Genomic DNA, 136,221 nt, shown 5'->3' on the forward strand with positions numbered 1-136,221 from the left:
TGTTTGTTCTGCATAAGCGTTCTTGATTCTTTAATATATTGCAGGCTTTCCTTTCAGGTTTATTCCCTTAGGGAGTGGTGGAATTACATACATGTCCCGACAGCGATAAGGTATGGACATTGAGGCTTAATTGCTATGAAAGCAGCTACAGTGGCACTAGGAGAAACTGCTTGGTGTTCCCTTATTTTCTAAGTGCCACAGGCCCAGACCCAAGGATGCTTTCAGCTGTCACTAAGGAAACCCCAACAGCTGGTGTTAAAGAAAAGAGGGGGATACAGGGAATCTGGGGTAAAGGTTCAGCTTCTCCAGGAGCTGGCCCAATTGGCAAAAGGCTGAGCATCCTGAATCATCAAGCATCCAAGCCCCCACAGAAACCTCCCCAGGGCCCCCAGAAAAGTGGCTCAACAGCAAACAACCTCCCCCCACCCCCCACCCCCGCCTCTTGGAGAAAGGGAAAAGCTTCAGCCCGTAACTCCAGGGGATAACTTTCAACTCCAACAGCCCAAACCCAGCTGATCGGCCAGAATTTTCTGCCTCCTACTATACTGACACTGTAAAAGGCGGCTGTCTCTTTCTCTCTCCCTGAAGCAGACAATTGCTTGGGGTTAGAGCTGCTGGTGCTATTAATTCAAACAGAACAGATATGACGTAAGTGTCTTTCAAACTCACTGCGTGCTTCTTTCTAATTTCAGTCTCAATTGAGAAATTCAATTTTTCTGTTGTCTAGCAATTAAAACACTGGTAGGATTTTCCCTACTGAGAGGAAGGAGTTAAGAAAAACACCTCAGTTACAAAATAGAAGGGTAGGTAGAGAGAAAAAAAAACCTTCATCTTAAAAAAAAAATGAAGGAAAAAGAGCAATTTATGAACCATGGGAAACACTCCTAAGCCATCTTTTATTATAACCTAAAAGAAAATAGTTGAGCTAAGACTCCAGGAGCCATTAATAGTTAGATGGATTTTTTTTTTCAGTCCAAAAAAAAAGGAAAAATCCATCAGCATTAAGTGCTAGAGCTGACAGGCTGGGACTGTCATTGCCAACTGTTATCTAACTAAAAGTTGGAGTCTGGCTCTATAAAGAGCAGCAGACCTGCCTGGTCTCACACACGAGCTTGCTTTCCTGCCATTTCCCTGCTGGTATGGTCATTCTCTGTAACAGATTACAATTCAAGCAAATTAATCGCATTCCTCGTGGCACAAAATGTGTTTTTATCTCCACCACAAGCACTAAAATAAGCATCCAGGGCCCAAAGACCCAGCCAGGCATTATTTTTCATTCGGAGTTTTGTTAGAGCCAGGAAAAGAGCCCCACCCACCGTGGCTGAGGTCTTTTCAACATCAATGTGTACCTGGAGACGCTGGGCACCTTGTCCCCAAATTCATTTCCACCCACAAAAGATGAATTCCTTAGTAACCAGTAGTGAGTAGCCTCTCACCGGGCCTTTACCAAGCCAGAAAGAACCCTCTTCTCCACAACTGAATGGTATCCAACCCCAGCGAAGGGATCAGAGCAAAACCAAACTCTGCCTGCCAAATGGTTTTGGGTCTGCACAGAACGTGTCTGTTCACCCCTCCCCCCACCACAGCCTGCCCTCCCTCGGAGATCAGATATTCTCCACCATAACAGGAATGCCAGTTGATATATAGGGAGATTTTTAGGTTTTGTGATTCAACAGTTGATAGTGAGCATTCCCCACAAAAGAAAACCAGCCGGAGCTGAGCCATGGCTCCCCTCTCTGTGGTCCAAGAGTCTCTCCGAGTGTTTATTCTAAACTCCAGGCCAGTTAAGGGAATTTACAGCCTTATCATTGGAATTAAATGCAATGGTGGTGTGTGGGTCGGGGTTGGTGGGGGGGGGGTGGAGTGGGAGGGAGGTGGGGGGGGGTGGAGTGGGAGGGAGAGGGGTGGGTGGTGGAGAGAGGGAGAAGGGGAGTAAATGGGGGAGGAGTTCATCCTCTTTCTTGGAGACTTGTGTCTCCATACAAATGGAGGGTTATTTCTCCCCTCACTCGCTCCCCATGAAATTTCACTTTAAAGATAATCGCCCCTGCTTGTTGGAATAATGAGATTATCTTTTTTTACTCGTATTCTAATTCTATCAGGAAATGCTTTTCATGACCAAATATTCTCCTAAAACCACAAATTAGATTTATTTAATCAATAAGAAGATATGCTATGGGTCGATTACTTTCTCTTAAAGGTGAACGGTTTCACCACTTTTCACCTCAGCATCAATAATATTCAACACTGAAAAATGTGCTGGTAAATTCTACATTCAGTTTCTAACCTTGAAACACAACATCCCCCCCAAAATGAAAAAAAGTAACTTTGAAAGCCATCCTAATGCATCGAAGGAGTCCCGCTTATGCCCCAAAGAATCACTTCTAACCTCTTTGAGTGCAAAATCTTGAAGTCTTTTTCACCAGTTTCCAACAGCTTGGGGAATGGCTGCATTTGTTGGATGCACAGCGTTTGGTGTAAGAAGATGCAATTCTTCAGCCCTCAGAATGTTGCCAAGATGCCCTCCAATCATCTTTCAACCTTGGAGCATGAATGAAATGGAGATCCTCCAAACTCACAGGACAACTTTTTTGAAAGGGTCAATGACCAGTCTCCAGGCCTGGACTGAAAGATTCCAAAGTTGCTGTGGGTTGACCCACTGGGAAAAACAAGAAGGGGATCACAGAGGAAACCAACTGCAGCCCTCACAATTCTCAGCCACATTCCCCCTTATTGACAGCTCAGAAATGAGTTCCCAACAGCCCAATCTTGTCTCCTTTCTCATCCCTGAATAAAAGTGAGTGGGTTAGCCCAACGCCAAGTCTGTACAGACCTTTGATAGGTTTGGTTTGTCCTCAATCAACCCAAACAGTCTCCTGTTTCCAGGTTGGGCGATGTGGTGCGGTGAGTCAATTGGTCAATGGCGTTTATTGAGCACTTACTATGGGCAGAGCACTGTACTGAGCACTTGGGAGACTACAATATAACAGTGTAACATACACATTTCCTGCCCATGACGAGCTTGAGTGAAATGCTTCTGACCAGAGGGGAGTCATTCATTCATTCATTCATTCATTCATTCATTCATTCAATCGTATTTATTGAGCACTTACTGTGTGCAGAGCACTGTACTAAGCACTTGGAGTGTACAATTGGGCAACAGATAGAGACAATCCCTGCCCAACAATGGGCTCACAGTCTAAAAGGGGGAGACAGGCAACAAAACAAAACAAGGGGTCAGGCATCAATATCATCAAGATAAATAGAATCATAGATATATACCCATCATTAATAAGAGTAATAAATAATATATACAAATATGCACAAGTGCTGTGGGGAGGGGAAGGGGGTAGAGCAGAGGGAGGGAGTAGGGGGAATGGGTAGGGGAGGAGGGGCAGAGGGAAAGGGAGGGCTCAGTCTGGGAAGGCCTCCTGGAGGAGGTGAGCTCTCAGTGGGGCTTTGAAGAGGGGAAGAGAGTTAGTTTGGCAGATGTGAGGAGGGAGGGCATTCCAGTGGTAGGACGTGGGCCAGGGGTCGACGGCGGGACAGGCAAGAATGAGAACGAGGCAAGTCCAGGCTAAAGTCGGGGTAACCTGGCCTGACTTTAAGGGGCATGCTGGATCTGAGCAACTCCCAATTACTCATGGGGATCATATTCTCCCACGCCTGGGGTTTCCCAAGCCACTCCAGTTCCTTTTCATGCCCAGGGCTTTGGACGCTACGACACCTGATCTGAAAGCCGTCAGAGCCAGTCGGCTGGTGGTTTGTGGGGGCTGTGGGTGGGGGTACCAGGGCTGGCATCCACAACTTCCAAAGGCAATGGTGACTAAATAAACACTAGTGACTGGTTGTTGTCAAGAGTCAGGGGAACCAGAGCGCTGAAGAAAGCTGTTTGCAGTTCTGACACTCAGCCCCAAGCCCCTGCCACCTACCCAGGACATTGCCTGGTTGTTCAGTGAGCCACAGAACCATGCCGCCTTCAGCCCATGGACACCAGAATGGGGAAAGTGGTTTTTCTTTAAAATGTATGAAAGGATGAGTTTGGACATGAGCCAACTGTCAGTTTTACCTTTGGGCTTGTGAAAATATTGGAACAAATCATTTTTTAAAAAAATTTGCCTGCTCTAGAAGAAAACTCTGAGAAGATGAAAGAATGATGGGCATGCTGATTTTGGGGAAAAAAATGGGCACAGTTTTTTTTTATCTTTATATTCACAAGGCCTTCAGCTCTGCCTTCCATTCTGTTCTCATGCTTTTAGCCAACTGAGCTTGCCCAACCTAGACTACCCAACTAGGACCCTCCTAAAATCATATCTCCTCCAAGAGGCCTTCTCTGACTCAGCCTTCAATTCCCCTATTTGCCCTCCCATCTTTGTCGACTATGCATTTGGCTGTGTACCCCTTAAGCGCATTGATACTCATCCCATCCCTACAGCACTTATGTACCTATCTTTAATTCCTTCTCTGAAGAGAAGTAGCTTGGCTTAGCAGAAAGAACACAGGACTGAGAATCCTGCTCTGCCACGTACCTGCTGTGTGATCATGGGAAAGTCACTTCACTTCTCTGTGCCTCAGTTCCCTAATCTGCAAATACCTGAGGGATTCAATACCTGTTCTTCCTCCCATTTAGACTGTGAGCTCCAAGTGGGACCTGACTATCTTGTATCTACCCCATTGCTTAGTACAATGCTCGGCATATAATAAGTGCTTTAACAAATACCACTATTATTATTACTACTACTATTAATAATGATAATTTATTTAAATGTCTCTCTCCCCCTGTAAATTCCTTGTGGGCAGGGATCGTGTCTACTAACTCTATTCTATTGTTCTTTCCCAAACGCTTAGTACAGTGCTCTGCACACAGTAAGTGCTCAATAAATACCATTGATTGGAGTGGCTGTCTAGTGTTCACGCTACAGGTGCTGCTGTACTGGGGACCAATGTCTTTCCTCTCAGGGCCATTGAATTCCCAGGGGCCAACCCATGCCTCAAACACCAAAGAACTTACCTGAAACAGAAAGAAGAGTGTAAAAGCTCAGGCCAGGGGGTAAAAGCTCAGGCCTGCTCACCCAGGGAGGAAAAACCAGGCTCAAGATTCTCTAAAAGCTGACCGGCTCAGTGTGTGAGGGGGTCAAAAGAGGTTAGAGGGCTCAGTAGGTCACTGCAATGAGGCACCTATGCCTGAAGAGCCAGCTTGGGTCTGACGTGCACAAACAGGCACCAAGAAGCGTTCTCCCCCAGTGTAGCCGACCCTCGCCCCTTCCTGAAATTGCCAGTCCAGTTCTGGCTTCCACATCCTGAAAAGGGCCAGGAAGAATCTGGAGATACTTCAGAGGAGAGTCCCAGAGATGATTAAAGAGTTGGAAAATGGGACCCATAAGGAAAGTTGAAGGAAAGAGAAATGAGGAGAAAGATGTGTCTTAGTATTTGTTCTCAGGTACATGAAAGTTACCCAGGGGATGGTGACCAGCTGTTCTCTGTCCTTGAGGCCAGAAAAGAGAAAGTGGACTTTAACTGCCCCACAAGATCAGCCCTGTGAAGGATTACAAAGCACTTACCGGGCCACATACTTTTCCTTTCTTAAACCAACTCCTCCATTAACCCACTCTGCTCAGTAGTATTTTTCTACTTGCACTGCTTGACTCACTCAGACCATCAGAAGAGTGGCAATTTTCAAAGCTCAGGACTCGGTTTTCTCTAAATGATTTCTCGACTGTCTGGGAGTTCCTGAAGAGAGGCGGTGGAATCTTATGTAGATTTTCATCTGGCTGGGATGTTGGGGGTGGAGGAGCAGGGATGAGAGGAGACCAGGAGAGGAAAAACTTTCTGGGTTCCTGCCAGTCATAGCCTTTCTATTTTCTAAAGTGGATCAGATCCTCAGGTCAGGATCCTGCATGGGTGAGGAGGGGAAGTTCTCTTGGGCCAGAAGTTGGCAGATGGATTCAAAATGAAAAAGATGATGGGTTGCGTGAGAAGCAAAAACACTCATTTATTTAAAGGAATACAGACTAAGAAAACAATATGTTTTAAGGGGAAATTTCAAAATGAAAGCAGTGCTCACACATAATAAAAACCCCAAGACATTTCTTCTATTTTTTCCTTCTGCTCAAGACCTGTTGCATCAATCTACCATGAAATCAACACCCAGAGTCTTGGGCATGGGTGTGCTATAGCAGCTTGTGCAAGGCTCACAGATCACACGCATGGCCCATGTTGTGCAGATGTGGCTTAAAGTGAAGCACACACATTGGCCTACTAATCCTTCCCCTGGTTGGCATTGGGATGTACAGCACTAAGGAGGAAACTTTATATCCTTTTCCCTATTTCAGAACCAAGAGCTACAAACAGTTCCATGATGGATTGGCACATTTTTTTTGCACTACGACACATTCATCAGGTGAAGTTCTTCAAGATGATCCACTAAATGAGCAGTTTATTTCAGCTCCTGATCGATTGTCTTCAGAGTTTAAATTGGGAAGTCCTCCGATCTTGTTACGAGGGGACAGCTCCAGGGAAGAGAGAGGTGGGACTTTCCGTGACTCTGCTCCTCCCCTTCCCACAGGGGTGTTTGTGAGCCCAGCTCCCCCTTTCCTGGAGGAGGACCCTGGGCGGCCTCTCCCTGCTGCCCCCTGCCTTGGGGGGCTCACCTCTGGAAGAAGGGACTCGGGTGCTCTTCCATGACTGACCTCACAGTGGGAGCGGGGACAGAGGCCACCCAGACTCTTTCTCTGGAGCTGACCACCACAGCAGTTGCCAGGGGAAGAGGCCCTGCAGGACTGACTCAGGGAATGGAGTCGCTGGAGTGCAGTTTCCTCCTCTAATGACGCATGTGGATTGTGGGGAGTGGATTTGGGCGGGGGGCACCAGACGGGCATCAGATTGCATCATACAACTGGCAGATGTCAATCATTAGAGAAGCCACATGGCATAATGGATAGCACACAGGCCTGGGAGTCAGAAGGTCATGGGTTCTAATCCCAGCTCAGACACTGGTCTGACCTTGAGCAAGTCACTTCACTTCTCTGGGCCTCAGTTACCTTATCTGTAAAATGGGGTTTGAGAGTGGGAGCCCCAACCTAATTCGCTTGTATCCACCCAAGCTCTTAGTACAGTGCCTGGCACACAGTAAGCGCTTAACAAATGCCACAGTCATTATTATAGGGGATGAGGCACCATGTTGGGTTGTGATTCGACTCCTTCAACTAGGGTTGGGCAGATCCGATAGGACTCCCAGACACATTCGTAATCCAATAAATGCCTCCTTTGCAAATCAGATCCCTGTCGCGTACCCCTACCAACAACCCAGCAAAGTGCAGGGTGGAGTCATTCATTCAAGCCAAATCATACTTGCTGGGGACCAAATGAACCATTTGCATTGTCTCCAAGAAGTAAATCGAGAGGATCATTGGCCAGTCCCCTCCCTGCCTCGAGTGGTGGGCCCACCCTCTGCTGCCCATGAAGAAACCAGAAGCAAACAGCCAGTCAGGAAGTTGGACAGGAGTCCAGACGTTAAAGTTGTATCAATAGGTCAGGATGGGTTGCCGTGGAGAATGGAGATGCTATGTGCAAAGCACTGTTCTAAGCGCTGGGGAAGATACAGGGTCATCAGGTTGTCCCACGTGAGACTCACAGTTAATCCCCATTTTACAAATGAGGTAACTGAGGCATAGAGAAGTTAAGTGACTTGCCCACAGTCACATAGCTGACAAGTGGCAGAACCGGGAGTTGAATCCATGGCCTCTGACTCCGAAGCCCAGGCTCTTTCCACTGAGCCACGCTGTGTGGTTGAAACCCAGTTTATGAAGGCAGGAAAAGATTTAATTTCCTGTTTATTGATAGTGCCTTTAAGGAGAATTAAAATATTTGCATTTCCTTTTTTGGGGATAAATCTAAAGCAGGCTGCTTTATGATAATTTCCCTTTCCAGTACAAACTACCTTTGCAGTTCAGGCCCGCTGGTTCTTCGTGTTAAATGAAATCTGCACTTTGCTCTCCCAGAGAGTTTTATGCTGCCCTCCCACCCAAATCATGTAATCCTGGGCTTTTTTGCCCCTTTAACCAACCTGACACCCTCTGCTCTTGGAACCTTCTTGCCCTGAGTAGGCACTTTTTCCCCAGTCTAGAGGGAAAGTCCCTCCCCGCACCAATGCCCCTATATCTTTTTCCAACTCTGTTCATTAGAGGGTTCCTTTAATGGAAATGAGGAGGCAGGAAGGAGGCTAATTTGACTTTCCCCCATGGGTGGGGCACTCAATCAGTCAATGGCATTTATTGAGTGCTTACTGTGTGCAGAGCACTGTTCTGAGCACTTGGCAGAGTACAGTGGAATAATAATAGTAATGATGATGGTATTTGTTAAACGCTTATTATGTGCCAAGCACTATTCTAAGCACTGGGGTAGATACAAGGTAATCAGGTTGTCCCACGTAGGGTGCTCAGTCTTAATCCCCATTTTACAGATGAGGTAACTGAAGCACAGAGAAGTTAAGTGACTTGCTCAAAGTCACCCAGCTGACAAGTGGCAGAGCTGAGATTAGAACCCATGACCTCTGACTCCCAAGCCCATGCTCTTTCCACTAAGCTACACTGCTTCTCAATAGAGTTGCTAGACACGATCTCTACCCATGAGGAGTTTCCTAAGGGAGGATAGGTCTGGTGAGGTTACAGCATAGGTCTGTCAAGCAGACAAGCTCTGTGATCTAGGCACCCCTCACTATCTTGTTACTTCTAGGATTTTTGTTCATAATTTAGTTCAGGCTAGCTCTGGGCTAAGCACTGTACTAGGCTCAGAAGACAGTCTTGTACTCACAGCCTGTTGTCCTCTTTAGAGAACTCTTGGCTTTCCATCCTTATTTGGGAATTTTCTCTACTGGGACCTGGCCTTCCTTCTTTGCCCCTCAGATACACTTTTGACCTCTCTGGATTCCTGGAGGCCCCCCTTGGCGTTCCTGGGTTTCCAAGGAACCTTGTAGCCCTTTTCAGCAATATGGACTACTGTCTTTCCTGGCCAGGATCACAAGCTCCCACTTTGCTTTTTGCTCCAAACTTTGGCTCCAGACAGGTATGTTTCATGTGTGTGTGATGAAGGTGTCCCCTTCATCACTGAGAGGGAAATGTCATTTGGTCCCAGCCTCTAGGGAGGTAATTGGCAAACCAGTCCTGATCTATGGTGTCTGCTCCCTTCTCAGTAATGGGGACCCTACAACCCTGTGGGTAGCTCACACCATCCTGATCGGGAAATTCTTCCTTATGTCCAACCAAAATCTCTCCTACTCCATTATAAGTTCATATCCTCTAGTTTGATCCTCAATCGACATGGGGGAAACAGTTCCAAGTCCCTCCTCCCCCAATTAAGACCCTTCACAGACATGAAAGCAGTTATTCAGACTCTCCCACCCCCACCAACACCCAAACCACGGCCTGCCCTTCTCCCCAATTCCTTTATAATTTTTCATCAAATGACCAATTTTCCATTCTTTTAATACTTTTTGCCATCTCTGGACCCTCTCCAATTCTTACACCCTTTATTTAATGTGTAAATAACTGGACACATGACTCTAAATGAGCGTCTGACAGACAAAATAGGGTAGATTACTTCCTGAATGCTGACACTTTTGCTCTTTTTTCATAAATATCAATTTACAAAAGGAAGACAAAATTTACATGGGTCAATTCAATTTTGAGGGTATTGGGGATGTGTTTTGGAGGGTGGAGCGGGATGCCCCAAATAGGTGTTATATCGGAGGTGAGGGTGACCCAAAGCAGGCATCAATGCAGAGATGAGGCTGCCAGCCCAGGGACTTCCATCCAAGGTAGATAATGCAATCTGTAGCAAGTGAATAGAAGCAGCGTGGCCTAGTGGATAGAGCACAGGCCTGGGAGTCAGAAGGAGCTGGGTTCTAATCTAACTCCTCCACCTGCCCGCTGTGTGACTTTGGGCAAGTCCCTTTGCTTCTCTGTGCCTCAGTTACCTCATCTGTAAAATGGGGATTAAGGTTATGAACCCCATGTGGGACAGGGACCGAGTGCAACCTGATCATCTTGTATCGATCCCAGCACTTAGAACCACACCTGGCACATAGTAAGTGCTTAACAAATACCATTAAAATAAAAAAGTTGAGATATGAACTGAACAGCATTTCCCCAGATGCTGGAAGAGGTGGGCAATGTGAAAATGGCATCACATGCTTTGTGATTCCATTAGTGGGGAGGAGGGTGGCCAAACTGAGAAGTGGTGGAAGAGGTGGTCAAGTTTCTCTCTTCCCCCAAGGAGCTGGAAAGAGTCCAAGCTAATGCTGATTGTGGGTACTGTCACTTTGAGAGGTGAAGTGCATGTTGTGATTATCCTTGGACTAATGCTCATGATATGTGTGTGTGGCCACAGCACTGGGCTCGGGTAGCTGACATGCTTTTGAATTTGGTCCAGGTTTATTCTGAGGTTCTAACTTTATGTGCTGCCTCAGTTGGAACACTTAGGTCGCTGGGAACCCAGGAAAAGAGCCAAGCAGATCTGAAAAAAGAAACAGAAATATCAGGGAACATCACAAGCCATCACATACAAGAACACTACAATTATGGAAGAAGAAAATAAATATTTACCACATGGATATATACATCAAAAAACTACATCTATAGTACCCTGATAACATGTATTTGTGTCTAACATTGTTTAAAAGATTAGAGTATGTGACTGATAAATACAGATGTTTTGGACATCCCCACTCAGGACTTTTAACTTAGGCTGAGACTTCTCATGACTCCTTTTGAATTTCTGCTACTCACTACCCGATGGGAAATGCATCGCCTAAATCAGGCCCTAAAAGTGGGCCCAGACAAACCATCGCAGAGCTTAGCCATAGCTCTGTCCCTGTAGCTTTCAAAACTCTTCCGCCAGACATAAGAACAAGAAATGGATTTTATATGCAGAACCTAAAGGAAATTAGGGTAGGCCTAATGGAAATCAGGCTTGGTCGCTTATGAAACTCGGTAATCATTTCCCCACTATATTCCTTTTTCGGGGACCTGAGCACATTTGCCATGAGCAGATGCTTTTGTTCTTTGATTTTACTGACTTAGGAACAGCGGGAAGTTGTGGGGCTGATCTTGAGGGGGAGGTTGACATTAGTAAATTTGGGCCAGGCAATTTCCAAATAGGAGGTAGCCATTTGTGAGGTTATCAGAAATCACTTGGACCACAAAACTACTACATCAGATGCAAGTTTTTGTTTTATTTCACAAATTTAAAAGCTTATTTCACTAATATCCAAATGCAGTCTCCAGTGGGGATATAATAACTAACCTTGCTTGAAATACAAAATGATGCTCATTGATAAGATTCTAAGAAAGAAAATCTTCAGATTACAGGGAGTCCCATGCTTCTGGTGTCTAAATAGATGCCCTGATAGCAAACTGGGCACTTTGGGAGGAGCAATAACTCCTTCTGGCCAGTGGTAGACCATTTAGAGAATTGCATCATGCACCCAGGAAGGCACAAAGCCATCTTCTTAGTTACCAGGAAAGTTGGTCTTATTAACTTTATGGGTAGAAAAAGCTTCAATGCCTTTTGCCTTACGTTCTACTTATCAAACACTAAAATGAGAATATAGTGATTGCCCAGTGGTTTGATTTATTCTTCAACTCCCTAGATTGATTGGGTTTATCTCGTGGATAATGATGTCTGATGTGTTGTTAGAGGGAAACTCAGATATCCATACCTATGAGGTTAGCTGACAAGAAGGGCCACCATTACACTGCTCCTCCAAACATCCTTTGGAACCACAACTGGGGGCAGAATACTGGTACCACGGTTTGATGCAGTACAGCAAAACGTTCTTCTGGAGACTGAGTTAACATTTAGTAAATGATCAATAATGTAAAAACAGAATATTGTGGTAATGCCTTGGCCGGTGAGCTCACTTTTTGACTTGGCAGACTCTTTCCGATGTAATGTGAATGTATTTGACTAGGTAGTTTAATCAAAAAGTTTTTTCTGTATAAATGCCGTCCAATGACTGGGTAAAGGGGAAAATATTTGCCTACAAATGAGAAGAGGAAGCGTTTCCAAAAAATATTACAGAGCACAATGTTACATCTTTCCTATGATGAATGACAGGCTTAGGATTTCTTTTTAATACAAAACCATTTTTAACTTTTAAGAATAGTTACCATATATCTTTAAAAGTCTCCATGGGTTAAAAGACATCAATATATCAGAAAGTCAGGAAATTATTTTTCTATAAATTAGTCTTTAAGAACAGAGTTCTCCCCCCTACCCCTCACCCCACCCCATTCTGAATGCCAAACTCCCGACTGGCTCTCCGCTACAGCAACTTCATATCTGGAGAGTCGACATCTGTAAAAACATTTCTAATGAAAACACTGCTAATATACAACCCTCGGAGAAGCAAAAGAAATGAGATGTAAGTATCCAGCCGCCTTTCTACAGTTACATCCCTAATGCTATTGGCTTTGATGGCTTGTCTAATGAGGAAAGGACAGGTCACAGGCAGGCCTTCCTTCTCCAGTCCACTAAGTGAAATATTGGAGGTCCTCACTCTACCTATATCAGCTGGAGGATACATAGCTGAGAAAACAGATGCTGTATGTCTTTGGCCACTGAATCATGGAATATCCTTTCTCTTGATGGAAGGGAGAAGCATACAGACTCCACTGAAGGAAAGTAGAGAAGCAGCGTGGCCTAGTGGATGGAGCATGGGCCAGGGAGCCAGAAGGACCTGGTTCCGCCACTTGTCTGCTGGTTGACTTTGGGCAAGTCACTTCACTTTTCTGTATCTCAGTTACCTCATCTGTAAAATAGGGATTAAGAGTGTGACCCTCATTGGACATGGACTGTGCCCAGCGTGATTGCCTTGTATCTACTCCACTGCTTAGTACTGTGCCTGACATATAGTAAGCACTTAAATACCATTTTAAAAACAAAAAAACAAAAAACTAGGTAGAAAGTAAAAGGCAAAATAGGAGTACCTATAAATCTCCAACACTGCTTTGTATTTCAAAAATCACAACAACAAAGTACACTAAGTTCTGCCATAACACGTGTTTCCAATATGCCTCTGGGCCAAAATGCAATGAGGGAATTAGAGAATGTTCTTCTGTCAATGTGAGCCTGTTTGGGCTCAGCGTGATGCGTTATCGAAAAACAGCTTTGGTGCGAGGTGCTGGAACGGGTGAACAGTAAGTAGAGTGTGAGTTTTTCTTAATGTGAGGTTTGGCAAGAAGGCAACCTTTTGTTTTAGGAGAACTGGGTGTGTGAGTGAAATAACACCCATCTTTACCCAGCATAACACCCTTCTTCCAGGTAATAAGCCAAATAATTCAGAACCAAAAATTCCATGTCTGAGCAAATGGCTGAATTGTCCCTAGGGTGTACATAATTGCTTGTGTTAAAGTCCAGGATCTTATGGTTATGCCTCAAATGTAACAACCCAATAGTTTTAGTTACTTTTTTATGTCACAATCTAAATTTGATCACGTATGATATGAAAGTATTAAAATGTCAATCTCATAGGGCAGCACTCCTTTTTAGGCTGCAGGATTAAACACGATAAATCTCTGCCACTTACAGACCTTAAGAGTCAAACAATGGCATTTATCATTGTTATCAGTATTATTATTATTGTTATACTATTTTTTAAGAACTTATGTGCCAAGTACTGTGCTAAGCACTGGGGTAGACACAAGTTAAGTTGGACACGATCCCTGTCCTACATGGGACTCAGTCTAGAGAACAGGTATTAAATCCTCACTTTACAGATGAGCAAACAGTCACAGAGAAGTGACTTGCCCAAGACCACACAGCAGGCAAGTGGCAGAGCCGGGATTAGAGAACTCGGGTCCTCTGACTCCCAGGCCTGTGTTCTTTCCACTAAGCTATGCTGCTTCTCTATTTATTGAATGCTTCCTATGTGCAAAGCACTGTACTAAGCTTGGGACAGTACAATCCAATAGATTTGGTAGATATGTCCCTGCCCATAAGTAGCTTACAGATTAGAAGGGAATGGTATTTGCCTTTGATCCATCAACTCATGATGCTGAATCCAATCCACTCTCCCAAGACATCTGGTTTGATCCCAGAGTGGTCTTGAGCTGGACAGGGCAGCCAGTACCCAACCTGGGCCTGCCTCACTGCAGAGTTGGAAGCCCCTGGGGAGGCCTGGGAATCAGAGCCAACCTCCCTTAGGCTCCTGGACCTCCATAGCAGTGCCCACCTCCCTGATGGGCTTGGCATGGGCGGTGCCACCTCAGCCGTGCCACCTCAGCCCAGCACCTGACTCTGAGACACAGTGCCAGAGTGCTGCTGTCAGGCCTCTTTCCAAGCATTTCCATTTTTTTATTGCTAGAAAATGGGCCTCAAAATGGCTATAACTGAAAATGACCAAGCTTGCTCAAAAGCAAACCAAACTACATTGGGGGTGGGGGGGGGGTGGGAAGGGGGGCCACGGACGGACTTTTTCACTGACCGAAAGGGGTACATGAGCCAAAAGAACTTCCTTGCAGTTAAAAAGTTTCCCTTGCTGTAAGAAGGTTCCATTTCTTCCCCTTTGGCTCCTTATCCACCTTTCGCAGGGATTAAGAGTTAATGGATATCAAACAGTGTATATACCTTTCAGTCCCTGGGAAGTAAATAATCACCCTCTTTGAAGTAATGTAAAGAGTGTGAAATCTCAGACCTTATCCCCTTCAACTCACAGAAAAAGTTTCTGCAATTTAAACACTTTAGAAATAAACTAAATACTTGAATACTTGAATACTTTTTCAAATCCAAAAACGGAAGGGGAAAAGAGGTCCCGCAACTTGTGTGGTGACATTAACACAAAAACAAAGGAAGCATTTCTCCCACATGCAAAGGTGGCTTGGTTACAAGTACATACCGCTCACATTTGAAAAATAATAAAATTCTGAATTTGTTAAATTAAGTTGGAAAAAAATCACTTTATTTCAAAGCAAAGTCTAGAATCAATGAGAAGAGTTCCTTTGTTTTTTTTGTGGGTTTTTTTTTTTTAAAGTCTAAGGCCCCCTCTAGTGTTTGAAAATAGTATCACCAGCACACAGTAAAATTAAGGAAAGCATCAACGTTGGAAACAGGTCTTCCTTTGGCCACAAAAGACCACCACAGTTTCATTCAAATGGCATGAAATCAGTGCGAGAACCATGAAAGCGTAATTCATATTGTAACACATGCTGTGATTACTAACTACATAGCCCCCTTATTCATTATTCTCATTCCTCACAGAAATTACTGCTAGCTACGTTGCTGGTACGAGATGAATACTTTTTCAAATCCAAAAACGGAAGGGGAAAAGAGGTCCAGCAACTTGTGTGGTGACATTAATAACCATGTTAACTTACCTACCCAGAAATGAAACAAAAATTCCTTGATGTTACAAAATACCATTTTGTGTTTCTAGAAGTTTTGGTCAATAATGTCCATTTCCCAGTGGGAATGATTTTATGTTTGCCATTTTGGAAATGATGGAATTTGGGATGCTTATTATAAAAGTAACCTAGAAAATGTACTGCTATAAACAGTTGCCAAGTACACTAATAGAACACACTGTAAAAACAGAATAAACTGTTGCATTAGGGACAACAGTTATACCAATGTTTGGCTCTGAAGTCCCGGAAATTTTAAGGGAGCTTTAAAGGCTTGTGCCGACTTGGCACCCTCTAAGCACAACACATTATTCCCATTTTTCTTTTTTAAAAATAAACTAAAGGTGAAAAAAAATCAGCAAAGGGTTGTTTTTTTTTACTCTTTCTGATTTTCTCCTTTGAAACTTTAAAGCACAGGGTGTGCTCCCACTGAGGCCCAGAGGATTTGCATTAGTAACTAGTGGGAAGAAGTAAAGATTCCTGTATCCAACAAGAGAAAAGAATTCATCCTTGCAACTATGGCTGAAAGAGAAGACTGCTTATATTAGGCTCTTTCTTCACTTTCCTTGACTGTTATTAGGGGAACTCAGTGAAACCTGGAAGAGAGAAATAGAATGGATCTGGTTACTGAAAAAATGTTCTCCTGGAATCATCTAATATGTCATGTGGTTTCCCTGCAGTCAATGTACTGGTTTCTGCTTCAAAATCTTGCCATTTACATCTGTTAACTTCAGGGGGGATAGGAGAGAAAAGGACAGCTTGCAAAATGGGTGAAAGTTAATAAAAACAGGTTATATTAACAACTGCTCTAACCTTCTAAAAGATAGCTACAAATATAACTAAACAGCATTTGTAAAGTGCAACATTTTTTGGCTCAGCATGTAAAATTGTATCTAGGAATTATTCTTTGCAAGTACAAATTTAGTGAACAGCCATTTTGAAAGGTAGCCATCAACACAGAAATATCACTTAGAGTGAGTATATAAAAAGCAATTACAAATAAAAGCAGGGTAGAGTGAGAGGTAGAATACATTTAAAGGAACATAAAAGCCAAATAAATACTGTAAACTTTAACATGCAAATTTGGATTCTTAAAGAAAAAGGTAAAAACAGCAATTTCATAACTTTTTTCCATTTTCTGGGTTTTGTAATGTAATAAAAACAAACCTAGGTCTTCATAAGGCTACGAAAGATTTTTTCCAAATGTTACTAGTTACTGCCACTGCTTTTTGCCAACGCCTCTCTGATCTGACGGTCCAGTTCACTTATTAGTTGATCCTCGTGATTATATACGCCTGTTCTCATCAAAGTGTCTCTCTCTTCTATGAGGCGAGTCAAATGTTCATCTAAACCCTCTTCCACAGCCTTGCCGCAGGGACTTTCCACTCTTCCACTTGGAATATCCCTGGCCTCTGGGCATCTCTCTGGGTCCGGCTGCCTTAATCTGATAAACACAAAAACAAATGCCAATGTGGTATCCAAATACCACCCCTACTTTGTCATTGACCTCATACCATACTATTTGCAAGAATTACATTCTTTAACAAATCAGCAGTAATACCTTTTTAATCTACCTCAGCACTTAGTACAGTGCTTGGTACATAGTAAGCACTTAAATACGATTATCATCATTAGCAAAGTCTGCAGAAAGGAAAGGCAAAATAATGGTCTATTTTGAAATTAATAGGACCTGCTCATATCTGCAGGACCAACTATTTCAAACAGCATTTTAATTATGTTTTACGAAACTGTGAGAGTTATAGCTCTTTCCTGATTATATTTCTAAAAGGATCCAAACAAACCATGTACACCTTAAAGGAAACTGGTGAAATGTACACCGTGACATTTAGCATCCATCACGAAATTTCAGTCACATAAATGGCAAAAGATTATTTTAAGACTATTTTATCTGATACCTCTAATTAAAGGCATTAGGATTAGCAGGTGCCCCGGTTGAAGAACAGAAAGTCAACGTTAAAGAGGCTTTTATGTAGAAAAGCAGAGACTTATGGGAGTGGAAGGCTAACTGGGCTTAATATAGTCCTAGCCATGACAAAAAATGAACCTAATGGTTTTTGGCATAGACTTTCTATAATTCAAGGCCGATACATTTTATAAATGGGCCATTTAATGCTAAGAGCACCAAAGCCTTCCTCTACGGGACAGATGGCCAATTGAAATGTTCACTTAGGTGAACCGCCCACGTCTGAGTCAAAAGGAAAAATCATTCTAATACGCTACCTATTCAGTTTATTCCTTATATCTAGGAGTTCCTGTCGCTCTGTCTTCACAGTATCTTTCTCCTCTGCTGCCAGGTAACGTAGTCTCATGTGTTCTAGTTCTTCTTGCTGCTTTTTAAGACGGGCCATTGCGTTTTCTTGCTCGCGCTGAAAGACGAGTCAATAGACACTAAACGTTATGAACATATACATTTCATATGACACCGTGCACCCTGAAACCAAAACCAAGACTTTGTCACTGGCACAATGCCTGTCTGGGACCAGTAAACCTGGTGCCCGTAGTGGCTTTCTCTCAAGATCCAGCTGTGAGTGCAATGGGCTGTCCATATCTGGTGCCACTGCAGTGTCCATCACTCCCATATCATCTTCTCTATGTGCACTCATCATCATTATAATAATTGTGGTATTTGTTAAATGCTTACTATGTGCCAGGCACTATACTAAGCACTGGGGCGAGCACAGGCAAATCGGGTTGGACACAGTCCTTGTCTCACATGGGGCTCACAGTCTTAATCCCCACTGTACAGATGAGGTAACTGAGGCCCAGAGAAGTCAAGGGACACACAGCAGACAAGTGGCAGAGCTGGGATTACAACCCAGGACCTTCTGACTCACAGGCTCGTGCTCTATCCACTCTATCCACTAGCTCTATCCACATGCTGCTTCTCATCCCATCATCCCATTCTCTTCAAGGACCAAAGTGAACTAGAGAAGATTTAGGGTCATATGTAGACTCAGGGGTTCAAAGGGGAGTGGGATATGTACAGAAGCATTGTGGCCTAGTGGATAGAGTACGGGACTGGGAGTCAGAAGGACCTGAGTTCTAATCCCTCTCTGCCATTTGTCTGCTATGTGACCTTGGGCAAGTCACTTAACTTCTCTGTGCCTCAGTTACCTCAGATGAAAAATGGGGATTAAGATTATGAGCCCCATGTGGGACACAAGCTGTGTCCACCCTGATTAGCTTGTATTTACCCCAGCATTTACTACAGTGCCCGGCACATAGTAAACGCTTAACAAATACCATAAAAAGGGGTAGCAGGTCTGAGCTGGTGGCTGGTTGAGGCTGTCATGGTGACTGCTGCAATGGCAACAAACCCAGAATAAAGGGGCCCCAACACCCCTTTTCAACAGGACAGAAACACACAGATAATTTGTAACAAATGTTTGGAAAATCTCGAGTACTCTGCATTTTGGGAACTAGGAAAAACCTAGGTGCAATTCAACATTCAATAACGCTAGCAACTGGTTGGTGAACTATGCGGACATAAATCAAACCCCAGGGTTGGAAGCGATCCTATTAGGTCATCTATTCCACGCTGGACCGGGACTACACCCTTTACAAGCGGCCCCTGGGCTTAGGAACTGTTTTTCAGAAACTAACTGTATCTTAATGCTGCAAGTCCAAATCAGTTTTCACATAGGAACAGCATTATAAGTAAGGGGTTGGTTCCTGAACCAAGGTTGATCACTCAATTATTACCAAGATTACCCACAACTGTGGACTCAATTCTAGATGAGAAATACAGTTACATTAATGTATTTATAATGAATTAGAGAGGCTCTTCGATAGAGTAGCTGACTTATTTCTTTGGAAGTAAAATTGGCATGGCGACCCTCCCCAGTGACTCCGCTTGGTGATCAGGTTATTCCACTCTCTTTACAGTTTCTCCTGTTACCACCACCAGGTTCAAAAAATGATTTTCTCCTTTCCCTGTGGCTTCCACATACTTTCTTCACCTCACACTCCCCAACCCCAGCACCCGTGCCCCCAGTGCTAGTTCCATAATGGAGACTAATGTTGGAAGGTCAAAATCAATATGTTGTAAAGCTGGTGTAAAACTGTTGTGAATGGTGTACATTTAGAAATATTCACTGTAATTTGAAACTGCCTGTTCAGCTCACTGACTCTATGAACATACCGGCTGCCTCAAAGTCCAAACTTTGGAATAGGTATTCTGCGTTCCAAGTTCTAATGTTGTCCCTGGCTCACTGCTGGTGGTGTGGTTTCCTCATCTGAGAAATGGAGATAATGCTGTCCTACCCTCCCTGTGGTATTCTGAGGTTTAACAGTAGTCAGAGAGCTCCTTGAAATCTGTAGTTGAAAGGCATTCTGAAAGTCAAAACCATTTGCGTTTTACCTCTTAGAAATGAAAGAAAAATGTTGAGATTTTCACTCTTCATAAGATGGGTGTGATATTTCACCAACTCCTTAACCCTAATATAGCTTGAAGTACACTCAAACTACTTAAAAGTATATATTTCAAAGTACTCAACCATCATCAACTAAACAATCCTCACAACGCAGCAATGAGTTAGATAAGGACAAAGGACCCTAAAGTAATGCCTCCATTTACTCTTCAAAATAAAAATAGCAGGAAGTTCATTCAGGCTGTTCCTCATGCCATTGCCCAACTCAAGAGAGGGAAGCAAAGCTACAGAGGTCAAGTGATTTGTTCAAAGAACAGAGAAAAATCACAAGGAGGGTGGGGAAGAGAGAGAGGGGGAGAGGGAGAGAGAAAGGAAGAGAGAGGGAGAGGGAGAGGAAGAAAGAAAGAGAGAGGGGAAGGGCGGGGGGGAAGAGAGACAGAGAGAGAGAGATGAGAGCCAAGTGTGAAATGATGAAGTTTGCCCTCCCAAATTCTGGGTTTAATCCATGCCTCCCTTCATGAGATCTTTCTATAGAGAGGCATCGTTGTTAAACTATGGGTTAGGTCACAGACTTTAGGAGATTACAGCCTTATAAATTTCCAGAAACATTCTGTTCCCCTCAAAGTAGAATAAATAAGAGCCAAAGTATCATGTGCATCTCATGAAAGGACGGAAGGCTTGTACATTAAGATTGATGATGACCAATCTGAAGAGGATCTGCATTTGAAGTTACATGTGATGCTAACCTCTTTTTAAACTCAAATTTCTCTTAGGAAAAATAAAATGAAATGAAAATCTCTAATACACTTCGTGTCACACTGTGGCAAACCAACCCCATTTTCATGGTTTTGTGAAAATATGTACATTCACATTTTGAAAAACTATTCTATGAGAGCCCAGAGTCATAGAAAATGCTGAATAAAACAATTAACGGGACAGAGACAGCATGCCAACTATTAGCTAAAAGCACATAACTGGAAATAGAATGCATGTTTTCACGGTAACCTTAAATTTATTTGGGCTCAGTTCAACTAGGCCCATAGTTCCATTCTTAAACAAGTCCATCTGCAATGGCTGCCCCTCCCTAATACAGTTTAAAAAAAGTCTGGAGGCACTTGCTAGTTTGTACACAGAGCAATTGGTTTCACTTATTCTGGGCACATGAACCTGTGCACATATATATGCACAGCGAAAGCTGAGGATTTAACTAGGAATAAAAAAAGACAGACTTCAAGGCAATGATTTTTTTTTCAGGCTCAGATTATTCCCTCATAGCCATGCCTGGAGATTATCCTTCTCCATGATATTCGCTTCAAGACTATTAAACGTGTAAAACCACAAACCAAACGAAAACAAAAAATGTCAAACTCTGTTATATCTACAGCCCATTTAGCACCTTGCTAGTGCTTAAGGTCCTTGAGTGGGGGAAAGGGACTTTCTGATCCCAGGCATCCCAGAATAACTTCAGGCTCCACCCTCCCCCTTCCCTAAACTACATATGGACACCCTAAGGGCTAACACTTATGTCTGTTTACACCTTCCTTAGAATTCATGTATATTTGTCCACTCAATTTGTTTTGACTGTGTGGGTACATATTTTTATGTTTTGGACTCTTCTGTTTAAGACTCTGTGGGCAGGGAAAACGTCACTTGGGTACTCCAAGCTACCTAAGCACCTATTACAAAAAGCCTCATCAAGTGGACACTCAGTAAATGCTACTGCTACTACTCCTACTACCACTACCACCACAACCACTCCTAGGGCCCTTATTCTGACCCACCCCTTGATAAGAGCAGCTTTGATGATTTTATCCTGGTCTCACTCTTTTCTACACTGCTGATAAAATTCAGCATTCAGCAATATACACCCTTCCCAGCTGTTGTCTTTGCTGCTGTAAAGGTTCCTTTAACTCTTCTAAAACAACAACAACAACAACAACAACAAACTGGCAGATCAAAAGAGAAGAAGGGCAAGGTATTCAGACTTGGACCAAACAAGCAGTCTATTTCATTAATCAAAATGAGGGATACGCTCACATTGGACGAACTGTTAGGTGCACTGTTGACCTATGAAATGAAGGGAGAACATTCTTATATGACAAAATGTTCAACCCAGATCTGTTTTTCTTTAGCATCTCCCGACACCTCACTCTTGGAGAATGTCTATGTGACCATAGCAAAACCCTACAGAAATGTCTTCCTAGGAAAAATATTTGCCATACCTATGGAGAGGGACTGTGTTCTTTTAGCAATAATTCACCCTTTATAAACTGCATAGTGTTTATCATTTTATAAACAGCAAGCTCTAACTCAGTAGTTAAAGTATTAGTGTAGCAATAACTCAGTATTTTTACATTTTTAGTTAAAATAAAAATTACACCTAAAATGAGCAAATGAGTTCCCTTTAACAAAATATGGGGGATGTTACAGAATATCTTTTCAGAATTACCTAAGCAGGTACCCAGGTGCTCAAATAACTGTGATAAGGAATGTTACTTCCAGCTTTTGTTGGGGGGAAGGGGGTAGGGAAAGGAGCACGGCCCTCCCCATCTTCCAAGCCCTTCTAAAACCCCAACTCCTTCGGGAAACTTTCCCTGATCATTTGCAAAACCCCCATCGTATCAAATCAACACCACCCTTGGCAGGCATATATTTCATTCCTATCCTCGGCATTTATTTTCAATACATGTCTACCTATGCATATGGTTTGTATATTTACTGCTCTGTTCAATTATTCAACTATTTTCACCCCAATACATATCTATTAATTACTTCTTGCTCCTATTTGGAATTAATTCTAATTTTTGCCGGACTACCCTCATTAGATTGTAAGATTCTGGAGGGCACTGATTGTTGTGTCTTACTTCTGTTGTCCTGTCCTAAGCTCTTAGGACAGCGTTGGACACTAAGTAGACACCTAATAAATGCTATTGATGACGATGACGAGTCTTTATTTATGTTTGGTGATGAAATTGGCACCACTTGAAATTCTTTTAGATACTTTGGTACACTTTCATTTTTTTTTTAGTGCTCAAAGTAAAAAACATTTCTTAAAACAACCTCCTCTTGCAGAACTCATTTAATAACAGGCCTCCTCAAAACAACATTGTTCTCTAGGTGATTTATCCATTTTTGTCCTTTGTTATGTTACTTGCTTTCGGAAATATCAATCTCCTTCCTCCCCTCCCCACCAACCAAATATGTCAGGGAAAAGCAGGAGCAGGTAATCCAGGTAGGCTTCTCTCTAAAAATTGACCCAGGAAGAAGAATTTGGTCTCCTTTGTGCACACTACATGTGCCCAACTGATATCCTTTGGGTGTACTGTCACCCAAAGGACACCCTCATCCTCTTGCAGGAGTCCCTAAACTGGGCATCATCTGGCCAATCCCACATCCCTCCAGAACTGTAGCTGGGAGAAGCCTCCCGAGGCAGTCCTAACTACCTGGTGAGCCTGGAGTATGCACACCGAGGGGCTTTGAGCCCAGCACATCATCACTCCTCTTTCAGACTTGGGGCGGAGGGCCGGAGGAGAGCAGAGAGGAAGGAGGCTCCCAAGAGCCTTGCCACAGAGAATTCAGGCTCAATGTAAATACTGAGGAGAAAAAAAAAAAACTCTGGTCTTAGAAGAGACTGAAAATTGTTGTGGTCGTTTGATCTTTGGAAGAGCACTGGCTATCTTTCTAGGAGGCACAATACTACAGAAAATTCTCTAGAATATTAAGTATTTCTTCCAGCATTCTTTCCCCTTCTCCTTAAAGGGTATAGCATCCTGAACTTGTTGTCCAACAGTCAGTGTTTTGCCCTCGGGTAAAACTCCATTCTTTCCCCACTAAGCAGACACATTTTTAATTAGGGTCAGCATTGGGCAATTCTTATATGCCGTAATCACGGCTGCTTAATCATCAGAATTCCTTCTTTGAAGGAGAAAGGATCTTAATCTACCCTAAATTTTATGAGGAAAAAAATGAAAGTCTCAAAATATTCCTGAATTTTGGGGTTGGATAGGGTACATCAATAGTAAAGTAAAAAATCAGAAACTGGTGAGAGAAATCCTCCACATTGCCAGGTGCTCTGAGCAAGAGGATCCTCAATCAAGTAAACCCAATCCGTATTTTGCCATAGCTGCCTATAAATCCAGAAGGGAGATGTAAACATACATACCCTAGACTAAACAATGGCTAAAAAGCGGCCACTACTCACTCTCCCACTCACACATACCATGCAAGTCTGTGGGAAAAACTTACAACTGAAGCTAAGGAACTCAAGTAAAGTTTTCTGAAAATAACCCAGAGCTGACAAGTCAGTAGGAGGGCCTGGATGGTTTCAAGACACAGTTTTTAACCAAGAGTTGGACCTCCAACTGTTATTTTAAACAAAGATTTACATCCCATCCTTGGCTAAATTACTTGTAAATTAATCAAATTAATTACTCCGAGTGGATAAGCAGGACACTGGACAAGATAGTGCCGATGTCAGCCAACAGAGTCTGTGTTGCTTTAAGAAAACTCTTTTGAAACAGAACTATAGGATACAAATATGGTAAAGGATTTTCAGCCTCCAAAAGATTGGGTGGTTCCCCTTTCTGAAGTGAATATACTTCATTCCAATACAATCGACGAGTGACCATTTCTTTCTGCTCTTTCCACATGAAAAAGGATGGGCTCCAAGCCTCTTGTTAACCAAGGCCTGGTATTCAGGCATTTTCAGGAGGTGCACTGCCTCTCTCTCAAGCCACGAGGCACACGGTGCCCAAGACTGTAAGCTCCTTGTGTGCAGGGAACATGCTTACTGATTCTGTCATCCTGTACTCGCCCAAGCCCTTAGTATACTGCTCTGCACACAGTGAGCACTCAAATACCATTGATCGATGCACCCCGATTGGCAGCTTACTGCAGCAGCGGAGCACTAATGCCACCTCGGGGGACGTCATGTCCCTGCGTAGGTCACTTCCACACTAGAAGAATCTGATTCAGTACTGTACCGTCTCTGTGTATTTGATAACTAAATTAATTCAAGTGCTTGAATGGGTTTAAATATAGCACAAAAATAATAGTCAATGGCAGGAAAGGGGAAGATTAAAAGCCACCTGACGACAGTGAAGGGGAACTACCGAAAATCCTTATTAGCGAATTTCTTACCCGAATGCTACTTTATCAACAGCATTACACTCGGTCCTGAAATTCTAGACGCAAAATATTCAGGGAACTTTTTCCTAGTTTTCAAAATTACGAAACCCATTTTCTGTGTAATACTAATTTTATATTGACCATGATTGCAGCTGAAGCCCAACACAAGCAGATAACAAAGATACTTTATAATTTGGAAATACTGACTTTTATGATTGCAAATCAAAAGAAAAGATTTTTCTAAATACTTAAGTAGATTATGCCTTTTTAATTCACAAATTGACTGTACTAGGTCACCTTTGAGTAATGGAAATCTCTGTTTAAACATTTCTTTGGCAATGGGCACAAAGCATTAGATCTCATTTCCAAGACTTACCAGCTGGGTTTTGTCATTAACATTTATTAACAATCTAAGATATGGCTTTCAACGTCTGATCCTCACTACACAAATGTTTTGTATGGTCCTCCAGAGGGCTTTGGTGTGACGAATTACTGGCAGAGATTACATCCCCGTGGCTATTCACCAGAGGCAATGCAAAATTAACATGGTACTAATCCAATTTAAACAAGAAATTGCACAAACAATCCTATGAACTAAAACAGATCTAAAATTCCAATTTTATTTTTAAATACAATAATGTGTTATTAATCAAGGTTCTTTTTTTTTAAAAAAAAAAAAGTTAAGTGAATTTCACACCATCAGAAAACTGCCAAACTGGACAGTGTCATAGCTAAATCTTCCTCCCCAAGACATTAAGTTCTATAAATTGACTATAGAGTTATTTCCAGTTTATAATCCTGGTGCTAGAGTAGGCCTACTCCACCAGGAGGGCATAAAAAAAAATACCCATGCTCCCCAAAGTCCATGGTTCACTGTGCCACTCCTTAAGAAGAGGAGGGTATGAATGCATTAGTGTATTAAAGGAACATTACTAGTAGAAGAATTATGTTGAGAAAAATTTGGGGAAGCATCACCTTGGAGTCATGGAGGAGTATTAGATCTGATTTGACTATATATGATTTAAGGATCCTACAGTGACTTGAATGGAAAAAAGGAAAGACAATAGCGATACAAGGACTTTGGTTATGTTCTCTCAGTAGATAGGGGTGTGTAGTGAGAGTTTCTTGAGAAAAAGTTTGTAGCAAAGGAATTGGAGCACTCAGAAAAAGTCAAACTATGGATGAGAGGGAAGGAGCAAAAAAGTTTACATGTGAGTTCAAGGGGAAGTCAGCAGGGGAAGGCCAAAAAGAACAGGGAAATCATAACGGGAGGGCCCCGCCTCACCCTGCTCCTCTAACAGAAGGTGCCTTTCAGTGTCTTAGGGCAAAGTTAGAGAGTACAGCTTTGAAAATAACTACAGCTGTCCCATATTTTATTAAGAACATGATTTTATCTAATGTCACACGATCAAAGCTTATTAAAAATTACATGCAAAGAAATAAGATCATTCAGTTAACAAGTAGCGAAGAAACACGGCCTAGCGCAAAGACCACAGGCCTGAGAGTCAGAAGACCTGGGTTCTAATTCCAGCTCTACCACTTGCCTGCTCTGTAACCTTGGGCAAGTCACTTCTCTGTCCTCAGTTTCCTCATCTGTGAAATGGGGATTCAATGCCTGTTGTCTGTCCCACTTAGATCGTGAGCCTCATGTGGGACTGGCACTGTGTCGGACATGATAATTTTGCATCTACCCCAGTGTTTGGTGTGGTGCTTGGCACACAGTAAGTGCTTAACAAATACCACTATTATTATCGTTGACGAAAGTCTATGGGGTATGCCTAAACTTTAAAATGTTCAGGTCAAATCAATCAATCAATGGCATTTATTGAGTGCTTACAGTGTGAATAGCACTCTACTAAGCCCTTCGGAGAATATAACACAATAGGGTTAGTAATAATGATGGCATTTGTTAAGCTCTTACTATATGTGAAGCACTGTTCTAGACACGCTCTCTGCCAACAAGGAGCTTAGAGTCCACAGGGGGAGACAAACATTAAAATGAATTATGGATATGTACATAACTGTGGGGTATCAACTGCTTAAAGGGTACAAGTCCAAATGCCCAGGTGATGCAGAAGACAGATTGTAAACCCGGTGTGGCCAGGGATTGTCTCTATTGCTGAACTGTACTTTCCAAGAGCTTAGTACAGTGCTGTGCACACAGTACGTGCTCAATAAATACAATTTAATTGAATTTAGAGGGAGTAAGGGGAATGAGGGCTTAGTTTGGGAAGCCTTCTTAGAGGAGATGTGATTTCAAGGTAGGGAGAGTGGTAGTACATAGTGCATGATGGAGGAGGGAGTTCCAGGACAAAGAGAGGACATTGGCAAGGGGTTGGTGGCAAAATAGAAGAGATCAAGGTACAGTGAGTAGCTCGGCATTAGAGGAGTGAAATGTGAGAGCTATGTTGAAGTAGATCAGCGAGGCAAGACTGGAGGGGGCCAGGTGATTATGTGCTTTAAAGCTGGTCGTAAAGAGTTTCTGTTTGATTCAGAGGTGGATGGGCAACCACTGGAGGATCTTGAGGAGTAGGAAGATGTGGACTGAATTTTTTTTTTTTTAATGATTCAGACAGTAGAGTGAAGAAAGGATTGGAAGGGGGAGACAGGAGGCAGAGAGAACAGCAAGGAAGCCAATGCAGCAAAGGTGGGGTACAATAAGTGTGTGGATCTGTGTAGTGGCAGTTTGGATGGAGAGGAAAAAGTGGCTTTTAGCGATGTTGTGAAGGTAGAAATGGCAGGATCTGGTGAAAGATTGAATATGTGGGTTAAATAGGAAAGATGAACCAGTGATAATGCCAAGGTTAGGGGCTTGTGAGACTGGGAGGATAGTGGTGTTGTTTTCAGGAATGGCAAAGATAAAGGGGAGGGCAAGGTTTGGGTGGGAAGATGACGAGTTCTGTTTTGGACATGTTAAGTTTGAGATAACAGTGGGACATCCAAGTAGAGACACCCTGCAGGCAGGAGAAAATATGGGACTGTAGAGAAGGAGAGAGGTCAGGGCTGGAGAGGTAGATTTGGGAATCACCTGTTCAGAGATGGTAATTGAAACCATGGGAGCAAACAAATACAAATACCAACCAAATAAGTTCTCTAAGGGAGTAGTTGTAGGTGGGAGAGAACAGTGCAACAGAGCTGGTAGACATATTCCCTGCCTACAATAAGTTTACAGTCTAACTTCTTGATATTTAAAGAATGTCTGTTTTTGTCTATTTGGGGGTTGTTTAGGAGAAAAGAAAATGAAGCAGAGCAAAATAACTCAGGAGAGAAGGAAGGTCAATGTGGAAAAATTTCTCTATGCTGGCAAAAATTACCATTTATTCTCCGGAACTAATTCCTAGTGTGTGTGTGTTTAAATTTCTGAGACATCAACGTAGGGTATGTTAAATGGAGACCATGTGCCTTAATCATCTGCTTATTTCCTTCAACAATAAATCACTTAGTGGAGAGGTATCACCCCCTGGGTCCCAAGTAGGTAGATGAAGGGTTTGCTAGAAAAAAATGAAAGAAAAGTGAATAAAACTGTGAAAGGGTAGGTTGTCAGAAAAGACCCCCAATTTCTTGAAGTGGAGATGTACAAAGGATGAGGGACACTTTTAAAATGGAACTTTCAATAGTTCTGGGGGCTGGAGGGAAGGGGGAGGGAATGGGTGCAAGTAATATTCTCTCTACTACAGTGGGAAAAGTAAGAAAATCCTTAAATCTTTAACAATATCACCGATGGATTCAAATCCTGGAAAAAAAAGAACAGAATGGTTATAAAACCAAGTACGCCAAAGCCTGAAGTGGAACCAAGCATTAAAACAAAAACTAAACTTACCACATGCCTCTGCTGTAATCTAATGACATACCTGCTTCAGTCTTGCAAGCTCTTTCAAAGCTCGTCCCCATTGCTGCTTGTAATGTAGTTTAGACTTAGTAGCGGATTCCAACTTTCTTTCAAGTTCAACCTAATAGTGATTAAAATCATATCAACTGAAACACCATACCAGTGTGTACAATCATTGAAAGATGATATATACAAAGAGTCTGGCTTAAGAAAAGAGTTTATGTAGTGTAACATACGACATCATCTAAAGCTGTTATGCAATTCAGTGTAAATATTATGGCATATGAACATTTTCTTGTTTAAAATATAGCCTTATTTTTATTGCCTAACAGCCTATACAAAAAGGAACTAGATTAGTCTTAGCCGCCAGACAGTTAGTATAAACTTGGTTATATATATATTACATTTATATCGACATATACACAAACGTGAGCGTGCACACACACAGACGCCCCCCACCCCCTTGGTGGAGTGAAAAACACCCATTCGTTTTATCGATAAAAATCACATGTTAACCATTCCAATTTAGTGGGAACTCATTTTAAAAACTAAATTATTCTTCTGGATAGTGCATCTAAGTGGCATTTGATCCTAAAATGTAGAAGAAAATTGAGAGAAAGCCTAGATCTTGTGTAATTTTTATAACAATATTTTGGCAAAATTCTAGGACCTTCATATGTTCGAACAGCACATAGGATAAAGAGTCAAAAGGTATTTGAAAATTATTCAAAAGGGAATACAACAGAAGTGGAAATGATGTCCTTTTAATATACGCACTTTTTATTTTGGATTGTCCCTCAAGTATTCGAAGAAAGATACTAAAATGGTTGAATCAGAAATGGTTATTTTTACTTGCAACAGGCAATCTGTTGTGTATGAAATGAAGCCAACTTGGCTACGATTTAGGAATGTACTTTCTCAAAGTCTCAAAGCAAGGACCAAGCAAATTAATGAAGCCAACAGACAGTTTTACTATTTAAGTGATAATGTAAAATCTGCCCACGTTTCAGTAAAATACTGTTATTCTGAAATGACCCAACAAGCCAGTTTTTCAATGTAAAATAATCCAATCTTTCCCACACCACTCCCAATGTTCTGCAGGCAAATGAAGTGTTCCCAGTCCAAAAATTCAATCTTTGGAAAATTCAGATGTAAATAAAATGAAAGGAAAAGAAGATCGCCAAATTCCATTTAGCATTAACCAACTTGAGGCCTTAATCAAAAACCACAATAATAAGATACTGGCTATTTTGAGTCATGGTCCTTTATGAATAAAATCCCTAGTGCAAAATGCAATGTTTAAATTTAAAGGAGATATTTCACATTTAAATTCAATTACACACAAATTGATTAATAATAAACAGTGCAATACCTCTCTTGCCCCTCCAAGTTGTATAAGGCATGTCTTTTGGAAAACTTCAATGAATAGTTAATGAAAATATTTTTAAAGACAGGAATTACTCATATGCTGCAATAAACCCAAGTTCTAAATATGAGAATGCAGGTTCATCAAAAACAGAATAATTACACATATTTATGAAGCTTTCTACCCTGGAAGGATGTAGAGGTGGCTTGGGGATTTTTACAGCAACTAAAAACTTCTAGAGACAGATTTTATTTACATCACTAAAATTATTTAAATGCATAGATTAATTATCTTCTTAGTTGTCTTCATTACTTAATTCTGATAAGCTGAAAATAACAGCAGGGAGCAAAGAAAGAGAAGGGAATTATAAAAGTCCTGTTAACTTTAATGAGGGCTTTACTCCTTTCTCCTTTTAAAATGAAGTTCTGCTCTCTTCTGGAAGCTACGAGAATTACAGCGAATTTAACAAATCAAAATGAAAAAGTTTCAGTTTCTGGTTCCTTTTAGAGGGGTTCTTCTGGGGAAAATGGGTTGATTCTGTCTTAAAAATATTCAGCACTTTATGTGATATGTGAATTCAAAATCCAATAAAATAGAGTGAGCTTTTCACTTTTGCTCCTAGCAGTGTGCCGAATGTTTCTTTCTAGCTGCTTTATACAGACTACTTGATGACGATTATTTGTCCGGGAGTGGGTTGCTCACTTTGCAGGATATCAACTCCTTCCTATCTCCTTCTCTGCTTTCAACTGGACTTGGGTTGTCTCACTGCTTATTAGCAATGGAGGTATTATAGAGGAAAGGACAGGAGGGTAATGCCGAGCCAACAGCCTAATAGCTTTTTTTTTTTAAACTCTTTTTCTGCTTTAAAATTGAAATATATAATACAGGGGGCCTGGCAAGAGGGTTTTGTTACCAACTAGCAATTGAACTGGGCCCCACCTGACTGTTTGATTTGGTTTTCAAAACCACTACTGATTTGGATTTCATCCTCTGACTAAGGGTAACAGATCTGGGATCAATGAAATTTAATAATAATAATAATGTTGGTATTTGTTAAGCGCTTACTATGTGCCGAGCACTGTTCTAAGCGCTGGGGTAGACACAGGGGAATCAGGTTGTCCCACGTGGGGCTCACAGTCTTAATCCCCATTTTACAGATGAGGTAACTGAGGCACAGAGAAGTTAAGTGACTTGCCCACAGTCACACAGCTGACAAGTGGCCGAGCCGGGATTTGAACCCATGACCTCTGACTCCAAAGCCCATGCTCTTTCCACTGAGCCACGCTGCTTCTCAACTTTACAGAATCAGCGTGTCCTAGTGGAAAGGCCACAGGGCTGGGAGTCAGAGGACTTGGGTTCTAATCCCGGTTCTGCCACTTCCATTCAATCGTATTTATTGAGCACTTACTGAGTACAGAGCACTGTACTAAGTGCTAGGGAGAGTATGACACAATAAGCAGATACATTCCCATCACTTACCTTCTGTGTAAACTTGGGCAAGTCACTTAATGGCTCGTGTCTCGGTTTTCTGATCCGTAAAATGGGGCTTCAATACTTGTTTCTCCCTCCTACTTGGACTCCATGCCTCGTGTGGGACAGGGACTATGATCGGCCTGATTATCTTGTATCTACCCCAATACTCAGTAAAGTGCTTAGCATATATGCCGCAATTGTTATTCATTGCAGGAGGGAAGAAGCAAGCAAGGTGAGATAGGGCTCTTGTCCAAAAGGTGGAGATTCTGGGAAAGGAGGCCTGAAAGAACTAGGTGGTGGGAGAAAATGGGAGTTGCCTTTAGTAACGGAAACTGGCTAGAAGGAAGTCATTGGAAAGAGTAAGGGCCTTGGAACAATCTGGGAGAGTTCACTGTGGACAGGGAACATGCCTACTGAATCTGTTGTATTGTTCTCACCCAAGTGCTTAGTACAGTGTTCTGCACACAGTACGTGCTCAGTGAATACCAGTGATTGATTGAGAGGGCCCCCTAATAATATTTGTGGTATTGGTTAAGCGCTACGTGCCAAGCACAGTACTAATTACTGGAGTAGACGCAAGACAATCGTGTTGGACAAAGTCCATGTCCCACTTGGGGGCTCACGATCTTAATGCCCATTTTACACATGAGGTAACTGAGGCACAAAGAAGTGAAGTGACTTGCCCAAGGTCACATAGCAGACAAGTAGCAGAGCTGGGATTAGAACCCAGCTCTCTGACTTCTAGGACTGTGCCCTTTCCACTAGACCCCACTGCTTTAGTAGTAGCTCTGCTACTGCTTTCTTACCCCTATGAGAGGAGCAGCCTTCAGCCCAGCCAGAGAGGGTCACCTTCACCTGAGGAAACAGAAGGACTGGAGTGGAGATCTGGTGAGGAGTTCCTGCATCTGCATCACTGGGCCCAGTGCCACATGGCAGAGTTGACAGCCTTAGCTGGCAATGCCAGGCTGACTGCTACCACTGATACCGGCGATGGGGCCCACACTGCCTGCCCATGGATTATTGGTCAGTTACTAATCAGCCTGGATTAGCCTCAAAACAGGGATTTGAAGGCTAACTGATACTGAGCATTTTTTGTGGAATTGCCTGGGAAATCTGTGTGGGTAGCTGAGCAGTCTTCTCGCCTATGAGCTCCATGTGGGCAGTGATTGTGTTTACTAACTCTATTGTAATGTCAGTCATTCAGTTGCATTTATCGAGTGCTTACCATCTACAGAACACTGTATTAAGCACTTGGGAGTGTACAATATAACAGACACATTCCCTGACCACATCTTCACTACCCTCTGCACTACTGCACTGTGGTAAATGCTCAAAACAACACTGATTGGCTGGTTGGTTGATTGCTTGGCTCTACTTAGATTCAAATTCTCCTTATCTTATATTTGCTAGTGGGTGTCACTATTGAAGATGCCCAACATAACAGGGTTCTGGGTGGGGAATGATCTAAGCATCAGAAGGAATCCATCATATTTATTGAGCATTTACTGTGTGCAGAACACAGTCTAAGTGCTTGGGAAAGTACAATACGACAGAATTGGTAGACACCTTCTCTGTCCACAACGAATGTCTGCAGTTAAGTGATTTGTACAAACAGTGATGTGCAGGAGGTTTGTACAGATTTACTTTTACTCCTTTTGTACCCACTTACCCTATTTGGTATGTTGCTCCCCCCTTTCCCTCTTGATATATGTATATCATGGGGAGAGAGACGGAGGAGAAAGGGAAAGGAGAGAGATAGAGGAGAGAGATGGGGAGAGAGAGAGATAGGGGAGAGAGACAGAGGAGAGAGAGATGGTGGGGAAGGAGGGGGGGGAAGGAGAGAAAGAGGAGAAGGAGAGAGAGAGGGGAAGGAGAGTGAGAAGGGAAGGAGAGGGTGGGAGGAGAGAAAGGAGAGAGGGGCAAGAGGGGGGGAGAGGGAGAGATTTCACATTAGGGAAAACTCACATTAATGTACACACACCCTGATCGATAGCACGTGTCTGCGCATGATTATCCTCCCCCACCATATCCAGACAAACACATGTTGTTGGAAGAATGTTCCCTAATCCCCCAACAATGTTCTACCCATAACATGTAGTGAAAACATATGTTAGAGGAGTACTGGCTGTATATGTAATCTGAAATTCTGAAAATAACAAACTTTCCCAATAGGCCAATTTTTAAAACCATTTTCACTTTATACTCTTCTTATTTTATGTTCTGACAAAGAGCCTTATCTGCTTTCACACTGTATCTGTTCCACCAACTGATGTAAGCTTTCTGAGGTCAGGGTTTTCTATAGCTTTGTCACACCACCTAACATTATTAAAACAACCTAAGAATGATAAATGGCAGCAATAACTGATGCTTGTAAATGGAATGCAACCATAAATGGCAATTACAAACAGTAGTTAACAAACGCATCTTCAAGCAGTGAACCAAAAGGCAATCATACCGACTCCTCGAGTAGTCTCAGACAAACTATTTACTAAATTAAGAATATTATCTTCTAAGTCATTTTAAAACTAAGATGGCTTTTTTTGGTGAACTCTGGCTTTCAAAGTTTGGTCAAAGACTTCTGATTAAGATCAATGGAAGCAGGTAAAGGAAACACTATATTGGGAGCTAGCTGACCCAACCTGATTTGCCACCTTCCCATGGCTTAGTCCAATTTTGAGGCATATTTGAACCTCAAAGTACTCACAAGTAGCAGAGTGCTTTGGGGTTTGGGTGGTAGAATACCCATATTGAACTTTGTTAGAAAACCAAATTGGAATGTTCGACTCTAATGAACTGAAGCTGCAATTTCTACTAAATGTGCCTACACTATTCTTTTTGGTAACTGGAATCTGTATTTCCTCACGACCTCGAAATGTTCGATTGTTATAGCTTCTCTAGGATTTGATTTTTTGCTCCTGATGCCTTCCATGACAGTTTCAGTGCAGTAAAATCTTGCAATTTATGCTCTTAAGAAGAAACCTAAGTGTGACTCAGGCTCTTACCCAGTCTGGTTTTTATTAATAGTTAGATTTACAGCATAGGCATTAACACTTTTTTTCAGTTGCTTTCTAGGCTGAGGGGGTTTGCAATAGGAGAGCAGCAGCGATTCAGTGCTCAGAGGGTCCTCCCGTTAGACTACTAATACTTGAATGGAAGAAGGGGTGGACCAGAAAGGGTTACAACAGCCCAGATCAACAATGATGGATCCAGAAAAGAGACAGTCAGGCAGTCTGGGAGAGAAGGGTTCCTGGACTAGTGGCAAAGGACATAACATACTCTGACTCTCTGAGAGTTGCTGATTCAGTATCTTCTTCTACATGCCACCAGAGACTGAGAAAATATCAAAGCCAGGTGGGCTCTGCCACTTGTCAGACTTTGGGCAAGTCATTTAACTTTTTTGTGCCTCAGTTACCTCATCTGTAAAATGGGGACTAAGACTGTGAGCCCCATGTGGGACAACCTGATTACCTTGTATCTACTCCAGCTCTTAGAATAGTGCTTGGCACATAGTAAGTGCTTAACAAATAACATCATCATTATTATTATTGTCATTATTATTATAAATATTGCTAGGTCCACTCAACCCAGCTCTGCCCACTTTTAATAGGGTGCAAAATGAACACTCACTTGAAACACTCTCTAGACTGTAAGCTCCTTGTGAGGAGGGGATGTGTCTACCAACTCTGTTATATTACACTTTCCCAAGTGCTTAGTACAGTATTTTGCACACAGTAAGTCCTCAACAAATACAAATGATTGAAACATGACTCTGATGTTCCAAACTTTTTCCTCTAACATATATTATGGATTTATAATACACATCCATGGACTTACCTACTCCCTACTTGAAATGTATACAGTTTGTCAAATTTTAATGCTATAGCCAACTGGGGAACAATTCAAACAATTGATTCTCCTATTATTTTTCATTTTTTACTTCAATATACTAGTCTTCCTTCTTTCCTGAGTCAATATCCTTAACTTCTTCTTTGGTAAATGCTTCTCAGTCTATCCCATCTCAGGGAAAATCTTTTCTTTGGTACCTCATATTTCCACTTAGGTTCCTACTAGATCTTGTTTGAAACACAAAAGGTTCTAGATCAGGTGTTATGTCAGTTTATGCCAACAAATGTATCAAAACTAGAGAAAGACTATCAGAAAGAAGATGTGGATGCATTTTCAATCTTTCAACTGTCAAAAAATTGTGTCCTTTACACCATATCACTTGTTGGCAGTGAAAGCGGCACAATGGAACAAAAAACTAGTAAAAATTAAACTACATTCATTGGTTTCAAACCAAACCACTGGCTATTTTACTGTCCTGATTTTGTATCTACAATCTAAACCAAAATTCTGTGAAAATATTCCATTCAAAATTTTCATTATCATCACTCACAACGAACTGTGATGACTCTTGGAAAATGCCTTAAACTTTTTACAAAAAGTGGTGGCCTGCCTGGAAATTTTTTTCTCTGTTGTAGGCTCCACACCAAATGTTCACTCTTCTAAGGGACTTTCTTTAAAGTGACAGGCATGTAGAAAAGGAATTTCAAAGTCTAAGTAGCCTTTCCTGGCCTTTCTGCTGCCAGATTCAAACTAGGAATCGAACTAGTATTCAAACTAGGATTCAAATCAAACTAGGATTCAAATTCAAACTAGAAACAGCATGGCTTAGTGGAAAGAGCACAGACTTGGAAGTCAGAGGTTGTGGGTTCTAATCCTGGCTCCACCACCTGTCAGCTGTGTGACTTTGGGCAAGTCATTTAACTTCTTTGTGCCTCAGTTACCTCATCTGTAAAATGGGGATTAAGACCATAAGCCCCATGTGGGACAACTTGATTACCTTGTATCTACCCCAGGACTTAGAACAGTGCTTGGCACATAGTAAGCACTTAATAAATACCATCAAAAAAAAAAAGTCATCTTGAGCCACCTGTAAACTTGGAGCATTTGGGATTTTTACCCAACATGGACAACAATTGAACTGTCACTTCATCAATAAGTCTCCATCAGCTGAGCAACCTGTGCAATTGTAACAGGAATATTACTGAATCCCAATACAGCTGCAGCAGTCTAGAATTTTTACCACCCCTCTCCCAGCTGTATCTGACCCATAGCCTATTTATTCATATCAGGTGCTATTCCAGAGATTATGTTTTAGAATTACTAAATAAACATTAGCTCTGCATGTCTTGAGCAGAGTGAATTGAAAACATGCCAACTTGATCATTATCACTAACAGATTTCTTAATTAGCTTGCTGATATTATCAATAACAGTTCAGTTTCAATACGTGTCATCAAGTTATATTTAAAATGAGCACTTCCTTCCACTACTACTTTGGATGTTCCAGTTCTTTTCAAATCAAGATGCGATTTGAATGCAGGCATACTGCTGGTTACAAGCTATCCCATGATACTGACAACTCGGGGATGCATGTGGTATCTTTGATACCTTACTTCCGGTTACAACCACCCCACAATATAATCACCTCCAGGGATTCAACCTCTGTGGTTGTTAGGCAAAAGTCCCATCACCCCGACATTTTGGCTGGGACCTTGAGATAAGTAAATCCCACCTGGGCTCAGATGATGCAATCAACAGCAAATGGATCTTAGAGGATGCTCTGTGGACTCTGGGTGTCAAAAGTGGCCCTTTCGCTGATAAAGAGGTTGCAAAACCAGGGAGGTGACTTCATTTAGAAATGCAGGATGCAGATGTTGCTGAGTCAACTCATTCAGAGGAATCATTGGTGAACGAGTACCTCAGAGTTGGTACTCTGAGAGAACTCTGACAATCAATCCAGGGCATCATTGCAAGATGGTAAAATGGATTAAGTTAGGGTCCCACCATCATAAGGTAAGATTTGGGGGTAAAAAATGTCTTGCATCACTTTTCAAGCAGATGAATTTATAAAATGATTGAAGACTGATGAAGATGAGTTCAAAGAGGTATGAGGGGGTGTTCCAAAGAAGCTAGTCTGCTACAAACTATCATGAAGTGTCAAGAAGAAGGTTGCTGTGCAACCTAAATTGGACAGGCGCGTCAATAAAGATGAAAAACTGCTACCGCTGGCAGCAGAATAAGCTTCTACTTTGGCAGCCTCTTGAAAAGACTCATAATCATACTACCACTTGGCATTTACTTAATGTCGGATGCTGTACTATGTAACCACATAAAGGAATATCAGCTATTTTTCCTGAGATCGGGGAACAGACACCAATTCAGAATATATAAGCCTGTGGGGAAACACACCCCATGATATAGTCATTTAGTATACAGCCATAATTTCAAGGAACCTAACTCAGCTAGATTGTGGGATACCCCTGTAGTGTATCCAAATTTCCAAAGAAAGCAAGCATTTGAGGAACCGTCTATCGTTTAAACATGACTCTCAAAACCAAGCCCTGTTTTTCTAAATAATGTCAGATACAATTCTTTTCCCCCCTTGGATGATTTTGTCTTCATGGGCCTAAAACTCTACATTCTACCATCATGGTGGATTGTAATATATGATCATTTCCATCATCATCACACCCAATGCTAGTAGTGGTTAGAAATGACCATTCCGACTAAATTATCTGGAGATGGCACCTGAGTCCGTGTAGTTCTGCTCATGGATAGGCTTGCTTGAGAAAAAGAAATCTGTGCTCATATTAAGTATATTCTATTAAATGGAGTGCACATGTTATGGCTTTGTTTTCCACTGACTCCTATACTAGCCTCCCATGTGCCCCCTCACTCTCAGCCCTAGCTGACTCCTATGATGATGGTGAGGCCATCATCCACCTACCCATTCCCTTGCTCACCTGCTTCTGCTCTATACCAGAACCACCCACCTGCTACATTTTGACAATTTTTCCCTCTCCTCCCTACCACCCCCCCGTGACCCTTGGACCAACTTGGCTTCATTCAGAGGTAGGAGAGTGATCCGAGGACCAGACATCTATGGGGTTGGGATGGGGCGAGTCAAATAATCTCGGTGGTCACATGGAGGCATAGTCAGGCCAGCTATTTAAATTTCCTTATTTTGTTCACTAGAGCCTTCATCACTATTAGAGATTTGAGTTAGCTGTCATTCAGTCTGGGCTGTACAACTTTTCCTCATGGAAGAGCAGGAAGTTTCCTTTACTGGTCCTTATTGTGGAGCATTCTCCTGATGTGCTCCCAGCTGGTAAGAAGGAGAGGCAGCTGGTGCTAGAGGCTTTTTTTCAAAATCCTTCTCCAAGGGCCTATAGTCATATATCCACTGTCTCGTGACAAATCCTGATGATTTTTCCTGCTCAACATTTCCCGGGTCAGCACCTTCCTCTCTACTTTAATAGCTACCCTTTTGGTACAAGCTCTGGTCATAGCACATCTATTTACTGAGTGTTTACTGTGTGCAGAGAACTATACTATGTGCTTGGGAAAGTATGATATACCAGAGTTGGTAGATGCATTCCCTGCCCCAAATCGGTACGTCACGGTGCTGCAAGCATCATCTTCTTGAAGGGTCGCTCGGCACACAACTCACTGCTCTTCAAGACCCTCATATCCCTCTACATCAAGCAAGAATGCCCCACAGTTGGCTTTGAGACTCTCCACCGCCTCAACCCACCTTACATATCTGCTCTCTTTAACCTGTCATTCCCCAACCCACTCTCTTTGTTCCTCACGCTAGTCTTCAAACTCTCCTCCCTCCATCCCCTTGCTCATGCTGTTCCCCCGCCTCAAAATCTGACAGACTGTAGCTCACCCTGAAGTCCATCTCGTTCAACATGACTTCCCAATTAATTCCCAGCATTCCAGTCATATAAATCCATCAGCCATCTCTAGCACTTATACATTTACTTATGCCCAGCCTCAGCATGCATATACGTGTACTCAATTGTTCATTCAGTTTTTTCATTTCAATTACTCTGTCCGTAAATACTTTGACATCCGTCTTCTTTATTAAAGTGTAAGCTCTCCGTGGGCATGGAATGTGTCATTTGCTTATTTTGTACTTCCAAAGTACTTAGTACAGTACACTGCACCCAGTGAGTGATCAATAAATGCTATTATTACTACTGGCGAGGAAAATTACTAGGGGTTTTAGATTTATCTATGAATTTAAATTAATCCTGGGGAAGGCTGTCCTTTGCATATTTCTATCTGGGGTAATTTCTCTGGGCTGACCCTCCTGGTGAGCTGGGCTCTGGATGGCAGCTATAGCACAAGGTAAAATGGGGGAGGGCAGGGAGCAAGTTTGAAGGCAAGAGTTTATGCTCTACTAGCATTGAGGCCCCATGCAGGGATAATTGCCCCAGGGCCTGCACCCCCTACAGATGTTCCCGCTCTGGGTTCCATTAATTTGTTCTGTCAGGAGTCAGCTGTTTATCTGGTTCAATCGTTTTGATATAAGGCATCAGGCTGCAAGGCCATTTGGCATTAAGTTTTTGAAGACTTCCAAGATTAGAATCAGTACAGCAATATATCCACTTTTCCTTATCCCACATGGAGAAGGCTCACACTGCCTTCAACCTCAAAAGGTGAAGTGGAGAACACTGAAGACATAAACTGTTAGGGGCTTCAAAACAGCTGACAAAATTAGGCACAAAGACAGTTAATCCCACGGGGGAAAAAATAAAAGAGGCTCTACATTCGGTTCTTGTTTTACAAAGGATTTGATCACCAAACTACTAGCTCACGGCACATGACTGGAAAATCTCAGCAGAAGCAGCACAGTTTATGAAGACAGGAAAATAAACTCCACTCCAGCCCCTTGAGGAAATCAGATTTCAACCTGCACTATCTGAGCCATACCTTTTGAGAGGATAAATATAAGATTTCAACTTCTAAGGTTGTTGAACTATAACTTGCCCGAACACTTAATGTCAAGCTTTCACTGAATCAAACAGAAACCAGGTAATCCAAAATCAAAATATTGTACTTACATAAATTACTAAAATTCCTTGGGCAGTTAAAGAATCCCCAAATGGACAATTGCAATGACGCATTCTTGCCAGAACTTGGGCTACTGCACTTGCAAAGGTAATGTATGCCTGAAAAACTATCTCCATAATTTAAAGAATACTATTTTTTTAATCTCCCTCACCAATCAGGAAATTTTTAATATAAAAAAAATCTTATAAGTACCTTTTCTAAAGTGAGGAGGTTTATTTCAGATTGCAAATGAACTTCTGGTTTGCTGCACTGCTGATCCTTGAACTGCTGAAACTCTTTTTCCAAAATCTTATACTTTTTTTCAGCATCAATGAGCTAGATTAAGAATAAAGAAATGCCAAGTTATAAAATCCACTCAAATTGAAGTACTTAAACAATGAAACAAAGGAAATATATCACAAACTTGGGATGGGTCCCTGGATATTTTAATTTAGACAACTAAATGACAGAAAGCAGACCCTAAAAAACTGTTTCATAAGTAAGGGTTTTCTGGGAGTTGGGAAACAGAAATTGACAGCACAATCTTTTTACAAATGAAAGAAAACGTTTGCCCTTTCTTAATGGAGAGAAGAATATGCATCAACACTCCACTGAAATTTCTTTAAGATGACAGATGTTTTAATAAAAATGAAACCCAACACAGTGGAGTTAAGTTTATAGTTCATGCTCAAGTAATAAAAGGCTGTTATAACAATGAATTTCATCATTATTAATGTATCTCAACTAGACCTTATTCAAAAATGCCTGGAAAAGAAAGTAATGTTTGAATGAATGACAGTATTAATCCTTTAGATAATTAAACAAATCATGTTCCTGGCACTTTCAACCTGAGTAGGTTTGAAATGTTAAGAAAATGCCTAACCAAATGGAGCTTAAATCACTTACTGGAAAAAGGAGGAGGAGGAAAAGATGTAGAGCCTCAGTTTATGCCAATTTTTAGAAAAAATTCACACTTAACTCACTCATTAATGAACCTCAACTCTTTCCATCTCTCACTGTTTCTGTGGATGAGTCCATCCACTCTCTCTCTGTTAGTCACAAACCTCTTGAAAGCAAAGCTGGGAAAAAATCCAGGGCACTAGTAATTGCTAAACATTACAACCATAATTTGCTTAAAAGCAGCAAAAATAAAAGCTAGGATGAAGACTGTACCGCTTTTAAAAACACAGAGACTTAGCGATTTGAAGACCAAGGATATCTTCAGATGGGTAGTGTTATCATCAGCTTTCTATTAAAGCCCTCTATAAAGAAATCCACCAACCAAATTATAAACCCCAAATAGCAGAAACATTCAAAAAAATTACCAAGTGATCATGTTTCTGCTTCTTATAACTCAAAGAGACAAACCTATAAGCAGGTAATCAATTCTCTCAAAGAACGTGTTCATGCTTTGGACATACAATATAGGAACGACTAAATGTCACAGTGTGACCCTTGGAAGATGCGATTGGCTGAATGATGAATCCCTGCTACATCTGCAGCAGATGTCTTGGCAGGTGACTGCAGCAGCTACTTCTAGGGAGCTCTGACCACCACTGAGCCTTTCTGCCAGGCGCCTGTCAGCTGTTCTGGTGCTATGAAACAGCTGACACGCAGAAGCCTTGGCCATATGCCATGGACCAGAAAAGTAATACAATTTAAAAGTAAATTAATAGGCAAGGAAAAGAGGTTCTCCACATGTTAATATATTTGTCTTTCAAAGGGCTCTAATAGAAGGCTTATGATCCACCACAAGGCAAAGAACAAATGGTGTTTACATTGATCCTAAAAGATGGGACCCGTTTACTCCAAGGTTTTGTCTTGCATACATATCCTGCTCCTACAAAAGTGATTTAGTGCACTTACGGGAAATATGGGGTTCCAATCTCCACTTACCTGCTGCTGAAGGTGGAGTTTCTCCTTTTCCAATTGCTGAATCTTTAGCCTTTCCATCTCTACTTGGTGAACGCATTCTTCCTTGACTCGTCGAATGGAATCCTGTAGCTCTTGGAGTTTTCGTTCATGTTCGGATTGTAGGTTTTTCTTCCCTCTTTGAAGCTTAAAGTAAAGAGATCATTAAGGAGAAGTGTCAAGACTAACAAATGCTGAGCATTTATTACAGCTCAGACCATATCAGGATAGTCATTTTATTAGATCATTACTCTTAGATCCACTCAAATAGTCAAAATCTTTACAGATTTATTTTCACATGCTTGACCTTATTCCATCGACTATATAAGGAGGTGTACCATTTGACTATTGACAAAATAGTCATACAAGAGATCACAGATGATTTCAATAGATGAATTGACTATTAGTTCAATTAGTGTCATTACAACATGGTTCCTAATACAAACCACAAAGAAAGCTTGAGTTGTATATCCAATGTACTAAGGTGAGTTTAAAAAAAAACCCAAAAACTCATGAGGTAGGAATCCAAATTCCCTCTCCAGGAAAAAAAAAACCCCAACAAACATAATATATAGGCAGATACAATAAGTTCCTCTTCTACCTTGAAATTTCCATTGGTTTCTCATGATGATGATGATGGTATTTGTTGAGTGCTTACTATGTGCCAAGCACTGCTCTAAGCACTGGGGTAGATACAAGGTAATCAGGTTGTCCCACATGGGGCTCACAGTCTTAATCCCCATTTTACAGATGAGGGAACTGAGGCACAGAGAAGTTAAGTGACTTGCCCAAGGTCACACAGCAGACAAATGGTGGAGCAGGGATTAGAACCTATGACCTCTGACTCCCAAGCCTGTGCTCTCCACTAAGCTACACTGCATCCAAGACCAGGTGACAAAAGTAGAAATAGCGTTTATTAAGCACTTACTGTTTGTGGAGAATTGTACTAAGGACTGGGAGAGACTATATAAGAGGTAATTAGACATGGTCCCTGTCCCTCTTATGCCTTCAACTCTATTTCCGTAAACTGAAAGAAGAAGCTCAGGAAGACCAGTGAAAGTTGCCAGTGTCATTGAGTTCAGCATTTTAAGCAAACTCCCTGAGAAGACCATAGCAGAGAAAAATTCCAAGCTAGACGCTGACATGTTTCAAAGCTGAAAAGATATTCTATTAGACATGCTGATGATGCATATCCTACTTTCACTCTCAACCACTTAATTTTAAATAATTTCAAGGGAAATTTAATGGTATAAAGTCCAGAGATGTTAATATTGTGAAGCCAAATTTCTTTTTATCTCACCTCTTTTGAAAAAACCAGCTATTCCCCTCATTGGGGTGACAAGCAATAAAAGCAGAAATGCATGGATTCTCAGGCAGGAAACACATTTCTTCTCCTATGCCTAGCTGCTGTTTTTTCCCATGTGCTAGGATTGACTAGTAGTGGTGGTTTCACTGCCACACGGATGTCTAGCCCAAATTTAAAACACAAGTACCAAAGACTGAAAAGCCTAAGGTGCCCGCTTCATCATCAACAATGGTATTTATTGAGGGCTTACTATGTGCAGAGCACTGTACTAAGTGCTTCAAAGGGTACAAATACCACAGAGTTGGTAGATATGTTTCCTGCCCACAACAGGTGGCCTGAAAAGGAGTGGGGTAGGGAAGAAGCCCTCTGGCCTCTGCTGGAGCCCTGCTCCCACACTCCCAACCCTGGAAGCAATGCTAATTCAGAGGCTTATAAATCGGTAGAGTATTCTGCTCTGTAGCGGGGCAAGTCTGACCACCTCTGCTCTATGCTCTCTTAACTCCCAGGCCCGTAGCCTCTCGGGGGCTGATTTTGGTCTAGAGGCTTAGCCGATTTTTTAAAAAACAGGTCTATAAAAGTCTCCAGGCCCGTACTTCACATTTTGAATTGGTGACCTTTAGAATTTAACAAACATACATTGAACAATGCAAATTACACTAAGCATCATGCTCAAACGATCACTCAATGTCAGAGCCTTTTACTTCTGTTTTGAAATTTGATATGGGGGTGTCGAAGGCACAATGCTCCAAGCAGAAGCTGTTTCCTTTAGGTTCACTGGTAACTTTTATAAATTGATCCAATATACGATCTTTAAGAATGAAGAGAAGAAGGAAATTACATTCATTTAAAAAAAATCCTAAACAAATCCCAAGTCTTCAAAGAAAAAATTAAATTAAAACTCCTGCACTTTAGGAAATGTCACCCCCATACAGAAAAACAAAAACAGAAACATTCTGCACAATAAAAATATAAGTTAACTACAGCAAGGATTTCATACAGACCTGCAACTAAAAAGCCCAGTCTATAAGGGCTTTTAGGAGCTCTAGACTCTAAGCTCCTTGGGGGTAGGGAATGTGTCTCCCAACTCTATTGTATTGTGCTCCCCCAAACACTTAGTACAGTGCTTGGCTCATAGTCTTAATCCCCATTTTACAGTTGACGAAAGTGAGGCACAGAGAAGTGAAGTGACTTGCCCAAGGTCACACAGGAGACAAGTGGCGGAGTTGAGATTAGAACCCAGGTTCTCTGAGTCTTCTGCTGAGAGGGGCTATGGTTTGAGTGGGGCTCCTCACCCAACACTGATTTACAATGCTCGGGATGGTAGTGCTCAGTACACAGTAAGTGCTCAATATGTGGTATATATCTATCATCAGGAATAAGAGAATCACTAAGAAAAAAAAACACATCCCCTTCATCCACTATTAGTTTTCTCTTCTGTCTTATTTTATTTTTGTATATGAACAAACCCACAGGTGTACCCGGGGTTCCAAATACTCCCCAATACACAAAACCCAGATTTACATCTTGCACTAATTACTGATATACCCGAGGAGTTGAAAGTCCTACCTCAGATATAACATCCAATAACTACTGGAAAACCAACTTCCTCCTCACCTCCTCCTTCCCTCGGTCGATCCCATTCCTGCTCTCCTCTGTTCAGAAAAGCTTTCCTCCTCCTTGAGACCTGACACTTGGCCTTTCCCTCCCTTTTCCTCTCAGTCCTGTTCAAGATGTGTGCTGCTGCCCGCAAGAGAGGGGCAGTTTTAACCCCACAACCTATCCCCCTTGCCCCTTTCTGACTAGCTTTTTGCTCCTTCCTTCCCTAGCAAAAGCAGCCCCGCTCTTGCCTCTGCTGTGTCTTCAGCACAACAGCTAGCACCATCATCATGGAGAGAGGGGTCAGGATTTATCCCAGGAGCCAAAGACCATTCTCTGCAAAGGCAAGGAATTTCCATGGGGGAGAGAGGGAAAGGTTGGGGGCTCGAGTATCTTGGCCCACTTCAGTAGGAAATCAGACCTGGGGAACCTGAGGACAGAAGTGTGATTACTGAGATTGCCCTCTAGACTAGAAGCTCCTTGTAGGCAGGAAATGTGTCTACTAACTCTTTTGTGTTTTACTCTCCCGAGCGCTTAGTACAATGCCCTGCACACAGTTGGCACTCAAATACCATTGATTGAATGGAGGCTAGGTGCATGCAGCCAGAGAATAGACTGGAGCTATATCAATTGCATACATATATACCATTGATTGTTTTATATATAGGCAGTGAGGAGGGGGAGAGGTAGAAGGGTCAAACCAAGTCTCCTTCCCAATCAGTGGTATTTATTGAGCATCTACTGTATGTACAGCACTGTACTAGGCACTTGGGAAAGCACAAGCAGAGTTAGTAGACACGACCCCTCCCCAAAAGGAGTTTACATTCTACAACATTCTTTCCACTGCTTGAGGCAAGGAGGTGGGGCTGTGTGTGAATTAAGTGTCCAAGACCCCAGTAACATTTTCCTCTCCTATTCTTAGTGACAGCAGGGTCTGTCTTGAGCAGGGATTAGGAGGTGGCGGGGGGCGGGTGATTTCAGAATCTGTGAAGTCTGGGTATGGGTGCCGGAGGATGGAGATTGGGGCTGGACAGAGAGCAGTGAGGCAGCTGGATCAAATCAAGCTGCCTCCCTGCTGCTTAGGGCAAGGATCCGGGTTTCTGACCACCAGGATGGGGATGCTAGCAGCATTATTCCTCTACCGCGCACACCTTTTCTTTAAAGGCATCCGTTAAGTGCTTACTATGAATCAGGCACTACACTAAGCACTAGGGTATCTACAAGCTAATCAGGTTGGACTCAGTCCATGTCCCACATGGGGTGCTCACAGTCTTAATCCCCATTTTACAGTTGACAAAACTGAAGCTCAGAGAAGTGAAGTGACTTGCCCAAGGGCACACAGCAGACAAGTGGCAGAGCTGGGATCAGAACCCAGGTTCTCTGAATCTTCCACTTGAGAGGGGCTATGGTTTGAGTGGGGCCCCACACCCGTCACTGGTTTACAGACATAAAGAAAAATACTGAGGGCGAAGGGGCAAAAGGCAGCAGGGGGAGAGAGGGCTGGAAGGGGGAAGATCTAAGTTGCATGGGGACCAGAGAAGTTCCTAGGAGTAGTGGAGGGGAAGAGAGTGGAGGGACGGGGGTGGTAGGAAGGGATCTACAGAGCAATTTTTACTTACCCATACAGTTTCGCTGTCATGTCGGGGCTGGTTCTGGTGAACGGTTCCTAACTAATTACATGACAGTCCATGGGAAAATGTGCCCCATGATATGGCCATTCACGATAGACTCATATTACGGACATATCCTGTGGTACACCCACATACATAGCTGTTTTTCGTACTCAAAGACACCACCACTGATGGTGAAACATATCAACTGCAAAGCCAATGTGGGACCCATGGTCCTAGCTACATTGTATACCCAGAAAGGCTGACCTTTCTGTGTGCTGTCATGTTTGTTGTTTGCACTGCTTGGTACTTGTTCTTCTCTTTGGCTTTTCTGTTGTACGATCCTTACGGAGCTTCTGCTCCAACATAGCCACTCCTTTCCTGATTGCAGTGCAATTGACTTCTAGCTCTCAGCTGGGATGAAGCAACTTCTGTGGCTTTGTTGTCCCACGTCTCTAAATCGTCTCCTCTGCTCTTCTTGCTTTTGATTTCCCCATTTCAGCTGCCTGGGTATCCAGTTGTCATTTACAATCACCTGTCCCTCTAAGCACAGTTGCGCAGCAGTGACCGTAGCTTCATTGCTAGGAGACTGACTTCATCTAGGATTTCATTGTTTGTGATCCTATCCTGCCATTTTATGTTGACTAGAGAACGTGTATGATGTTAATGGAACTTCTCAAGGAGTAGAACGTGGCATCTGTGGGGAGGACATATGGACATCGCTGTAAACCTGCAAATTGGTCTGGCGCCTTGATACCCCACTGATGCCATACTCTGTTTAACGGTATCCCGAAAGATCACTCTGGCCTACTTGACTTGGTTTTCTACTCTTTTATCTATTGTTGCAAAGCTGGTCAGTGTCCTGCAGAATTCTAAGTCAGTGCTTAGTTCTGTGCTGCCAGGGGAAATTTTTGATTGCATTTCTGGCTTCTCTGATGCAGGTTGATTCATTTCCTTGGTTTTCTTCGGGTTTACTGTCAGCCGATGACAGCTGGCTGACTCAGCAGAATGGTTTTCAATCAATACATGTCTTCTTGGGTCGATACCTCTGGGCCACAGTTATCTGTGTGTATTAATGCTTAAAACACTCTATCTAGGACTGTGGATGATGCTCAAAGTCTGTAGAGTTGGAAAAGTTCCCTGGAGGAGGAGAAATGTAGTCTAACACCTACATTTTCCAAGGTACCTATTTAGACTGAAATGCACAGGCCCAGGCCCACCACACAACCCTGCTTTATCCTACTGCCGATGGGGGGAATGAGTAGGACAGAGCACCCCCCAGGTCTGACACAGCTAGCCAATGCATCATAACACAGTTGCAGAATCTCAATGAACTTTTCAGAGCAGCCAAATTTGCTAAGAAATTTCCAAAGTTCAGAGTTACTATCCATTGCCAGCAAGATCTTAGCCAGGGTACTTCTGGTCAGCCACTAAAGAATATCATTAATCGAATGTTCCTGGAATCACAATGTAGCTTCAGATTACAGCAACGCGCGGTGGACAAAATCTTTGCAGCACATTGAATACAGGAAAAGTGCAGGGATCAGCACCGAGACCTCCACACGGTTTTCACAGACCTGATGAAAGCCTTTGACACCATCAGAAGATCCCATTTAGGAAAGCCAAAAAGTAGAATCCATTTTTTTTTCCGCATTTTCACTAACAAGGTACATGGTAAAGCTGGAAGAGATTTAGTCATCCAGGTATTTTTAAGCATCTAGTCATCTGAAAAGCCAGATTCTAGGGAAGGAAAGGGGTAGATGGCAAATCCTAAGATTGCAGGGCACCGTTTCTAAAACATGCTGAAGATCCATCCACTAGTCAATTGTGTTTTAAATTATCCAGTGGTCACTGCTCAGTCATTTCCACCCAACAAGGTATGAAATGGTTCAATTCTTGCAGTTATCCTAACCAGAGGCAGCAAGCATCTGGGAGTTAGGGAGATCGGGAGTCTAATCCCAGTTCTGCCACTGACCTGCTGTGTGACCCTGGGCAAGTGACAACCTTCCCGTATCTCAGTTTTCTCATTTGTAAAGTAGGGATAAAGCACCTGCTCTCCCTACCTCTTAGGCTGCAAACGCTAGGTGGGAGAGGTACTGTATCCGATCTGATTACTGATCCCAAGACTTGGCATGGTGCTTGGCCCCTAGTAAGCACTTAATAAAGATTATAGTAAAAAAAAAAGGTGCCACATCCCCATGTTATGGTAGTTGAGAAACAAGAGAGGGGAGAAATTCATCTAAAATTGTACAAAAAGATTTAAAGAAATAAAAGCTGGTCTGAGAACCAAGACACAATGAAAAATGACAAAAATAAACTTCATGCAAGGAACATAGATTCTATAAATTGTTTGCCATTAATGATTTATTAAACACTGTACCTCCATTTCAGCATTTGAAAGTTGTTGTTCCCGCCTTTCGAGGTCTATTAGGGTTTTTTGGAGTCTTTCTTCTAGAACTGTATATTCTGCCACCTAAAAAAGAAACATTGTGTTGGAAATATTTCAAAAAGCCTCCATTATCAAATGGAAAAAACTGACAAGGAAAAAAGGACATTTTCCATTTGTCTACAGACTGTTCATACTGATGAAATGATTTATCCTTTTGCCACACTAAGTTTTTCAGAAGCTTAAGTTAATGAACTGACAAATCACACATTCTTTTGTTCGTTAGGGTTCACGACGTAGTTTATCTAAGTAGTATATTTTAAAAAGATAGTCGTATTCAATTAGACTTGATAAATTTCAGGGTAAAAACTGCCAAACAAACTTTTTTTTAAATTCCTTGACATTCAAAGACACAGTTCAACAAATTACTGTTAGCATTACAAGTTTTACGAGACTAAGCTAGAAAATCTTCAACCCAAAAGGACTTTTTTTTTTTGGCTAAGATTATGACCCAAGAATAGGTACTTTAAAAGACGGTGCCCTAAAGTTTTGGTGCTAGTTTGCTTCCTTACCAAATTTAAATTTACTATTGAGTCCGATTTTCCCAGTGACTAAATATTCCTGGTACTATTGTAAGCATTTCAGGTATAGTACTACCAGGTTTCAGCCACTAGGGGGCAGCTTAGCACCCAGCATCAGGATATGCTTCCTATAGGCAGCAATATTCAGAAGTAGTAATAGGAGTTAAATACATATTTAGTGCTTGCCGAGTGCAGAGCTCTGTACGAAGCACAGGGAACAAATACCCAGGAACAGACCTAGTTCTTTAAAATAACCCAGTGCTGATCACAAAAGGCGTGACTCGATCAAGTAGTCAATTCGGACACTGGGAGCAACTGGCTCAAAACATTTCCTTGAATTAAAAAAATCTATTTTCCCCTGTTTTTGAACTGTAGGCAACTTGAAACAGCAGAAATTCTCCAGTCATGTAAAAACAACAAGTGATATTGCTGTAAGGTAGAATAAAATAGTTAACTATGAATAAAAAAGGGAAATCATTCAAGTGAAAATTAAATTGTGTACCACAATTCCCGTAGTTCAGTATGTAATGGTTTTTAACATCACCACTGCTTGAATGTATGGGACAGGTTCTGTGTAAGAAGATGAACTTTAGTTGCACAATAACTGAAATGATAGGAGAAGCAACATGGACTAGTGGAAAGAGCATAGGCCTGGAAGTCAGAGGACCTGGGTTCTAATTCCATTTCTGCTGGATGTCTGCTTTGTGACCTTAAGCAAATCACTTAACTCCTCTGTGCCTCAGTTACCTCATCTGTGAAATGGGGATTAAGACTGTGAGCCTCTCGTGGAACATGGACTGCGTCTAACCTGATTATCTTGTATTTACCTCAGTGCTTGGCACATAGTAAGCATAAAAAAAAAAGGAATTTTCACCCGGAGAGTTTGAAGTAGAACTCTTACCTTTTTCTTCACCAATGACTCTCTTTCATGATCCCTTTTCTTCCATTCCTCAGCAAGGGCTTGCATGTGAGCCAGCTCCTTCTTTTTCAGCTACAGAACAGAAAAGGAGAGAAAAAAATCTAATCTTTCAAATACAATTTATTAGCTGCACTTAAGACTGTAAACCAATCAGTGGTATTTATTGAGCGTTTACTGTGTGCACAGAGCACTGCACTAAGGACTTGGGAGAGTACAATACAATAGAGTTGGTAGACACTCTCCTTACCTACAAGGAATTTACAGTCTAGAGGGGGAGAGAGACACTGATATAAACAGATTATGGATATATAAGTGCTGTGGGGGTGAGGGTGGGGTGAATATCAAGTCCTTAAAAGGTACAGACCAAGTGTGTGACACAAAAGGAAGAGGGAGTACAGGGAAAGAAGGCTTGATTGGGGAAAACCTCTTGGAGATGTGATTTTAGTAAGCTTTGAAGGTGGGGAAAGTGATTGTCATAGTAAGCTTTGAAGGTGGGGAGAGTGATTGTCATATATGGAAGGAGAGGGAGTTCCAGGTCAGAGGAAGGATTTGGGCAAGGAGTCAGTGGCGAGACAGACAAGATTGAGGTACAGTGAGTAAATTGGCATTAGAGGAGTGAGGTGTGCAGACTGGGTTGTAGTAGGAAATGGGTGAGGTATGGTAGGAGGGGGAGAGCTGCTTGAATGCTTTAGGGCTGATGATAAGGAGTTTCTATTTGATGTGGAGGTGGGTGGGCAACCATTGGTGGTTGATAATGACTATGGTAATTATTAAGTGCTTACTGTGTTTCAAGTACTGTTCTAAGCGCTGGGGTAGATACAAGTTAATCAGGTTGGACACAGTCTGTGTCCCACATGGGGCTCACAGTCTAAGAAGGAGGGAGAACAGGTATTTAATCCCCATTTTATTGTTGAGGAAAGTGAGGCACAGAGACGTTACGTGAGAGAAAGAGGGAAGGAGAGAGAGAAAGAGAAAGGGGGGAGGAGAGAGCGAGAAAGAGAAATAGGGGAAGAAAGAGAGAGAAAGGGGAGGAGATAGAGGGGAAGGAAGAGGGGAGGAGAGAGAAAGAAGGAGAAAGAGGGGAGGAGAAAGAGGAGAGGCGAGAGAAAGAGGGGAGGAGAAAGAGGGGAAGAAAGGGAAAAAGAGGGTTACAGAGAAAGGGGGAAGAGAGAGAGAGGGGAAGAGAGAGAGGGAAAGAGAGAGAAAGAGGGGAAGAGAAAGAGGGAGAGCAAAGAGAGGAGAGGAGGAAAGGGGGGGGAGAGCAAAAGAGGAGGGGAAGGGGGAAAGCAAAGAGAGGAGGGGGGAGAGCAAAGAGAGGAGAGGGGGAGAGCCAAGAGAGGAGAGAGGGAGAGCCAAGAGAGGAGAGAGGGAGAGCCAAGAGAGGAGAGGGGGAGAGCCAAGAGAGGAGAGGGGGAGAGCCAAGAGAGAAGGAGAGAGCAAAGAGAGGAGAGGGAGAGAGCATGAGCACATCTTCAGGGTACATTGGTGAATTGAATACACTCTAAGGTTCAACCCAGGGTTAAACTGAACTTCTAGGAACAGATATGAACCCAGAGAACTTCTCCTGAGGGCCAAACAAGTAACTCAGAATCATCCTAATCTGAGTCCATTTCCCTGGAAGACAGGGATCGGGAATGGAAGATGTCCTGCTGCCTGCCTGTCTGGTGTCTGAATGATTTTCATTAAGTTGTGTTTCTGACACCTTTCATGCTTATTATTTAAAAATACATAGTGTCCTCATTATGGATGAGCAAACCAGACCAAAATAAATTTCAGGGAATTTTTCATGAATCACATATTAATCCACATTATATATTTTCTGGTGTGAAAAGTGACAAGAAATGAAAGGGGTTCCAGAATTGTCAAATTCTGGATTCAAGCCCCAGCTGTGATTCTCAAGAATTTGGGAGTGAGGATAGAAGGGAGAAATTGGTAAGAATCCACAATAATGTTGGTTTTGGAACTGGAGGATTTCTCAACACTTCAAAAAATACTTTCCTCCTAGGTAGGTTTGCTTTACTGTTCTGACTTAACATTTATTGTTTTTCATCTCCCCCATTAACTTAGTTTAAGAAACATCTGTATTCTTGTGGTAGCTTCAGAAAAAAAAGCCTGCTTTTGCAATTTTAGGTTTACAAGAATACCACCAGATGTGAATTATTCTTAAATGTAATTAAGTTTCAGTAAAGCAGCAAGTTAGAAGATTTTCTTGAAAAAAGAAAGCACACACTAAAATTTATAGTTAACTTAGTCTCAAAAAGAAAGTCCTGGGATGGTTAAGAGTCCAAATTGCTCTCATGATGAAGTGGTAGTATACTTCATGGAATTATACATATTTAAAAAATACATTCGGATACTCATTTTATAATACCCTCTAGACGGTAAGCTCCTTGTGGGCAGGGAATGTGTCTACAAACTCTCTTACATTGTACTCTCCCAGGTGCTTAGTATAGTGCTCTGCACACAGTAAGCACTCAATAAGTACAATGAACTGATTGATCATAGATTTCATAACAAAGAAAAATGTACTTAAGAGTTGAGCTTCATGGTCCCTAAATCCTTGCCCATGGATTAGAAAATAGCATAAAAAGTAATGGCTTCTTCAGTTCCCTTCTTTAACCCTATTAAAATGTTTTCATACTTTGAAAAGTGCTTGGATAAGACTATGGTGATGCCCAGCGGAAAGGTGGTGCAGCCGGGATTAGAGCCTAGGTCTTTCTGATGCTCGGGCCCATGCTCTGTCCACTAGAGCATGCTGCTTCCCTGTGACTTTCTCACCACCAATGCTTTGTTCACACCCGTCCTTCTACCTGGAGCTCCCTCCCCCTTCATATCTGGCAGACTACTGTTCTTCCCACCTTCAAATCCCTACTAAATTCATATATCTCCTGGAAGGCTTCCCTGACTAATCTCTCATCTCCCCACCCTATTTTCACTTCCTACTGCATCACTTATTTTACAAGATAATTGTAAGATCCTTGAGGGCAGGGATCATGTTTGCCAACTCTGTTGTATTATACTTTCTCAAGTGCTTAGTACAGTGCTCTGCCCACAAGTGCTCAATAAATACCAGTGATTGATTGAAGTCACATTAAAGTTAACCTAGGGTGAATGAATCCTCTCAGGGTTGCACCTGGAGAGTTTTCAGGACTCTATCAGTCTCAACTACAGGAGGAAGAGTCAAGCAGAGGTCTACCCATTCCATTCCTAGCCTGGCCAGTGGCTAGCGAGTGGAAGGCAATCTGCTAAAAGCCAAGACTCTGCAGTGCTGGGCAGCAGCAGCATGGGAGAGAGTTGAGGGCGGAAACTCAAGCTTACTGTGAGGAAGGAGGCATTGGTAAACCACTTCTGTATTTTTACCAATACCAGAAAACTCTATGGATACACTATCAGAACAACTGCAGATGGAGAGTGGGGTGTTCTGGGAGAGACGTGTCCATGGTGTCGCCATGGATCGGAGACGATTCGACAGCATCAGGCAAGACAAGACTATGGTAGGTGGCAGGCTATGGAACCAGTTGAGTAAATTGCCAATAGGTCAATTGCGAACTATGTTTCGATAAAGGGCAAATAAACACTGCTACTCATACTTTCAAATAATGCAATTTCATATTAACATTTAAAAAGTAACCTGGTTCTCAAAAATATCTTCTTGCATCTCCTTCCACATTTCTAACTCAAGTGCTGCCTTGTATTCAAGAGTTTCTCTGGGCTTTGGTTGGGTTTCTGGAACAGGAAGTGCCTGAGGAGAAGAAAGTGGCTTCTGGTGAAGAATGGATATGTTCTGAACAAGAATACAGAAAAAATATTAAAATACCAAATGTATCTTAAGAGGCAGGAATCATTTTATTCCTAAAGTGAATTAAAGGAATTCCCTACCTGAGATGAATCAGACACAAAAATTTCCTGCATTTTCACTAAGCCATAATCTTCTAGAGTCACAGTATATGAAAGATCAGCTATCTTCTTATTGGTCCTATAAATTCAAAAATAAAATAATTATTCTACATTTCACAATAACTTCTTGATTTAGTCTTCACATCAACAGTTTTAATGTGAACTATTTAAAAATGATCACATATAATGGGCCCCGGTCATACCTTTGACTACTAATGCCAAAATGAATGATTAACATTGCTAGGTACAGTAAAAGGTATTACACAAACACCCAAAATTAAACACAGAAGCCGCTCTCTATTTTCAAAAAGTTCTCAAGACTTTAAGCCTACTTCTACACTCGCTCTCCTCCCAACTTTGCCACAATAATTGCTCCTCAGAGGCTCAACTCTGGCTCCTTAACTCTTTTCAAATACCACCATGAGAAAATATTCTCCATTTCCCATGCTTTCTCTGGAGTCATGATTGTCCATTCTCGACTATCTAGACTGGTAAATTCAGCAGGTGTAGACTGAGTTTGTGTGTGTATACAGAGACCCTGGTTTTCTGCATTTTTTTCCAAAATAAACAATTTCTGGGATTTTTTTTTTTCCATGAGATAGAGGGTGTGTAGACAAAATCCCTGAGAATTTGAAATTTACAAGCAAACTACGGAAAGCTATGGTCTCCTTTCCCTACAAAAACTAACTGCCACCTAGACACTGAAGTGCAGTTCTATTCTGGGTGATGATGTGATGATTTTTCAAAAATTCATCCCTTTCCCTTTAAAAGAGACGGAAGGAGGCTTGCACTGAAAGCTTAAATGTTGACATTTTCTGTAAATTAAGTGAAATGGTAACTAGGAACAGGACTAGTGAAAGAGTACTTGTATTCCCCAAAACTTCACTTTAAAAAGAAGTCTGATTCTTTAGTTGTCCTCCAGGGGAGATTGGGATGAGCCAATTTCCTTTGAGACTACAGCAAAGGCATGCCATCTAAGGAAAATCATTGGCTGTAGAAGGTATAACCTACTCACCATGCCTCACTTTCTCCACTCTCACAGCCAACCCGTTGCTCACTCCCTCCTTCTTGCCTGGAACACCCCTTGCCTGCCTCCCCTTTCCCATCTGGCAGACTACTATTCTCCCCGTCTTTAAAGCTCTACTAAAATCACATCTTCTCCAGGAAGCTTTCTCTGACTAGTCTCTCATCTCCCCATCTTATTTTCCTTTCCAATGCATCACCCAGGCATTTGAGTCTGTACACTCTAAGCACTTAGGCATTCACCCTAAAGCACTTAAGTACTTGGCTTTCCAGCTGCTATTCAGTTCATTCAATCAATCGTGTTTATTGAGAGCTTACTATGTGCAGAGCACTGTATTCGGTTGCTTCCCCTACCTGTAATTTATTTTAATGCCTGTCCCCCCAGCTAGATTGTAAGCGTCTTGAAGGCAGGGATCAGGTGTACTTGCTTTATAGTGTTTAGACCGTGTTCTGCCCACAGTAAAAACTCAATACCACTGACTGAAGAGATGAGAGATGGTAATGGCAGTAAGAAGAAGGTCCTCTTTCCCATACTTTAAATTCACCCATACAAAAGTTGCTGCTGCAAACAGGGACAAAACAAGTTCCCTGTAGGCCCTGGGGAAGAGTTCTGAGTTGGGGCCCCTCCCTTTGCTGTCACTGTGCCATCTCGTGATATATGACGGGGTCTTAAAGCCCTCTGGGGACTGTTCACCCCAGCAGGGCTTAGCATATCTGCACTGGGGGCCCCTCGATGGCAATATTCCAGGCCCAAATGGGCAGTCCAGGGCTCGATCTCCCCACAGCCTGCAGGTTCCCCGGAAGGACATGGGGTCAATGAGGGACTCCACCGCACTCAGCGACCCTGTACCACTCTACTCCTGCCGGGAAATCAAACCCAATTTCAGCTTTTTGAAATTAGGAATGCTTTTAAGCCAGTTAGCGGACGTGCTTGCCTAATTTCTTAATGAAATAGAGTGCCCTGCTGTAAAGCAACACTTCACAGAACCGCTACATTATGGCAGTAAACATTTTCAGAGGACTGCCTTTCTGCTCGTAAAGGGAGGAAAAGATGTTACCACTAATTTACACTTCAGTAGGTAAGAGACAAAAATCAAATGAGATGGCAAATAACAACTAAAAATGACAAGGACAGTAACCTCAGTGACACAACGGTAGAGCTTGCTGCCCCATGGCCAGTAAGAAAAGGTAAAAAGACAAAGCTCTCACAATGATACTAATACTACTAATAATTATGATAATGATGGTATTTGTTAAGCGCCTACTGTGTGTCAAGCACTGGGGCAGATACAGGTTTATCAGGTTGGACACGGTCCCTGTCCCACATGGGGTTCACAGTCCTTATCCCCACTTTACTGGTGAGGTAACTGAGGCCCCGAGAAGTTAAGTGACTAGCCCAAGGTCACACAGCAGACAAGAGGCAGAGCAGGGATTAGAACCTAGGTCCTTCTGACTCCTGGGCCCGTGCTCTAGTCACTAGGCCATGTTCCCCATCCCAGAAGGTGTATGGGCAGTAAAAGGGGTTTGGAGAGGGGAAGTGGGGCTGGGGCTCCTAGGAAATGTAATCCCTCAGCTCGAGCCTTGCAATTTAGGAGGGCCTGTGTGCAATGCCCAAATTTGCTGCCCCTTAATATTTACCATCCTAAGTCTGGGTCTAGATTGTTTTCTACATGTCATGTGCCTCCCTACCTATTAATCAAAAGTTCAATTGAGGGTAAATTTTTAGAATAAAGATTAGAAACAAGGTTACCTATTCACATAAATCCCCGTTCTAAAAACATCAGAAGAGACCTTCATTTATCTAGCTGAGTGCCGACAAACAAAAATGTAGTTTCTTGTGCCTTAGTTTTATTTCTCTTGCTAAAATGTGCTCAACTAGACAAGTAAATTAAAGAAAAATTGAAGAAAAAATGATTCCTTATAAAACACAAAATTAACTGGAACCTCCGATATCCTCCAAATGGACAATTTGAGACAGACATTTAAATCTTAGTTTTTCCAAAACTGCCAATTTCCCCTAGGGAAGGCTATAAAATAAGTGAATTGCATACATTTGAATAAAACCAAAATTTATACAAATGCATGACAAGTTAGAAAATGTACTTTCTGTAAATATCCAAAACCACTTATTCTCCAAGACTGAATGAAATTCAGTCAATTACATTTTTGAAAGTTCCACCCAGTGGTTAACAGTTTTGCAACATTCAAGGGTTTTAAAAGTGAAGTTAATAATAATGTTGGTATTCGTTAAACGCTTACTATGTGCCGAGCACTGTTCTAAGCGCTGGGGTATACACAGGGGAATCAGGTTGTCCCACGTGGGGCTCACAGTCTTAATCCCCATTTTACAGATGAGGTAACTGAGGCACCGAGAAGTGAAGTGACTTGCCCAAAGTCACACAGCTGACAAGTGGCCGAGCTGGGATTTGAACCCATGACCTCTGACTCCAAAGCCCGTGCTGTTTCCACTGAAAGTTGCACATAATTTTGATGTGATAGGATGGAAAGGGACTTGCACTTCACATGAATTTATAGTGGGCAGAGTAAGAGTTAAAATTCTGTGCTTGAACATGGTTATCAACACCCATGTAAACTGTAAACTCCGTATGGGCAGGTATCACATCTACCAACTCTATTATAATTATACTTCCCCAAGCGCTTAGGACACTGCTCTGCACACAGGAAGCTGAGATTCAATAATTAATAGTGGTCTTTGTTAAGTGCTTACTATGTGCCAAGCACAGGGGCAGATACATTAACATCCAATCAGACACAGCCTCTGTCCCACGTGAGGCTCACCGGGCTTGGGAATCAGAGGACGTGGGTTCTAATCCCACCTCCACCACTTGTCTGCTGTGTGATCTTGGGCAAGCCACTTCACTTAGAGGTCAAGGGTTTGAATTCCGGCTCTGCCACTTGTCAGCTGTGTGACTGTGGGCAAGTCCCTTAACTTCTCTGTGCTTCAGTTACCTCATCTGTAAAATGGGGATTAACTGTGAGCCTCACGTGGGACAACCCGATTACTCTGTATCTCCCCCCAGCGCTTAGAACAGTGCTCTGCACATAGTAAGCGCTTAAATACCAGCATTATTCTCTGTGCCTCAGTTACCTCATCTGTAAAATGGGGATTAATACTGTGAGCCCCAGGTGAGACAACTTGATTACCTTGTATCTACCCCAGCGCTTGGAACATTGTTGGCATATAGTAAGCTCTTAACAAATACCAGAATTATTATTTATCTTCTAAATCTGTGATAAATGCAGGTGTATTAACATACTTGACAAAGTACCAAATTGATCAAACAGAGCAACAATATTATGAATCAATAAACTGGTTTTTGTAGAACAGGAGAAGATGGGAAGAAAAGAAAAAGGAAAAACATATGTACAAATGCACAAAATGCAATTAAGAGCCATATCAGAGGTGTATTTTTGTTTAAAAAAAAAAAATGCATTACCCTTGTGCTGCTGTAACCGACACTCTTTCACTGTATGTCTGACGCCAACACTGCTCACCATTAGTCCCTAAGAAACGGGTTTTTTCCAAAGTTAAAACAGTTGAAAGTTGGAGCCTGGCAATTCCTAGTAAAAGATCTTTAGCCATCTTGTCTTTATGCCATAATTCCACCAGCAGTGGTAATCTAAAACAGGAAGGGAGGGAGACGAGAAAGAAAGGTTTCAGAAAGTCCAGGCATCGATGCAGAAAAGGCAGACCTTTCTCCACTCGGATCAGTATGTTTTATATCGAGAGGGAAAGCATATTTTCACTCACAACAGATGGGCATTAGTGTTATTCCCTTGTTGCCCTACTGCACATCCCCCTGTAGAGATAATGGTCAGTTTCCCTCTACTTTTCCTCTTACAACACATCATTTATGCATTGAAATGGTCCTGGAGTGGTCAAAGAATCTCTGAGAGACAACTTCATCTACTGCCACCAAACTGAGACAGGAAGGGAGAAAGCGGGTTTTACTGCCCTCACATTTTGGCTATTGTAAACAGAGTCAAAAGTGTCTCTGAGTAAATCTGTGGCTGAGTTTGAAACAGATCTTAGGTCTGTTGCTTGCATTATCTCGCTCACCAAGTCAAAGACGGCACACCTCTTCATATTCAAAGCCCACCTGAAATCCAACCTTCTTCAACAAGCTTTTCCTGATTAATTTCAAGCACCCCAAGGTACATGAACCCATCAAGCATCCACACCCGATCTCAGCGTTTCTATATGTTTATTCAGTAGTACTTGTAATTATTCATTTTAATTACTCAATTTGATGCTGCTTCTATGTCTGTCTCCCCCATTCGAGGGTAAGCGCCTTGTGGGTAGGGAAACCTGTCATTTGTTTGGTACTTTCCGACTGCTGAGTACATTGCTGTGTACCCAGTGAGCACTCAATAAATGCTACTATTTCTCCGAGAACATCAGCCCTCTCTCCACTCTTGTAGCTCATGCTGAGTGTTTGACCTGAGCTGCTTCGATTGTCCCTTACTGGCTTATCCTATAGGTGAAGAACTTTGGAAAAGTTTTTGTGTGTGCCTCTCCAGACATCGTGATTGCAAGCTACTTAAGGCATGGATCACATCAGTTAATTTTCTTTGTATTTTCCCTAGTGCCTAGTACAATGTTTGACTACAATGCTACAATGTTAATTGTACAATGCTACAATGTTAATGTTAATTGTAGCATACTCAATGAATCAAGGTGATCATTTTTTTCCTCTTATGCATTTTAATTCCGAATTGAAAAGACATTTAAGCTGAATTCAAAGATGACACTTGTGACTGTGAGATCTGATCAATGTGTGTAGCTGTGGCTGATACCACCAATGTATAACTAATAATCCCATCCACATTTTATAAATGCAGACACCCTACCTGAAGAAAGTCTCTCGCAGTTGATGAGGCAGGGTTGCAAAATCAAATGCACAGTAAGACTGGGGAAGAAACACTTCCATGTTCTTTCTAATTTCCACAGGAGGGCTCGTCATAATAGGAGAGGCACTTCCAAAGAATGGATATGAATACCTAGGGAGCATAAAAATGTAGCAGATTTAATTTTTGTGGGACACCATCACATAACAGAAAATGTAATTAGAACAACATTAAAATTAAATGAGACTCCAACTGAGAAAAAGAAAGGGCAATGAGGCTAATCATATATATGTTCTGTTTTTACAGTTATCACCTCACTTCAGGATATTAATAGATGCTAATTTATTCAGAGTGATAAGAAAAACATTTAAAACTGCGTGTGTTTACAAAGCAGTTAGAATATACACACGCCAGTGTTTTCACCTAACAATCTGAAGAGGATTAGATAGGAAAAATAGTCCAGTGTTGTAAATTCTTTGAGGAACATTAATAGTTATGTGAAAAATAAGGTCTTTATTTTACAGTAAAGGAAATGGCAATAGCAATGCCTGTATGTTCAGAGAACTAGTTCTCCCATGCACTTTCCAGGCACAGCATGCTCTCCAAGTCCCTGGCTTAATACTGGGAAGGTTGAGATGAGGAAATAGATGCTGGGAGATCTTACCCAAATGACACACCAAAATAGGAGGAGATTCATGCAGAGAGTTTAAGCCTTCTGATTCTACCTTCCAGAGATCCCCTGTCCCTCTGACACCTAGTTTATTCCTAAGGACTATGTGGGCCCTATCCCAACACACTTAGAAAAGGAGTTTCATTTCCGCCTAGAATTTGACCATGAGCTAAGGATACGGGGCTTTTCCAATGCCCTTTTGGCTTAATTTATAAAGCCTCACCTCAGAAATTCCTTGTCTTTCATTCTAGAGGAAGAGTGCTAGGCTAGGTAAAAGATTTTCAAATGGCCATTGGATTGCTGAACTCTACACCATGAAATTTATGTCAAAACTCACTTGTGGCAAGTACCATGCATCTACTCGATACAAATACTTCATAATACCTACTGCATCCTTCCTTTTCACTATTACTTTTTTAAAAAAATCCACTACTGATAATTACATACTAATAATTTTGCATTTCAGTCATTTATCCACTGTTTTTAATATGAATGGGAAATACATTTTTTTAAATGGTATTTGTTTAGCACTTACTATGTGCCAGGCACTGTACAAATCACTGGGGTAGGTACAGGTTAATCAGATTGGACACAGTTCATGCCCTATATGTGGCTCACAATCTTAATCCCCATTTTACAGATGAAGGGACTGAGGTACAGAGAAATTAGGTGAGTTGCCCAAGGTCACAGAGCAGGTAAGTGGCAAAGTCAGGATTAGACCACAGGTCCTTCTAACTCCCAGGCCCATGCACTTTCCACTAGGCCATGCTGCTTTCCAATCTTCCTAATATTTATTGGTAGAATTTGGAAAAGTAAGGCCAATCTAAAGTCACAATGTTCCAAAAATCATATGAATTCGCCACCCCCCACCTATGATTTTTATTAAATATTTCATCGAAAGAAATTATCACTTAATTTCCACCACTGGAATCAATAGGAAGAGTGTGCTTCTGATGATGATGATATTTTGATGACCCCAGTCTAGAATAGGGTCATTTTGATACTCTTCAAGTGGCATCAAACACCACTCAACACCTTTCTGGTGATACTTAAAGGGGATTTTCCTTGCCAGACCATTTGGTGCTGGAGACAAAGACATGCAGGGCCCTTTAAAACACCCCGAAGTCAGAAGCCACGCCGCGTCCGACAACAGTGGACCCCATACTGTTCCTATACACAGAGGAAGTCGGGTCAAATGCCCTGACCCATCCTTGTTTCACACTCAAAAGAAAAAAAAAATTGCTGGTCTCCCTTTGCCTTAAAGCTGTTTAACACATACACTAATGAAAGCACACCTTAAAATACAATTGACAGGAAATCCAACTTCTAAATCACAGATGCTCCGTAAGTCTATCGAAAAGCAAAAATGATGTGACGAGGCTGGAATGGCAATTTTATGTCCTGAAGTTGATTCAGTTGCATGGGATGCTGCCCCAGGGTGGGCCTGAGAATCAGGTGCAGGAGGGTTCTTGGCTGAAATAAACACAACAATAAACCGTAAAAATAATTTGAACTAGAACTTTTCTCCACAGGGGCAACCTATTTCCTGACCATTACCTCAATTAACCATGGGAGCAGGGAAAGTAAGTTATTCTTATCCAGTTTACAGAGGAGGAAACACAGAGAGGTTAAGAGAGTGGCCCTAAGTCACAGTTAAAGATGGAATCAAATGAGAAACCACCTTGACTGCCCAAAGTAATGGTATCAAGTCTAGCCAACCAATTTTTCCCAGGGCATATGATACTCCCCAAGAGTTCGTTAGGTACCTTCTGGAAACTGTATTCATGGTTTCAGGCCAGCCAGATCCCTTCAGCTTCCAAAAATGTGGAGTTTAGCTCAGCAATCAAAAATATTATTAAAAATGTGTTGTGAACAGGAAGGTACAAGCTTAAGAACAAATGTGAGTGGTCATTTCACATATGTTTAACTTCTGCAGCCCCAAATCTCACATCAACAATTTCATAACACCTAAGAACTTTAGTACTTGCAATACCCCTTAGCACTTATGTTTATATCCTATAGACTGGCATAGCGGAAAGAGCAAGGGCCTGGGAGTCAGAAGGTCATGGGTTCTAATCCCAGATTCGCCACTTGTCTACTGTGTGACCTTGGTCAAGTCACTTCACTTCTCTGTGCCTCAGTTACCTTATCTGTAAAATGGGGGTGAAGACTGTGAGTCTTGTACAGGACAGGGACTGTGTCCAATCCAATTTGCTTGTACCCACCCCAGCGTTTAGTACAGTGCCTGGCATATAGTAAGCCATACCATACAAATACCATAATTATTATTATTATTATTCCTATCTTTAAGGTACTTTAGTGACTGTCTCCCCCACTAAATTGGAAACTCCTTGAAGGGAGAAATTGTGTCTACTCAATCACAGTAAGCGCTCAATAAATACGACTGAATGAATCACTGGTGTTTATTGAGCATTTAATGTGTGCAGAGAACTGTACTAAGCACTTGGGAGAGGACACTACAGCAGAGTCAGTAGACATGTTCCCTGCCCACAGGGAGAAGCAGCATAGCCTAGTGGATAGAGCACGGGCCTGGGAATCAGTAGGACCTGGATTCTAATATCGGCTCTTCCATTTGTCTGCTGTGACCTTGGGCAAGTCACTTAACTTCTCTGGGCCTCATTTACCTCATCTGTAAAATGAGGATGAAAACCGTGAGCCCCATGTGGGCCATGGACTGTGTCCAACCTGATTAGCTTGTATCTACCCCAGTGTTTACTACAGTACCTGGCACATGGTAAGCACTTAAATTCCATGAAAAAAGGAACTTACAGTCTGTAAGAGCAACAGACATTAAAATAAATTACGGATAGGTAGGTAAGTGCTGTGGGGCTGAGGGTGGAGTGAATACCAAGTGCTCAAAGGGTATCAATCCAAGTGCCAGGTGCACACAGATGGGAGAGGTTGCAGGGGAATTGAGGGTTTGGTCAGGGAAGGTCTCTTGATGGAGATGTGATTTCTAATAAGGCTTTGAAGGAGGGGAGAGTCGCGGTCTGCCATATATGAAGGGGTGAGGGTGGGGGAAAGGAGGGTGGGCCAAAGGGAGGATTCTCCCAGGTGTTTAGTACGGCGCTGAACAAACACTTAGAGCTCACTACTATTGACTGATTGCTCTGCACATAGTAGAAGCTCAATCACTACTAGTGATTGACTGAAAACCAGAGGAGTAAGATTAAATCTCAATTCTTAATTGCAAAAATGATATCCCAAGAAGTGGTTTCAGTGACTCTTACTATACATATATATACATAAACATATCTATTCTCTGACTAGGTTTAACAGTATGTCTTTGTCCGACACCTTTTCCTCTCAAACCCTGATTTCTGGTAACGTTTCATCTCTGACCAGCTCTGTATTTCTTCCTTGCCTCCCTCACATCAGCCCCCTCACTTCCCCTTTCATTTATTTTTCAGTTGATCTATCCTCAGCTTCCCTCCCCTCCTCAAGGACGTATGAGAGGAGGAGCTCCACTGTATTCAGTTCCCTTCCCCTGGTCCTTTTCAGTGGTTCGTCTAACCTTTCTTTTCCCTTTGCCGCCTCTCGCTTAGCCAGAACTTTCTTTGAAGGACTGGCACTGACCAGTAACTGCTTAGAATCAGAGGTAGGGAGGGGCATGCTCCTCTGGTGCTCAAAGGCTACACCCCCTATACATGTACTTGAATCTAGTTTGGAATTCAGAGCTCAGGAAATTGCATTAGAATGCCGGCCAGCATTTCATGCCCAGAAATAACTCTTCAAATAAAGAGTTCTAAGGATTATTCCTAGTTCCAATGCTTTGAAATTATTTTGCTTTTTCAAACCACTACAAACCTCAAAAGCCTTCACGATTTAAAATTTCCCTTTATTAGGTCCCGTGTATCAACTGCCCTTAAAAACAAAATTCAACCAACTAAACTAAATACATTACTAAAAATGTAGATGGATCGAAAACATCTATACATATTAAAAAAAAAAACTAAGATGAGCCAGGGAAACCTGTCTGAATGGCTGCTTCTGAACTTTCAGATTGGCTCCCACAGCTCCCAGGAGGCAGTTTCAGTCCGTCAACTGGCTGGCAGGGACCTAGGACTGTGGGAGAGAAGAGGGGCAGGTTGAGGACACGCTCTGTACCCCAAATGTGGCTTACCTCCATTGCCGTTCTTGGCCCCCCATAACAGAAGGACAGAGGGGAAGGATCATAGATCTGCAGTCTTCTCCCTCCCATCCTGTTGCTTCTATTGTAGTTCTACCTCTGCAGAAGCAGGACTGAGGGGAAATGTCAGAGATTCTGGGTTCCCATGAGGTGGAAGCGGAATAAGTGACAGGGAAAGGCAAATGGGACAGAAGGCAGAGAGAGAAAAGATGAAAACAGAAAAATCTAGATAAGGGAGGGCCAGACAGAGTGAGCACAGGAGGTGATGATGGGCAGAAGGAACAAGACTCCAAGGTAGGTAAGTGAACAGAAGGTGGACCCAGAGTAAGACATAGAGTAAGACAGAGAGGAACAGTGAGTAGCAAAGATTGAGAAAGGGAAGAGAGAAGAGGTGAGAAGAGGTGCCAGAAGATAGTATGAGAGACAGGAGTACAACAGGAAAAAAGACATAGAGACAGGGTGGAGGAAAGACTAAACTAGAAGAGTCCAGAGGTATAAAGGGAGATGATAGGGAAGTGTGTTTGAGGAGAGGGGAAATGAGAGAGGGAGGGAGAAAAAGAAAACATGGCTCTACATATTTCAGGCAAAACACCAGTATTTCCACTAGTGCATGCAATGAATACCTATATTAAAAGGCAGCCATACCCTTATGATTTGGTTTTGTACCTTTGTCACACTGTAGACTTTCCACTTCACTTTCTGTTGCATCATCTTTAACAGGTGGTGAACAGTCATCCTGAGGTGAAAGAGGAGACACACTCGGAGCTCGCTGCTCAGAATCTACTAGGTTTTCCACTGTGGCTGTTGATACTCTTTTATTTGCAGGCTCTGAATCATGAAATACAACTACAGGCTAAACAAAATAATTTTGGATTTTAGATAAAAAAACACTTCGCAGTTAAAATGTCTTCACATTTACAAAATGTATCCATCAGTACTATTTACTGAGCGAGCACCTGTGTGCAGAGAAATGTATTTAATACTTGGGAAAGTACAACAGAATCCCTGTCAGTTATGTTCCTGCTGGGACACTGAGTACAATAAGTGAGTAGATGGGAAGTGGTACAGCACTCTGTACATGCAAAAGATTTTTATATGGAGAACACTATTTTCCCCTCCTTCTAGACTGAGAGCCCGCTGTTGGTTACGGATTGTCTCTATTTGTTGCCAAATTGTACTTTCCAAACGCTTAGTACAGTGCTCTGCACACAGAAGCACTCAATAAATATGATTAAATTAGTGAATGAAAGTATTTTTTCAATAATACTTATTAAGCGCTTCCTACACACCAGACACTGTATTAAGTACTGAGGTAGATACAAGGTTGGATCCAGTCCATATCCCACATGGGGCTCACATTCTTAATCCCCATTTTACAGATGAGGTAATTGAGGCACAGAGAAGTTAAGTGACTTGCCCAAGGTCACTCAGCAGACAAGTGGCGGAGCCCTTCTGCGTCGCCCTGACTTGCTCCCTTTGCTCCTCCCCTCTCGCAGCCCCACAGCACTTATGTATACATCTGTCATTTTATTTATTTGTACTGATGTCTGTCTCCCCCCACTAGACTGTGAGCTCATTGTGGGCAGGGACTGTCACACTCTTTATTGTTGTACTGTACTTTCTCAAGCACTTAGAACAGTGCTCTGCACACAGTGTTTAATAAATATGATTGAAAGAATGAACGGAGGTCTTTCTGACTCCCAAACTCGTGTTCTGTCCACTAAGCCAAACTGCTTCTCATTGCAGTGTGGCAAAACTATGCCATAGTTCCAACATGTGCCGCAGTGCCACAACCCAGTAAGCGGTTGCCTTGGTAGCCACTGTGGTCTTTTGGGGCCCACGTTAGCCAGCTACTTTTCCAGGGTTCCTCCTAGGCCCGTCCACCTCACAGTACCACCCTAAATGGTTCTTCCATCAGCACCACTGATGGCACAGCCCTGGGAGACATTCTGCTACTTGAAGAGCTGGGGCTCAAATCCAGCTCACCCAATTCCCAGACCCTACTTCATTCCATTGGACCCACAGCAGGGCTGCTCATCCAATAGGAAGCACTTAATAAATACCCACCCCTGTCCCACCCCTTCAATAATTCACCCCCAAATTAGCTCTGACACTCAAAATGAAAAGTGGGTCTGGAGTAGTCCACCTTCACATTGCAGCTGGTTCTGGAGTGGAGTCTAATTGCAATAGATATACAACAAGACACAAATACATTTTGAAGGAACACAGTGATTATATTATTGCGTACAGGCATGCACACAAGCTATTTCCTTCCTTCCTTCTGGTCTGTAAATTATTTTGGTGCCTGCCTTCCCTGATAGATTGTAAGTTCCTTACAATTTATCAAAAGCAGGGATCATGCATACGAATTCTAATGTAGTCACCCAAGTATTTAGTCCAGTGTGGCCTAATGGGCCTAGGAGTCAAGAGCTCTGGGTTCCTGTCCTGATTGCACCACTGGCCTGTTGTGTGACCTTGGGCAAGCCACTTCACTTCTCTGAGCCTCGGTTTCCTCATTTGTAAAATAAGGATAAGATACCTTCTTTCTGTCCTTAGACTGTGGGACAGAGACTGTGTCCGATTTGATTACCTATTATCTGCCCCAACGTTGAGCACAGTGCTTGGACACACAGGAAGTGCTTAATAAATACCATACTCATTATTACCAGGGTCTAAGCACAGTTAAGGGCTCAATAAATACTACCAATTGATTGACTGTATAAATGTACAGAAGGAAACCTGAAAACAAATCTAAGAAAATGATTTACCTGAGCATTTATGCTTTCTTTTTGTAGAGTCACAGACACTCCCACTGTAGGAGCCAGTTCCAAAGGGAGATGTGCAAGCTTTTGTTTGATCCTGTTAGGCGGGTTAAGAGTGAAAGCCCCTTCGACTGCTACAGGATGCTGATCAATTTCTATATGTCCTTTCTTCAGCAATCCAGTTAGTGATATTTCTGTGCTTCCGAGTGACTGATCTCCACAGCAAAGGTGGATCTATAAAGAAAATTCTTCAACAGTATATATCGGTATAATCCCATTTTACTCCCACCTTGCTTCAGGAAATAAGCCCTCTATTTAGGGAATTGGGTTCCTATGGTGCAGTGATGATGATGATTGTGGTATTTGTTAAGTGCTTACTATGAGTCAGGCACTACTAAGCACTGGGGAAGATACAAAGTAATTGTGTTGGATACACTACATCCTAATCCATAGTAGTGGAATAATGTTTTCTGCATTTACATACTTTTTAAAAAAATATATGATTTTATAGAGCTTTTAAAATAATAATGGGCCATAGAAATTGCAATAAAGTTACTTGGTTATAGGGGGAGAGGGAAGGTGTTTGCATTGTCTTTGTTTCAGATGTTCACTGTTGCTCCCTAAAAGGCCTAATTTAATTCTAAAAATCTCACACAAACACTGAGTTTGAGTTCTACTGAAGCATACTAAAATGCCTAAGAAATATTATTTTACTCATTCCTCCTGCCCCTTACCAACCACATCCCTTTTTGCAGCACTCTGTGCCGCCCCTCCACCCATCCCACTCCCAAGATGCTTTAAGAATTGGCCATCCATAGAGTATGAACTTGCTGTGAGAAGACAGGAGACCTGGATTTCTCCTGATCACATGACCTTGGGCAAGCTGATGCATCTTCTTCGTGCCTTGGTTTTCCTAGCTGTAGCTGTTAAATAGAGCTAATACTGTTCTCCACTAGAGCATGTCTTTTGAAACTGTGAGGATGTAAAGCTGGTATATTGAAAAGATAAACTACCAAAGGCAGAAAACTGTAAAGGGGGGGGGGAGTAAATAATCCTTACAATTATTTTAGTTTTTTACTTATAAACTGAAATGATAGCAAATATTAAATGGATAACAGCATTAAGCCAGAGCAAAAGTTGGAAGAAGAAATAGGGGGAATGTTTAAAATATGGTTAAGTCTATTTCCTACATCACTGACTTAAATTAGACAAAGGAGTCCTTAGAGCTCGGACTCCTTCTTAGAGCTAAGAAGCAGCATAGCCTAGTGGACAGAGCACGGGCCTGGGATTCAGAAGGACCTGGCTTCTAATCCCGACTCTGCCACTTATCTGCTGTGTAATCTTGGGCAAGTTACTTCACTTCTCTGTGTCTCGGTTGCCTTATCTTTAAAATGGGGATTAAGACTGTGTGCCCCAAGTGGGACAGGGATTGTGTCCAACCTGATGAGCTTGTACCTACCCCAGCACTTAGTACAGTGCCCGTCACATAGTCAACACTTAAATACCAAAAAAAAGCTGGAAAAAAAACCTGGTGAGGGATCTCTTTTACATATGAACTGTGGTAGATTTTTTTCACCTCGGAATACAGCTGAAGGACTTCTCTAAGATTAAAAGAATTCTTCGTAACAATTTGTGGAAGCACTTACCTGTAGTTTAGATTGAACAGACAGATACACCTGAAGAAATTCAACACTGCTGCGTATTCGAACTGATGCTCTCTCTGGCTCAAAGTTTGGGTTCATCAAATCACTGAATGGTTCATTTGTAACATCATTTCCAAGTAACGAATAGTAAAAGAAAAACTCGGCTTGTCGTTCTGGAAGTTTCATTGTACAAGGAATTAACTAGAAATTCAAGGAAGCAACAAAGGGAATTAAAATCTCCAAATAAAATACCTTTACTATTTTTTGTATTAAAACAGAAACAGCAGTTTAAAGGTTGTGATTCCAACAACTCTTCACAATAAATACTGTCATAGAATTTCAGCAACAGGATTTATTCTGAAGTTACATGAAATTCAAAGGTACAAGACTTTGCCAAGTCAATTATGCTTTTTGTTATGGAAAAAAAAAGGCTTTAATTTCATCAAGCATGCTAAAAAGAATTTGGTGGTGTTCTGAAAGACAGATATATAGGGGTCAAATATCAAGAATGAAACCTACTCCAGGATGAAGCAACCAGCCTGATGTTGCCAAAAAATTATTCAGCCTACCATCACAAAACATTAGCCACTTGGGTACCATATATCCAAGTACAGATTAAAAAGAATGAATAATGCAGCTGCATTACACGGTGGTTGCTATTGCGTTAATGGGCCAATTGCTGTTCCATAGCAGAGTGGAACCAAGATCTCATATTTTTATTCACACTTCATGCCATTGCTGTAAGGCTTCATGTCACAGCCAAAGTTGTCCCAAGGAGAAGAAGAATTTGGAATGGAATACAAATTTGACTTTTTAATGAGACTGAAGGGATTATTTGAGAGAACCCAGACACAAGAAGGTTGCTAACACATCTGTAAAGGAGGAGGCTGGGAGGTTTTTCTCCCACATGTAGCCCCAAATACGCAAAGTACAGATGCTGAGTTCACCAACAACTGAAAATTGTCTGAGTCAATATTTCTCAAATTGTTCCCGGGGCCAGTAAGTAACCCACTTGGGCAACTTTCGAAGAATTTTCAAACCACATGAATTTTTCATTCTTAGTAGAAGCACTTTATTGATAGGTAAGTAAAATATGGCCTGTAAAGGGATGAGACTGGAGGTAGAGAGACCAGTCAGAAGGCTGATGTGGGGGTCAAGCTACATGTGTGTATTTTTTTTAAAAGTCCAGCATTCCAACAGTTTATCCGCATCCATATACCATTTATTTCATTTTTTTGCTGCTATAATGAAAATGAAGCAGCATTTAGCATTTTTCTAAGGAACTAGAAACCATTATTAAAATACAGGGATATTCATTCTGGCCAATATAAGCATGTCACAAGTGTCATTGGTGTAAGAAAAACTTTGTGAATGAGAACAACAACAAAAAAATGGTCATTAACTGCCAGCATGACATAGTGGAATGAGCACAGATAGGGGAGTTAGGATACCTGGGTTCTGGTATCAACTCTGCCACTAGCCTGCTGTGTGACCCTGGGCAAGTCACTTAACCTCTTGGTGTCTCAGTCTCCTCATTTGTAAAATGGGGAATAAGATACCCATTCATCTTAGTTCTTAAATTTTGAGCCTGATATGGGACAGGGGCTGTGTCCGATCTGATTATCTTGGATCTACTCCCAGTACTTAGGAACATATTAAATGCTTGCTAAATACCAAATTAATAAATTATTCCAGTTTGCCAAGAGAATCCTAGGTGGAAGGTGGGCACGTCTAAGAAAAACCTGGATTCAACTATTCACGCTGAGATTTGTCTTCTCCCAAGCACCTAGTACACTGCTCTGCACATAGGAAGCACTCAATAAATACCACTGATGAGGAGGAGAAGTAAATTTCACCTGGACTAGTCTGTGTTTACGGTCTAGCTCTATTTCAAGGGGGTCTCAAGACCCCCTTCCTTGTTAGGCTAAAATTTGGTGTTGCAAATTAGGTGGTGGGGGTTGTACTTATTTGTTATTTTCAGAAAGTCATCCCTATCCCCATGCAATTCTTGAAAAGCAAAGATAAAACTAGTTCATAAAGTGAACAAATAAAGATCAAATTTTTGATAATTGTTGACAGATTTTTAAAAATCCAGTCAGTCTCAGAAACCATAATAATGTACATATTAAACACCAAATATCAGAAGTCTCAGGTACTTTTTAAAACATTTTATTTAAGCGTTTACTTTGTGCCAAGCACTCTTCTAAGCACTGGAGCAGAAACAAGTTAAATCAGACAAAGTCCTTGTCCCACATGGGGCTTACAGTCTAAGTAGGAGGAAGAACAGGTATAGAATCCCCATTTTACAGTTGAGGAAACTGAGGCAGGGAAGTTAACCGACTTGCCCAGGGTCACACAGCAGGCAAGTGGTGAAGCCAGGATTAGAACCCAGGTCCTTGGGCTCCCAGGCCCATGCTTTATCCAATAGGCCACACTGCTTCCCATAGCTTACATAGCAGGGTTAGGGGGCGTGGGGAAAGTGGGGGAGTCTAGCGAAGCAGCATGCCCTAGTGGAACAAGCAGAGACCTAGATTCTAACCCCAGCTCAGGGACAGCGGTGGTGTGACCTCGGACAAGTCACTTTACATCTCTCTGCCTTAGTTTCCTCATCTGTAAAATGGGGATAGAACATTTATTCTCCCTGCCCCTTAGACTGAGATCCCCACTTGGGACAGAGACTGTGTCTGATCTAATTATCCTGTATCTACCTCCAGTGCTCAGCATAGTATTTGGGACAGAGTAAGTACTTAAATAACACAAAGTAAGCGCTTAATAAATGCCATTATTATTTCAAAATGAACATGGCTGATAAAAACGTAAAATTAAGGGGTCATTGGTTCTCTCCAGGAAAACTACATGCAAGACTGTGAGCTCGTTGTGGGCAGGGATTGTCACTCTTTATTGGTGTATTATACTTTCCCAAGCACTTAGTACAGTGCTCTGCACACAGTAAGCACTTAATAAATACTTTGAATGAAGTTCCTTGTGGGCAGGGAATGTTTCTACCGATTGTGTTGTACTCTTTCAAGTGCTTAGTACAGTGCTCTGCACATGGCAAGCATTCGATAAATTCCATTGATTGATTGATCTGTATCACAGTGACCTGAGAGAGTCAACAACTCTCTGGAAAACAAGCCACTCTTGCAACTTTAGGCCACTCAACTCTTGGCATTTTCAGAAATTGGGATAGAAAAATGGCTTTGGTAAATGTACTCCTATTTCCAAGTTAATTCTGTAAGATCACTCAAGTATGTACTAAACCTAAGCTCCACATAACAACATTTTCTACAATAAAATTTGCAAATGTCTTTTAGAATAATTTCATAGACTCTCTTACCTGTTCCAACTGCGTGGCGAAAGCAACAGTCACAGACATAACAAAAAAGTCTTTACAGCTCTCTGCTGGTCCAATCTGGTGATAGCCTTCTTCCTCATTCAGGACTGCTACGACCGTCTTAGGATCCACTCCAGAGAGCACTATAAATGGGAACAGCAAAATCAACTTACACTCCCAGTCATCATCATCAAAAATTGGCACAGGATTTATTTATATCTTTCCAGGGATTAGGACTCCATTCCACGCTGTGTAGGCTCTTGGCATGAAAAGTGTATCAAAATCCAAAAAAACCAAAAGCCACACACCAATTTGCTTTTGATGCAACTTCTTTTTTAGCAACTTCTTTAGCTCTAAAGTTCTTTTTTGATCACCATGTGTCCACTAATTATGCTGCATTAATAACTGTGGTATTTGTTAAGCGCTTACTGTATGCCAGCCACTTTACTAAGCGCTGAGGTGATCAGGTTGGACACAGTCCCTGGTGTACTCCCTCAAGTGCTTAGTACAGTGCTCTGCATGTAGTAATTGCTAGATACCTACCACTGATTGATAATGTTAACAAAGAATCGGTTATATACATATCTGCAGGGTCAAGGATTCATTGTGCATGACAATCAATCAATCAGTCGCATTACTGGGCGCTTATGGCATGCTGAACACTGTACTAAGAGTTTGGGAAACTACGATATAACAAAAATATCACTGGATGGCCCTGCCACGGATCCATGGTTAAGGAGGAGTCTTTATACTTTACATATATACCTTTTCCCTCCCGGGGTGGTGCTTCTTTTGCTTTAAAGGAATCCGCTGAACCTTTCGTATCCATTTCCAAAGCAATGCTTATCTGGATTTCACACTTGAACTTCGTGTATTTGTTGCTCAGCAGTGGATACCATTTTGGGTCCTAGGTTTGAGGAAAAAAAAAAAGAAAAGGAAGCATGCTTTAGTAGAGTCAGTAAAAAAGGAGCCAGCCAAGGACAAACTACCACATTGGAGAGCTTAAAGCCCTTTGCTAAATGCCAATTACATTTTTTCTCTTGTAAAATACTTTCATTTTCATTGTGAATTTTAACAAGACAAAGTGGATTACAGGAGACATTTAAAATTCTATGCATATTTGGAAGTGAAAAACTTCATCCACTGTGGCCTAAAATTAGCAGAAACGGAGAGAATCTGATGGGTTTCATTTAGAGAAGCTTCTCCGGTCCATCCCCCTCCTAGAATGTTTTATTTCCAACAGTTTTCTTGCTGCTCATTGGCCTCCCTATCCATTCCCTTGCCTGGACTGCTCTTTAGGAGAGCTTTCTGCTGTTTTCCCACCCAACACACACAATCCAGGGCTTTCTTGCTCCCTCCTCCAGCAGTCCAGCACTCTTCACTCTTGGGACTTTCCTTTTCTGAGTGAGAAATTCGAGGGCTTTCCCCCTTATCTTTTTTTAATGGTATTTATTAAGCATTTACTATGTGCCAGGCACTGTACTAAGTGCCAGGGTAGATACAAGCTAATCAGGTCAGACAGAGCCCCTATGCCACACTGGGCTCACAATCTTTAATCCCCATTTTGCAGATGAGGTAATTGAGGCCCAGAGGATTGAAGTGACTTGCCCGAGGTCACAAAGCAGATAAAGGGCGGAGCTGGAATTAGAACCCAGGTTCTTCTGATTTGCAGGCTCGTGCTCTGATCACTCACTAGGGTATGCTGCTTCCCATGGCCTAGGAAAGGGTGACTTCCTCTCACCAAAATTTTTATCCAACCTCACCAAAAGCTTTGGTACCTCTGCTATCCAGAGAACTTCATCACTCTGATACTCATGACTCTGCCCCACAGCACTTAGGCACATATTCTTATACTCTCTTTCTCCTATCTGTAATTTACTTTACTGTCCATTTTCACCTGTAGACTGCAGGGATCTGCACATCTATCAACTCTATTGTACTGTGCTCAATGCATACCACTGCTAGATTGAGAAGCAGCATGGCTTAGTGGATAGCGCAGGGGTCTAGGAGACAGAAGGATCGAGGTTCTAATCCTAGCTCCACCACTTGCCTGCTATGTGACCCTGGGGAAGTCACTTCACTGCTCTGGGTCTCAGTTACCTCATCTGTAAAATGGGGATTGAGACTGTGAGCCCCATGCGGGATAGGGACTGTGTCCAACCTCATTTGCTTGTATCCACCCCAGCGCTTAGTACAGTGCCTGGGCCATAGTAAGCGCTTAATCCCACACTTATTATTATTCATCTGGTGCCTTCCAGCTCCGAATTCTTGGACTGGTGGCACTGTTGCAATTTGAAGACAGTGTCCAGAAGTGGCATAATGGCAATAGTATGGTGGCATGTTCTGTGTGTGTGGGTTTGAATATCAAGGGCTTTATGTTTTCTACTGATTTTCATGCCCTTGTTCAGAGGCCAGTTCTTGAAGGGAAAAAATAATGTGTTTATCCTGCTAAGGACATATGTAAGTGTATGCATACCATATGTATATCAGTTAATCGATAGAATTTATTAAACTCTTCTGTGCAAAACACCGTACCAAGCGCTTGGGAGAATATAATACAATGGAGTTGGTAGACAAGTTCCCTTGCCCAAAAAGAGCATACATTCTAGAGGGGCAGACAGACATTAATATAAATACATAAATTATGGTTATGTGCATAACTGCTGAGGGGCTGAAGGTGAGATGAATAGCAAGTGCTTAAAGGGTACAGATCCAATTGCAAGGTTGACACAAAAGGGAGGAGGAAGAGGGGAAATGAGGGCTTAATTGGGAAAGGCCTCTTGGAGGAGATGGGATTTTAATTAGGCTTTGAAGGTGGGGAGAGTGATGGTCTGTTGGATATGAAGGGGGAGAGTGTTCCAGGCCAGAGACAGGACGTGGGCAAGGAATCGGCAGCAAGACAGATGAGACCAAGGTACAGTGAGGCAGCAGGCGCTACAGGAGCGAAGTGTGCAGGTTGGATTGTAGTAGGAAATCAGCAAGGTGAGGTAAGGTGGTAGGGGGTGAGTTGAATAAGTGTTCTGCAGCTGACAGTAAGGAGTTTGTTTGATGCAGAGGTGGATGGGCGACCACTGGAGGTTCTTGAGGAATGGGGATACGTGGACTGAATGGGTTTTTTTAGGAAAATCACCAGGGAAGCAGAGCGAGGTGGAGTGGGGAGACAAAAGGCAGGGAGGTAAGGGAGGAGGCCAACGCAGTAGTCAAAGTGGGATGGGATAAGTGCTTGGATTAGCATAGTAGCAGTTTGGATAGAGAGGAGAGGATGACTTTAGTGATGTTATGAAGGTGTAAAAAACAGAGTTTGTTGATACTGAATATGGGGGTTGAATGAGAGAGATAAATCGAGGATAATGCCAAGGTTATGGGTTTATGAGACAGGGAGGATGGTGGTGCTGTCTACACTGAAGGGAAAGACAGGGGAAGGACAGGGTTTGGGTGGGAAAATGAGGAGTTCTGTTTTGGACACGACTAGTTTGAGGTATCAGTAGGACAACGAGGTAGAGGTGTCCTAAAGGCAGGAGAAAATGCAAGACTGCAGGAGACAGGTCAGAGTTTATAGAGGTAAATTTGGGAATCATCCACATACAATTGGTAGTTGAAGCAATGAGAGCAAAAGAGTTCTCCAAGGGAGTGCGTGTAGATGGAGAATAGAAGGGGACCCAGTACTGAGTCTTGAGGGACCCCCACTGACAGAGGATGGTAGGCAGAGGAACCTACAAAATTGATTAAGAAAGAGCAGTTGGAGAGAAAGGAGGAGAAACAGGAGAGGAAAGTGTCAGTGAAGCCAAAGTTGGATGCCTCTAGAAGGAGATGATCCACAGTGTTAAAGGCAGCTGAGAGGCCTAGGAGAATTAGGATGGGGGTAGAGGCCGTCAGATTCAGCAAGAAGAAGGTCATTGGTGAAGAAGGTCGTTGGTGATCGGATTTAGCAAGAAGGTCATTGGTGATCCCTGAGAGGGCAATTTCCGTGGAGCGAAGTGGGTGGAAACCAGATTGGAGGGGATAAGAGAGAGAACTGGAGGAGAGGAAGTAGAGACAGAGGGTGTGGATAACTCTCACAGAATTGGAGAGGAACAGTAGGAAGAAGATAGAATGATAACTCGAGGGAGCCATGGGGTTAAGGAGGGATTTTTTTTTTATGATAGGTGAGACGATGTTCGAAAGCAATGGGAAGGGGCCACTGGAGTGACTGGTTGAAGATGGTAGTCGGGGAGGGGTAAAAAGGAGGGTGCAAGCGTCCCGTTGTTGGGCAGGGATTGTCTCTATCTGTTGCCGAACTGTACATTCCAAGCACTTAGCACAGTGCTCTGCACATAGTAAGTGCTCAATAAATATAATTGAATGAAGGTATGAAGGGATAGTTGTCCTTGACAGCTGAAGAAGACACCACTGATAGTGAAGTTCACCTGTGAGACCATATGTAGCTGAAAAGGCCAATGTAGGATCCATAGTCTGGCCCTGATGAGCACATAAAAAAGCTTGTCTCTTCTGCTGTTAGGGAGTAATTAGGTGGCTTGCCCATACACAAGTCATTGGAAGCTCTGGGTTTTGCTCTGACTCCATGACTCACAAATAGTGCCACGTTTAACCCGTGGCTGAGTGAAAGAAGAAATGAGACCAAGGAATGGCAAGGATGTGGACGTTACAAGATAATGGCAAGGTATTATCCAAAACTCCATCTTTCCCTTCACAGAAAAAAGTCTCTCTCAAAGTTCCAGTTTCTAGGTTCTCTCCTGTACATTACCAACCAAAGCTTTTCTCTGCACAGTGAGTTTCCTATGAACGCAAACAGCAGAGAAGTGATTACCTGATCATCTTGTAATGCCCACATCCTGCCTTTGGCCTGGAACTCCCTCCCCCTTCCTATCTGCCAAACTACCACTCCAAACTACCACTCTCCCCACCTTCAAAGCCTAATTAAAATCCCATCTCCTTCAAGAGGCCTTCCCCAATTAAGTCCTCATTTCCCCTATTTCTCCTTCCTCTGTGTCACTCTTGCACTAGAATCCGTATCCTTTAAGCGTTTGCTATTCACCTAACCTTCAGCCCCACAGCAGTTAGGTACAAATCCATAATTGCTGCATTTAATATTAAATGTCCCTCTAAGCTCTAAGCCCCTTGTGGGCAGGGAACGTGTCTACCAACTCTGCTCTATTGTTCTCGCTCATGTGTTTAGTACAGTCCTCTGCACACAATAAGAGCTCAACAAATGATTGATTACAGTGCTTGACACATAGGAAGTGTTTAAATGGAACAAATGTTATTAGAAGGGCCAGGTGTCAATTTGGCTTAGTCCTTTAATCAAGAGACACCTCAAATGCCTTACCTGTCTCTTGGTCACCAACCATCAACTGGCTTCTGATGCTAGAGCCCCCAAAAGCCAATCTGAAGAGTACCCCCATCTTCAGCACCAGAACTGAGTGCTGATTCATGACTCGGAGTCATGCTATGGTCTGTCAATTTGGGATCGATGCGACAATTCCGTATTGTTATTAATAACAGAAAAGCTCCCAGAAAGGCATAACCTAATCAATAACCTTTTTAATCAGAACAGAAAACCTGCTTTCCTTGATGTTCAGGCTATACTTAATACGTGGTGGGCCCTTAATTGTGCCATAAGCCCACATATGGTGTCAAAAAAACAAACATAAAATAAGGCTCACACCGTAATTCTATGTCTGAATGTGATTTCATGGACAGTTTCTACATTTAGAATTGGACCTTTTTGTAACTTATTTGTAATGAAACTGCACTTTGTCCATAACAATATTTTGTCCCCAAATAGTTGGTATAAGCACAAAAATCCAGGCCCACCCCAGTTACTGGAAGCAATTGCTGGTGCACGATTTGCTTCTCACGTAATTTAGATAAATCGAAATTATTCTGAAGGTCAGAGTAATTTATCACATGTCTAATTATCTTGGTGCTGGAAAATGAACTTATTTTAAATTCCAGTCATTTCTGCTGGCCAATGTAATGAGAACTTGATGCACTGACTTAAATGGTTGTTCATTTAACATGGGCGTGCACCCTTTATTAACATCTCCCACTACAACCCAGGCCATATACTTGGCTCCTCTAACACTAACCAATTTAACCTGCCTCGATCTCATGTCTCCCAAGGGGTGTGAACCCCTTGCTCACACCCTCCCTCCTACCTAGAACTGCCTTCATATCTGGCAGCCCACCACTCTCCCCACCTTCAAAGCCCCTACTAGAATATTTGCTTCAGGAAGCCTTCCCTGACAACCTGTCACCTCCCCCACCCTATATCCCTTATGGAAGCTGCATGTGGGCAGGGAGTATATCTACTCTGTTATATTGTACTCTCCCAAGCCCTTAGTACAATGTTCTGCATGCAGTGAGTGCTTAATGAACACAATTGGTTCATTATATCAACAGACACCTCAAATGCCTTATCATCTACATGCTAGCAGTCATATCTCCAAGCACTTTGATATTCACTCCATCCCCATAGCACTTATAGTAGCACATATTCTGATGTTTCCCCTGTAACTTACCTAATTGCCTCCCCCCCCAGACTCTACATGTCTTGTGAGCAGTACTGTATTGTACTCATCCAAGCATTCATTAAATTGTATTTACTGAGCGCTTACTGTGTGCAGAGCACTGTACTAAGTGCTTGGGAGAGTACAATATAACAGACATTCCCTGCCCACAATGAGCTTACAGTCTAGATATAAGAATAAGTGCTGTGGGGCTGGGAGTGGGGGAAAAACAAAAGAAGTGAGTCAGGCGATGCAGAAGGGAGTGGGAGAAGAGGAAAGTGGGGCTTAGCCTGGGAAGGGCTCTTGGAGGAGATGAACCTTCAGTAAGGCTTTGAAGGGTCGGGGGAGAGTAATTGTCTATTGGATTTGAGGAGGGTGGGTGTTTCAGGGCAGCAGCAGGACGCGGGCTAGGGGTCGGCGGCGAGATAGGAGAGAGCAAGGCACAGTGAGAAGGCACTAAGTACAGTGCCTTACTTAGTACAGTGCAATCATTTTGTACAGTAAGCTGCACACAGTAAGTGCTCGATGAATACCAGTGATTGATCGACTGATTTTGGCTTTGGGTTTCTAAAATTAGGAAAATTATATAATCTTCATTCAGGCTAACAACACAGTCGTAAAAGAATCTATATTTAATCATAGAATCATAATTCTGGAAAGGATCTAAAGTCATCCAGAAGAAGTCTTCGAAATCCTTCAAGAAGTGACTACAAAATGATCACGGATTTGGAAAAATTGAGTTAATAGGACATTTATTACTTAATTTAAAAAATACCTGTTTCGTTTCTTGAGCAATTCTTAAATCTAGAACAATGTACCCTACAGGTTCTTTAGTGGAAGACAACGAATCCAGTGCAAAGCACTGAAGCTTAATTGGTGTCCGTTGCAACCTGAAAAAAGAAAAAAGATTTATACAATACTATGAGCAAGAGTTGTATTTATCAAGCTCTCACAATAAAGATCTCCCTTGCAAATAGCTACTTGCTCATCCTTTCAAATAGGAATTTTGGCAGTAGCAAAGAGGAAGTTGATTAACTCATCAATTATGTTGTTATATATTTCTATAGCTAGATACATCTATCAAATACATATATTTCATCATACATATTATATATTAGAAGACAATACAAATAACAGTGAGAAGCAGCGTGGCCAAGTAGAAAGAGCACAGGCCTAGGAGTCAGAAGACTTAGGTTCCAATGCCAGCTCTACCATTCATGCATTCAATAGTATTTATTGAGCGCTTACTACGTGCAGAGCACTGTACTAAGCGCTTGGAATATACATTTCGGCAACTGAGAGAGACAATCCCTGCCCAATAACAGACTCACAGTCTAAAAGGCAAGTCTACCACTTGCCTACTTGTGACCTTGGGCAAGTCACTCAACTTCTCTGTACCCCAGTTTCCTCATCTGTAAAACGAGGATGAAATATATGTTCTCAAACCCTATTTGGACTGTGAGCCCATGTGGGCCAGGGAATATGCCTGACCCTATTATCTTGCATCTATCCCAGTGCTTAGTACAGTGTTTGGCACAAAGTAAGCACTTAAATACCACGATTATTATTGACAGTGAAGTTTACTTACAGGCACAAATGGCCAATGTGGAGCATCGTAGAAACCTTTTTGAAGTTCTTACCATTATAGCACAGTTCCATTTCTTAAATTTTCAAATTGACTACATCTTCTGAATATGTGTTAACCACACAGAGGGCAGAATAAAAATGTATCCACCTCCATGAGAAGGAATCCCAAAACACATTTCAATTTCAGGTAGGCATTACAATGATATACAGTCAGTTTTCCAATAAAGTGGGAGTACGATCTTGACAAATATACACATCTTGAGTGACACCACATGCATACTCCATTTATTCCAAGGTTGCAATCTATCCAGAAAGATGTGTGTTGCTGAAACAACGTTCAATAATTTCCCCACAATGTTCTATCCAAAATGCATATGAAAGCAAATTCTATATGAAAAGTGACTGTACTCTAATATTTTTTCCACATATATGGGTAATTCCATGATATTCTATAATGGGATCTCCCACTACAAAACACTTAAGTGCTGTTTCATGAAATTGCTGCTGAATTTTATTGGCAATATTTCTCATAGCCTAGCCGTCTGCGATAGTGCACTAGTTTACCTTAACTCCTTTCACTCTTCTGCCTTCCCTAGAGCCTCAATACTGAAGTACTTTTGAAAAATATGACTAGAGAGATTAGAAGCTCATTTCAACAGCTGTTTAACTTCTGGCATCAATAATGATAAGGACAAGGTGCGTTTTTGTTGAACAATATGTGAACGATAATACTTTGAAAATTGATTATCAACAGGTTATAGTCATAATTCATGCGCTTAATAAATACCATAAAAAAAATTTATAAAGAGACATGCAGCGTGGCCTAGTGGAAAGAGCACGGACCTAGGAGTCAGAAGATCTGGGTTCTAATTCTGACTCTGCCAATTGCTTCTCTGTGCTTCAGTTTCCTCAACTGTAAAAATGGGAATTTAATATGTTTTTCCTCCTGCTTAGACTGAGTCCCATGAAGGACAGGACCTGTGTCTGATCTAACTGTAGCTACCCCAAGCCTTAGAACAGTGTTTGCCTCACAGTAAGTACTTAAACACTGTTAAAAAAAAATTACCGGTGCATATTTATAATGCTATTTGAACATGTAATTGTGTTTTCAAATACATCTTTATTGTTTTGGTCAAGTTTGGGGGTCTTGGGAAAGCATTAATGCAGTTTATATTCTTTTAGTGTGAAACTATAACTTAACATTTTTGCTTAACAATATTTTTATGGAACCAATTAAAATCAATCCATAGTAATTTAGCTCCTACTGGAATTGGAGCATTGTGCTACATGCTGGAGAGTATGATAGAGTTTGTGGAGGTGCACAGCCTGGTGGAAAGAGCATGGGCCTGGGAGGTAGAGGACCTGGATTCTAATCCCAGCTCCGCCACTTGTCTGCTGTCTGACCTTGGTCAAGTAACTTAACTTCTCTTAACAATACAGCTCCTGGCACATAGTAAGTGCTTAACAAATACATTATTATTTTCTGTACCTCACTTTCCTCAACTGTAAAATGGGGATTCAATACCCATTCCTCCTCGTAGACTGTGAGTCTCTTGTGGGACAGGAACTGCATCGTATCCGATTAATTTGTTTACCCCCACGCTTAGTACAGTGCTTGACACAAAGTAAGCACTTAATATCATAATTATTAATAGTTAGTACACATAATCACTACCTTCCAAGGGTGCTAAAAAGAGAGTCTTTGTACTAGACTGACTTTTTCTTTACCAAGTAAATTCATTAGAGTTTGAGAATAATAGAGTTACCTGTGCTGGTGAAGTACTTTCCTTTCAATTTCCCAAGCTAACTCTGTGGCAAACTCTGGTTGATCAGTATGCTCCACAGGATCAGTTGCCAACTCTTCTCCATCAAACTTTGCTTCCACTACAAGCGTGTGTTTTGAACGCTTGGGAAAATGTCGCCCTGAAAAAATATGAATGAATGTATTTATCAGGCATATCTATTAAAATAAAATGTGAGCATCTGGGGTGTCTTTCTGAACAAGCTATCGAGTGGTAACAGCTACTGCTTTATCACTGAAGTGACTTCTTAGATGGGCATTATAACATAATCAGTGTGGCCTAGTGGAAAGGGCCCGCGTCTGGGAGTCAGAGGAGCTGGGTTCTAATCTCAGCCCCGCTACTTGTCTGTTGCGTGACTTTGGGCAAGTCACTTAATTTCTCTGTGCCTGTGTTTCCTAGTCTGTAAAATCTCGTGATATTTGTTAAACACTTACTATGTTCCAAGCGCTTAGTACAGTGCTCTGCACACAGTAAGCGCTCAATAAATACGACTGAATGAATGTTTCAAGTACTGTGCTAAGCGCTGGGGTGAATAGAAGATAATCAGGTCAGATACAGTCCCAGTCCCAAGGGGATTCAATACCTGTTTTTCTGTGTCTGACCTGATTAACATATATACCCCAGCTCTTAGCATTCATTCATTCATTCATTCAATATTTATTGAGCGCTTACTGTGTGCAGAGCACTGTACTAAGCACTTGGAAAGTGCAATACAGCAAATAGAGACAATCCCTGCCTGCAATGGACTCACAGTCTAGGGGAGGGGGAGACAGACATCAATACAAGTAAACAGGCATCATTATAAATAAGTAGAATTATAGATGTATACATATATACATAAGTGCTATGGGGCAGCAGTACAGTGCTCAGCAACTAAAAAGCACTTCAAAATACCACAAGTACTAAAATGATCACATACACGACAAACTCCAGAGTTGCATAGCAGTGAATGTGTTATGAGCCAGAGTGGTAGTAACATTTATTGAGTCCTCAGTAGCGTAGCCTAGCATAAAGAGCACGGGCCTGAGAGTCAGAAGGCCCTGAGTTCTAATCCCAGCTCCGCCACTTGTTGGCTACATGACCTTGGGTAAGTCGCTTCACTTCTCTTTGCCTCAATTACCTCATCTGTAAAATGGGGATTAAGACTATGAGCCCCATGTGAGACAGTGGCTGTGTCCACCCTGATTTGTTTGTATTCACTGCAGGGCTTAGTATAGTGCCTTGCACATAGTAAGCACTTAAATACCACAATTATTATTATTGTGTGGTGTACTAGGTGGTATGTAAGTACAGAATAATGAAGGGATACAACTCTTGCCCACAAGTTTACACTTGAGTGGGGAAGACAAACATAAAAATATGTATAACTGTCAAAATACACAGCAAACACACACACACATATATATATACACACACATGTATATGTAGATATATATACACACACACATACACACACGAGTGTTGAGGACAGTATAGAGAAGTGTGGCCTATTGGAGACAGCACAAACACTGGAGTCTCTACACACAGTAAGTGCTCAGTAAATATCATTGATTGATTGGGGTGAAGAGAGCAGGTAGCTAAGGTAGCTTGTTTGACGTCTGAGAGCCTTCAGAACGGTAAGTTCGGGTGGGCAGGAAACACGTCTACCAACTATAACCCTCCCAAGCGCTCAGGTGAGTGCTCCGCTCACAGTAAGCGCTCAATAAATACCATTCATCGATCGATTCGGGACTAGTGGGTGAAGAGAGCAGCTACGCAAGGTGAAGCCCGTCAGGGGAGAGCCTCCCTAGGTTGTAAGCTCGTTGTGGGCAGGGAGAGTGGCTACCGACTCTGTTCTTTTGCACTCTACCCAGCGCCTAGTGCAGTGCTCTGCGCAGTGAGCGATCCAGTAATACCCCTGATTGATTAGTTCGGTAAAAGTGGGTGAAGAGAGCAGCTAGGCAACGTGGGGTCCGTTAGGGGAGAGCCTCCCTAGGTTGTAAGCTCGTTCTGGGCAGTGGCTACCAACTCGGTTCTTTTGCACTCTCCGAAGCGCTTAGTGCAGGGCTCTGCGCACCGCGAGCTCTCAATAAATACGATCGCCGGCTTGAAACCAACTGCGAGGAGTTTTGGGAGTGAGCAAGGTGGGCGGATCAGGCTCAGAAGCTTCGCCCTGTCACTCACCTTCCAAAACGGAGACCACAACGAGGAGCTGGTCGGGCTTGGACACCATCTTCGGGTTCTCGGGCCAGCCAAAGAGAGGGGAACGGTGCCCAGGAAGTCCCTAGACCCCAGCCCGGCCGCGAGGCCTTAGCCCCGATCGCCCGCTGCCCTCCGCTTCATCCTCAGGCCCACACGGATGGTGGTAAAACCCGCCTCTCCGAGCCTTTTTGCCGCTCCGCGGCCGCGATTTCAAACGAGTTCCCGCCTAGTAACCGGCCCGGACGCTGGAGGACAAAAGGCGATCGAGACTAGGGCGGAGAAGGCTAGAAGGCCGCCCGGCACGATCGGGTCTCCCCCCCTCCGTTCCCCGCTGCTCTAGAGGAGAGGCGCCTGCGGGCCGTAAAACGGAGTGAGAAACCTGGGATGGCGCCACCCAGCTGTGAGAGGAGGGAACGGCCCGAGCCCGCGTGCCGTCGGCCTTCGCAGGTGTGTGGCGGTGATGGCGGCGGCAGCAGCTGTTGAATAGCTGTAAGGGCTCGGACAATTGAGCTGTTACTGCGTGCAGAGCACGATGCTAATTGCTTATCATTATTATCATTACTCTTATAATCAAATGCCGTCCAGTCGTTTGCGATCCATAGCTACTCTCTGGAGAATACCATATAACAGAGTCGGTAGAAACGTTCTCTGATGATGATGGTTTCAGTGTTTAGAACGGTGCTTGGCACAGAGTAAGCACTTAGCAATACCATTACTATTACTATTTGTTCAGTGCTTATTATGTGTCAAGCACTGTTCTGAGCGCTGGGGTGGATACCAGCTAATCAGGTTGGACACAATCCCCGTCCCATGTGGGGCTCACAGTCTTCATCCCCATTTTACAGCTGAGGTGACTGAGGCACAGAGAAGTGAAGTGACTTGCCCGAGGTCACACAGCAGGAAGGAGGTTAGCGTCTAGAGGGGAGAGAAAAAGACAGCCGAAGCTATAGCCGCTGCCAAACTACAGCTGTAGCCTGCGGTCAAAATCTATAGCAAATAATCGGTCATAGTAGTCATGGCCTTAGCTGAAGCTGTAGCCGATAATCAATGACCGCAGTCACTGCGGCCACGCGCTGCCCCTGGGACTGATACCTTAACTAAAGCAAGAATGCTGCCCTCAGAAGGTGGCCAGATCGTTCTTGGAAACATCACTATTTTTTGCCCCCAGTTTTGCCATGACAGTAGCACAGTGGCCCTACTACCCCTCCCCTCCACACCCTTGGCTGCTGACCCATCAGCACAGGGATTTACACGTCTCTAGGGCTCCTCCCCTTTCCCAAATGTCCTGCTCAAGTAGAGGCCTCTGGGTGCCTCAGCTACTTGAAGTACACTGAGGGGTGCAGTAGCGACAGTAGCTGCTACAGCAACAGCAGCAGCAGCAGCACTGATCTGATCTCTTACCCCACAGTCTTGAAAGCCAGCAGTGGCCCTGACTGGGAAACCACCTGCAACACCTCTACCAGGTTTGACCTTTCCCACTCCCCACACAGGTAAAGCCCAAATTGATCTCCTTTTTCTCCTCTCCAGGTCTGTTTCTGGCTGCAGTCTCCGTGACTCTGGTTGCTAGTTCTGGTTGTTTGTTCAGGGAGGCCATGTGGTCTAGTGGAAGGAGCGCGAGGCTGGGAGTCAGAGGACCTGGGTTCTAATTCCGGCTCTGCCACTGGTCTTCTGTGTGACTTTAGACAAGTCGCTTCATTTCTCTCTACCTCAGTTCCCTCATCTGTTAAAGGGGGATTAATCCCTATTTCCTCCTACGTAGACTGTGAGCCCCATGTGGGACAGGGACTGTGTCCAACCTGATCATCTTGTATCCATCCCAGTGCTTATCACAGAGTCAGTGCTTAACAGGTACCATAATTATTCTCCTCATTGATCTCTCCCTCCAGCTCTAGGTCTGGGGTGCCAGGCTCTTGGGGGGTGAAGGGGGTCCTTTGCTGCCATTTGATGAACTCTCTGGAAGTGATGCGCGGCGGGGGGGGCGGCAAATGGGGTGGGGAGACAGAAGCTTTATCAGTGAAGACCTCCTAGAAGAGACACAATTCCCGGAGGCCTTTGAAGATGAGAAGAGGAGTGGCTTTCTGGATGTAAAAGGGGAAGAAGATTTGGGCAGAAGGGAGGGGATGAACAAGAGGCTGATGGCAAGAGAGATGAGAATGAGGCATAGCGAATCGGTTGGCATGAGAGGATCAAAATTTGCAGGCGAGGTGTAGTGGGAGAGAGCTGATTGACTGCCTTCAAACTTTTGGTAAGATGTTTCTCTTTGATGCAGTTAGCAATGGTCAACTTGCTTTTGAGGAGTGGGAAGACATGGGCAGCCCAGTTATTTAGGAAAATGATCCAGGTAGCAGCATGAAACCTTCTCTTTTTTATGGTATTTGTTAAGTGCTTACTCTGTGCCAAGCCCCGTACTAACCGTTGGGGTAGATCAGGTTGGACACAGTTTGTGTCCTACATGGGGCTCACAGTCTCAATCCCCATTTTACAGATGAGGTAACTGAGGCACATAGAAATGAAGTGACTTACCCAAGGTCACCCAGCAGACAGGTGGCAGAGTCCGGATTAGAACCCAGGTCCTTCTGACTTCCAGGCCTGTGCTCTATCCACTGGGCCATGCTGCTTCCCTGATTAGTTCCCCAGCACTTAATTTGAATAAGCCCATAAGCCAACTCTAGCTCTCATTTAATTTATTTATATCCATGCTCAGCACTTTTGTATATAAGTTGTATGTAAGTTTATTCAGTTGTACACTCAATTATTTATTGTATTACTCCTGTAAATATTGTTACATTGTGTTACCCATTAGAGTGTAAATTCCTTATGGAAGGGAATCAATCAGTGGTACTTACTGAGCACTTGGGAGAATATAATACAACAGAGCTGGTAGACACAATCCCTGCCCACAAGGAATTTACAGTGTACAGGGGAGACAGACATTAAAATGAATTACACAGATCAGGGAAGCAGCAGAGTATAAGTATATGGATGTAAGTGCTGTGGGGCTAGAGGTGGGTATCGAAATACTTAAAGGGTACGGACCCAAGTGCATAGGTAACGCAGAGGGACGGGTGAATTGGGTGAAGAAATGAGCGGTGAGTCAGGGGAGGCCTCTTGGAGTAGATGTGATTTGACAAGGGCTTTGAAGGTGGGCTAAGTGGTGGACTGTCAGACATGAAGGGAGAGGGAGTTCCAGGCCAGAGAGAGGAGATGAACAAGGGGTAGAGATTGAGCTGCAGAGAGTAGGCAAGCCTGCTGGCTGGGGTGTAGTAAGAGATTAGCAAGATAAGGTAGGAGAGGGCAAAAGTGTCACTTGTTCATTCTGAACTTCCTAAAAACCTAGTACAGTTAGTTGTCCCAAGAGGGCAGTAAAATGTATTCTAATACTACTATTATTGAGGCTGCCCAAGCTCCAGTGGCCCTGGCTCAACTCTACCTGTTGTTGTTTGGCTGGCAGTGGCAGTACTAACAGCGGAAGAGAAAAAAAAGTGAATCAGGGATGAAAGTATATGGCAAATACGCACAACACCAATGAGTGAGATCATGGAAACCAAAACACAAAATACCTAAATGCTATTTTTGACATTTTGAAAGCCCATTAGTGTATTAGAACCCAAATTACCCGGAAACTAATTTGAGGGGAGATGAGTACCCTGCTGTTCAGCTATAGAGTGATTTTGAGGTAGAACTCTTTGAAAAGGTTCAGTTCGATAAGGAATATTTTCTAGTTGGATTTCTTAGAATTGAGATCTGAGAGTTTGGATAATTGGTATTATGTTAGTTCAAATAAAGATCAGACTGAATGTAATGCAACTGTAAAACAAATTTAAGTGATTGTTTCCTTTAGCAAAGATTCTTCAAATCCTTCTCTCCTCGCTGATTTTTCTCTCCAAATCAGATATGTGGCTAGGGAAGTAGCCATATGTCACAGACTTTTAAATTTTATCAGTTAGTTGGCAAAGTGCTATCTTTGATTACGGACTATACAAATTAACGATATGAAATTTCCCATCTAGCAGGGGAATTAGAATTGCAGCAGCTTCTATATCGTCTTCCAATGTTATTCTATAATCTAATTTTCTCTAATGAATATGCCCCATTTACCACTAGTAGCCACATTTCTATCCTAAATCACTTGATTAAGCCTAAAGTTGTGGGGCGGGAGTGCTGCTACATGTTGATGAATGTCCAAATGTCTCTACAAACAACCCGTGCTGATAAATGTCAGTAACACTTGCTGTCAGTTAGCCAGTATGTCATGTACATTCATTGCATTGCAAAATGTATTATACTATAAAAATGCAAATTCCAAATGATTTGATTCAAGTTTCACTGCTAATTCACTGGTTATTTGTTCCAATAACCAAGTCTTTTTCTAAATCGTTTTCTAATAATTATGAATAAGCAAAATAGCTTGATTCTTTGGATCTTTTCTTTCTTAATTCCAGTTGTCACTGATGTTTGAAACATACTAAAAGATTGTTGAGGCAGACGGCCCAGGCATAACTTATGGGGGTCAGTTGCCTTTGGGAGCCATGAAAGACAGTAGTAGTAATAATAATAATAATAATTACGGAATTTTTTAAGTGCTTACTATGTGCCAAGCACTGTTCTAAGTGCTGGGGTAGATACAAGGTAATCAGGTTGGACACAGTCCCTGTCCCACATGGGGCTCACAGTCTTAACTCCATTTCACAGGTGAGGTAACCGAGGCCCAGAGAAGTGAAGTGACTTGCTGAAGGTCACACAGCTGATAAATGGTGGAGCTGGGATTAGAATCCTTATGACTCCCAGGCCCGTGCTCTATCCACTGGGCCACACTGCTTCCAGTCGTAGTAGTAGTGATAGTATTAAGGGCTCACAGTGTGCTAAGCGCTGAAAAAAGTGCACGGATGAAATCAATCAATGCACTTACTATATGCAGAGCACTGTACTAAGCGCTTGGAAGGGTACAATACAACAGAATTAGTGGACACAGTCCCTGCCCGTAATGACCTTAGAGTCTACAGTCTCCAATCTAAGAAGAGGGTGGGGAGTTGGGGGAGGTTGGTGACAGACGGAAGGAAAGGTGAACAAAAATCAAAAAGAAAGGGCAACGAGAAGTACCACAGGAGGGCCAGGATTGCAGGCTCCTCAAAGTTCACACCTCCGGGTGCAAAAGTCACAGCTGCAGCCCCGGCAATGGACCTTCTCAACGTCCTAAAGGCTGAGAAGTCCCTGTGCTGCTGCTGGTCGAGTCCTTCTTTGAGTCCTCACCGCATGAGGATGGGGCAGCCTCTCTCCCACGTTGTAGGTCCTGAAGGTGGAAATTGAAGGCACCGGAGGCGAGCTCTTTCTCTGCTCCCTCCCTGATGTTTTGTTTGAAGCCATCTTACACTGCATGCCTGCTCCCACTGCTACCAGTGAAGAATAAACACCAGGACAAATGCATGGCACATGGTATTTCTTAAGCACTTACATAATTATTGTTATTATTTTTACTATGTGCCAAACACTGTTGTAGTCACTGAAATACGTACAAGCTAATCAGGTTGGACACGGTCCCTGTCCCAGATGAGGCTCACAGTCTTAACCCCCATTTTACAGATGAGGTAACTGAGGAACAGAGAAGGGAAGTGACTTGCCCCAGGTCACACAGCAGACAAGTGGTGGAGTCAGGATTAGAACCCATGCCCTCTGACTCCTAAACCTGTGCTCTTGCCCCTTTGGCCATGACTCTTCCTCAGTCTACTAGTACTAAACTGTAAGCTCGCTATGGGCATGGAACATGTCTACCAACTCTGTTGTACTCTCCCAAGTGCTTAGTACAGTGTTCTGCACACAGTAAGGGACCAATAAATACTATTGAATAGAGGTAATAATAGAATTTCTCAAGTGAGTGCTGTGTGCCTAGCACTATATTAAGCGCTGGAAGAGAATACACAGCTGGGATTAGGCATGGTCTAATATACATAGAAATGGTCCCTGCCCCTCGAGGAGTCGGGGTGGGGGGGAGTGGGGAGCTCATAATCTAAGAGTATAAATGAGAAAGGGCTGGAGACAGACACAGCAGGAATGATGAAACAGACAAATGAACAAAATCAGTAGGAAGCTAGGCTAGAGGAGCAGAATTTCGGGCTCCCTGGGGCTCAGAGTTCAGGGCACACCCACAGCCACCAGTCTTCCTTGGAGTTTGTGGAGCCTTCATGAGAAAGAGCATGGCCTAATGGAAAGAGCACAGGCCTGGGAATCAGAGGATCTTGGTTCTAATCCCTCTAGACTGTAAAATCGTTGTGGGCAGGGAATGTGTCTGTTTATTGTACTCTCCCAAGCGCTTAGTACAGTGTTCTGCACACAGCACCCAATAAATACGATTGAATGAATGAATCTGGGTTCCACCACTTGTCTGCTGGGTGACCTTGGGCAAGTCACCTCACTTCTCTATGCTTTATCTCTCATCTGCAAAATGGAAATTCGATACCTATTCTCCCTCCTTAGACTGTGGGGCCCATGGGGGACCTGATTATCTTGTATCTGCCCCAGTGCTTAAGATAGCATTTGGAATATAGTAAGCACTTTAGCAAATACTACCATCATCATTATTATTATTATGCCTTAGGTGTGGCGGGAACAACTTTTATCCCCAGCCTGGCAGTGACGGTGATGGGAGGGAAAGTGGCATTTACCTCAGGTGTTTTTCTCAGTGATGATGGAGGGATCCGAGACCACACAGGAGCAGCTTTTATCCCAAGCCCAGGAGGCCTGGAACAAGCCAGGAGCAGGGACACTTGGTAGTAATAGAGACGGTGGAAAAATTAAGGTCTGACTAGAAAACAAAAACAACTATGTGAGACTCAGCCATCTGGAACAAAAGAAAGTACTCTTGTGCAGGGAGAATAGGGAACTATAGGAAAGTAAATTATTGGCAAGCTAGACATCTAGCATTGTATCTCACTCATCCTTCCCCCTGCAACCATCCATATCGATGTAATAATAATAATAATAATGTTGGTATTTGTTAAGCGCTTACTATGTGCCGAGCACTGTTCTAAGCGCTGGGGTAGACAAAGGGGAATCAGGTTGTCCCACGTGGGGCTCACAGTCTTAATCCCCATTTTACAGATGAGGGAACTGAGGCACAAAGAAGTTAAGTGACTTGCCCACAGTCACACAGCCGACAAGTGGCAGAGCTGGGATTCGAACTCATGAGCCCTGACTCCAAAGCCCGTGCTCTTTCCACTGAGCCACGCTGCTTCTCCACACTCTTTCCTGGAATGACATGAGGAACCTTTTCCCTAAGTGTGGAATGTGAGAGTCTAGTCCTCACCTTCCTGGATTTTTTTGTTGTTGTTTAAATGGTATCTATTAAGTGCTTACTACATACCAGGCACTGTTCTAAGTGCTGGGGTAGATACAAGCTGATCAGGTTGGACAAAGTCCATGTCCCATATGAGGCTCACAGTGTTAATCTCCATTTTACAGATGAGGCCCAGAGAAGTTAAGTGACTTGTCCAAGGTCACACAGCAGGCAAGCAGTAGAGCCAGGGCTAGAACCCAGGTCCTTCTGACTGCCAGGCCCATGTTCTGTCCTCTAGGCCACACTGATTATCACTCCTGATCAGTTACTCCTGGTATTTAGAATATTTATTAGAAAGTAATGTTAAAATAGGTTATTTTGTGGCAGAATTGTATGGAGAAATGTGAAAGCCTCAGCCACAGGCCAGAAAGTGAACCACACCCCCAAGAGGCATTCATTACCTAAACTGCCCAACCCAAGACTGAATTGGCAGGTGAACAGGGTTAAAAGACACTGAGTTGAAGCAATCGGAGGAAGGAAAAGAAAGCACGAGGAAAGCAAATAAACACTTGATAGGGCCACAGGATGGATGGGGCCTTGAAAAGAAAAAGAGGTTCACCAAAGCAGTTAAATCATGGTATGATTGACAGCATTTGGTGATATAAAGTTATCGTTATCAAATTACTCTAAAGGAAAGAGGGAGCTATATAAACTCAGGGCCAACTTCAGACAGTGAACAAGTGAGGCAGTTGCCTCCTTTGTTGGAGGCAATGGTGGGGAGATGGCCACAGTTAAAAATTTCGAAGCTCTCACTCATCTCAGAAGTGCTATCTGTGTTAATAAGGAACTGGGAGGGGAATTTAGTGGATCTGAAGCCAGAGAGCAGATTAGGGGTCCGTTCCTCCATTCTCCCCTCCCCAACCCCAAATGCTGGAGAAACACTTCGGAAACACTTGAACGGACTTCCATAATACATCACGTTATAACCGTATGTGCATCATTCATTCATTCCATCGTATTTATTGAGCACTTACTGTACGCAGAGAACTGTACTAAGCACTTGGGAGAGTATAATATAACAATAAACAGACACATTCCCTGCCCACAACGAGCTTTCAAACAGTCAATCAATGGTATTTGTTGAGCACTTACTGTGTGCAGAGCACTGCACTAAACTCTTGAGAAAGTACGATAGAATTGGAAAGACACAGTCCCTCCCTTCAAGGGGCTTACAGTCTATAGGGGGAGACATGTGAAAATGAATTACAGATAAAGGAAACAGTAGGGTACAAGGATATGTACATAAGTGATGTGGGGCCAGGATGAGACTCAGAGTGTTTAGGGAATATATGGCCAAGTACATAGGCGATGCAGAGGGGAAGGCCGAGGGGAAAATGAGGGTTTAGTCAGGGAAGGTCTTTTGAAGGAGATATGATTTTAGAAGGGCTCTGAAGGTGGGGAGAGTGGGGGGGGTCTATCGGATATGGAGGGGGAAGGAGTCCCAGGCCGGAGGGAGGATGGGGGCAAGGGGCTGACGGTGGGATAGACAAGCTGAAGGTCCAGGGATTAGATCGGTATTAGAGGAGTCAAGTGTGCAGATTGGGTTATCGCAGGAGTTCAGTGAGGTTGGTAGGAGGGAGAGAGTTGATTGAGTGCCTTAAAGCTGATGGTGAGGAGTTTCTGTTTGATGTGGAGATGATTGGGCAATGTAACATAATGATTCATATAGAATGGAGAGGGTTGACAAATTTTTGCCTGCCCAAGGTAACCGAATGTCTGAAGATAACCTTGTATAAATCCCTTGAAAGTAAAGTGCTGTGAGCTTTTGTCTCAGAGGGGCTCCCTACTGAGTCATGCTGCACTTCACAGCACTAATATATAGCTTAATAATAATAATAATAGTACCAATATTTGTTAAGCGCTTACTATGCGCAAGGCACTGTACTAAGTGCTGAGGTGGATACAAGCAAATCAGATTGGACACATTCCCTGTCCCACGTGAGGCTCACAGTCTCAATACCTATTTTACAAATGAGGTAACTGAGACCCAGAGAAGTTAAGTGACTTACCCAAAGTCACGCAGCAGACAAGTGGCGGAGCCAGGATTAGAAGCCAGGTCCTTCTGACTCCCAGGCCCGGGCTCTATCCACTATGCCATGAAGGGGCTGACCGAATGGGAGAAGACTGCATAGCTGGAGTAGGGTTCCCTTCCTGGGACCCACCACCCTGGAAAGCTAAGCCATACTGGGGTGCCTTGACAGGATAAGGGAGATGCAGGGGTTGGGGAAGGGGAATCTCTAGGTGTCGGGGCTCCCATCTTTGTCATGCCTAGATAGGCTTCTCGGCTCATGACACGGGCAGGTTGTTCTTTCCAGGGCGTTTCCAGCTTTCCCACCCAGACTACTTTGTCCGGAGGGGTGGGGTTTTTCTAGAAAGAAGCATCTGGGTTTTCTGCTAAGATTCTGTTTGAGACTCTCCCGCCTGGAGCCAACATAGACTTGATCACGGCTGGCTTGTCCAGAGGGCTGAGGATCATATGCCTCTAAGAGAGAAATCCTCTCACATTGAAATCCCCTGTTGTCTTTTAGACTACCGGGAATAGGAGAGGACGTCCGAAAGTGTCAAAATTTGAACTGCTGAGAGTTGGGGAATTTGAAGGTGCTAGGCTTTCTGGTTTGTTTTGCAGAGAATCTGATCTGAGGGCCCCTGGGTGGATAGGGGTTTTGATCTGACTGAGGATTGGTTTTGGAGGGGCTCAGTGACCATTCCCACTAGTGGCCCATCGCTAGGCAGGGGGATTTCATTTCAGATTATCTAGGGGATGACACTCTGAGGGAGTCTGACTGATAGACAAAAGCCATCAGGTGATCCCTGTTGGCTGGAGTCCTGGCCCAAGTTCAGTTGAGTCTGGGAACTCAGCCAATAATTTCCTCAAGGCTAAAGGGGAATGGGGGCTAGAGAGGAGATGCTATTGGCTGTGCGCAGTGTTTATCAACATCATTTAAAGGGGAACTCAGTCGGACCTAGCCCTTAAAATCTGTGAGGCATTCTGCTTAGTCCCCTTTCCCTCCCCATAACAGCCCAGGTAGATAACAATCCCAACACAACCGTGTTACAAAGCAATGTTTCCTAAAAGACTACTGAACCCAGTAGGGTGTGGCAGGGGGAAAGGCGGAGTTCCTTAGGGCTAATGAAGCAGTGAGCACAAACAACCCAACTAGACTTAGCCAGGAAGTGACTTGTCAGTATGTGGAGACCTTTACTCATTTCAGCAGCAAGAGACAGATATTTGGAGACTTTTCCCTCGGGCACATCTGTGTGACCTTTCATCAGCTGCCAATATTCTCACAAACCCCCTTCAGCTTACACTGCAGACAGACAATCAGGAGAGACACCAATCGGTTGTAAAAACAATGTGAGGGGTTTGGCTGCAGAACATCTGCAAATCTCCACAATCCCCCTAGTCCTATGGATCCCAGATGGAGGAATAGATAGGTGGCCACTCTCTAGCCCTTATAGAAATGGCATCTCTTTCAAATTGGGGGTCCGCTTTGCCCACTGCTGAAACCGGTTCTCCGTTAGACCTCGTCTGCAAGCCAGACCTGGTTGAGTGTGGGTTCCATGCTCTGCATTGTGTATTTCAGTTGGTGGAAGAGTACGGTAGAAAAGCAGCGTTGCCTAGTGGATAGAGCAATGGATCTGGGAGTCAGAAGGACCTAGGTTCTAATCCCTGCTCTGCCACATGTCTGCTGTGTGACCTTGGGGAAGTCATTTAACTTGTCTGTGCCTCCGTTACCTCATCTGTAAATTGGAGATTAAGACTGTGAGCCCCACATGGGACATGGACTGTGCCCCACCCGATCATCTTGAATCTACCCCAGAAACAGTACAGAGCCTGGCACATAGTAAGCACTTTTAACAAATACCAGAAAAATAAAAAATACAGCTGGTAGACACACTCCCTGCTCTCAAGAAGTTTACAATTTAGTGGAAGGGAGACAGACATTAAAATGAATTACAAGTGGAAGCAGGAGCAGAGTATAAAGATATGTTCATAAATGTGCTGGGGTGAATATCAAAGCGCTTAGGAGTAGAGACAGAGGCAATACAGAAGGGAGGGAAATGAGGGAGGGAAGACAAGAGGTTTATCAGATGCAGAAGGAAGGGAGAATAGGGTAGTTAGTCAGGGAAGGCTTCCTGGTTGAGATTTAATTTTAGTAGGGCTTTGAAGATGGGGAGAGTGGCAGTCTGTCAGCGATGAAGGGGGAGGGAGTTCCAGCAGGAGAGAGAAAGCACTGGGTTGGTGGCAAGAGAGGTGAGATCTAGGCACAGTAACTTGGTTGGTGTTTAGAGGAGTGAAGTGTACAGGCTGGGTCGAAGTGAAAGAGGAGCAAGGATAGGTAGGGTCGGGGAGAGCCGATTGAGTGCCTTAAAGCCAAAGCTGAGGAGTTTCTGTTTGATGCAGAGATAGATGAGCAATCTTTGGAAGATTTTGAGTATGGGGAAATGTGCCCAAAACCTTTTTTTTAAGAAAATGATCTGGGCAGCAGAGTGAAGTATGGACTGGAGAGGGGAAAAGGCAGTGGCAGGGAGGTCAGTGAGGACATTGATGCAGTTGTTTAGAAAGGCTATGACAATTATCTGTGCTGTGTGGATGCTAGGACACTGTATTGGAAAAAAGGGAAATAATTTCACTAATTGAGCGATGCCTTTCAATTCATTAATTTTGCTATTAAGGAAAATGTTTTCTGAATTTTCTAATTCTGTCTAATTGGTTCCAATTTTTTTGTTTCCTTATGAAAAAACAGATATTGCTGGGGCTGCCTTCTGCTTCTTTACTGAAATAAACCGAATTTTTTGTGTAATTTCCAATCCCCAGAAGCACATTTCTGGATATTGTGAAATTTCAGTTGTAAGCATAGACGTGGGACTTGAACAATCAGATCACAGGGCAGACATTTGGAGTCTGGGATTGCCGTGTAATCTGACGTGAAAACAGTTGAATGAGGTTGAAGCAAGCAAGGGCCCTACAGGCTCTTATTCTTTGTCTCCCTGCAGAGTTTGTGATGAGCCCTTGGTGAGCCATTTTCCACAAGTTCGAGTTGCTTATCTTCTCCATCTTCCCATCCAAGCCCCGCTAGAGAAGCAGCGTGGCTCAGTGGAAAGAGCACGGGCTTTGGAGTCAGGGCTCATGAGTTCGAATCCCAGCTCTGCCACTTGTCGGCTGTGTGACTGTGGGCAAGTCACTTAACTTCTCTGTGCCTCAGTTCCCTCATCTGTAAAATGGGGATTAAGACTGTGAGCTCCAAGTGGGACAACCTGATTCCCTTATGTCTACCCCAGCGCTTAGAACAGTGCTCGGCACATAGTAAGCGCTTAACAAATACCAACATTATTATTATTATTATTATGCCCTGAGCAGGTCCCTTGCCTTGCTGCCCATTTGAAGCCCCAGCATGGCCTAGTGGATAGAGCACGGGTCTGGGAGTCAGAAGGACTGGGTTCTAATCCCAGATTCTCTGCTGCATGACCATGGGCAAATCACTTCACTTCTCTGGGCCACAGTTTCCCTCATCTGTAAAATGGGGATGGAGATTGTGAGCCCCAGGTGGGACAGGGACTGTGTCCAACCTGATTTGCTTGTATCTACTCCAGCACTTAGTACAGTGCCTGGCACATAGTAAGCGCTTAACAAATACCACAATTATTATTATTACTAGCCTCAGAAGTCCCTGTGTCTTATCAGTGTGGAGGCACTTAGTACAGTGCTCTGCACACAGTAAGCACTCAAGAAATCCCATTGATTGGTTGATAACAGGCCAAGAGTCACATGACTAAGCCACCCCAATACAACCCTCTGGGGGCAGCCCTCCAGACGCGCCCTCTCAGGACTCCTTCTCTAACCCTGACACAAGGAGGCTTGGTTGTCCTCTTGGACTTCCAGTCACAGTAATTCATTTTCTGCAACAAGTTCAAACTCAGTTAACTCAAGCCAAAGCGATTTCCTTGCTTACTTGCTGGCCTTTTTTAAAATTAACTGAGCAATTGTGTCAATCTCCGGTTTGTTTTTTTTCTTACCATCGGTGACCGCCTGGCCAGAAAGTGTCGTTCATGCCAACCCAGTAAGAGGTGGATTGAACATAATCTTGCTCCAAAATTAGAGCGTTTTCATTTTATATAATGATTCTTTTTACCTCTTTTCCGGCCTCAGTGAGACAGGAATCAATTGATACCTAGGTGACCAACAATCATCTGCCCTGAGAGTTTGATTCCCTCTGTGATTACCTGCTCTTTCACTAAGAAGGAGCTTGTACTTGCAAATTAAATACCAGAAAATGACGCAGGATGGTTGGTAAGGTGTCTCACACCACAGGCGACTCCATGGGTCGAATGGAACAGCATTTTAATTGAGTGAGACAACCTCCCCCCTCCTCCCCTCAAACAACCAGAGTAAGCATCTCTGAAGGTCAGAAGATTTTTCTCTCTGAACTCAGCAAGGTTATCCTGTGATTATCTTGGCACTTTCTACTTGTGATTTCTAAGGATCCGAGACCTGCTCTGTGTTTGCAAGATCGCCTAATGATTCAAGTCAAAAAATAACCTTTGGCCTCAGTTATCTGGATATTTCTGATAATTGCTAAACTTCACTTACAAACATTTCACGTGTTTTTCCCAGAAAATAAGGTTTGAATCTCCCCTATTTGGAAGATCAGTGCTTGGGGTTGTGAGTTGCAAAGGTGTCATTTTACAAATATCAAATATCACTCCCACCACAAAGGTGCCAGGTTTTTTTTCTTTTGTTTTTTTTTTTAAAGTAGAAGTTGGGCGGCCTAGAGAGTGGGCATTCTTAGAATGGAACTTCTGAGAGTGTTGTAGTCAGGTGCTGGGGGAGTTGTGAGAGAAAACAGCTGGGAAGAGACCCTCAAGATAACTTGGATGTAGTCAAAGTCTCTGACAGGGACTTAGAGAGTGTAGAGACAAACAAGAACTGGAGACTGGAAGCAGAAAGCAGAGAAAGCCAGGCCCTGGAAGTATAGAGCAGAGAGAGTTGGAGTAGAGGAGTAGGGAGAAGGGGAAGCAGGCTGAGAATGGCGAGAGACAACTGGAGAGTGAAGAAAAAGAAAGGAGAGGGACCAAAGAGAAGAGACTCAGGCAAGCAGATCTCAGATGGCAGGGCCAGGTACCAAGAGAGGAGATTGAAGGCCATAGCCCACCCAGGTTGGGATCGCTGTCGGGAGGCAGCAAGATGCACTGTTCGGAAGCACTCCGGAAACTCAGATTGAGCCATCTTCTTAGGTACCCTCTGCCCTCCCTCCCCTCACCTGGAATCCCACATCTTGTCTTATGCAGTCGAGTCGTTTCCAACCCATAGCGACACCACGGACACATCTCTCCTAGAATGCCCCGCTCTCCATCTGCAGTTGTTCTGGTAGTGCATCCTTGAGTTTTCTTGGTAAAAATACAGAAGTGGTTTACCGATGCTGCCTTCTGCGCAGTAAACTCGAGTTTCCGCCCTTGACTCTCTCCCATGCCGCTGCTGCCCAGCATGGGTGAGTTTTGACTTGTAGCAGGTTGCCTTTCACTCGCTAACCACTGCCCACACTAGGAATGGAATGGGTAGGCCTCCGCTTGACTGTCCCTCCCATAGCCGAGACTGGTAGAGTACTGGAAACTCTCCAGGTATGACCCTGAGGGGGGGATTCCCACACCAAATGCTGACAAACCAATAGGAGCGTGGCCTAGTGGAAAGAGTACAAGCCTGGGAATCAGAGGACCCGGGCTCTAATCCCAGCTCTACCGACTGCTTGCTGTATGACCTTGGGCAAGTCATGGAACTTCTCTGTGCCTCATTTTCCTTACTGGAAAATGGGGCTTAAATCCTACACCCTCTTACTTAGACTGTGAGCTCCATGTGGGACTGGAACTTTGTCCAACCTGCTAAACTCCTAACTACCCCAATCCTTAGAACAGTGCTTGGTACATAGTAAGCACTTAACAAATACCATTTAAAAAAAAAAAAGAGGCCTGGCTGATGCTGTTTCTGAGAATTAAAACACTGGCACTTCCCTCTGTCCGATTAGCCATTACGCCATCACTCTCATGGAGTTGGTACCCTTGTACTGCTTTTATTTTAATGGTTTAATGTTGCTAGGTAGCAAATAGCATGGCTTTATGAAGAGCAAATTATGTCAGACCTATTTAATTTCCTTCTCTGACCAAGTGACAGGCTGTTTACCAGCTCTTGTTTTGCTCTTCGCTGTGGAGCAGCCAACGAAAACTGTCCCTTTCTTTTCCCTGAAAATCAGTACAAGGAAATTTGGGCTCTGGGGCCAGGGTAGGGGTGGTCGAGTCTTTTCCAGACCCACAGGGATTCATCTCTACCGTGAGGGCACACTCGTAGCCCCAGCGCTTAGTACAGTACGTGGCGCATAGTGAGCGCTTAACAAATACCATAAAAACCAAACAAACAATCCCCGCTGGGTTGTACAAGGGCTGGAATTGCTAACTCTATTGTCCTCTCGCAAGTGCTTGGAATAGTGCTCTGCACCCAGTAGGCACTCAATAAGTACCATCGATGGATTGATCCACTGACCTCCAAAGCCAGAGCAGCACAAGAGCTGTTAGTGAAGCTCAGCCTGCTTCCTGGGAAAAGAATAGGTGGATTTCTGGGCCCCCTAAGGAACTCTACTTTGAGGCCCCCGTGGGGGTTACGGATATCATGAGCATCCAGTAATTTAGTAAACCAGAACCAAGTCTTCATATTTGATCCCGTGGGAGAACAGGTGTCAGGCCGGTGTTGCGGGTGGGGCTCTGTCTAAGGCCATCTGTTTCTTTTGGTGGAAGAAAGGGCCTGACGGAGGTAAAGTCCTCTCAGAGCCGCTAAGGGGCTTATAACCGAACATCAGTTTGATTCTCTGGGACCCCTGGTGCCCGCAGTCGATCGGAGCCCTCCCGACCAGACCCCACCTCTCTACTCTCCCAGGGGTCGGCTGCAACCAGAGTTCAAATTAGCCCATCTGCTGCTTGGTTATGTCCATTGCTACTTGTGCAGATCAAGCCCTTGGACAACATCGGCCCAGCAACAAAACCATGATTAGGGTGGCCATTCATCCAGTTTCATATTGGGCAGCACCGGACTCATTTATATCCGGTGTTTTCATTTTCAGGAGCCAGCCTCCCTCTCCGTTGGCTCCGGCCTCTGAGTCCTGCAACTTGGAAGTGGCAACCGAGATCAGAGGGAACTGGAAAGCATTCAATCACGTTGCCCCCTCCTACCTCACCTCACTACTCTCCTACAAAAACTCAGCCCACACACTTTGCTCCTCTAATGCCAACCTATTCACTGTATCTCAATCTCATCTATCTCGCCGCTGACCTCTCGCCCACATCCTGCTTCTGGCCTGGAACGCCCTCCCTCTTCATATCTGACAGACAATTACTCTCCCCTGCTTTAAAGCCTTATTGAAGGTGCATCCCCTCCAAGAGGCCTTCCCTGACTAAGCCCTCTTTTCCTTTCCTTCCACTCCCTTCTGCATCACCCTGACTGGCTCCCTTTATTCATCCACCCCTCTCAGCCCCACAGCATTTATGTACATATCCTCTAGATTGTAAGCTCACTGTGGTCAGGGAATGCGTCCGTTATATTGTACTCTGCCAAGTGCTTAGTACAGTGCTCTGCACCTGGTAAGTGCACAATAAATAGGATTGATTGGAAACACAACAGTTTTGGAGTGGGTAGTGGGTGGTGGCAGTCAGGGGTCACTCCGGTGAGATGTTTTACATCGGGATGGCCTCGAACTGACTGCCACAAATTATCAGGTATGATTCTCTAGAGTGTAATCTCGCTGTGGGCAGGGAACATGTCTACCAATTCTGTTATATCATGCTCTCCCTAATGCTTGATATAGTATCTAGTATAGTATAGTATATTGGTATTATTGGTATATTGATATATATTATATTGGTATGGGTATTACAGTGGTAGTATAGTATATTGGTATAGTATAAGAAGCAGCGTGTCTCAGTGGAAAGAGCATGGGCTTAGGAGTCAGAGGTCATGGGTTCTAATTCCGGCTCTGCCACCTGTCGGCTGAGTGACTTTGGGCAAGTCACTTAACTTCTCGGTGCCTCATCTGTAAAATGGGGATTAAGACTGTGAGCCTCACGTGAGACAACCTGATTACCCCTGTATCTACCCCAACACTTAGAGCAGTGTTCGGCACATAGGAAGTGCTTAACAAATACCAACATTATTATTATTATCATTATCACCCTGTACACAATAACAAGCAGCATGGCTTAATGGATAGAGCATGAGCCTGGGAGTCAGAAAGACCTGGGTTCTAATCCTAACTCCACCACTTGTCTGCTGTGTGACCTTGGACAAGTCATTTCACTTCTCTGGCCCTCAGTTCCCTCATCTGTAAAATGGGAATGAAGACTGTGAGACCCATGTGAGGCAGGGACTGTGTCCAACCCTTTTGCTTGTATCCACCCCAGTGCTTAGCACAGTGCCTGGCACATAGTAAGTGCTTAATGAATACCATAATTACTATCATTACTATGGTGGAGGTAAAATTAAACCACAACAATGGGGGCGGGGGATTCGGGGGCATAGGGATGGAAGTCTCACAGGACTGCAGGGATGGTGGAGAGGGCTTGAGGGGAGATCTGGTTGTCAGGCAAAGTGGGAGATGGATGTCATGGTAGGGACAGTACATCAACCTGCTTTCACCTGGAAGTCAAATTCACCTTGCCATCACATATTCCTACACACTCCCCATCTTCAAAGAAAACCCACTTCCTCCAGGGGGCATCTAAGTAACACCACCCTTGACAAATCCTGTTCATTTTCCTTGCATAGCATCTCCCAGAGCCACCCAAACTGCTCCCTCCCTGGTACAAGCTCTGCCCTTGCCATGGCTTGACTACTGGATCATCCTCCTCACTGGTCTTCCAGCTTGCAGCCTCTCCCCTCTCAATCAGTCAATCAATCAGTGGTATTTATTAAGCGTTTCCTTTGTGCAGAGCACTGTCCCAAGCGTTTGGGAGAGTACAACAGAATTAGCAGACACGTTCCTTCTCCCCAATCTGTACCACACGATGCTACATGGATCATCTTCCTGAAACATCACCTAGCCCACATCTCTCCTTTCCTCAAAATCCTCCACCAGCTCCCTGTGTCTCTTCACATGAAAGAAAAACCCCTGACAACTGGTTTCAAGACTCCATCGCCTTTCCCCATCTTACTTATTTGCTCTCTTCTCCCACTTTTCCCCAACAAACTGTCTTTGTTCCTCCCAAACCAACCTTCTCCCCATCTTCAAAGCCCTACTACAATCGCATCTCTTCCAGGAAGCCTTCCCTGACTAATCTCTCATCTCCCCACCCTATTTTCCTTTCCTACTGTGTCACTTTTGCGCTCGAATCCATACCCCCTAAGCATTTAGGTACTAACTCCACCTCTAGACTTTGAGCTCGTTGTGGGCAGGGAATGTGTCTGTTGGTGTATTGTACTCCCCCAGGAGTTTAGTACAGTACTTCGCACACAGTAAACGCTCGATAAATACGATTGAATTGAATTGAACCTCCACAGCACTTGGGTATATTTCCTTGTTCTCTCTTCTTTTCCTATCTGTAATTTACTGTTATGTCTGACTCCCTCACTAGACTGTAAGCTTCTTCAGCTCAGAGAGCATGTCTGCTTAGCCTACTGTTCTCTCCCAACCACTTGATATACACTGCTCTGCACACAGCAAGCTCTCGATAAATATCATTAAATGATTGATTGACTGACTGGCAGTACCTCGCTTTCAATTCCCTCGCCTCCATCCCCACTCTCACACTGTTCCCCTGGCTTGGAACTCCCTTCTTCCCCACATCAGACCGATCCCAAGCTTTCCTAACACGCAAACACATCCTAAAATCCCACCTCCTCAAACAAGTTTTCCCCAGTTAATTTCTGACCACCTGAGCCATTTTGCATCTTCAACCAATGCTAGCACTTATAAGCTTATTTAAACCTTCCTTAGCATTCATGTATTTATGCCTTCTCACTTTCTTTATTTTGACCACTAAGGTTATAAATATTTTTCTGTACGATTCCCCTTAGAGTGGAAGCTCCTTGTGGGCAGAGAACATGTCACTTTGTTATTCTGTACTTCTCAAGAGCCTTGTATAGTGCACTGCACCAAGTGAGTGCTCAATAAATACTACTCCTTCTACTACTACTGGATGTATGCCATCTATGCCTGTGTGTCTTCATGATAACACTGATAATAATAATAATTGGGGTATTTGTTAAGCGCTTACTTACTATGTGCCGGGCACCGTACTAAGCACAGCGGTAGATAGATAAACTTTTATCAGGTTGGACACAGCCCCTGTCCCACATGGGGCTCACAGCCTTAATCCCCATTTTACAGATGAGCTAACTGAGACCCAGAGAAGTGAAGTGGCTTGCCCAAGGTCACACAGCAGACAAGTGGCAGAGCTGGGATTAGAATCCATGACCCTCTGTCTCCCAAGCCTGTGCTCTGTCCACTGCGCCATGCTGATAAGGTAGTAGGTGAGGATGACTGAGCTTGGGGCTCGCCAGAGAGTGCCCAAGATGAAGGGATAGGGATGATCTCGTGGGCCTGGATGTAGGGCAAGCTCTAGCTATGTCCTTGACCTCGGTCACCTGTGCTCAGCCTCTTGACCTTCCAATCAGAATCAGGGCTGGCCTGGACTACCAGTCATGGTCAGCCTCCTTCTCAACTCTCTCATCACTGACCTCTTATTTGCATCCTCCCACCTTACCTGGATCTCCCTCCCCCCTCACATGAGTCAGGCCACTACTGTCCCCATCTTCAAGGCCCTTCTAAAATCACATGTCTTCCAGAAAGCCTTCCCTGATGAATCTCTCATTTTTCTAATGGCATTTTTTTGTGTTTTTAAAGTATTTTTTAGTAGTATAGTATTTTTTATGGTATTTGTTAAGCATTTACTACATGCCAGGCACTGAACTAAGCACTGGGGTAGATACGAGCTAATCATTTTAAATAGTGAACCCTCACTGGTCTGGGTCCAAACAGTCTCATCCAGTGAGTCAGTCAGAAAAGGCCTAGGAGATTGCCCAGACCATCTTGCAGCTAGGTAGTGCTGAATTTTCCTCCAGGATTCCTGCCACTTAAGGGTTAAAGTACACTGTGTCATTTCCCCCACTGCACACACTTAACAGTAAGTTTTCTTGAACATTTTTGATCCTTGCCATCATAAAAGAATTCTCATCCAATCTCCTTTGCAACAGCTGCAAGTCATCCTCATTTCTCTGGCTATCGGATTCTTTGTCTTGAAATCAGAACATCTGGCCACCCTGCCTCGATTTCCCTCTCCCCCCGCACATCCCTTCCCCTTAAACTCCATCTTCCCCAAGTCTCAGCATCTCCGGCAGCACAAGTGAGAAGCCTGGGTGTGATTGTATGTTTGTATGTGTATATGGTGAGTATATGAGTATGGGGGGGTGACTCTTTGGAAATAGCTCTGTGGGCGTGCACACGTGTGTTTCAGTGTTGGTGAGCATGACTGTGTCTTTTGAAGGTACACAAAGGAAAGGGACACTTGGAAACTAACAGAGCCAGAGGGATAGAAGATGAAGACACCATCATCTACCTGATCAGAAGGAGAACAGAGAACTCCAGAAGATTTCTTCCCCATTCTTTGGCTCTCATAAATCACATCTGTTTGTGTAACTGAGGAGATTACTAACTCTGGGTAGTATTGCTCTCAGTCTAGATGGTATTAAGGTTTCACATTTTGTCTGAAAATCAATTGGAGTTACGTGTGGCTCTGGGTAAGGAGAATATAACAATGCCTGTCAGTTAGATGGTGGCATTTAAAAATAACTTTGAAATACTTGAATCAGTCGATGAGGATTGAATGAAAATTTAACCAAACTAATTTGGCTGGAAAAGGGCAGAGTCCTTTCCCCACACAATTTTAAGTGTTGTCTGGGGTAATAACGAGATAATCTCTGTTTTGATCTACCTCTTCTGGGCATATATATATAATTCATTCTTTTACAAGGGGATACATCCTAAATCCATAGCCGATACCAGTTTACATTCATCATTGCATAGAATCACTATGCAATACGAGAAGCAGAATAGCCTAGTGGAAAGATCATGGGCCTAGGAGTCAGAGGATCTGGATTCTAATTCCGGCTCTGCCAGTGGCCTGCTGTGTGACCATGGGCAAGTCACTTCACTTCTTTGTGCCTCAGTTACCTCATCTGTACAATGGGGATTAAAACCTCCTCCTGATTTAGACCGTGAGACATATGTGGGACAGGGGCTGTGTCCAACCTGATTATCTTGTAACTCCCCCAGTGCTTAAAACAGTGCTTGGCACATAGTAAGTGCTTAACAAATACTATTATAAGCACTTAGTACAGTGGTCTGCACACAGTAACTGATCAATAAATATGATTGAATGAATGAATATCTTGTATCTGCTCCAGAGTTTAGAATGGTGCTTGACACATAGTAAGCACTTAACAAATACAATTATTATATAGAGATCTCTGTATATATAGAGATCTGTATATATAAATATTTGCTCTTGGACACTTCAACATAGATATCTATATATAAAGAGAGCTCTCTATGTATCTGTATATTTATACAGATCTCTCTGTCTATAGCTATAGATATAGATGGATAGCTATCTACAGTGAAGTGTTCAACAGCAAATATTTATCTAAGAACTCAAAATAGTATTTTACCAAATTTGTAATTTGGACCCCTGTCTTTTTTTTTATAATGGTATTTGTTAAGCACTTACTATGTGTCAAGCACTATAATAAGCACTAAGGTAGAAACAAGTTAATCAGGTCAGACACAGTCCCTGTCCCACATAGGGCTCACAGTCTAAGGAGGAGGGAGAACAAGTATTGAATCCCCATTTTACAGTTGAAGAAACTGAGACACAGAGAAATGAAGTGAGTTGCCCTAAGTCACAAGCAGCCAAGTGTCTCTAGACTGTAAGCCCCTTGTGGGCAGGGATTGTCTCTATTGCTGTATTGTACTTTCCAAGTGCTTCGTAAAGTGCTCTGCACACAGTAAGCACTCAATAAATACAATTGAATGAATGAATGAATGAATGAAAGTGGCAGAGCTGAGATCAAAACCCTGGCTCTCTGACTCCCAGGCCCGAGTTCTTCCAGATATCTTCTTGATCTGAAACTGAAACTGCTTCCCTTAGAGTGAGTCCCTAAGTAATTCTTCATTTCTAATATTTTCAGAGATCTGCTCTTCCTCTCCACTCTGCTTTAAGCCTTCATCATTTTCATACTTGTGTCCTCTTCTCTGGCCTCTCCCCTCTTCAGCAGTGCCCCGTCCCAGCCTGGCTGTTGTTCTAAGTGCAACCTTTTTGGGAGAAGAGGCAAACAAAATGAGCTTTGATTAATTTCTCATCTCCCTACCCTATTTCCTCTCTACTGTGTCACCTATTGCTTTTGAGCCCTCATACCCCCTTCCCTACAGTACTTCTTTACATATCTTTAAATCTCCCTACCAGTAATTTATTTTTGTGTCTGTCTTCCCCACACAGTGTAAGTGATCAAGAAATTCTATCGATTGATTGCAAAGAGCCGGAATACAATTTAAAAACACATTAATATACCTTACTTTATTGTGAATCCAATGGTTTTTAACGCCTCATTTCCCTCCATCTCAACCTCCTTGCAACAGCTGCTTAAATGATTAGTTATTTGTTATCACTTACTATGTGCTACCACTGTACAAGTTCTGGGGTAGCAGTATGGTGTAGTAGAACACGGGCCTGGGAGTCAGAAGGACCTGGGTTCTAATTCTGCTCCACCACTTGTCTGCTGCATGACCTTGGGCGAGTCACTTAACATCTCTGTGCCTCAGTTTCCTCATCTGTAAAATAGAGATTAAGACTGCGAGCCCCACATGGGACAGGGACTGTGTCCAACCTGTTTAGCTTATATCTACCCCAGCGCTTAGTTCAGTACCTGGCACATAGTAAGCACTTAAGAAATGCCATAATAAATAAAATACAAGACAATCGGGTTAGGCACAGTTCCTGCTCCACAAGGGGCTCCCAGTCTTAAGAAGTAATAAGTATTAAATCCCCATTTTACACATAAACTGTATCCTGTTTGTGGGCAGGGAATGTGTTTGTTATATTGTTATATCATACCCTCCCAAGCACTTAGTGTTCTGCACACAGTAAGTGCTCAATACATGTGATTGACTGAGATGAAGAAACTGAGGCATAGAGAAGGTGTGATTTGCCCAAGGTCACACAGTGGTAGAGCCGGGATTAGAATCAAAGTCCCCTGAGTTCCAGTCCCATGTTCTCTCCACTGGGCCATGCTGCTGCTCACTAATCCCGGCTCCACCACTTGTCTACTGTGCCTCAGTTCTCTGTGCCTCAGTTACCTCATCTGTAAAATGGGGAGTGAGCCCCATGTGGGACGAGAACTGTGTCCAGCCCAATTTACACGTATCCACCCCAGCGCTTAGTACAGTCCCTGGCACATAATAAGCACTTAACAAATATCACTATTATTATTATTATTATATAATAATAATAATCTCACAGATTAATGACCCCTCCACCATGTCTAGCAGCCCAGAGTGGGTTTCGGGTGTGCTGTTCAGGTGTCGGAATCGGGGGGCGGGCTTCTTGGGGCTGCATGTTGAGGGCCTAAAACCTTGTCCCTGCTCCTGCCCTCAGCCTCCAGACTCCCTCCTTCCCTTCAAGCTGAGCTCATGCGGGGCTTGCCCTCTATGATGGAGTGAGAAGTCCCTCCCTGGATGGAAAAGGGTGAAGATTCCTCGGTCTGAACCCTACATGGTGGTCTGCCCGGTACTGAATCCCCTCTTCCCCCAGTAGCAACGAACCAGACAGGGCCCAGCAGCCCCATCTGGGGTAGCCCTTTGGATCAGTTGAGTTAGGGGTGCCATGCATGGTAACGGCACCGCACGTTGTGGGGTGTCTGGCAGGTCGCCCGTGTGGCAGCTCTTAGATCAGTTATTTTAGGAGTGCCATAAGTGATAACACTGCCACAAATTGTCGGATGTTTGGCGGCAGGTCCCCCACTTAGCCAGAGGCCCCAGCAAGTGGTTTTAAATACCTCGCTCACCCTTCCCAGCTTGGTTCCAAGGCAAGCCAGATATGGCTCTCGAGCCATAGGTTACTGACAGAACTGTGGTCCAATGGAAAGAGCACGGCTAACCCCAGCCCCGCAAATAAGGGAATCCTTGCTGCGGCTTAGCCTTCATCGATGGAGACCTCTGACTGACGAACCACACAGGACGTTCCACAAGGAGGACAAGTGCTCAGCAGGAATCCCGAAAGGAAGAGTTGGCCAACGTGACCAGCGAAGACCATAGCGGATACAGGAGAAATGGCCTGGGGGAATTTGGCGATACGGCCCTGCACCAGCATAATACTGGAGTCCCTTTGGCTCTAAATGGGTCTTCCATTGTAAAAAGCCATTGCCACAATGTGTCGCAACGCTGCCCGCCTTCTCGTTTGTGAGGTATTTCATTGAATGAATGCACCAAGCACCTTCTTGTCACCACCACCACCATCTTCCACCTGCCAAACCAAATCAATCAATCAATTGTATTTATTGAGCACTTGCTGGGTGTAGAGCAGTGTACGAAATGCTTGGGAAAGTACAATATAGCAAACTTGGTAAACGTAGTCCTCACTCACAACAAGCTAACAGTCTTGGGGGGGAGACAGTCATAAATACAAATAAATAAGTTACAGATATGTGCATAAGTGTTTTGGGGCTGAGGGAAGTGTGAAGGCTGTAAGCTCATTGCAGGCAGAGAGTGTGTCTGTTTATTGTTATAGTGTTCTCTCCCAAGCTCCTAGTACAGTGCTCTGCACACAGTAAGCACTCAATAAATAAGATTGAATGAATGAATGCAAATCCAAGTACAAGGATAATGCATATGGGAGTGGGAGGAGAGGAAATAAAATGAGGGCCTAGTTGGGGAAGGCCTCTTAGAGGAGATGTGCTTTTAAAAAGACTTTGAAGGTGAAGAGAGTGATAGATTGTTGACTATGAAGAGGGTGGGCATTCCAGGCCAAAGGCAGGACGTGGACAAGATAGATGAGATCGAGGTACAGTGAATAGGTTGGCATTAGAGGTACAAAGTGTGCGGGCTGGGTTGTAGAGGGAGAATATAGGTGAGATAAGAGGGGACAAGGGGATCGAATGCTTTAAAGTCGATGGTAAGGAGTTTCTGTTTGATGCAGGGGTGGATGGGCAACCATTGGATGTTCTTGAGGAGTGGGGAAACATGGACTAAACATTTTTGTAGAAAAATGATCTGGGCAGTAGAGTGAATAATAATAATAATAATGATGATAATGGTATTTGTTAAGTACTTACTACGTGCTTGGCACTGTATTAATCACTGAGGTGGATGCAAGTAAATTGAGTTGGACACAGTCCCTGTCCCCCACAGGGCTCACAGTCTTAATCCCCATTTTACAGTTGAGGGAACTGAGGCCCAGAGAAGTGAATTGATTTGCCCAAAGTCACTCAGCAGACAAGTGGCAGAGTGGGGATTATGGACTCGAGTGGGGAGAGACAGGCTGCCGCACTAATCAGGACAGACTAGGAAAAGTGCATCTCCTCTAGATTGTAAACTCGTTGTGGGCAAGGAATACGTCTATTTATTGTTATTGTTACTGTTCTCCCAAGCACTTAGTTCAGTGTTCTCACACTGTAAGGGCTCGATAAATACGACTGAATCAATGAATCAACGTGGTAGCAGTTTGGATGGAGAGGAAAGGGTGGATTTTAGCGATGCTGTGAAGGTTGAACTGTCAGGATTTGGTGACAGATTGAATATGTGGGTTGAATGAGAGAGATGAGTCGAGGTTAATGCCAAGGTTACGGGCTTGTGAGACAGGGAGGGCGGTGGTGCTGTCTAACCAAAGAAAAACAATCTGGATGCATCCATGATAAAAACAGCGGGCTTTCTAGATCAGAGTGCAGCAGAGGGGCCCCAAGGGGTGTGCAGATCACAGCACTCTTGTGGGAAGCAGAAAACCCCCCAGAGACCAGCATCATCTGATATAATAATTACGGTATTTGTTAAGCACTTACTATGTGCCAAGCACTGTTCTAAGTACAGGGGTAGATACAAGGTAATCAGGTTGTCCCATCTGGGGCTCACAGTCTTAATTCCCATTTTACAAATGAGGTAACTGAGGCCCAGAGAAGTTAAGTGATTTGCCCAAGGTCGCGTAGCAGACAAGCAGCAGAGATGGGATTAGAACCCACGACCATAGACTCCCAAGCCCGTGCTCTTGCCACTGGGCCATGCTTCTTCCTGATATGTTCCCACCGAGTAAGGGACCAAACTCCCAACCCCACGTGGATCACCTTTCCCTCACAGAGTTGCCGTCAAACCCCCTACCCTTTGCCCTCTGCCAAGCAGGGCTTGACAACCTAGAGATCCTTTCACTTGTGAGGGCCATCTCTCTAATTGAGGTCCAGTGAGATCCAATCAGTCAGTCAGTCATTCATACTTACTGAGTGCTTACTGTGTGCAGAGCACTGGTCCAAGCACTTGGAAGAGTATAATGTAACAATATAACAGGCCCAGGCTCTGTAATAATAATGATAATAATAATGGTAATGATGGGTTTTGTTAAATGCTTATTATGTTTCCAGCACTGTTCTAAGGTCTGGGGTAAGTACAAGGTAATTGGGTTAGACACAGTCCCTGTCCCACAAGGGACTCACAGTCTTATTCCCCATTTTACAGATGAGGTAACTGAGCCCCAGAGAAGTGAAGTGACTTGCCCAAGGTCCCACAGCAGATAAGTGGCAGAGTCGGGATTAGAACCCAGGTCCTTCTGACTCCCAGGGTGTCAGGGCCTGGGTCCAGCCTCAACCCGAGGCATACTTTTATGACCTGAACCAGCCCCACAGATCAGGCAGTTCTTTAGCCCATCCTAGTCCATGGTCCATGCAAAACCCAGAATTCATCTTCATTTTCCCACTGGCTAGACAGGAGTGTTTTTTTTTCTCCTACAGAAGAAAGGCTCTGATTCATGGGGGCAGCATAGTCACTCTAGGCTTCAAGGCTCTCCATCACCTTGCCCCTTCCTACCTCTCCTCCCTTCTCTCTTTCTACTGCCCACCCCGCACGCTCCGCTCCTCTGCCGCCCACCTCCTCACCGTCCCCCGTTCTCACCTATCCCGCCGTCGACCCCTGGGCCACGTCTTCCCGCGGTCCTGGAACACCCTCCCTCCTTACCTCCGCCAAACTAATTCTCTTCCCCTCTTCAAAACCCTACTTAAAGCTCACCTCCTCCAAGAGGCCTTCCCAGACTGAGCTCCCCTTTTCCCTCTGCTCCCTCTACCCCCCCTTCACCTCTCTGCAGTTAAACCCTCTTCTCCCCGCTTTCCCTCTGCTCCTCCCCCTCTCCCGTCCCATCCCCTCAGCACTGTATTCATCCGTTCAACTGTATATATCTTCATTACCCTATTTATTTTGTTAATGAGATGTACATCACCTTGATTCTATTTATTTGCTATTGTTTTAATGAGATGCTCTTCCCCTCAATTCTATTTATTGCCATTGTTCTTGTTTGTCTGTCTCCCCCGATTAGACTGTAAGACCGTCAAAGGGCAGGGACTGTCTCTATCTGTTACCAATTTGTACATTCCAAGCGCTTAGTACAGTGCTCTGCACATAGTAAGCGCTCAATAAATACTATTGAATGAATGAATAGTCCAGAGACAGTAGTACTGTAGTCTCTTCCCCTGGATTCTTCCATCCTTATCTTTTGAAGACAAGAAGCATTCTTCAAGAAGCATTGCCCGGATCTTATTCCCATCTGGAAAAAAGCTATTTTGCTTTTGTAGAATCTTTGTCCCTAATTTTCTTTCCTGCCTCAAAAAGACACATCTGATACTTATAGAGTTACTCCATGTAACTTCATTTCTAAAAAAGATGGAATCCAACATTTATCTTCAGATTTGCTTAAAGAGAACATGGATTTTTTGATGTTTGGCAGAGAATGTGTCTGTTTATTGTTATATTGTACTCTCCCAAGTGCTTAGTACAGTGCTTTGTAAACAGTAAGTGCTCAATAAACACCTTTGAATGAATAAATGAATGAATGACTGCAGTTTGTTTTGGCTGAAGTGGGCTGCCTTGGAATTGTCTTGTCTTTTCTTATAATGTCAAGTTGTCTCCGACCCATAGTGACTCCATGGACACATCTCACCCAGTACGCCCCACTTCCATCTGCAATCGTTCTGGTAGTGTATCCATGGAGTTTTCTTGGTAAGAATATGAAAGTGTTTTACCATTGCCTTCTTCCATGCAGTAAACTTGAATCGCCGCTTTTGACTCTCTCCCATGCCGCTGCTGCCCAACACAAGTGAGGTTTGACTTGTAGTGGATTGCCTTCCACTCGCTAGCCACTGCCCAAGCTAGAAATGGAATGGGTATGCCTCTGCTTGACTCTCCCTCCCGTAGCTGAGACAGGTAGAGTATTGGAAACTCTCCAGATGCGGTCCTGAGAAGGGAGGCCTTGGAATTAGCTTGAGTTTAATTGCCCACATATTATCGATATCGAGACCCATAGGCAGTGAGGCAACGGTGGAGCCTAGTGTCTGGATTCATTCATTCATTCATTCATTCATTCATTCAATTGTATTTACTGAGCACTTACTGTGTGTAGAGAGCACTGTACTAAGTGGTTGGGAGAGTACAATATAATGATAAACAGACATGTTCCCTGCCCACAGTGAGCTTCCAGGCTAGTGGGGTAGGCAGACATTAATAGAAATAAATAAATGACAGATAGGTACATAAGTTCTGTGGGGCTGGGAGTAGGGGTGAATAAAGGGAGCAAGTCAGGGTGATGCAGAAGGGAGTGGGAGAAAAGGAAAGGATGGCTTAGTCAGGGAAGGCCTCTTGGAGGAGATGCGCCTTCAATAAGGCTTTGAAGGGGGCAAGAGTAATTGTCTGATGGATATGGGGAGGGAGGACGTTCCAGGCCAGCGGCAGGATGTAGGCGAGAAGTCAGCTGCAAGATCAAGGTACAGTGAGTAGGTTGGTGTTAGAGAAGCAGAATGGCCTGACTGGGTTGTAATAGGAGTTCAGAGCAGGGCAGATGGGGACTGATCTGGTCTGGGGAATTAGCAGAAGGGCTAGCTGGGGACAGGATCAAGAGTGCTTTCTGGGAGTCAAATGTAGACTGCCCGCAGGGTAGGGGGGAGGGCGGGGAGGGTCTGTCGAGTGCTGGGTGTTACCCCTTAGCCCAGTGACTGCCTAAGCCCAGGTCCCTACCAACGAGCAATTTCAACTTGTGCAAGTGTGTAAAAACTGAGTTGACATTTTGTGGTTGCAGTTTTGGGAGTAAAACTAGAGGAAGATCACTGTAGCTGTCCTGCACTATTTTCCTTCATCCTTGTTTCTAAACCACAGAGGTTTGGGGGAAAGATTATTATTCATCATGTAAGATTCTGAACAGCATCTGGAGCTCCTCAGAGGAAAGGGATGCAATAAATACAAAATTATTTGAACAGTTATACTGCCAAGATCAGTTACCAAAGGCAGAATTTATTGGTGTTACCAGTCTTGCAGCTAGCCTGCCCACAACCCTAATTTTTGCCCGGTGAAGAGGAAAAAATGCCAAAAAGAGAATGGTCAACCAATTTTATGCTGCGTTCTGGATGGCGGCATTTGGAAGACGGATTGAACCCCTGAAATGAAGTGTTTTTTCGGGGGGCCACACTTGTTTCGGTTGCCCCAGCACCTTTCCATTCCCTCCCAGGTCCCTGTTCCCCCAGGCACTGCTTCTCATAGGTGGATGCTTTCAAATTAACCACCACCACTTCGCCCTTGCTTCCTTCCCACTCCATTATTGTCCCCCCGATGACGTATCCCTGAAACTTACCATCTGAAGCCAGCCCCAGTAACCGGTTGAAGTTTCCAGTCTGTTATATATTTTGAAGATTCGGTGTGTTTATAGATTTGTTTGAGCACTTTGATCTGCGACCTTTGGACATTTGATATTTGCCCACTCCTAACCCCACAGCACTTATGTACGCATCTTTGAATTGCAGGTTATAACTTATATTAATGTCTCTCTCCCCCTCTAGATTCTAAGCTTGTTATGGGCAGGGAATATGTCAGCTAATTCTGTTGTACTCTCCCAAGCAGTTAGTACAGTGCTCTGCACATAGAAATTGTTCAATAAGTACCAGTGATTGATTGATTGATTGATTGATTAATGGAATCATACTCCTTGATTACCTAGAAATTTTAAATTTTGGATAATATAACCCTGCCGCCTAAAGTAGCAGCATGCACTGTTTTGTACATCCAAATAACTTGGGTGAAGGGTTGAAATATATTATATGTTGGGGCTTTGTGGTAAGAGCCTTTCAGAAGAGGCGAGGCAAGGGTGGGGTATTAGTAGAAGTAATAGCATTTACTAAGTATGTATTTCATGATGAGGAAAAAAACGTGACCTAGGGGATAGAGCACAGACCTGGGAGTCAGAAGGACCTGGTTTCTAATCCCGGCACTGCCACTTGTCTGCTGTGTGACCTTGGTCCAGTCACTTAACTTCTCTGTGCCTCGGTTACCTCATCTGTAAAATGGGGATGAAGACTGTGAGCCCCATGCGGGCCATGGATTGAGTCCAACTTGATTCCCTCCTACCTACCCCAGCGCTTAGTTCAGTGCCTGGCACATAGTAAACACTTAACTAATATCGTAAAAAAATAAAATAAAAATGCAGAACACTGTCCTAGATGCTTGGGATGTACTAAAGAAGTGACATGGTCCCTACCCATCAAACTCTTACATGCTAACAGGGCAGACAACCATAAAACTATTTACCACACTCTTTAAATGAATTGAATGGACATCTTTACATGAGTGTTAAGGTTGGTGTCAACAAGTTTGAAAGTGCTAGATAATAATATGGTATCTGTTGAGCACTTACTATGTATCAAGCACAATTCTAAGTGCTCGGGAAGATACAAACTAGTCCCTGTCCCACATGGGATTCACAATCATAATCCCATTTTACAAATGAGGTAACTGAAGCCCAGAGAAGTGAAGTAAAGTGAAGTGACTCTATCCTGATCCTGCTCCCCAGTAGACCCACTTCCGTGGATCTATCAGGCCTGGATTGGGAAGGTCCTCTCCCCAGGAGAAGGTGGGAGCAGGGACAGAAACTTGAGGCTGGAGGTTGGGAGAGACATTTCACTTTCCAAGGTGAGATAGACTCAATTAATCCATCAATTAAGAGTATTTACCAATCACCTACTGCATGCTGAGCACTGTATTAAGCACATGGGAAAGTACAATAGAAGACATTCATTGAATCGCATTTACTGAGCTCGTACCATGTGCAAGGTACTGTATTAAGCGCTTAGGAGAGGACAACACACAAAAAAGTGACATTCTCTGCCCACAATGAGCTTACAGTCTAGAGCGGGTATGTAAGTCGATAGGTACAGAAATCCCATGGATAGGTGTGAGCTTTTGAACGCTTAGTTGGTGCAGAGGTGGTAGTTGTGAGCTGTGAGTTGTGAATACCACGGGCAGAGGTGGTAGTTGTGGGGATTTGATATGGGGAGAAGAATACTTCATCTGGGAAGGCCTCCTGGAGGGGGTGGACTTTCAGAAGGGTTTTGAAGATGGGGAGAGTGGTGGTCTAGTGGATTTGAAGGGGGAGGGAGTTCAAGGCAGAAGGGTGAGTGTGAGCAAAAGGTCAGATGTGGAAGAGATGAGAACTGAGCATAGTGAGTAAGTGAGTTTGAGAAGAACAAAGAGTGCAAGCCGGGATGTAGTGGAATAAGAGAGTGGATAAATAGGAGGGAGAGAGTTGATGGAATCCTTAAAGCCAGTGGCCAAGAGAATTTGCTTGATCTGGAGAGGAATGGGCAACCAATGAGGAATTTTTGAGGAGTGCGAAAATGTGTGTAGGATCCAGGCATCAGAGTGAAGTATGGACGGGATAGGGGAGAGGCTTGAGGCAGGGAGGCCAGTGAAGAGGCTGATGAGTAGTCAAGCAGGGATATGACAAGCACCTAGACCTGGGGGTGTAGAGAAAAAGATCTGAGAAATGGTGTGGGGGAAAACCACTTACGAGAAGCAGCATGGCTTAGTGGAAAGAACACTGGCTTGGGAGTCAGAGGACATGGGTTCTAATCCTGACTCTGCCACTTGTCTGCTGTGTGACCTTGGGCAAGTCACTTAACTTCTCTGTGCCTCAGTTACCTCATTTGTAAAATGGAGATTAAGACTGTGAACCCCACGTGGGACAACCTGATTACCTTGTATCTACCCCAGTGCTTAGAACAGTGCTTGGCACATAGTAAGTGCTTAACAAATACCATAATTATTATTATAATTAAACCCAACTGGATTTAATGACAAACTGACTATTAGAGTTGAAAGAGATGGAGGAGTCAAGGATAATGCCAACGTTGCAGGCTTCAGAAATGGGGAGAGTGACAGTATGCTCAAGAGTGATGAGCGTATTAGGTGGGGGAGAGGATTTGGAAGCAAAGATGAAGAGTTGAGTTTTATACATTTTAAGTTAAAGTGTCAGCGCTACATTCATGTGGAGATGTTCTGAAGGCAAGATGAAATGCAAGATAGCAGAAGAGTCAGAAGGTTGGGGGTTAGCTGTATGGATTTGGAAGTCATACGCATAGAGGTGGTTGTCCAAGCCATGGGAGCAGATGAGCTCTCCAAGGGAGTCAGTTAAAATATGAAGAGAAGGGGACCCAGAACAGAGTCTTAAAAGGACACCTACAGTTAGCAAGAGCTAGCAAAATAGCCTGAGAAGGAGGAGAACCACATGAAAACTGTGCTGGTAAAATCAAATTTAAATTGCTTTTTGAGAGGACTAGAATGGTTTTCCTGTGTTTAAGGCAGTTGAGAAGGATTAGACTTGGTAAGGAGAAGGTCCATGATGATTTTGGATAGTCTGGTCTCAGTAGAGCCAAGAGGGTAGAAATCAGATTGAAGAAGGCGGAGAAGGGATTTGGAGGGGAGGAAGTGGAGATGGTGGGTGTATATCACTCATTTGAGGAGCTTAGGCAGGAGTCGGGGCAGGGAGATGGAGCCATAACTGCCAGGTGCAGTGGGATCCAGGGATGATTAGTAATAATAATTATAATAATAACTGTGGAATTTTTTAAGTGCTCACTATGTGCCAGGTACTGTACTAAGTGCTGGGGTGGATACAAGCAAATCGGGTTAAACACAGCCCTCATCCCACGTGGGGCTCACAGTTTCGATCCCCATTTTAGAGATGAGGGAACTGAAGCACAGAGAAGCTAAGTGACTTGCCCAAGGTCACACAGCAGACAAGTGGCAGAGCCGGGATTAGAACCTATGAATTTCTGACTTCCAGGCCCATGCTCTATCCACTATGTCATGCTGCTTATAGAGGCAAAGTGACCATGTTTTAACATACAGGGGGGAAAAAAGAAGCAATCAGAGTGAACTATTGCAGAAGGGTCAGAGAAGGAAAAAGAACCTGTCTCTCTAGGCCCTCCTCAGTTGGAGGGGGAGGGTGACAAAGAACAGCAGGACACCGCCATCATATATCACTTGTCCAAAGGGATTGGAAGGCCCGAAAACACAATCAGTTCACCAGAAATGAAGAAATGATCACAGCAACACAGGAGAGAAGAATGGATCATAGCATGGTCCCTCAGTGACTGTCGAAAGGGTGAAACCAAAAGCGGGCGTTATACGAACCAGGAAGGCAAAAATCCAATTTAAAGCTATGATGATGACGGTATTTGTTAAGCACTTATTCTGTGTCAAGTATTGTAGCTTAGAAGCACTGCTAAGCTAATCAGGTTGGACACAGTCCTTGTCCCACACGGGGCTCACAGTCTTAATCCCCAGTTTACAGAGGAGGTAATTGAGGCCCAGAGAAGTGAAGTGACTTTCCCAAGGTCACAAAGCAGATAAGTGGCAGAACCGGGATTAGAAGCCAGGTCCTTCTGACTCCCAGGCCCGTGCTCTATCCACTAGGCCATGCTGCTATAGAGAAGCACAGTCTCAAACAAAAACATAGCAGCGGACTATTGGAAGAACCACTGCAGCAGAAAGATCAATTTGATGGGCAGAAATTGAGAGGCATCACGAACATTGGGGTACCAAGAGGTAGGCTTGAAAACAGAGACAGACCCTGTTTGGGATAAACTCATTATTGCAGAAAGGGTCTATTCTTAAGTGCAGAGCAGGAAGAGTGCTTTAGTCACACATCAGTCTTTTCAGCCACACTTGCCCAGCTTCATGTTCAGCTGTTTTGCTTGCTTTGATGCTCTTGGGATTTTCTGCCTCTGACCTGACTTATGCCCTCTGCTCTGGTTTCTCTTGCTGCCAAGCCTCCTGTAGCCTGGGGGAAGAAGTTGTCACATGCCGGGCATGAGAGCGCCCTGTTAGAAGCACGGTTAGCAATGCATTTCAGAAAGCCAGTGGACCAAGCAGAGCACGGACCCAGAGAAGCAGTGTCTTATTTGTATTATCATTATGATAACGTTTGTTAAAGCACTTACCGTGTGTCAAGCACCATTCTATGCACTGAGGTAGATACAAGGTAATCAGATTGGACATAGTCTCTGTCCCACAAGAGGCTCACGGTCTAAGTAGGAGAAAGAACAGGCATTGAATCCCCATTGTACAAATGAGGAAACTGAGGCACAGAGAAGTTATGTGTCTCCCAAGGTCACACACCAGGCAACTGGCAGAGCCAGGATTAGGACCCAGGCCCTCTGACTCCCAGACCCGTGCTCTCTGTGGTAGAGCAAGCTCTTTCCCACTACATACATCTACAAGGATGGGTCAATCAATTGATGGTATTTACTGAGTGCCTACTGTGTGCAGGGCAGTGTATGAAGCGCTTGGGAGAGTACAGTAGAAATCAGTATGCCTGTTTCCTGCCCTCTTCGGTTTTGAAGGTGGGCAATGTTCTTCATTTATGAAGATGATGCTACTGATTCTCTCCCCCTCCCTTCAGGCTCATATCTCCTCCTGCCTCCAGGACATCTCCACCTGGATGTCTGCCCACCACCTAAAACTCAGCATGTCCAAAACTGAGCTCCTTTTCTTCCTTCCCAAGCCCTGTCCTCTTCCTGATTTCCCTATCACTGTGGATGGTATGACCATCCTTCCCGCAACCTTGGTGTCATCCTTGACTCAGCTCTCTCATTCACCCCACACATCCAATCTGTCACCAAGGCCTGCCGGTCTCACCTTTATAATATCACCAAGATCTGCCCCTTCCTCTCCATCCAAATGGCTATCTTACGGGTACAGGCTCTCATAATATCCCGGCTGGATTACTGTCAGCCTTCTCTCTGATCTCCCTTCCTCCTGTCTCTCCCCGCTCCAGTCTATTCTTTATTCCACTGCCTGGCTCATCTTCCTGCAGAAATGCTGTGGGCATGTCACTCCCCTCCTTAAAAACCTCCAGTGGTTGCCTATCAACCTCTGCACAAAACAAAAACTTTTCACTCTAGGCTTCAAGGCTCTCCATCACCTTGTCCCCTCCTACTTCTCCTCCCTTCTCTCTTTCTACTGCCCACCCTGCACGCTCCGCTCCTCTGCCGTTCACCTCCTCACCGTCCCCCATTCCCGCCTATCCCACCATTGACCCCTGGCCAATGTCCTACAGTTGTCCTGGAATGCCCTCCTTCCTCACATCTGCCAAACTAACTCTCTTCCCCTCTTCAAAGCCCTACTGAGAGCTCACCTCCTCCAAGAGACCTTCCCAGACTGAGCTTCCCCTTTTCCTTCTGCTCCCTCTGCTGCCTCTCTGCCCCCCCTTCACCTCCCCTCAGCTAAGCCCCCTTCCCCCCCTTTCTTCTGCTCCTCCCCCTCTCCCTTCCCCTCCCCTCAGCACTGTGCTCATTTGCTCATTTGTATATATTTTTATTACCTTATTTATTTTGTAAATGAAGTGTACATCCCCTTGATTCTATTTATTGCTATTGTTTTTGTCTGTCTGTCTCCCCCCATTAGACTGTAAGCCCATAAATGGGCAGGGATTGTCCCTATCTGTTGCTGAATGGTACATTCCAAGCACTTAGTACAGTGCTCTACACATAGTAAGTACTCAATAAATACTACTGAATGAATGAATGAATGAATGAATGAATGAATACTGATGATGAGCACCTTATCCATGTGTATGAACATGGTTAAAAAGACCTATGAGGGAAGTAAGGCTAGATCCATGCAATCCTAATCGACGTGACCCACATCCAATCTATCTCTGTTTTCAAGCCTGCCTCTTGGCATCCTGAGCTTCAGGAAGCCATTTTTCAGGGAGAGTGAGCCCTCTCACAATTTCTACCCTCCAGGATGATAACAATGATAATGATAATAATAATAATAATCCATCTTCTTAATAATAATAATAATAATTATGGTATTTAAGTGCTTACTATGTTCCAAGAACTGTTCTAAGCGCTGGGGAAGATACAAGATAATCATGCTGTCCCACATGGGCCTCACAGTCTTAATCCCCATTTTACAGATGAGGGAACTGAGGCCAAGAGAAGTCAAGTGACTTGCCCAAAGTCACACAGCTGACAAGTGGCGGAGACAGGATTAGAACCCACAACCTTCTGACTCCCAAATCCGGGCTCTTTCCACTAAACGACGCTGTTATTGCTCTGTCGTATTATTTGAGATTGTGCTTCACCATGTCTTTAAATCATTGATTTTGTCCAACTGGCTTGTGTACAACCCCTTCATTTCCCTTTATCGCGCAGCTTGAGTCATCTGTTCTTCCTGCCGTATCCCACCGGGCAAATCTGTATTGCTGTGAGGAAGCTCGTTGTGGGGCAGGAAAGATGTCTACCAACTGTGTTAGAGTGTTTTCTTCCAAGTGCTGAATACAGTGCTCTGCACAAAGTAAATGCCCAGTAAATACCATTGATTGATTATAATAATAATAATTATGATATTTGTTAAGTGCTTACTATGTGCCAAACACTGTTCTAAATGCTGGGGTAATCAGATTGGACACAGTCCCTGTCCCACATGGGGCTCACACTCTTAATCCATTGGGCAGGAATTGTCTCTGTTTGTTGCCGAATCATACATTCCAAGCGCTTAGTACAGTGCTCTGCACATAGTAAGCGCTCAATAAATACTATTGAATGAATCCCCATTTTGCAGATGCGGTAACTGAGGCCCAGAGAAGTGAAATGACTTGTCCAAGGTCACATAGCAGACAAGTGGCAGAGCCAGCAGTAGAACCCAGGTCCTTCTGACTCCCAGATTTGCGCTGTATCTGCTAAGCCACGCTACTCCTCAGCTTCAGTGCTGCTGAACTGACTGCGTTTGAGAGCCTTGTTGTAGGTGATCTTGTCCTGCCGTTTGATGTTGAATAGAGTTTGTCAATGACGCTGACGAAACCGCTTGCAGGCCTTGCAGTCATAGAGATACGGTCTATCGGTTATATAGGGGGAGGTAATTCCAAGTAGGCGGGAAGGCTTGAACAAGGGGATGACAGCAGATGAGGCGAGAGTGAGGGAAAGTGAGTAGGTTGGTATTAGAGGAGTGAAGTGTGTGGGCTGGGTCGAAGTCAGAGAGGAGTCAGGCTAAGTGAGGGGGAGAGAGTCAATCGAGTGCTTTAAATCTGATGGTGAGGAGTTTCCACTTAATGTGGAGATGGATGGGTGGCCATTGGAGGCACTTGAGGAGTGAGGAGACGTGGGCAGAGTGACTTTTTAGAAAAATGATCTAGGCAGCAGAGTGTAATATGGACTGGAGAGGGGAGAGGCTAGAGGCAGGGAGGTCAGTATGGAGGCTGATGTAATAGTCGAGAGAGGATATATGACAAGCACTTGAACCAGTGTAGTAGCAGTTTGGATGGAGATGGAGAAGAAGGAGCAAATTCTGGAGGGTTTCATTAATGTGGTAGTTATTAAGCACTTACTATGTGTTAAGGCGTGGCGCAGTGGAAAGAGCACGGGCTTTGGAGTCAGGGCTCATGAGTTCGAATCCCAGCTCTGCCACTTGTCAGCTGGGTGACTGTGGGCAAGTCACTTAACTTCTCGGTGCCTCAGTTCCCTCATCTGTAAAATGGGGATGAAGACTGTGAGCCCCACGTGGGACAACCTGATTCCCCTGTGTCTACCCCAGCGCTTAAAACAGTGCTCTGCACATAGTAAGCGCTTAACAAATACCAACATTATTATTATTATTATTATACAAGCTAATCAGGCTGGATGCAGTCCTGGTCCCACACGGGGCTAAGTCAGAGGGAAAACAGATACTGAATCCCCATTTTGACTGAGGCACAGAGAAGTTGAGTGACTTGCCCAAGGTCACACAGCAGACCAGTGGCAGAGCCAGGATTAGAACGCAGGTCCTCTGAGGCCTGAGCTCTTTCCACTGGTCCACGCTGCTCCTTACTAGGCCACACTGCTTCTTGTGGATCACGTGGAGGTATAATCAACAAGATTTAGTGACTGTCTGAAATGCAGACCAAAGGAGAGAGATGAGTCAAGGTTACTGCCAAGGGCTGTGGGCTTGTGAGACAGGAAGGATGGTCTTGTTGTCCACAGTGATGGGAGAGTCAGGGGGAGGGGAGAGTCAACTGATCACTACCCAAATCACAATGTGGCTTCAGACCAAAGCTCAGCACTGCAAATATGACCTTTGCAGGTAGATAGATAGAGGAAAAATGCAGAGAGCAACACCAAGACCTCTATGCTGTGTGACATCACAAAGCATATGACAGGATCAATATACCAGGGTTCTGGAAGTAGCTAAGCACATTCGGCAGGCCTGCTGCTGGCCTTCAACAGAGTGGTTGGTGACGCGGAGTCCTCCTTGAATATCGGAGTTCACTCAGACTTTGGGGTAGGTCCAGTTCTATTTACGATAATGATAATAACAGCATTTATCAAGTGCTTACTATGTGCTAGGTACAAGGGTAGCTACAGGAAAATCAGACTCTGATCCACACCGGGTTCACACTTTAACGGGGAGGGAAAGCAGCTATTTCATTCTCATTTTACATATGAGGAAACTGAGACCCATGGCAAAGCTGGAACTAGAACCAGGGTCCTCTGACTCCCAAACCTGTATTCTTTCCTCCTGGCCACGCTGCCTCTCAACCTATTCTCTGCTGCTGTGTTCAAGGAGGCATTTTGGGATCTGAAAGCTGGAGTTAGAAGATATTTCCGTTCAATCAATCATTAGCAAGTACCAGGTATTTATTGAGGACGCTGTCAGAGAAGCCATGGTGAGACGGTGTTTCCTGGGTGCTGCAGGTCCAGTAGTGGTGTGATTTTCAGGCCGGGGAGCTGACTGAGGGGTTCATTCCCATGCTCCCGGTGATGGCTGATGAAGAGAGTCTGTTCTGTGGAGTCTCTGATAGTACTTGAGGCTTGGGCTTGGTGGAGCAGATCAGTCAGAGAGGGTTTTCTGGTGCGGATTTGGGTCGGGCCACGTGGCGATCGGGGGAGCGGGCCAAGGAGAAACCAAGGAGAAACAGATCTGAGGTCCGGGTAATGGCCGGTCAGAGACTTTTAGGATAAATACTGGGTAAAAGTCCCCTCTCACCTCTCAGGGTCGCACCTGAAGAGTTTCCAGTACTCTATCAGTTTCGACTATTTGGAGCGAGAGTCAAGCAGAGGCCTGTCCATTCCATTCCAATCCTCGCTCGTGCAGTGGCTAGTGAGTGGAAGGCTTTCTGCTACAAGTCAAAACTCACCCATGCTGGGCAGCAGAGGCACAGGAAAGAGTCGAGGGCGGAGACTTAGGTTGACTGCAAAGAAGGAGGCAGTGGTAAACCGCTTCCAGATTTCTACCAAGAAAACCCTATGGATTCACTACCAGAGCGATTACAGATGGAGGTGGGGCATTCTGGGAGAGATGTGTCCATGGCGTTGCTATGGGTCGGACATGACTCGACAGCATAAGACAACAACAACAAAAGTCCCCAGTATGTGACCCAGAATGTGACTCGGGTGAGGGGAGGGAAAGAGTACTGCAATGCTCATGCCCTGGATTTACCCATGAAATTTTCCTGAGAGGATTCCTCTCAGGAAATTCCCCTAAATCCAAATTCCCCTAAATGGAGGGTTTCCCGATCCATGGGGAAACTCGTCCGGTTCAACATGCCACGAGCATCATTGATAAGTCATTGAGATAGTGGTCCAGAAACTGCTCTAGGAGTTGTCTGTGCTCTCGAAGCACACCCACAAGAAGACGTGCAGTTGATTATTAATTGCTTTGCAGATTCAGCACAGCAATATGGCCTGACAATAAGTCTGTAGGAAATGGAAGTTAATTACAAGCCTCACAAGAGCTTAGATCTCGGAGTAAGGCTCGATAAAGCAAGTGTCCCACCGCCACTTCACTATCAAGGGTTGCCTGGAAGCTGACCAAATCTTCAAGGATAGGAGGAGGGGACCAAAGGGAATTCCATCAGATCACTGGTCTCCTTGGGGAACATCTGCCATAGTCATAATGACTAGCAAGCAGAAATGTGAAATCAGATGGCTCATTTCACAATGCTCAGTTGTTAAAATGTATTTGGGTTCCTTTTCTGTCAGATCCCCCAAAGTTCAACTTCTGGTTGTTAGTGTTATTTCCGTAGATCCAAAAACACTGAAAAGAGAATGGTTTGTTGGAAATAACGAGAGATAATTTCAATGGAGATGTAGATTCTATTACAGCTTTCTGTTTTCAGCAGGCAATGGCATTTAAGTGTTAATCTTTCCCAAATGTACTGCACTGCTGTTCAACTCCCGCTGTCATGAATGAAATCCGAATGAAGTGACATCCTTAGCAACAGAGAACAATTTCACTGATGAAGGAAATAAAGGATTGAGATAGTGATCAGGATTTCTGCCATCCAAAAGAGGGGCCCAGTGGAAGGACAGATAGGGTCCATCATGGTTCATAAATGCAACCCAGGGCTTTCTCAGGCCATTGAGAGGTAGATATTAGCCAGTTCTATCCAGAAGCTTGACTCTTTGATCTTTCAGGGGGCACTGTCAGTCCTGAGAAATACTCTCTGGTTCTGGAATTGAGATCTGTAAAAGGCGGATGCAGGAGAGAAACACCTATCATTAATATATAGAGAGAGATATAGATATATAGATATATATGTATATATATTTCACATGGTACTTGTTAAGCACTTACCATGAACCAGGCACTATTCTAAGCACTGGGGTAGCACAGTTAAGCACAGGATAATCAAGGTTGGACACGGTTCCTATTCCACATGGGGGTCACAGTCAAAGTAGGAGAGAGACCAGCTATTTAACCCCCATTTTACAGATGAGGAAACAGGCACCGGCAGCTCACTGTGTGCAGGGAATGTGTCTGTTTATTGTTATAGTGTACTCTCCCAAGCACTTAGTACAGTGCTCTGCACACAGTAAGCACTCTATAAATATGATCGAATGAACAGCAGGGAAGTGGTGGAGCCAGGATTAGAACCCAGCTCCTCTGACTCCCAAGCCAGGGCTCTTGCCACTAGGCCAGACTGCTCCTCAACTGGTTATCTGTGAGAGGAAAATTCCCAGTTATGCTTTTGCATGTAATTTCATTCTATTGCCACATAGAACAATAAACCCAAGAAACAACGATTCCCATCTTTAGTTTCCTATTATCAGACAAGGAAATGGAATCAAATGGTTACTAGGCTCAGGGACAGCCCTGGGACAGGTCCCGTATACCTGTGAATCCCAATCTGTATGTTATCGGGCCATTGCAGGCACCGTCGCCTGGTCACCGCTCCAAGGCATGATCATTCAAAAGCCTGTCTCAAGGCCTGGTGCGGCAACGTCCTTGGTTCCCCCCTCACCAACAGAGGTTCCGATTCCCCAAAGCTCTGGGCATATGAATAGATCTATGGAGACTGCTCAAGGACACATAATGAACTGAACGGAGTTGGGGAGAGAGAGAAAGCGAGGAAGCAGGGAAACAGGCTTAAAAACCAACATAGGAGAAAAAAAATGTTTCTTCAACCATTGTCCATAACCCTTCGTTCAAATGACTCTCGGAAGCATTGTACAGAACTTAATCTCTGTTTATTATTAATGTCCGTCTCCCCCACCTCCTTGACTGCAAGCTTGTTGTGGGCAGGGAATGTGTCTGTTTATTATTGTATTGTACTCTCCCAAGTGCTTAGTACAGTGCTCTGCACACAGTAAGCGCTCAAATACGATTGAATGATTGAATGACTGAATGAATTTAGAATGTAGTCTTGAAGATTATATATACAGGTTAACTCGGTTACAATGTCTTTCTTTCTTTAGCCCCCTCTGGTCTATAAATTCACTGTGGGCAGGGAATGTGTCTTCCAACTCTGTTGTATGGTACTCTCCCAAACAGTTCAGGGCTCTGTACACAGTAAGCACTCAATAATACTACTGATTGATTTAATCTTTTAGCTGTAATTATTATTATTGTCATTATTATTATTACTTGTAGCATTATTATTATTATTGTTGTTATCCACTTACTATGTGCCGAACACTGGGATAGATACAAGATTATCAGATTGAACACAGTTTCTGTAACATATGGGGCTCAGGGGCCAGGTCGGAGGAAGTAGGATTTAATCCCTATTTTTACAGATGAGGGGACTAAGGCACGGAGAAGTTAAGTGATTTGCCCAAGGTCACACACAGCAGGCAAGTGGTGGATCTGGGATTAGAACCCAGGACTTCTGACTCCTAGGCCTGTAATCTTTTTTACTAGGCTACACTGCTTCCCTAATGTAATGTCACACAGAAGTCAAGTATACCTGGTTCCAAATGTCTAAACTCCTTAAAAATCCAGAGATACATTATGTCCTTGACCTCTCTGCTGCCTTTGACACTGTCGACCATCCCCTCCTCCTCCATACCTTATCTCACCTTGGCTTCACGGACTCCGTCCTCTCCTGGTTCTCCTCGTATCTCTCTGGCCAGTCCTTCTCGGTCTCCTTCGCTGGTGCCTCCTCCCCCTCCCATCCTTTAACTGTTGGAGTTCCTCAAGGGTCAGTTCTTGGCCCTCTTCTGTTCTCCATTTACACTCACTCCCTTGGTGAACTCATTCGCTCTCACAGCTTTGACTACCATCTCTACGCAGATGGCATGCAGATCTACATCTCCGCCCCTGTCCTCTCCCCCTCCCTTCAGGCTTGCATCTCCTCCTGCCTCCGGGACGTCTCCACCTGGATGTCAGCCCGCCACCTAAAACTCAACATGAGCAAGACTGAGCTCCTCATCTTCCCTCCCAAAGCCGGTCCTCTCCCAGACTTCCCTATCACCGTGGATGGCACGACCATCCTTCCCGTCTCTCGGGCCCGCAATCTCGGTGTCATCCTTGACTCGTCTCTCTCGTTCACCCCACGCATCCTATCTGTTACCAAGACCTGCCGGTTTCACCTTTACAATATCGCCAAGATCCGCCCTTTCCTCTCCACCCAAACGGCTACCTTACTGCTACGGGCTCTCGTTATATCCTGGCTAGACTACTGTGTCAGCCTTCTCTCTGATCTCCCTTCCTCCTCTCTTGCCCCGCTCCAGTCTATTCTTCACTCCGCTGCCCGGCTCATCTTCCTGCAGAAACGATCTGGGCATGTCACTCCCCTTCTTAAACACCTCCGGTGGTTGCCTATCAACCTCCGCTCCAAACAAAAACTCCTCACTCTAGGCTTCAAGGCTCTCCATCACCTTGCCCCTTCCTACCTCTCCTCCCTTCTCTCTTTCTACTGCCCACCCCGCACGCTCCGCTCATCTGCCGCCCACCTCCTCACTGTCCCTCAGTCTCGCCTATCCCGCCGTCGACCCCCGGGCCACGTCCTCCCGCGGTCCTGGAACGCCCTCCCTCCTCACCTCCGCCAAACTGATTCTCTTCCCCTCTTCAAAACCCTACTTAAAACTCAGCTCCTCCAAGAGGCCTTCCCAGACTGAGCTCCCCTTCTCCCTCTACTCCCTCTACCACCCCCCCTTCACCTCTCCACAGCTTAACCCTCTTTTCCCCCCATTTCCCTCTGCTCCTCCCGCTCTCCCTTCCCATCCCCTCAGCACTGTATTCGTCTGCTCAACTGTATATATTTTCTTTACCCTATTTATTTTGTTAATGAATTGTACATCGCCTCGATTCTATTTAGTTGCCATTGTTTTTACGAGATGTTCTTCCCCTCGACTCTATTTATTGCCATTGTTCTTGTCTGTCTGTCTCCCCCGATTAGACCGTAAGCCCGTCAAATGGCAGGGACTGTATCTGTTGCCGACTTGTTCATTCCAAGCGCTTAGTACAGTGTTCTGCACATAGTAAGCGCTCAATAAATACTATTGAATGAATGCTAATTGCTGATGTCGGCCAGGAGGCAAAAGCATTGTCCAACAGCACATCCAGACACTGCAGGGCATGCATTTCCCTCTCCACTGGACCTGTTAATTTAATTTAATTTTTTAAGCCCTTACTATGTGCCAGGCACTGTACTAAGCACTGGGATAGATACAAACTAATCAGGTTGGACACAACCATTCATTCATCCATTCAGTTGTATTTACTGAGTGCTTACTTTGTACAGAACACTGTACCAAGCACTTGGGAGAGTACAGTAGAACAATAAACCAGTAGTTCCTGCCCCACATGGGGCTCAATCTTAATTCCCAGTTTACAGATGAGGTCACTGAGGCACAGAGAAGTGCAGTGATTTAACCAAGGTCATACAGCAGAGAAGGGGCGGAGTCGGGATTCAATGGGTACTCCCATGCCCTGAGCCCCCCGAACGCAAACTGAATGCCAGTTTCCCTTCTCTACTCGAGAGCAGCAGAGCAAGCAATGTAGTGCAGTAGAAAAGGCTGCTAAATCCAACTAAAATTTATGCTCCTCTACCTCGCCCCAATTCTTTGCTGTTTTGGAATGGAATGGAGAAACCCTCGTTGAGGTGCTGTTCCCACCTCATTCATTCGTCCATTCAGTCATATTTATTGAGCGCTTACTGTGTGCAGAACACTGAACTAAGCGCTTGGGAGAGTACAATAGAACAATGAACAGACACATTCCCTGCCCACAGTGAGCTTACAGTCTAGAGTACAGTCTTCCTTCCCAACATTTCCCCAAACACTAACTGAGAGCTGGGCCCACTGGTCTATCCAAATTCATTCATTCAATCAATTGTATTTATTGAGCACTTACTGTGTGTAGAGCACTGTCCTAAGTGCTTGGGAGAGTACAATACGGCAGTAAACAGACACATGCGGCAGAGAATCTCTGTGAGATAGAAAAGGCTATTAGATCCAGCTACAATACCTCTGTCCTTCTACATCCACCTTCCCTCCTCCCCAGTTCTGGGCCTCTTTCAGATGAAGCGGAGAAATCTCCAGTGGCGGCGGAGAAAGGTTGTCATGGTTGCTGTTGGGGCTAAAATCTTAACGGTACCACCAGCTAAAATTTTCACGTTAAAAAGTTTTGCATACATTTTCAAGAAAAGAAATTAACTTTTAAAAGATGATCAGAGAAGACATCAATCAGGGCCTCGATGAGGTGGTGTGGGTCCACATACAGGTGTGTGATGCCTGCAACCCGGGGTTATGACCTGCACGGTATGCTGATTTACCCCCAGCATCTGTAAGCCCCACCCCTGATGTTATATCCAATCACTGCAGGTAAGTGAATTCCCTCCTCCAACCCCTCCTCCCCTCCTCCAACTCCCTTCCCACTCCTATTTCCAGCAAATTTCCTGCTCACCGCCCCCCAGTCCAAACTCAGCCCACTCCTCATCTCCTCCCCATGTAAGTATTAAAAAAAAAATGAACCTTATTGATGTCAGTGACTTTCAGTGCCATCACACCACCACTCCACTTCACTTTCCTGTTCCTGACTTGTTATTGCAGCAGGATCTGGGGCAGTGCATGAAGGTTAGGAAGCAGGAAGGGGAGAGGAAAGGGGAAAGCTAACACAATGGGCCTGGTGGCAATGGCTGTAGCTGCAGCAAAAGCTGTCGCTGTGATTAGTGTTCAGAAGAGGACAAAAACACTGGAGTTTGGAGGGTAGTGGAGGGCCAAGTTCAACACGTGTTGGCGGGGGGATGGCAGGGGACAGGAAGGCGAAGGAGGAGGTATGGAGGAACTTTATTTTTACTTCTCGGAGCTGGTTTTGGAACCTTAACTGACTGCTTGAACTCTGTAGGCAAATGTATCCACTGTATAGCCATTAAGGAGACTCCTGTGAAGCACTCCATGGGGTCTTTCCCTCCTATTTAGCCAACTCCCTGCTCCCACTCCACCCCAGTTCACACTCTTCATTCCTTCCAAGCTAACCTACTCACTGTGCCTCATTCTTTTCTCTCCCGCTGCCGACCTCTGGCTCATACCCATTCCACCATCTGGAATCTCCTCCCCATTCCCAACCAGCAGGTCACAGCATTTTATATCTTTAAAGCCCTTCTGAAATCACATCTCCTCCAGGAGGCCTTCCCAGTAAATCTCTAATCTCCCCAATCTCTAATCTCCCCACTTAATATCCCTTAACAGCCACTTCGGCCCTTCCACGTCACACTCACAACCCTCCCCTCAGGACATACATACATATAGTATCTACTTTATTGCTTCCTCTTATCTATAATATACTGAAGTGCTTGTCTCCCCCACTAGATTGGGAATTTCTGTGGGACAGGTATCATATGTGGAAGAAGCAGCATGGCCTAGTGGAAAGAGCATGGGCTTGGGAGTCAGAGGACCTGGGTTCGAATCCCAGCTCTGCCACTTTTCTACTGTGTGAACTTGGACAAGTCACTTCGCTTCTCTGGGCCTCAGTTACCTCATCTGTAAAATGGGAATTAAGAATGTGAGCCCTCTGTGCAACAGGAACTGTGTCTGACCTGATTATCTTGGATCTACTCCCACGCTTAGTACAATGCCTGCCTCATAGTAAGCGCTTAACAAATACTACAGTTATTATTATTAATAATAATAATCTCTTGTACTCTCATATAGTGCTTAGTACAGTGCTCAGGAACCAGTCAGGGCTCGGTAAATGCTACTGGTTGATCAACACAACCACCTTTGCACTTGCACAAGCACCTGCAGAGGGCCAGTAATCCCAGGATATAGTATGTACAGTAATGACTTATGTATCATTTAATTCTATGGGAATATAAATAATGATGACAAGGATGATAATAAAGGAGCAATAGGAGAGGAAAAATATAAGGAATATGTTGGTGGCAATTAGTAATAAACAGTACAAAATCTTTGATAGGAGATAGGATATCTTTGATAGATAGGAGAGCCCCCATTAAAACAATAAAATGCACGCAAATTCTATAGGTAAAATCTCCCTACAATAGGAACATACTGGAAGACTTTCCAGGCCTCCCAACTCAGATTCAGCAAAGAAAATGAGGTCATTGTTCCTCTCTGGAGTTTCTTCTTTTGCTGCTTTGGGACATTTATCAAAAAAAAAAAACCAAAAACCATAAACAGAGTAATCACAGCTCTGTTCTTTTACCCTAAAATTGCTGAGATTATTTTTATGTGTAGCAATTATTTATAATGGCCCATTAACGTTACATTCATAGAGAGTGGCCTTGGTCAAAGGAACAGTGCTTGTTTTCACACGCTAGCTATTGTTTTCCCCTCCTTCCCAAAGTATCTCTTTTCGTTCCACACCCATATCAAAATGTTCTCACAACTTTCATATTCTTTGACCTTCATAGTTCTTGGGATCTCAGTGGGTTACTGTTTTCTCCTGATCTACGGATCTTCCTGGTTTTTCAGACCTTTGGCTCTCTTAGCCTGAGTATCCTTTCGCAGCTTTGTGTCATGTGGGGCTCACGTCTACCGCATTTCAAGGAACATAGCCCCAGCACAGAAGTATTATGGGGTCACACCTGTAGACTCTTCAGGTTGGGTTTCCAGCTGCCTAACCTTGGACCTCTTCAGCCTCAGCCTGTCAATGCTTGCCATGCGTGTCGTAACAAGGGATCCGATAATCACCCCTTTTGTCAGGGTCAACGGGAGCTGCTAGGTGTTGATGAAGCGCTGCTTTTTTTTGCTGCAAGCATTTCTTTGATCCTGGTTCTGTCTGCTGCCAGTCTGAATGGTTGTCTCAAACACCCACCCATTCGCTGGAAGCTATGGTAAGAAGTACATGGAGGTTTTTTTTTTGTTTTTGCTCTAATAGGGATGTTTTGATGTTGCTATGGAGCTTTTTGCAGATATCTTCATTCCCAACACTATCAGCAGTGTCATCATTAACTACCAAGGATAATAATAATATGCTTAGATGCTGACAATTACACTTTTGTATAGCAGTGATTTAGGAAGTTGTTCTAAAGGTAAGTTGAGATGCCCTTGAAAAACCTTTGAGGGTTAATCTTATCAATCTCATTACACCTAGAAATGCTAGCCTTAGGGTGTCACTCTGGGTCAATGTTAATATCCTATTACTTATGTTGCTATTACCAATCCAATGCTTCTTATAGCTCCATCTCCTCTCACATTAGAATAATTTTCACTTATACGGCCCTTCATCTGACTCTCTCTTTCAGACTTTTCAGCTCAGCAAGTGGGGGGCGGGGTGGGGTGGGGGTGCAGATTGGGGTTGGGAGGTGGGAAAGGAAGGAGAGGTTTTGTTCCTACAGAATTGTGGCCGAGGGAGGAAGTGGGCAGCCAGGAAGCAGGAGCCACCTCAGGGTTTCTGGCCATCTGTAACTCTCTCTCCTGCTCCCAGCCTTGGTGGGAAGCGGGTATAACTGGCCCCATCTGGCTTTGCAGTGAGCCGCGAACAGGTGTTCCAGATGCAGCCCAGCTCTGGCCTCAGAAGGGAACAGGTACTCTGCAATGGACCCTGGTCACCTCAGCCTCAGTGAGGAATCAGCACTATGGGCCTCTCGCTTCCTGGCCTCAGTCAGTGGTATTCGTTAAGCTCTTGCTGCGTACAGAGCACTGTACTAAGAGCTTGGGGAGAGTACAGTACTAGAGTTGATTGACACAACCCCATCTTCCCTTGTAGTTGGGAAGGGGCTTTCCATCAGGTCCTGATTACTTTTTCCATGTGGTTTTAGTTCTGTGTGTGTCTGTCTTTCCCCCTCCCCACCCTGGGTCTGTCTGCGTGTCCATATTTTGAAGTGTGTGTGTGTATGTCTCCACTTCTCTGGTCCTGTGCACCCAGCTCAAATTACTCAATAATAATTAAAAGTAATTATGGTATTCGTTAAGCGTTTACTGTATGCCAGGTGCTGTTCTAAACTCGGGTGGATATGAGCAAATCGGGTTGGATGCAGTCTCCGACCCACATGGTGTTCACAGTCTCAATCCCTGTTTTACAGATGAGGTCACTGAGGCACAGACAAGTGAAGTGACTTGCCCAAGGTCACACAGCAGACAAGTGGTGAAGCCGGGATTAGAACTGACTCCCAAACCCGTGTTCTCTCCACTAAGCCATGCTCCTTTGGGAGTCAAACCCAAATTTATGCCCATGCTCAAAAGGAAAAGTTAGCACTCTTGCCAATAAAGTGTTATTTAAATTCCCCAAGTAGAGAAGTGGGGGCACCGAAAGGTTGATTTGTTTGCTCACGTTTTTTATGCATTTCGTTAAGCGCTTACTTTTGTGCCCGGCACTGTATTAAGCGCTGGGGTAGATACAAGATAATCAGGTTGGACCCAGTCCCTGTCCCCCATGGGGCTCACACTCTTCATCCCCATTTTACAGATGAGGGAAATGAGGCACAAAGAAGTGGAGTGACTTACCCAAGGTCACACAGCAGACAAGTGGTAGAGCCGGGATTGGAACCCACATCCTTCTGACATCCAGGCCCATGCTCTATCCACTAGGCCATGCTGCTTTTCCGTGCTACTTCGTCACATAAATGGGAACAAGAACAAGGAGAATAAGCTGATAATATGGCTTCTTAAATTTGTTCATCAATCGGTCAGTCGTATTTATTGTACACTTACTGTCTGCAGAGGACTGTACTAAGCGCTTGGGAGAGTACAACCCAACAGAGTTGATAGACACATTCCCTGCCCACAACAAGCTCACAGTCTAGACTGGGAGACAGACATTAATGTAAATGAATAAATTATGGATATGTACATAAGTTCTGTGGGGCTGAGGGAATAAAGGGAGCAAATCAGGGTGATGCAGAAGGAAGTGGGTAAAGAGGAAATGAGGACTTAGGGAAGCCCTCTTGGAGGAGATGTGCCTTCAATAAGGCTTTGGAAGGTGGGGAGAGTCATTGTCTGTTGGTTAAGAAGAGGGAAGTCTTCCCAGGCCAGAGGATGTGGGCGAGCAGTTGGCGGCGAGATAGATGAAATCGAGCTACAGTGAGTAGGTTGGCATTAGGGGAGCGAAGTGAGAGGGATGGGTTGTAATGGGAGAGTACTGAGGAGTGGGAGGAGGGGGCAAGGTGAGTGAGTGCTTGAAAGCCAATGGTTCATGATCAACAGATAAAGCAAAGGAGAAGTCCTGTTGGAAGAATGGCCTTATGGGAGAGTGAAGTGGTTGATGAAAATGATTGCTGGAATTTTCCTGATTCTGAATGTATTCGAATGAGGACTACATCTCCCATAAACACATGGGGCACCCAAATCCCCCAGCTCTGTCATCTCACTCTCCCACTCTATTGCTTTGCCAGGCCAGGTTGGAGATTTGGTTGGGGGGTATTGTCAAAGGCTGTTTTTAAGGCCTTCCAGAGTTTGCT

At 43.7% G+C, this 136,221-nt stretch overlaps 1 protein-coding gene and 2 non-coding genes across 6 annotated transcripts; 1 reads left to right on the forward strand and 2 right to left on the reverse strand.

The window, feature by feature from the left end:
• Positions 1-14,934: 14,934 nt before the first annotated feature.
• CEP120 (centrosomal protein 120) lies at positions 14,935-85,564 on the reverse strand. 4 transcript variants are annotated; one of them, XM_029055937.2, is made up of 21 exons: positions 85,206-85,562; positions 83,007-83,163; positions 80,429-80,543; positions 73,910-74,051; positions 73,148-73,287; positions 69,814-70,011; positions 68,174-68,401; positions 66,072-66,258; positions 65,249-65,341; positions 62,551-62,728; positions 60,589-60,738; positions 59,175-59,357; positions 54,676-54,772; positions 54,428-54,580; positions 50,779-50,868; positions 49,291-49,383; positions 42,384-42,545; positions 40,701-40,823; positions 28,765-28,863; positions 17,637-17,782; positions 14,935-16,839 (listed from the first exon to the last, which is right to left on the reverse strand). In XM_029055937.2, exons 1-21 carry the CDS (start codon positions 85,252-85,254, stop codon positions 16,605-16,607), a joined length of 3,018 nt encoding a protein of 1,005 aa, XP_028911770.1. In that variant the 5' UTR covers positions 85,255-85,562; the 3' UTR covers positions 14,935-16,604. The 4 variants fall into 4 exon arrangements, with proteins under 4 accessions (XP_028911770.1, XP_028911771.1, XP_028911772.1 ...); XM_029055938.2 differs by having other exon boundaries at positions 54,428-54,538; positions 85,206-85,561; XM_029055939.2 differs by lacking the exon at positions 28,765-28,863 and having other exon boundaries at positions 85,206-85,564.
• Positions 53,912-54,049, forward strand: LOC114808260. The gene has a single exon (XR_003756107.1). It is a non-coding gene; the product is annotated as a small nucleolar RNA SNORA7 (small nucleolar RNA).
• Positions 85,565-113,938: 28,374 nt separating the features above from the next.
• LOC114808482 lies at positions 113,939-114,076 on the reverse strand. The gene has a single exon (XR_003756330.1). It is a non-coding gene; the product is annotated as a small nucleolar RNA SNORA7 (small nucleolar RNA).
• Between the last annotated feature and the right edge of the window lie 22,145 nt (positions 114,077-136,221).

This window comes from Ornithorhynchus anatinus, chromosome X5 (genome assembly GCF_004115215.2).
Source record: "Ornithorhynchus anatinus isolate Pmale09 chromosome X5, mOrnAna1.pri.v4, whole genome shotgun sequence".
Classification (NCBI taxonomy): domain Eukaryota; kingdom Metazoa; phylum Chordata; class Mammalia; order Monotremata; family Ornithorhynchidae; genus Ornithorhynchus; species Ornithorhynchus anatinus.

Bases quoted from the DNA above. Each gene is read 5' to 3' on its own strand.
- CEP120 (XM_029055937.2), bottom strand. From the start codon at position 85,254: ATGGTGTCCAAGCCCGACCAGCTCCTCGTTGTGGTCTCCGTTTTGGAA. The intron at 74,052-80,428 runs GTATTTTTTAAA...CCTCAAACCTAG, and splicing joins TTGCTCAAGAAACGAAACAG to GACCCAAAATGGTATCCACT. The intron at 66,259-68,173 runs GTAAATCATTTT...TATTTTGTTTAG, and splicing joins AAGAAAGCATAAATGCTCAG to CCTGTAGTTGTATTTCATGA.